Consider the following 130860-nt stretch of genomic DNA (forward strand, 5'->3'; position numbering starts at 1 on the left):
CAACAGTATATAGGTAAACAGTAAGAATAGCTTATGCATACCAGGTGGAATGTGAAGAAAATGCCACTTTTTGGGTTCTTTTTTTCATTTTCAAGGGGTGGGGGGTTATTTTCAAGATACAGAGTTACTTTTGGCGTCAAAGTTCTTGTATTGATAGTGTTAATCAAGTCCCAAATGGGTGTGTATTTCTTATCATTGGTAGCTTAAATGTTTTTATTTTAAGTTTTGCACCAACACTTACTTAGGCTTTGAGTAATGAACACTTTAATGAACACTAAATTTGAGAACACTTAAAAGAAAAATATCTATCATGTACAAATTTTAATTTTATTATGTTTTGTGTGATAATCGCAGATCTTGCATTTTACATCAGATGTTTGCGCATAGCAGCCAGTTTGAGAAAGGGGCGTTTTTATTTTGTAGGATGACGCAACTTCTGCGTTTCAACATCCTATTGGCTCAGAAGCTTCCGGCTTCTTCCTCGGGATGAGATTAACCAGACAGATAAAATCGATAGTACAGCAAGTAGATATTTGAATCAGACAGGGCCAAATTTTCACTCTGTAGACATTTTTTTTAATCGTTTACCTTAACGTTTTGTCTCTTGTTTGCTGCGCGGTGTTACCGAGGAACTGTCAGCTGTCAGCTGGAGTGGATTATTTTGCTCGGAGCGGATTGCAGCCATGATGGCGTCAAGCTACAACGCTAAGGAGGAAGACGGACACCACTCGGGCGCTTCGAGTCACGGCGGAGCAGGGGCCACGAAAAGTAAAAAGCCGGACAACACGGCGTTCAAGCAGCAGAGACTACCAGCCTGGCAGCCCATCCTGACGGCAGGCACCGTGCTGCCAGCCTTTTTCGTGATCGGTCTCATCTTCATTCCGATCGGCATCGGCCTGTATGTCACATCAAACAACATCAAAGAGTTCGAGGTACAGTAACAGTAACGTCCTGTCTTTTATCCGGCTCCCCTCTTTAACTCTCTCTTTAAACCCACCACCGGCCAGGGGTTTCCACATAGTCCACTTCAAGTTACCATTAGCTAACTGCGGAGGTGACAGCAGGGCTTGTGCCGTAAACCTGTTGAAATGAGTGCCTCTGTGTGGATTGTGCCGAACTGACGACAAACAACACAAATAACAGCTGACACCTTGGCAGCTCGGCATATTTCTGAATTCGCCATATTGAAAGTATCTGAAACACACAGCTGTCAGCTTATCAGCTTACTTTAGCAAGTAACTTGAGCTCAAACTAATGCAGCAGTTCAACAATACTGTAATGAATTAATAGATGTGGTGTTCAGTTTCTGTTTTGAAAAGGTGTTCACACATCTTTGTGTACACTTTGAAAGTCACGATTTCTGATGCTGTCAATTGTATTTTTTTTTTGTCCCCTCATTTACATATATATTTGTAGACATTAGGTGTTTGAAATGTTAGAAACCCTTTTTGGTGTAGTACCCAGTTTTTGTTTATGAGGATATACAAAAAGTTTAAACACCTTTCTAAGATAACGCTCTACTTGTTTAAAGAGGGTAGACAAAATATGATTAATTTATCAGTTTAACACACTACAATTCAGTAGCACCATAAACTACAGTCTGCAGTGTGAACCTACATTTGAAGCATTACCTCTCAAAATTCTGCATACAATGTAACCTTCATGAAAATAGGATGTGCTGCATGGAAGTTATATCACACAGAATCAGTTTTACAACTTGTACTGAATGAACCACAGCATGTGGCCATGGAGCAGTATGACACAATCTGCATTTATTTTAGCTAAATGTAACTAATATGTTCAATCATGTAACTAATCATCCGGCTCCTCATTTTCAGATTGATTACACTGGTGTGGACACAGACAGTCCATGCTACAGTTGTGCCAAGAACTTCAGCTGGAACAACACAACACCATGTCTCTGCTCTCTTAACTTCACACTGGAGCAGCCATTTGAGGTGAGCTGAGGACCTGCACCAGCTTACAGTGCCCTATGAATAATATATGCCTTCAGCCCTAATACTGATAGTCTTGCTTGTGCAATGAAAGTAAAAAAAAAATGCCCTTCTGACACTGAATGTCCATTAAGCTCTATTTTGAGTCCAAAGAAAGGCACACTCAAGGTTTGTTTGGAGCCTTCATTGTCATTGATTATTCTTGTCTTAAAATATGCAGTCCAGTAACTGTCAGAAGGCTCTTATTGATTGCTTATAAAAAGCTCACCGCCAGTTGCAACCAGTCAACAGATTTCGCATTAAACATACACACCAGCACTATTTGCTACAGTCCTAGATTTGGGTTATACATTTATTTCATCTAAAAATAGAGAGACCAATATTTGTTGCATATGCAGCCTGTAACACAATCTCTCTTCCCCTGCAGAGCAATGTCTTTATGTACTACGGCTTATCCAACTTCTATCAGAACCACAGACGCTATGTGAAGTCCAGGGATGACAGCCAGTTGAATGGTGACCGATCTGCGTTAACGGTACAATCTGGAAATGTTGTATTTTTTTGTCATCTAGATATTTCAGTAAAAGCCTCTTGCATTAGGGTAACTTTAACCGTTGTTTATAGAACCCCAGCAAGGAATGTGAGCCGTACCGTACGAGTGATGGACTGCCCATTGCTCCATGTGGCGCCATAGCTAACAGCCTTTTCAATGGTAAGTGAGCGAGACATTTTCTCCCTAGCAATGGAAGGATTATTCCTCCCCATGTCTTCAACTTCTCCTTCTAAAAGCTCTGTATGTAACAAAACTTTGTCGCACTTGCAATGCGCCAATATTGAATGTAATACTTCTTTGTTTCAGACACTCTGGAGCTGTATCATATTGATTCCAATGGCAGCCGAAATACAATTCCTCTGGTAAAGAAGGGCATTGCGTGGTGGACAGACAAGCATGTGAAATTCAGGAATCCTGGTCCAAACAGCAACCTTTCTGCAGCTTTTCAAGGTGATTTTAGCAAACTGTGCACACTTCAAAATGCTTCAAAACACCTAAACTGCAGTGACTAGCTAAGTTTTGTCTTATTCTTTCTCAGGCACAACTAAGCCAGTGAACTGGAGGAGGCCAGTGTATGAGCTGGACCCATCGGACCCTGACAATAACGGCTTTATCAATGAGGACTTCATTGTGTGGATGCGCACGGCTGCCTTGCCCACCTTTCGCAAGCTCTATCGCATCATCCAGAAGAAGTCCAGCACGACCCCCACTTTACCCAGTGGCAGATACGTCTTGAGCATTACTTACAGTATCCTTTGAATTATTGCCTGAAACTCTACTGCACAGCCAAACCCGAGGTGTAGTCTTAAGCTGTATGGTCAGCTAGCATGAATTTTATCTACTCATATGAAGCTTCACAGGGTACGATTTATTGTCTACTATCATTATAATCTCAGATCATACTAACTCACATAGATTTGCCATGAATTCACAAATTCTGTCTACAAAAGGTAACAAATCGATTCTTAGTGAGCAGTGAAACACTTCAACAACATCAGGTAAATATTTATTTAGCTTGTTGTCAGTTTGCCATCAAATATTGTGCTATGAGCGAACAGCACTACACTCACTGTGACTCCAGTTCTGTTTGTTTAGTGTTCACACCAGGGGCTTTTTCAAACATCTGGTTTACTGAGTTATCTTAAATAACTATGTTGAGTAAAACCAAGAATCATTTCATTTTCTATCAACACATGTTCCAGGGTAGAGAGGGTTCTGGATTTACTCTGCAAAGTTATCCAGGTGATCTCAGTAAACCAGCTGCTTTGATCAGACCCCAGATGAAGAAGCTTGTGATTCACAAAATGTGTAGGTACATACTGGCGCTCCTTAAAAACAACAAGTCAACACAAATATACCAAAACCAGTCTATGTCTGCAGAACTGAACTGAAAATGTGGGGCCCACAAAGTTAGTCAAGTTTATGCTTTGCACATATGAAGAGTTTGATCTCATGTAATGCCTTACAGAGGATCACAGCTTGTTGCTTTGAACATCAGTTCATTTCTGTGAATTTGTATACACTTCCTACATCGATGAATATATAGAAATATCCTTATTAATATTCTGATAATTATTTCAACCACATTGCCCAGTCCTTACCAATCATTTTGTCTTGCTGTGTGCAGTTTACTGACAGCACATGTGCAGTTTCTGGGTATTGAGGTTCTGTTCAATTGCTGAAAAAAGGCTAGTGCAACTGTAAGCACTAGTTTGTAATTTGTTAAGAGGAACCTTTAGATAAACTTCTCAGTTATGTTAATAATGTGTTCATGCGTTTTCAGTACATTAAGAGTGTATTAATAATTTATGTGTAGATTATTTATAACTTCTGTTGTAAAATATACTTTTGTCTCAGTCCAGATGCTCCAGTTGTTTTTCTTTAACCACTTGTAATCAGATTACCCCGTGCTCAGCTTTGATGGTCGCAAGCGAATGATCCTGAGCACCATTTCCTGGATGGGAGGAAAGAACCCCTTCCTGGGCATCGCCTACATCACTGTGGGTTCCATCTGCTTCTTCCTGGGTGTCGTTCTGCTCATCATCCACCATAAATATGACACCCGCAACAACAGTGCAGATATTCCAAACTAAACGGTTCTTGTATCATGTTTTCCTGTCTCTGCTTGCATGGTTGACCCTACAGGGTCCGTTCTGGACTGCTTGTTGACTTGAGTGTGAATGCACTGCTCTCTGTAAATGTCTGTCGTGTGTTTGCGGAAGGACAGCAGCGTCTTAAGCCTCTCATAAAAGGCTGTGTTTATGTGTAGGACATTTATTGTAAAAAGAAAGATGCTAGAGTCTGTGTCTCTGTGCATATAGCCTAAGTCAGCTGCTGAGATTGTCATTACCTGTCTTCAAATTTATTTTTTTCCGTCTTCTATTTATCAGTACATAATCAAAGTGTCTGTGTTTTATTTTAGCAGTGCTTTGCAAATGGCTTAATTATTGAAGGATGTATGTATTTTAAAAGTTTTTGTCTATACTATGTACTGTAATCTGTCCTGCTGATGAATGTACCATTATATTTCACTGACATACCTCTGTGGTTTTTGAGATGACCTTGAATATAGGCTGGGATAATCGTTGCTCGCGTTATTATGAAAAGCATTGATATTTAACAAGAAGTATTTTACCCTTGGAGAATTATGGAGCATTTAAGACAAATAGTACCAAACATTTGGTTATCTACCCTCCACTGTGATTGGTTGTATGAAGAGACTGAGGCAGTCATAAGGTATCTTTTTTAAATTATTGATAAGACTGTTACAATCCAATGCTTAATGCTTAATCATGGAAACATGCTCCTATACCACTATATCCAGTGTTCTTAATTCTGAGAGTTTGGGAAGTGTCTCTGGCAGAGAAGAGCACAAAAACTTCTTTACTTTTGCAGTTATTATCTTGTGTTCTTCATTGTTGACCAAATGATATGCACTTTAAAAGTGTCACATTTGTTAGGTTTTCCTGTAGTTTCATCTCGTCTTCGGTCATAATTTTACATTATTGATTGGTTAACAATTGGTAAATTGTTTAAATTTTAAATTTCTAGGTTTTTATAAGGTTTGTAGGGTCCAATTAAACTACTTGGTCAATGTATTAGTGTAATTTGTGATTTTTTTTATTTTATTGCACATCACTGTCACCACATCACCACTACTTAATCAGTTATCATTACTATAATTTTTTTCTACATTAAATAATAATAATCTCTCCCTGGATGTGACTTTAAAATCTTTTAATAGGCTGAGGTTTCTTATATATTTTTGGTGACACATGCATTCACATTTTTGTAAAATAAGCTTTACTGGACAAAAGGACAAAAACCTCTGACATGCATTTTATCATGTCATACAAATGCAATAGAGAGGATTGGCCAGCAGATGTCACCATTTTGACTGCGTCAAACAATTTTTGCACGCTTGCTTCAAAGTAGTTCATTGCTACAGAAATTGTAAGTTCCACCATCAGGAGTAAAAGTCAACTTGCTGAACTGTAACAGAAACTTTGCTAACTTTGTCTCACTTAATGACACATGGTGTATTTTGTGTTATTTCAGCTTCTCATATTGCTTCAAGTGTTCATCATCACCATTATTCACTGTTTGCCATGTGAAAATTACAACTGTTTAAACTATGAAATCCTTAGCTAAGTGTTTGTGCCACTAGGGTCTTTAGCAGCTTCTCAGACAGACCATCACCAGCACACAGGTCGATAACACTGAATGGAAAGCAAAAAACTGTTTCAAGTGGAGTCGATCCCCTTAAGCACAAGGCCAACATCTGTAATGTGTGAATAACTCCCATCAACATCAAGCAGCTAAGTGTGTACACATTTTTGTTTCACCTTTTTATGTGGATGTTTGACTTGAGATTTCAAAACTCAGGTTTAAACACTTCCAAATTTACAAGTGTTTAAAGTGAGACATAACATTATTTAACGCCACTAATGATAATGTTAAAGCTTCTACTTTATTCCCAGGATCTGAAGACACAATCTAATTTATGCTCTTTGTAGCCTGACAGATGTTTCAGTGACTCTCGCCTGTAGCTGAGTTATACTAATCATGCTTTCAAACTGTTAATTACAAATCCATTGCAAAATCCACGGTCCAGTGTGGTGGGCTTTGCTGATCCTTGCACAGAACTAGAAATTACTGTAACCATAGTTGAAAAATTGCCTTCCCTTGCTTCTAAATCACAGAGCAAGCACTGCTTCATTGCATAATGCATTGTATGCCTTCACTCAATTGCGATGGTTAACCAGAGATTAAGCTCTTTGCCAGCAAAGTGTAACTGACATGACTCTACAAAATAAGAATACTACAGAAGTGGAAACACACAAAGATAAAAGCCCTTCACACAACATGGAGGCGGTTAAAGGCTGCTCTGCTCTACAGAGCCACAATGACTCTCACTGTGTTTGGTATGTCAGCATTTTCCTGCCATTTGATGAGTCGTCTCACTTCAGATGTGTCAGTCTGGTTTTTTGGATAAAACACATTTCATACAAGTGATTTGCCCCCAGTGTTATGGGGTCATAACAGCGGGGGCACTGAAAATGGCTTTGAAAGTAAAATGACTGTAATTTGATGATGATGAATCATAAAGGGTTGTTTGAAGCCTGGCTAATTAGCCTGTGCTTATAGCTCGGTCACATCTGTAATGCCTGTGTGATGTCTTCACAGGGAGTGCATGCGTCGTGTCTACAAGATGTTTACTGCTGCAATGCCCAAGAAGGCTCAGTGAAGCAGGATCGTCCAATCTGACTTTACGGTCTGTTGAAACAGTCATACAGATGCCGTGTGTAGTTCACCAGCTCTTTGCTGTGCACGTTTGTAATCTGGGAAATGATTTGTCATATCAGTAATATCAGTTTTGTTTCAAGTTTGAAATAAATTGATGGACAAGTCATGATCTGCAAATAATACAGATATACATCTCAGGTTGTGTCACTTTTTAAAACCTGATTCCTGCTGTTGATGTTTGGTAAATTTCACTACAAGCTTCATATTGAGTTTATATGTTTTAGGAAACTTTACCCAGAATTTGAGTTTGGAAGGAGACAGAAGTGCGTCTTGTATCTGGTGTATTTTAATCAGGATGGACAGGGTTTCTCTCACCAGTCCTAACATGCAGTGTAGTACTTTATTCTGAGCACTAGAGGGAACCAAAACCCAACCAGCCAGAAGCTCAGACTGCGGCAGTGTGCAGCGGGACGGGCTGTTGCTGAAGTAGACTGGGAGATGTAGGAATGGAGACTTATATTAGCTATAAATACACTTGTGAAGTAGATGGGCTCATGTTTTTGTTTCTTCGGGTATCTTGAGCACATTAAGGGGGAAAAGCCAATGTTGTAATACCGAGAGATTTCAGTTTACGAGACGTAATAATCAACTTTTATTCCAGTTGAAATCTGAGATAAGGAATTGCTTAAAGCTGCCTGTTGCACAAAAGAAACACTTCCCCTCCACATGTCGTCTGGCCAACTGTGGCCCTGCTGTGAAGTCACACTGGCAGTGGAAACTCATTAAACCGACAGACCAAAGGAATGCAAGTGAAAAAAAAAAAAAAAAAAAAAAAAAAATGTAATTTCCAAACAGTGGATGGGTCCTAGCGGGGGACATACATCAACTGACAAGCAGGGGTTTCGTAAGAAGCCCGTATGCTGGTAAATTGAGAGTTGGGAACTGCCCCTCTATTAAGTAGCCGATGGTGGAAAGATTCTTCCCACTTGGAAAGAGGCTTTTCCTCCTTGGACATCTGCTGGCGCAGCTTCCAGTAGCCGGAGAGGAGAGAGGAGAGAGGAGAGAGGGCTCCACCGCAGCTCCCGACACTTCTCTCTTACCCTGCAGAGGAGGAGGCTTCGAGCAGGCTGCTCTCAACACTGCTCGCTTCGTTTTTCCAGGGCGTTGAATAGGTGAGTAGACTTGCTTTTATTTATTGCACATTTGTTATTTTAGCATTTTTAAGAATAGAAATAACATTTTTTTTTTTTTTTTGTAATTTTACAATAGAAGAAGAAGAGTAGAAGTTTTTTTTTGGCTTTTTTGCCGCAGCTTTTCTTTTTGCTGTATTGATCCGTGTGCCTGTTTTAAAATGACTAAATATTCACTTTAAATAAAAAAAATTTTGACAAACTTTTTGGATTCGAAGTGAAGTCACGTTACTGAACAAGCCATTGGTTTAAAATACTATCTGAAAATAAAGCAGAGTCATTGTGAGAAGTCACGTAGTGTTTCTGTAGTAGTTTATATGTAATTTCGTCTTTTTGATAAGACCAGGCTGAAGTGCCCGGGGCCAGGAGGGTCATCTCAGCCCCTGTGGCTGCAGTTTTCAGGCTTGTGCACCAGGAGGGGCGCACAGCCTGTGGTAGAGACTTACAGAGGCTGAGTTCAGACTATACTGTGTTTATGGGGTTTTACTGAAAAGGAGTGAAAGGAGTAACCCCCCCCCCCCCACCCCCCCACATGAAGTTATTCCATTTCTGGCCAAGTCACGAAGAGATATATCTGCTAAAGAGAAGGAAGGGAGTTAGGCAAGCCATTTTAAGAATTAAGAAAAGTTTTACAAGAGAGGCTGCAACAAGGATGCCTCAATATATTGTATACATTCAAATACATACAAAATTACCATTAAGCAACCTATGATATCATTGAGTTTTTGGTTACTGTATATGGTCCCCCAGACCCCATCCCTGTAGGGCTGAAGAGAGCAGGAGCTATACATAAGACTATCCTGTTATAGTGAGCTGCGAAGTGGGCCACCATAAAGATCAAGCCTGCTAGAAAAGCCAAACCAGATGAGCATGTGTTAAAATGTTTTTTCAGTCAGTCATTACTAAATACCTACAGCAGTTAGTCTATACCTCAGGGCGTGGGCTTCAGCTGGAGGCAGCAAGGTGTGGCACATGTTGTGTAAGGGAGTCTAGATGGAGCACGTCGCTTTTGTTTTCGTGATGGACAGCACTGATTGAATAATAAGAGCTATTAATCTTGATTCAATATTAAAAACAACATAATTCAGGGGAGCATTTGGGTCTGCTGTGCACATTGCATAAAAACACTACGTGCTTTTAATTAAAGGCAAACTGTGTCATTCAGCTCTAAATGTGACTATCAGGGTGCAGCAGTAAATCAGACTTAAAGCTGTCCCCTTGATGTGGCCTGGTAACACCATGCTGACAAAATGAACTGCAGATCTGTAGCTTGAACTCATTTGATCTCTTTGTCCTCAGACTGATTGATGTGCTGCTGACCCTTTAAGGCCAAACATGAAGATAGGGCTGTCACTGGCCACGGCTGCCTTCCTTGCAGCCTTGTTATCCTCCATAGATGCTCAAGGTAAATGAAACCACCTGGCCTCAGTCCACTTACATACACTACATCACTGTCTCCTTCTCTCCTCTTTCTCTTCTTTCACCTATTATCTCCATTGGTTGTTTATGTTACAATTAGTCTTTTACGTTAATGTCAGAGAGTCATCACATGGAAGCTCTGAACTATTTGTATTGATAAACTGAATAAAGTTATTCTCATTTCATGTGTATGCTATTTGACTATGTGAGTTTCAGACTTGTGACTGTTTCTTTTATTATTGTCATGCTTTCATCCCTCATTTGCTGCGCATATTGTCAGATTTATCTGTCAGGACTCATTACAGATCCACTTTACTTGTGTTTAGGCTGTAATTTAGATAGTTTAAACCACTACTTGAGAGGCAATTTTCTGATTCAAATTTGGCACAAATATGAAACCAAGCACCCCAAAGCCCCTGTAAAGGTTTCTTTCATGTCCAATTTCTAATTGAATGCATTAAACAGCAGGATACATGCTAAGAGTAGAACAAAACTAAATATTTCCCCTGAAGTGTTTCAGCAGGCCTGCTGCTGTTTCATAATTTGTTTTTCTGTGCACTTTCACCACAACAAAAATGGGAAGATTGAGAATCCTTAGTAATTAGACAGTGAAATGCTGCTAGATCAGATATGAGGTTGTAGCAGGATCTTGTAAACCTGTGTAAATCTCACTGTTGTGTTTTTATAGTGGCTGCAGCAGTAAGTAAATACAGTTTTTTTAAGTAATGAAAGTACAACAGTAACAGTGCAATAGTTGAAGTAGAGTACAGTGACTTAAAGCATGCATTCAACATTAAAATGTGTAAAATGTAGCATAATGATTTTTTTTACTGTTAGTATCAAAGGTTTTGCATTATGGATCCAGTATTGTAGTTTTGTTGGTCTAAGAAATCGAAACAAATGGGGAAAGTACAAGTGCTTAAAATGATATATAAGTTCCATATTTGATTAACATTGTTGCTTTCCAACTTTGAATTGAGCTTATATATGAGTGTTTTAGTAGTAATTAAATAATTCTTTGCTGTGCATGTCACAAGAGCCAACAACAGTCTGTTAACAATCTGTGGATAGTTTTGACAGAGTATGACTCAAAGTAATTTCATATGCAAACATTTCAGCCCAAATAATGGCAAATATGGAAATATGGTATGGAAACCTTCAGATTTTTTCCCTTTGAAAGTTCTCTGGCGTGGTGAGAGGAGTCGAACGTCTATTCTCACATATCTCCACTAACGGAATGGAAAGATGAAATATGAGAATAGCAAATTAATCCTCAGACAGCACAAAGACAAAGAGCCTTTCTCTGGCTCCTTTGCGGGCATTCACAAAAAACGCTGAGTTGCAATACATATGGAAAGTTAATATGCAGTAATGTTTAATGTCAGCACATGTTGTGGAATTACTTTGGCATCTGTCCTGCCTCTCTGGGAGAGTTGGTGTTCTTTCCTCCCCTTCTTGGTCTCTCCTCCTGGCAGCAGCTCAAGCCAGGATAGCTGGCTGGCTGGCTGAAGACAGAGGTTACTAACAGAACAGTAGCCAGACTCTGGCCCCTGGGAGCCAGGAGTGTCCTTTATTAGGAACTGATGGGACAGACGTCCATATAACAATAGCAACCACAAGGTCCAAATAACATGCCAGAGCTTGATATTTTGACAAAACCATCTTTGTTCCTTAAGTATATTTTAAAGCCAGGAGGACATATGGTCAAAGAAGTTGTAAGAAATTGAAATGACGAGCTCAGACCATCTTTCCATCAACAAAAGTAAGAGTGGCAGACGTGTGATGCAGGTGAAGACCGGCCTAAATCTTTTTTTCCAAATTTTGCAATCCACCATCCATCCATCGCTTTTCTGCTTACTACCCATCCCCCCACTCATACACACCCTACCCACACACACCCAAACACACACCCACACTTCCATACCCCTTACCATTCGGTGTTGGAGATGAGTACTCGTGGAGAAATCAGGGGGAACACGGTCCATCGGGGCTCCTTGAGTTGATATGCCAGGTTGGTGATCCTCCAATCCCAGTGTTTAAGCATTTAGTGGGTTCCTGTTTGTCATCTGCCTGTGCATTCAGTGTGTCCCAAGCTATGGCTTCCTCCTCCAAAGTGTATTTTACAATGATATTCTTGCCTCCAAGGGCACTCTTATTTGACTTTACAGCTGGCATGTTACTCACATGTTACTCACATTCTGCATGGACTGGTATTCCTGGTACCACTGTGATGGTCTAGCACTTTATGTCAGTGCAAATAATGTCATGCTAACCTCATTAATGTCTGTCACAAAATTGATTTTATTCATAGTTTCTTCTCCATTGTTTTTCTCTGCAGTTACCACAGTTTTTGAGCAGAGTTGCATGCAAACATCCGACAGTCAACAGTTTAGTTTAGTTACTAATAAAGAGTACTTATAAGATCAGAAAATTAAAACTGACTCTTTCATACTTTGAATGACACTGGGTAACTTAACAATTCAGCAACAGCATAGGGAATTTAGTACCGTAATATGCAACTCCTAAAATACATTAATGTGAATTTCATGCATGTAAATGACAAGTACTAAATGTTAACACACCTCTGCTACTTAACACGCGCTGTCAGCTGGTGGCCTCGAAGCTGTAAGAAAGAATATCATTTTAAAATATGTTTGTCGTCTCTGTCTGTGTGGTCCCCACTGTACATGGAAACTACCGTCCAGTCAATCAAAGTTGTTGAACCAAACAACTTTCTCATGTACATGATGCATGACGCTGTGATCAAGTCAGCTCGATGTAAAGGCGCGTGATCTTGTCACACTGTTTATGTTTTCCTGTATTTATTTTAACGTACACACTTCCTCTGTTATAGTACATCTGAACAGTCTTCTGAGTGTCTCCAGTAATCTTGATCTCTCATGCCTTCTCATGCATTATGCTGCCAATGAAAAAGTACACAAGAGTCTCTGGCGACGAATTGTGTATTCTTTTTAAAAGGTTTGCAATGGATGTGTGCCACTCACTTGTGTAAAGAGCCTTTAACCAAATAAACAACAAACCACTTTTTGTCTTTGAAATATGTTTATATACGATGTATATATAACATATGGTGTTCAATTTTGTCAAGAGTTACTTCAACAACTATATGGCAACCTTGATTCCATTGTATAATCAGTAACTTGAGAATGAAGTCACTGTTGTATTTTTGTAATGCTGAGATCAACTCCATCATAAAAGCAGTTTAGTATGTGGTTGGGGCATGCGATGTAATGACTGCACTCGGCATGTGTTGGATGGTTCACTCAGTGTTTGCACTTTGGTAGAGTTTGTGTGGAGTCGTGCACATGTTGGCATACACACACACATATGTGTATGCCAGTGCTTGAGTTGCTGGCCATCTTGGTTGGGCAACTCAAACAAATGCCATTTTCCTCCAAAATGGCTTCTCACACTTTTTCAATGTTGTCACGTGTTCTTTTACTCGTCACCCTCACGAATGGACGTCAGTGCTGTATGTGTTTGTCCCCAACAACGAACAAGTCCGCTTCAGTCATGAAGTGTTTGTCGTTGGGATCAGTGTGAATGCTTGATTAAAAATGTCTTAATTTGATTTGATCATGAATACAACCATCTTCATACATACCTTTGTGTTTGATTGATTGTGATTTAATACTGTTTCATCTCTTATTTGCAGTGGAACCTCCCTCAGACTTGAAATTTAAAATTCTAAATGAGAACACAGTGGAAATGTCATGGGCAAGGCCCTCAGCAAGAATAGATGGCTTCAGAATACAAGTTGTGTCAGATGCAGGTCAGTATGGAGTCAGCGCTTATGTCACTGATATGAACCTTCCAATATATATACACACACAGTAAATACACACACTGCACCCTAACAGCCGATTTACTGCTTGACTTCCTGTCCTAGATGAACCGGTAAGAGACTTTAACCTTGATGCCTACACCACTACGACCTCGATCACTAACCTGACCCCTGACTTGGACTATTCAGTGTCCATAAACACCTATTATGGGTCAGAGGAGAGCATTCCCATCTTTGGGCAACTGACCAGTAAGTACAGAATTCACATGGGATTGATATAGATTGTGTAAATGATGGCGCACAATCCCCCCCCTGTAGCTGCAGTTTGTGAACTTTTAAAATGTAGATAATTCTTTGTAATGATATAGTACTGCTAGCGTGTAAAGACATATAGTACTGTTGTATCCAGAAAATTCTCTTTGAATAAGGTCAGTAACCATTGTCTTCTCATTCATTATACACACTGATGTTCATTAGTGGTACAACACATTTGAATTTAGTTTAACATTTTCTTCTAGCCACATGAGATGTAGAAAAGCAGGCGGAGGGGGGCAATCACATCTGTTTACTGACTCTCGAATTGCTCACTGTTTATAGCTAACGCAGCATAGAAGATATGTGTTTGTGTGCATGTGGTTTTGATCCTGTCGACCAGCTTTTATGAAGTGTTAATTTGGCTTTTTCCGCTGTGAAAAAAACACACAGTGAGACAGTAATGTGCAGCCCTAACTCACCAAGTGCTTCCTGTGTTTCAGTCCAGTCCAGTAACACCAGCGGACGAGTCAGGAGGCCACAGTCAGATGCAATCAGTGAGTATGTTTACTGTAGTGTCAACCAAAATCTGAACAGGGCCGACTTTCCAATTTTTCTTTTATGAATTTTTTCCCCTCATGACTGTCATCATAGTTTTTTTCTCTCATGGAATAATTTGGTCAGGCGTACATTTCACCCTCTGTCAGGGTTGTCACAGGGTAAGCAGGAAGGGATCTGACAGTGACCGGGAAGGCACACATTGGCTCTTTTAATTGAAACCAGTCGGCATATCAAAAAAAAAAGGAGACAGGGCAGGAGTAGGTTGTCAAGCAATGACCTATTCATTGTGCAATTTAGACACAAGTGCTGTCCAGTAAACTGTAAAAAGATGTGGCACAGTTATTAATCAGATGTCTCCTTTTCAAATAGTTCTTTGTCTATGTCAGGAGACCTATCTGTGGTCACTAACAGGAGGAGATGCTGCACCCAGATTCTCCTAAACCCTTATTCATGGTTAGGAACTAAGAAAGCCCTTCACAGTCACACAAATTATTTGACTAAACCTCTACTTTGATGGCATTATTTTAAACATTAGGTCAGGGAATTTTGAGGAAGAATGGCCTTTTAAAAATTAGGCTTATAAGTTGTGAGGAACAGAATTTAGAGTCAATGAGACCTGGGGGAATGAGGATTAAAGTCCATCCACATAAGTCCTGCCAATTATTTCAATAGAGTCATCCTGAACTTTCCAGAGAATTTCATCTATGATTTAAAGCTCCGTAGGATTTGAAAGTATAAAAGTGAACACTGCTGGTGGAACCTCTACTGAATGTTTACTCTATAAAGCCACATTTTTGACTCCGTCTACTGGAATGGCTATACCAGCCCTCTGTTTGGCACTGGTTGATATTTCCTTTGATGTCAGAATGCATAGCCCAGAGTCATCCAACTAACTGTCAAGGGATTGATTTTATTTAGACGGACAGGAGAAGAAATGGGCCAGTTTTGAAAATATTTTTCCAAGACCGAGCTGTTGCCGCCATACCTTAATTGGCACATTTTTGGCTTGGAAGTCAGTTTTATTTCAGACATAAAGGATATGCTTTTAGTTTTTACACCCATCATTAACCACTAGTAAAACCCAAACTCTTCCTAATCTGGATCAGTCTAAATGTGTTACATAATTTCTGAATGCTTCTATTCCAGACTGACTGTCTTATTTCTCCAATATCAATATCTGTCTCCAGAGTGCTCGGTCAGTGCAATAGCAGATTTGGTTTTTCTGGTGGACGGCTCATGGAGTGTAGGCAGAGAAAACTTTAAGCACATCCGCAGTTTCATCGCCGCCCTGGCAGGGGCCTTCGACATTGGGGAGGACAAAACCCGGGTGGCCGTGGTTCAGTACAGCACAGATACCCGCACAGAGTTCCCTCTCACCCGTTTCACCAGAAGAGGAGACCTGCTCCAAGCCATTAACTCCCTGCCATACAAGGGAGGAAATACTATGACAGGTAAGGTGCTCATTAGAAGGAGGTATATGGACTGAAAGGTAGAAATTAGTAGATTTGTACTCTTATGCAAGTGAGCCAATATGGGCTTGTGTAGTTATTCTTTTTATGTGAAAACGTTAAACTCTGGAAAGCCCTGCAAATCTTAATATTACCTTAAAGTCATTTAATGTGGTCATATATGATTTAACCTTATGCATGCAAGAGAAATATTCAAAAATACACATGTACATACATTTCTGTCTCAAGGTGATGCCATAGATTACCTGCTGAGAAACATCTTCACGGAGGCCGCTGGATCCAGAAAAGCTTTTCCAAAGGTAGCCATGATCATCACTGATGGAAAATCCCAGGACCCAGTGGAGGAGCATGCTAAAAGACTTAGGAACATTGGAGTGGAAATATTTGTCCTAGGTATGGTTTGTTATTCAGTGTTTCATTGAATTGCGCTCTACCATGTGAAAGTCTGCCTGTCCTTGGAAGCCATTTGATTTTCCACTGATTGTTCTTTGTGAGATATTTGACTTGGTAAAAGTCAGGTACTGCTGTTTTTAATGACATACACAATACTCTAAAACCGTCAACAGTCTTCCACATCTGCAATGCAGACAGTGAGATAAAACACGAGTTAACATTGTTATACCTCACTTTTTCCCACTCAGGTATCAAAGGAGCAGATGACGATGAGTTAAAGGAAATTGCCTCCACACCTCATAACAAACATGTGTACAATGTTCCCAACTTTGACCTGATCCAAGAGGTACAGAAAAAGATCATTACAGAGGTGTGCTCTGGTGTTGATGACCAGCTCAGCTCTCTGGTCAGCGGAGAAGAAAGTGAGTCAAATGATCTTTATCAAATGTGATACAATACATGGACTTTTATAGATTTGATATGAATGCTCCTTAGCTTAGCATTTGATGCTACATCTTAAAAGCCCAGCTGCACATTTTCTAATTTCCTGTGAATTCTTTTCCTCAGTGGTGGAGCCACCCTTGAACCTGCAGGTTACTGAAATTGCATCTAAGTCAATGAGAGTGACATGGGATGCCTCCCAGGGTGATATCACAGGCTACAAGCTCACCCTCATTCCCATGTTAGCTGGAATGAAACGCCAAGAGCTATATATTGGACCCACTCAGACATCCATCAATGTCCGTGATCTTTCCCCTGAGACTGAGTATGAGATCAGCTTGTTTGCCCTCAAAGGTCTGACTCCCAGCGAACCCATCATAGCAATGGAGAAGACCCAGCCTGTCAAGGTGTCAACAGGTAAAATAAACTGGTTGTGCATGACACATCATCTGGACTATTCTTAGGTTAGAGTTACTTAAAGTCCCTCACTTATCACCTTGTTTCATTACGTAAACCATACAAAGCCATAAATTAACCCATGACTTCTTGTCTTTTTCAAGAGTGCTCTCTGGGAGTGGATGTGCAGGCTGATGTGGTCCTTCTTGTTGACGGCTCATACAGTATTGGATTACAAAACTTTGCCAAAGTCCGTGCCTTCTTGGAGGTTCTGGTCAATTCGTTTGACATCGGCCCCAACAAGGTTCAGATTAGCTTGGTCCAGTACAGTCGCGATCCACACACTGAGTTTGCCCTCAACACCCACCATGATATTAGTGCTGTTGTCAAAGCTGTGCGCACCTTCCCTTACCGTGGAGGCTCCACTAACACTGGCAAGGCCATGACCTATGTCAGGGAGAAGATCTTCATCAATTCCCGTGGAGCGAGACAAAATGTTCCCCGCGTCATGGTCCTGATCACAGATGGAAAGTCATCAGACTCTTTTAAGGATGCAGCCACCAACCTGAGGAATATTGATGTGGAGATCTTTGCTGTTGGTGTGAAGGATGCAGTGAGGTCTGAGTTGGAAGCCATTGCTAATCCCCCATCAGACACTCATGTTTATGAGGTGGAGGACTTTGATGCCTTTCAGAGGATTTCCAAGGAGCTGACTCAGTCCATCTGTCTGAGGATTGAACAGGAGCTACTCAACATCAAAAAGAGAAGTAAGTCGGAGGATAGAATATCATGCTAAGTGTTACTTCAAGTGTAGCCACATAATATGCCCATAACTTCTTGGCATTTGTTTTGGAAGACTGCCATTTGCTGAGTATGTTAGTATTTTCATGTTGGTCCATATTGTCCTTATTAGACACTGTAACAACTGACAAGGCAAGGAGCCAGTGAAAACAAGGAAAACCAAAGCACAGCATTATAGTACTGTCTAAACTGCTGTCAGGCAATGCACAAGCAAAATTTAATCAATTCACTCTACCATAGCCTGCCAATGAACATATGACAAAACCACACAACGTGCTTCTTGAATGAGCTTAATCACACCATTTGTTATCACTTACAGTTTGAAAACACCACAGTGACTAGAGCAACTGTAATTTTTTGACTTGGCCATAATTATGGCCACCCTAGCTCTGAGAGAGAATAGAGCTGTGGCTGTTCCACACAGTGTGGAAATGACATCACTCCACGCACTATGCTTTTTGATAGTGGAGCCTGTAGTCCCAAAACACACACCAATTAGTGAGTGTACCATTCCAAGCCTGTTTTTCTTTTTCTTTTTAACATGTTTTTAACCTTGTCAGCTGATCAAGGTTACAGTGATGCTTTGCTTTTCATTGCCGCTGGTAATTGAAGGTAATTTCCATGGCCAAGGCAATGGACAGAGAGGAGAAAGGAATAAAGCAGAGCTACAGTCGCACCATAACCTCACAGATTTATAGCAAAAATATTATCAATAACATGATCAGGGACCATACGTTGCCTTTCAATGACAGACACGTAATCTTTGATTTTCAGGTCTGCTTCCACCCAGAGACTTGCAGTTCTCTGAAATTACCTCCAGAAGCTTCCGTACCACGTGGACGGCCCCTGCTGCTGTTGTCATGTCTTACCTGGTGCGTTTCCGCAAGGCTGAAGATGTCACTGGAGACTACATTACCCTGGCAGTGCCTAGTGATACCACCACAGCCGTTCTGCCCCACCTTTATCCCCTCACTACCTACGAAGTCAACGTCTTTGCCCAGTACGAAAAAGGAGACAGTTTCCCACTGACCGGTGAAGAGACCACTCTTGAAGGTAAGGGAGATTTACTTGGATTTGACCCGATACAGCTAAAGTAATCAAAATGAGAATATGTAGCATCTGTAAATTATTTTCTTTTCAGAGCAAGGGAGTGTACGAAATTTACGAGTTACAGAGGAGACAACGAACAGTTTTAGGGTGTCATGGCAAGCTGCTCCAGGTGCGGTGATTAGGTATCGCCTATCTTACGTTCCACTAAGTGGTATTGGGGAGACACTGGAGGCACAGACCATTGGAACAGAGACTACCATCGTCCTCCAGGAACTTTTCCCCATCACCACCTACCGTGTGTCTGTGTCTGCTGAGTATGCTACTGGCATGGGGAATGAGATGCAGGTCGATGGTACCACTAAGGAAGGTGAGTCAGAAAAGCTACTGATCATTAGGAAGTAATTTGCTAACAGCAAGTTGCAGACACTGGGAATGAGCAGGGAATTAATAAGTGTCTGATCTCTTTTTCTTTCCTTTCAGCCCGTGGCTCTCCTCGTGACCTCAGAGTCTTTGACGAGACCATATCTACAATGAAACTGGCATGGCAGGCTGCTCCAGGAAATGTCCTTCAATACCGTATTGCTTTCAAACCTGCTGAGGGTGGTGAGAGGAAGGAGATATCTGTCAAAGGAGATAATACCCAGGCTATGCTGAAGAACCTTCGACCAGGCACTGAATATGAGCTGTTTGTCAGTGCTCGCTATTCCTCTGGTTTGGGTGATCCTCTTCTTGGCACAGGAACCACTTTAGAAGGTAAGGGAAAAAGTCAGATTACAATGTCTGATTTGAAACCTTTGAAGCATGGTAGGATTATTTCTGTAGCCAATGTGTGACAGAAATGTGAAGCATGCTTTGTGGCTGTGGGCTCAGCAAGTGGGTATTGCTGAATAGACAAATGTATTATTGTACCCAGCTTCTTTTCCAGAGGAAAGAAACCTCAGAGAATTGGGCCTGCACATTAAGGGGACATTTTGTTGTTTATTAGTATTTGTAGTTTTTCAAAGTCCGGCATGGTATAAAGCTGCAGAAATCAGGTAATTTGTCTCCCTCTGTGTCCCTCCAAGAATGTAGCATCTGGTATTTCTCTTAGGCGACTACATCAGATTTAAGGAAGTTGTGCTCTGACTTTGCAAGGTTGGTTGAGTATATGGGCTGTGGTTAGAGGGGAAAAGACAGGAATGTGGCTCTTGATGTAATTTTTTTGGCGCAGACTGTGGGTTCGGGTGGCTTTGCCGCCCATGAAGGCAGTGAGGTGGAAATGGGTGGGGGATGCTTGTAAACCTAGAAAACTAATGAAATGGGTTGGAACAGACGCTGACAGCCCTATTCATGCCCAGTAATACCTTTACATGTTGGCCTGTCAGGAATGTATGATTTATTGTTTTACAGCGGTTTATAAGACATATGGGGAATATTTTATAACAAAGATCAGATACTGTGATACTCCACCTGTACTCTACCTGTAAGTTTAGCTCATCTAACGTCACCATCATGTTTTTAGTAATTGCTAAGGTGGATGCAGTCTCTGGTTGAGCATTTTTGCTCTATATAGGCTAGACGACAGTTTATAGACAATGGAGGGGACACATGGTGGGTTTGGGGTGTGTGGGGTCGGGGGAGGGGGGTATTATTCATAAAATTAGTATCATTTTGCTTGGTTTAAAGGTTGATTGTTATCAGATACAGCACATTGTTGTTTTGGCTAAACACTCAATGGAAAGATAGAGAGGAGGCTTGGGGAGTATCAGTTACGAACCTATGTTTTTTATTTATTTTGGTGTCTAAAAAACAGTTGCAGCCTTTGATTGTGTCCATGCTTAGCGCAACCTGAACTGAACTCCTTTCTGAAAGCAATTTGAACCCACAAACACATTCAAGCTCATCTGTTCATCACAACAGGAAGAGCTGAGTCCTTGTTCTTTATTTTTGCTTCCCTACACTCCTGGAAGTAGTAAAGTCCTCAGTGCCAGGTGTGTTATTATTCAACAGGAATATTTAGTGCAGACCACATGGACCCTTGCACTAGGTTGCATAAGAACACTTTGGCTTATATTGTGTTCTTTAGAAAAACGAACAAATTTTCAATTTTGAAATCACAACCAGAATAGTGGATCTTTGTTTACATTTTGATGAGTGTAAGAATTTGAAAGAAATGGGGTTTCTTTTATGTTTTTTCATCCTTTTTTTCTCTGTTCCCACATTAACCAAAGGGCTTGGTTTTGATTATAGAGTTAGTTTCCACTGGTCAAATCTGTGCTGTCATCAGCCCCACACCCCCACAGGAAAAAGCCCATGACAAAGCACTTTGTTTAGCCGGATCTCTTAAGCTGTCATGACGTCAGCATACTTTAACACTGATCTCATTGTCACTCATTTTGAGTGACCCTCTCTGTGAAGTCCATGTAGGCGAGACTGGAAGAGAGTGGCTTGCACAAAGACATCCCTTGTGGCTAACAGTGGATGGTAGCCAATACAGGAGCCTTGAGTAGGACAGAATTATAACATCCTGAAATGACTCAGAAGGAGGACAGAGAAGGTGTCAAAGGGAATGCTTAGATGAATGTCCCAACTGTGGATATTATACACAAACATGTCAAAATTATTTACTTAAGAAGAGGGAGTTTCATTCAACATGTGGAAGATGTTACCAAAGAGGAGCTTGAAAGCTGTGTCAGTTGTATGTCTGGTCTGGAGAACTGTCTGTTCATCTTCCTCCAGGGTGGGGCGAAGGACAAGCAGAGGCAGAGAGAGGGCAAGGACAAGTAGAAAAAAGGGTTCTTCAAAATGTGAACCAGGATGCCCCAGGGTGGCCTGGTGCATAAAAAACTGAGAGGTCATATGTTCAACCCCCGAAGGAGCAATTGTACCCATCTCTGAAATAACCAATTACTAGTATTACACTGAAAATGTTTTCCCTTTGTGCCAAAGGGACCTAGATTCTTTTTACTATCTTTAACTTGCAAAGCAGCACAACACCAGGTGATACTGTGGCATCTTGGTTTGATTTCCTCTCGAATGAATGCCTTTGGGAACTTTTAGGCAGTGCCAGGCTCTTTCAGTGGTACTGCCGGACTGTTTTTCTCCACTGCTCCGAAGGTCCTTTGAGGTAAAAGACCAGAGACAGGCAACCCAATGAAAGCTTCATCTGTGTAGCTCAGACATACAGTATGTCTTACTGAACCAAGAGCAGTGAGGGAAGTTTGAAGTGCGGATGCCAGTGCTGAGAGGGCAGTTTGATTGAACGATGTATTTCCTGTGGTAATTTTGAAGAAGTTTCCAGAATAAGCGTAAGTAAGACCTGAGTAACACAGAGCTTAGTTGGGTCTTTTGGTTCAGTGTCTGTCAGTTTCTTTTTTTACTGAGATCCAAATAACCACTGTCCAATACCAAGGTTGTGTATTAAAAAAATGTGCTGATAGGCTGGTAGAGTTTTCTGTGCATTTTCCTTGCCTGCTGGCATTGATGCTTTTCATCTCATTTCAAGCATTAGACATCTTTGGCTGCAGATATGAAGGTTATGTCAGCACATGCCCTTGCAGCAAACTCTCTAGATGATTTTCAGTTGTGTCATTTGTGGTTTTCTAGAGACGTGGGAGAGGCTTTAATGTGAATTTGTGATCTGGTCTTGCCCAAGGTCTTAATTTTAGAGTAGCACTCTCCTTGAAGGGTGGGATGCAGTTTGGGGGGTTGAGAAACTAAGAAACTAAGATAAGGAGATCCAGAATTTTTTGTTATGATGAAGTTACATGTGTATGCTTATATACACATCTCCTATTATAAACATACAATAATGTAACCAAAATTAAAAAAAAACAAAACAAAACTGACAATTAATGTAAATGCACATATTACAAGCAAACCAAAACTTTTGCTAGTTCTTTGGACAATGTATTTCTTGTATGTGTGCTTTGCTTCTTGGAGCAGCCCCTTCTCTTTAGCTTGTCTGCAAGTATTGATGAAAAGTGAGCCACTGTCTGCAGAACTCATTTCCTTGTGATTCTTTTGCCCTTGGTTCACACACCGCTGTAAAAGTCAGTCAAGTTCTTCCTTTGCTGCTGGCATAGATTACCCTTTTGATGGAATGATCTGGGTATTTATTCGTGGTCCTCACTGTTTTCATGGTCCTCCAAAATCTGGAGCTCTCCATTAATTTGTGGTCGTGGCCATTACTCTTCATATCTTTGCTCTCAAGGAGCAGGACGCTCTGCTTGGCTGACATGGCTGCTGCTGTTGTTTCTGTTCAGATCAGCTTCCAATTCATCTGTAATGGATTGATGCTGAGCGGGCCTCATAGGGTGACAGCCTTTTGTACTCTATGTTCTCTTAAGATTTCCAAATTACTGTGCATTGGACTTGTGGTAGTTTTGTGATGAATCTCATTTTTTGCAATGGGCTTTTTTTTTGTTTTTTTTTTTTTTAAATTTAATAAAGCTGCTTTGCTGAGGTTTGATGAATAAGGTTTAAGAGAGACCACCCAGCGGCTCTCCTTTGCTCTGGTCTGCCTGCGATTATATTGTCATTAGGTGCTGGCATGTAGTGGGTTAGGGCTTGAGTTAGGATTATGATCCCAGAGGTTGTGTGGGAGGCTATGCATGGCAGCCTATACTCCTGTGGTGGATACATCTCTTCTACACGGCAGCCAGACTGGAGTGTTGAGAGTCCACCTCAACATAGGCATCCCTCTCAGCCAAGCGTGTGCTGGCTGCTCATCACGAAAACACCACCACAAAATTCCCTCCACTTTATTTCTAGGCCTGCCTCCTTTAATAATGGTCTCTCAGGAAAAGTGAGCGAAGGAGAGAGAGGGAGAGTGCAACATCTGCAATTGTAGCAAACACACTTTTGTGGATCTGGTTTCCTCTGTTTCGATGGAAAATTAAAGCGTTGCCGGGAGAGGCACTGAGGATATGTGATTTGTGATTAGTTTTGCAGAGATTTTTCCAGCCGGCTCTGATTAGGAAGGGAGAAAATCAGATTGTTCAAACAGATCCTGAGGGGTTAAAGCGGAGACATGTGAGTGATTGTTGGTGGTTTATCGCGGGGGTTGTTCGTTTTTGTTCATTGCATGTGTCGCTCACTTCCTCAAACCTCCATATATCTGCATTAAAAATCAACACCACCTGGACAAAGCCATCAGACTAAGCTGAAGCATTTTGTACTGTGGTACTAACACCACCATGTTAGTTCAGTTATTATTCATTGGAGCAAATCAAAACAAAGAAATCCTGAGAAATTTGTTTGGGTAAACAAAAGTAAACCTGTAGCACTACTTACTTTTCTATTTCGATCTCCATTATGCAACATCTGTCACTAATGCTTTTCCTTTCCGTCTATCCACAGAGCTTGGTTCACCCAGAGACTTGGTGACCAGTGATGTCACTGACACCAGTTTCGCTGTATCTTGGACCGCTGCCCCTGGTAATGTTCGTCAGTACCGGATCAGGTGGAAGTCTCTGTTCAGTGAAGAGGCTGGGGAAAAGACAATATCAGGAGACACCACTGCCACAGTTCTGGATGGTCTCACCCCGGAGACACGCTATCAGGTGTCTGTGTTTGCTGGCTATGGTCATGGAGAGGGGCAGCCACTGGTTGGAGAGGAAACCACAGATAGTAAGTTTCTTTAGCTGCTTTAACTCTACCATAAACTTAGTCCACCCACCCTCCACTTTCTTCTTCACATTCCTCATTTCTTTCTTTTATTTCTCTTTTGGAAGCTCCTCCTCTCTTGCTTCCCTCTTCTGCACTTTATTTTTATGAGTTTCTGGATATCTTGGTTTGAGGTTACTTAAAAAGTGTGTAGTTAGATACTCAGCGACCATAAAAGCCATGAAAGCTCTATGACCACAAAGGGACAGCTAAACAGTTTTTTCATGCGTAACTGTCAAGATGATTGTTTTAAAAGCCAAGAATGCAGGCCTAGACTTTCTTGTCATAAACACTTCTTATGCCTTAAAGTTTCATTTGCTTGTTAATTTACAGATAGACTTTAAACTACGATCATCACTGAGAAATCTGGGGCAGTGACGCAGGTTCAAAAATTATCCATGAAAATTATCCGCTGTAAGCGCCACTTCTGGGTTTTATGTAGAAATGTCAGTGACACTTCCTCTGTTCTGTTCAGTCCGTGGAGCCATGAGATAACGTCATTGCTGTTGGCGTTCGCCTGAGACATCGTGACTATTGAGACTTTGCGTGCACATCTTTAAGACTGTGCATGTGTGTTATATGGATGTACGGGGTGACGTAATGTCCAGCGCACCTGGACCCTGTTTTCATGGGAGATCCAGGACAGATATAATAATGGCCTCTCCCCTTGTTAGACTACACTCATGCTTGGATGAGAAAAGTACATTGAGCGGAAACTTGCACCATTTGGGAGGGAATTTGTCCACCATTTAGTGAAAGGGATTGTGGTCAAGGAAAAATATTTCCAACCATCATTAGTGTTTATTGATTCTGGCAAGCAAGAGAGGTGGCACACACACCAAACACAACCACGAGACGGCCTTGTAGACTTAAATGTTCACTCTGCTCATTCCTTCCTTCACGTTGCACCCGCTATCTGTTGCTCTCTTTTCTTGCAAATCACAGATCTCTTTGGGCTGAGCCACACACTGCAATCTTGGATGTGCTGCGTTTTTCCGTTAATAAAAGTGAGCGTTCTGAATATTTTCCTCAGCTCGTTTCGAGGCCTCTGACAATTCACACTTGCCATTCCTGTTAAAAAAAAATAAGAAACACTCTAAGGACACACAATGGAAAAACTATGGTTTTGCCCAAATTCTAAGCCTGGCTCCCATACCAACCAACTAAACACAATCAATCATGTAAATCTGGGCCTGTTCAATGTATACTTCTGAAAATCTGAAATATTTGGGTGGTTTTATATTCACATGCACGTGGAAACTGAGCAGATATCCAGATGAAAGACTGTGAGGTAGCCAAGCGTGTTACTGTTTGGTTTACTTACCAGCAGGAAAGCCGCGCTGCTTATATTTCCAAAGGTATATTGGAAACATAGGTGGTTAAGCACACATTTAGTACAGATTCCCATATGAACAAGGCCCAAAGTCTACATTTTCCCTCAGACCATCCATTCATCATTTCTCCTCCTTTTAACTCTGCTCCTTTTTTCCTTCCTCGCAGTCTCAGCTGCCGGCAGAGCAATCGTTGTCTCAGAGGAGACGGAGAAGAGCATGAAGGTGACATGGCAGGCGGCACCGGGGAATGTGGTGAACTACCGTGTTACCTACAAACCCCAGGCTGGAGGGCGCCAGCTAGCAGCCAAGGTGCCTGGTGGCACTACTACCACTGTGCTGAGACGCCTTACTCCCCTCACCACCTATGACATTACCGTTCTGCCTGTGTACCGATCTGGAGAAGGCAAAGCAAGGCAAGGAGAAGGAACAACATGTACGTTGGTCTATCATTCATCGCACCGCAAATGTTGCTCTGTCTGTCACCAAGTTTAGGAAAAGTTTGATTACCATTTACAAACTCAACCACATCCTCATCACAATCATAACCAACTCATACTAAATGACTATTTGTTCTTCATCTTCATATAAAATGTGTAAGGGATTTTTAGTTTTGAATTTTTAACCATGTAGGACTGTCTTGTTTACTCAGTCTACACTATGCTTGTCTCTTCTCTCTAGTGACGCCTTTTAAAGGTCCTAGAAACCTCCAAACTTCAGAACCTACCAAGACCAGCTTCCGTGTAACCTGGGACCATGCCCCTGGTGATGTTAAGGGCTACAAAGTCACTTTCCACCCTGTAGGAGATGGCATTGACCTAGGGGAACTTCAGGTTGGCCCCTATGACAATACTGTGGTGCTGGAGGAGCTCAGGTGTGTCTTCAGAGTGACTTCTCATTTTCATCCTCATTGTCATATAAGCTTTGAAGAATATTCGCTAGTATATCACGTTAAAAAAAAGTAATGAAAATCATTGTTTTTTTGGTGTACAGAGCTGGTACCAAATACAGTGTGAATGTGTATGGTATGTTTGATGGAGGAGAGAGTATGCCATTGGCTGGACAGGAGAAAACCACTCTCAGTGATGATCCTGAGCCTCCAACTGTTCCGCTATCAGGTAAAATGATATTTTATCTATATTCTATTATACTATTACCTATTACCTATTACCTAAATTTCTATGATGAAAATTCACTATATCATTGAAGGAATACCAGAGAAAACATGTCATATGCTAACCCTAACTAGAACACGAACAACTGAGATGGTTTTAGTCAGTCTATTGCTATGCCTGTCATCACCTTTAAGTCTCCAGTATGTTATGTCCCTGGGCAGCAACAGTCAAACACTGGAGTCTCTACAGTCAAACACTGGAGTCTCTATCACATTGTCATTTCTGCTTAGGAAAATACACTCTAAACCCATGCCCCATAAAAGCTGAAGAGTTTCTCTAAATGCCTTTCCTCTAAGCTAATTGTCTCACGAAATAACAGATGTAATGGCAATTCCATCTGTCTGCCCTTTTCTTTCTCTCTTCACTGTGTCACTTTGGGCTTCCGCTTTTTTATTTCCAGTCCAAGTATAGCCAGGCTAGACTCAAGCCATACGTGTTTAATCTGTTTGCAGTTATAAAATGTTTTACTACCTTTTGAGTCAGAGTGAGCGAGGCAGGCAGTAAGTGTGAGAAGAGGAAAATTGTTGTATTTGCTGGAAGGAATTGGAAAGGTCAGCTTGACCGCTCAGCTGCAGGCACGGTCTTAATAGGGAGGCAGACGCACATTCTGTGACAGATCCCAGCCTCAGCAACTCCCCTATGCTATCTACGGTTCTCAGCTAACCTCTGGAGCTCCAAGGACAAAATCTTAAGTAATTTCTCTTAATTTATTAATAACTATATCTGTAACATACCTACCTATGGGAGATATGTTAGCAGACATGTTTTACTACCTCTGCAGTTTCTCAGTCTCTCTCTGTAAGCTTGGCAGCTGGTTGTCTGTCAAAGGTGTTGGGTTTGGTGTCTTGTGTGTGATCAAACCAATCTGTAAATAAAATATATAACCTGTTTTCAGTTGCAGACAGTGGCAGTTAGTGCAACATCTGCCTATCCCCATTGCACATCTGCAGCCTTCTTTTAGGTGCCGAGGACTGGATGCTTTCCTTGTCATCACACAGCTGTGTGGAAAACTATTACCTTGCTGCTCAGTAATCTCTCCAGTGGAGGCCTTTGATATGCCAAGGGCCATTAAGGATGTATTCTCCTGATACGCCCTCTGGGACTGACTCATGGATCCAAAAAGACCAACTGAGAGAAATGCTGCCTCGACATGCCACCAGACATGAAGATTATAATTATAACACCTGGAAAATCAAAGTTCTCTGATAAAACTTCCCTAGAAAAGTAGACATAATGCATTCTGGAAATTGTTTTGATGTCCTTATCTAAAAATGAAACTTTAAGTCATGAACTTTCCTTTCCCTCTTTCCTTTTACTCTCACATTTCTTTGAACACCTTCCACATCATTGTAATGCAGAGCACACCATTTTGTGTACATGACAGTTGAACTACATCTCATTTGAAACAGTCCCCTTTGTTGAGTTATGACACATTAACTTCTGCCCTCTCAGATGTAACGTGTAAGACCACTGCACAGGCTGACATTGTGCTGCTGGTGGACGGCTCCTGGAGTATTGGACGTCTCAACTTCAAGACCATTCGCACCTTCATTAGGCGTATGGTGGGAGTCTTTGACATTGGCCCCGAAAGGGTCCAAATTGGTAGGTCTACTGTTCAATTAATTATTATTAATAATACAAATATGGAGTTTTTGAGTTGGTCTAACAGGTGTGGTCTACAGGTCTTGCTCAGTACAGCGGAGACCCCAAGACTGAATGGCACTTGGATGCTCATAGAACCCGGGACTCACTCCTGGAAGCTGTGGCTAACCTGCCCTACAAAGGCGGAAACACCTTGACTGGTACTTCAAACTATTTCTTTAATTTGTCCATTTGTGTTCTTCTCTTCAGCTGAGGTTGTAATCTGGATGATAAATGCACATTGCCTTTGTTTCAGGTCTGGCTTTGAACTACATCCTTCAGAACAATTTCAAAGAAAATGTCGGGATGCGACCCAACTCTCGAAAGATTGGCGTGTTGGTCACGGACGGCAAATCCCAGGATGATGTCATCGTCCACTCTCAGAACCTTCGAGATCAGGGCATTGAGCTGTATGCCATTGGTAAGGGAAATTCACTTCTATGGACTTGCACAGACTCTTGTGAAGTAAAACGCCCATATGTATCAAACTACCGATGACTACTGACTGAATCATTATTGTTTAGGTGTGAAGAACGCTGATGAGAATGAGTTGAGGTCCATTGCCAGTGATCCAGATGATATTCATATGTACAACGTGGCTGACTTCTCCTTCCTGTTGGACATTGTGGACAATCTTACTGACAACCTCTGTAACAGTGTCAAGGGACCAGGTATGTACGAGTTTACCTCAGAGTATAGATAGATTTGCAAGTTACCAAATCTTCTACTTTAGGAATACTAATGATAATTACATGCTGAGCCAACCGCTCTGTTCCCAGACGTTTAATGAGCAGTATAAACATAGTGAACCAGCCAAGTTCTTGAAAAATATTGCAGATATTATTTTCTTGCTTATCCAATATTTCTTCTGCCTCCATGGAATAGGAAACTGTCTGCTCTTTAATCAAATGAGGTATTGGGGAACTTTTTGGAGAGGATGTGGTTAGAGTCTTAAAAGTTCTGTGGTATGAACATGGCTTTATTAGGACTTGTTACCAAATAGACTACAGTAGAATGTTTTTATCTGTTGCCACATTTAGTGATAAGCTATAAAGCTAGTTTATGAGAAACTCAAAGGTCATGGGTTTTGTCATTTTGTGTAACTCTAAATTAGCTATCTTATGTATTAAAGGTAGACAGCAAACTGTCATAATCATAGTAATGTTCACTGTGATGCCAGAATTAACATTTGCTAATCTTACACCGAAATAGGAGGCGAACCAGATGCTCCCACTGATCTGGTGACATCCGAGGTGACTCACCAGTCCTTCAGAGCCACCTGGACTGCGCCTGAAGGCCCAGTGGAGCAGTACCGTGTGGAGTACATGACTTTGTCGGGACGCCCACAACAGGTATATCTGCAATAATAGTAGTGCTACAACACCGAAAAACAGTCTCGGCTTCCACTAATTCAATCACACACAAAAATTAGCAGTGAGTGTAGCGTTAATCCCTGTGTGGATATTGGGATGTTGGCTTAGGGGTGTCCTGGCCCACTGTTTTTGATACTAATGGGAAACTCCAACTCAAGCATATATTTCCAGCCTCCTGTTTGTATTGGCGTCTGGCTGTGAGGTTGTCTAATGACATTATGATCTGACACTGGGCAAAGAAACAAAAACACACAGCTCTTAGTTTTAGAAGATTAGAAAGCAAATAGTGACATCATGAGTGAGAGCGCTATTGGCCAGCAAGGGCTTGGCTCCACAATGTGTAGACTAGATGCATTTTTGGTGTCTGAATGTAATTGCATGTAGGAGATGTTTGTTTTTGTCCAGCAGCTTCCATGGTTTTGTTTAATAGTGAACATAGTGAAGGGAGGTTTTCTTATTGTTTATGGACCTGGAATTGAAGCACATGTTGAGTTTTAGGCCAGTAAAAATCTGTCAGAGGGTTTTCTGGTTTAAATTGGATTGCTTTACAAAATGCTCAAGTCTATCCAGTAAATAGATAGAGCTTCTGATTGTTTTGCTCTTTAATTGATTATGGTTCCCCAAACAAAAACACCATTGTTTATTCTGACAAAGTATGTGCAGACACTTAAACTTCATTAAGGGTTTTTGACTCATGAATGAAAGCTTTGTTCCAAAGACATTGCACAGGGAATCCCACTGATTACTACTTGAACTGCAGTCATCTAACTATTCTCTCTGTTATTAGGCGTTTGTGGATGGTACTGAGACCACGGTGGTTCTCCAGAAACTGAACCCCCTGACAGAGTACCTGGTCAATGTCTACTCCGTGGTTGGAGAGGAGAGCAGCAAGCCTCTGAAAGGAACTGAGACCACACGTATGTTTTCTCCTCCTGGGATTTTGGCTTACCTCTAGGCCCGTATCATTTGATTTAAAGAGATCCACTTGAGAGATGCATGTATGGTGGAAATTGCCATCGGGAATGTAAACTACCCAAACATAAACTGGCTGACTTGTCTTTGATCACTGGTCTTGGATGTGATACTTGCTTAAAGAGCCATACTCTCAATCAGAGACAGTCCCACTTCAGGAAAGCCAGATGAAGGGGGTTGTCTCAGAGCAACAGGTTCTGGAGCACTCCAACCAACTCCAGCCTTTACACAAACATAACACAAATTTAATGCACTGCAGTTCCTGTGTGGTCTCCATTAATCAAAGGTTCAAAGGTAATATATATATATCTTGGTCTTGTTTATAAAACCATATGTGGGTGCAAAAAGACAGCGATAGTAAATCTTAATTAGATGAAAATTTAGAGGCAATTTACATGATGAAACTGGGGAGTCTAAATTTGACTTCTTTATTTGTTTCTTTTAAGATGTTGTTAATTGCCATTTTATAGGTTCTCTCTAAAATAGCAGAGATTTATTGCGTTATTTAGTATCTATAAAACCACATATAAAACCGCACTGATTTTTGAGGTTGTGCAGTGCGAATGACATATAAAATAAGCCTGAGGAAGCTCCCTTAAAAAAAAAAAAAAAAAAAAACGGACAGAGAAATATGTGAATATCTATGTATTCCTGTGAGCATATATGTATGTTTGCTAGTGTTGCCTTTAACATCACTGCCTGGTTATCCAGTGCCCCTGAGTGCCGTGAGGAGGATGGATATTTATGATGTACAGACCACCACCATGCGGGTGAGGTGGGAGGAGGCGGATGGTGCTACAGGCTACATGCTGCTCTACAGCGCCATCAATGCATCCGAGCCGACCCTGGAGCAGGAGGTAAGAGCCATTCTGAGAGCAGTGAGAGCACATTGTGAGCGAGTGAATGGGCATTCAGCCAATCAGCTGTGAGCAGGACAGATTTGGACAATGTAAAAAATTAGCACATACTCGTGTGTCTGTGGGTGGATGAAAACACAGATGTTTGCATGCATTCATATTCACTGAACACACGTAAACACATATAACCTACTGTCAGCAGTTTTTTGACAAAATACAGATGTCACACACTGAAATACCATTTTACAAAGCCACCAGTGTTCGCCTCACCATTCAGCAGGCAAGGCAGAAGGGAAAAATACAGGGGAACATTGTTAGTCACAAAGGGGTGGGTGAACCATGAGCTCACGCTGCCAAGGGAACATCATCATTTGTTCACGAGGTGTCAAACCCAGTGGGTCAAAACCGGATTTAGCAGATGCGCTGCAAAAGAACATTTCTCTCAGTGTTCTTATCCAAATGTCTCTATCTATGTCACCAAGGAGTCCATGTCAACCACTCTGACCTTATGTTGTCTGTTTGGTCCGGTTGCCTTGCAGATCAGAGTGGGAGGAGATACAACTGATGTCCAGCTAGTGAGGTTACTCCCCAACACGGCCTACACGCTATCCCTGTTCGCCCTGCATGGAGAATCAGCAAGTGAACCACTGACCAAGCAGGGAGTCACCTGTATGTAGTCATGAGTGAATTTCATTAATGCAGCACATATTTAATGAAGCTGATATGATCTAATGTTTGTTGGTGATATCTCACATCATGGGGCCACTGTGAGCAAAGGTCTTCATTCATTCATTCAAATATATCCTGTCCTTAAACTAACACTGACCTTCTGTTCATCTTTCAGTGCCCCTACCACCTGCAGGCGAACTGAGGGTTCGTGATGTCACCCACAGCACCATGAGGCTTATCTGGGATGCTGCTCCTGGTGCAGTTCGCAAGTACCTCATCACCTACAAGCCTGAGGATGGAGAGGCTAAAGAGGTGAGTCCAGTTATAGTCCTGTTCAGCTTTTTGTATAGGCTTTATTTAAACAGGGTGTTGGCTGCCCATGTTTTCACCAGTTCTGTTCCTCAAGCTTTTTCCTACATAACCTACATGGTGATTGTTGTCTGTTTCAGGCATTAGGTTTGATGGTGATGAATTTATATAGAAATTTTCTGACTGATCCTCCAAAGTACTGGCTTAGACCACGTAATGGAGACTGCAGCTGGTTGGATGGATGTCAGGGAATGTTCTTGAGTCCAGTGAAAAGATTATGAAACTATCATAACATGGTTTTGTGGGGGTTAAAGGGCGGTTATGGTGGTAGGGATTGGACGAATACTTTACGCTTGCATATCCCCCTTTGGGAGTTCTTGGGCTTCAGCAGCGAACTCTGTGGTCTGCCATTTGCAGTTTCCTTAGCCATAAATCAGGTGGAGGTGATCCTCAAAGCTTCTTTGGTGGAAACACACATGTGAAAGTGACTCATGGGCTGAGGATGTGATTGTCAGAAGTGGGGAGGAAGGTCCTATTGCCCAGAAAGTAGCAGAATGTCATGTCTTACCTTATTATTGTGTGAGGGGGACCAATAAGTGACATTATCCCACTCAGAGCACAGACTACAGACATATCCCCTCCAGGTGAAGAGTTTCATGGTCCCGAGAGACAAATAAGGTGACTGTTTGTTTTTACTACTCAAATGAAAATGTGAATGATCAGACAAACTTTAAGCAGCTGTTAATAGGTATTGAGAATGAATCCCTTAAGTTTAATTTGTTGAGGTTCAGCTATTAAAACTTAATGGAAGCTAGAGCAGTAAAACCAGTGTGGTATTTCCTTTCGTATTCCAGGTGTTTTGTCAAATTTTGTAGCTTGTTGTTATTTGTTAAGTGCCTTATTTGTTTCCATTTTCCTCTGGAAACAAGCACGGTTTTATATCTTCTGGTCAAATTTCCAACCAGTCTTATTAGGTGCATATTACCGCTGTCGCCAATGTTCCTGGAAACACATGCTGAGAACGGAATTACAATTTCGCAAGACTTGGCAAAATTTGGCTGAAGAGGAAAACATCTGAAGTTCTTTTTACTTTGAAATAGCATTTGCAAAGCGCTATATATTTGCTTTATTAATTTCATATAATAATATTTAACAAGTGTGTTTGATTGCTCTACAGCTGGAAGTGGGAGGAAGTGTGACCACCAGACAACTGGACAACCTGATCTCACAGACGGAGTATGCTTTAGCTGTTACACCAATGTATGACGAGGGACCTGGACAGACAATGTTGGGAGGGGCAATCACTGGTAAGAATGAAAATTATTATTATGATGACAACATGGATGTGGATTCTTACTGATATAGAGATCACGACTAACTTCCTTCCCCCTACTTTGTAGATGTGGTTCCTGCCCCAAAGAACCTGCAATTCTCTGAAGTGACCCAGACCAGCTTCAGAGCCACCTGGGAACACGGAGCCCCTGATGTCGCTCTGTACCGCATTGGCTGGACTAAGAGGGGAGATTCCAACTTCCAATATGTAAGAGAAAACCAGCTGTCCAAGTTGTTTACATTTCTAATAAATCACACAGGTATCTCTTGATGAGTCCCACAGAAAGCTCTTTGGTGATGCTTTGGAGAAGACCTCCAGTGAAACATCTAAAAAACAAGTGGAACATCTAAAAAACAGACTACTGCACCAATCCAATTATATGCACAATAATAAAGAGCTTGCCTTCCTTGTCTTTAGTTTGTATTGAAAAATTTTAGTCAAGCACTTTTACCTCATGCTGTGTTTGTGTTTTCCTCATCAGGCCATTCTGAACAATGATGAGACAACCCATGTCCTGGAGAACTTGGAGCCGGACACGCCCTACGACGTTTCTGTCACCGCAATCTATCCAGATGAATCAGAGAGCGAGGATCTTCTGGGCACTGAGAGGACATGTAAGATACACATTCCAGCAGCTCTGTGATGACAGCTTAACAACCAATGCCATTTAACACTGTTTTGCTCAGTTGCGTGACAGAATATGTGTTGGATCTTGACCAAAGGCTAGACCAGTGATTAACCTTTTGATTTTATCTTCTGGTAATATGCTGAGTGAAATGTTCAGTGAAGGGTACGCCCATTATACCTCTCTATTTCTGCCTCTATAGTGTCCAAGAAAGGTGTTAAACCAAGTGAGTATATGTGTGGTAAAGCAAGAGGACGCTTTTTCTTTCAAGTGACAAAAGCATGTTTTATTATTTCAACCAGTCATCAGCGCTGTTGTTCATTGGACAACCATCATTTCATCATCAAGCAAGGCCCTTAACCCATCCACTGCTCCAATGGTGCTAGAGCTGACACGTGTGGTTTTATTATGTGTTTGTCCGTCCTTGTCTGTTTGTCCCATTGTCCATGCCATCCATCCCAAGGCTGTTCATGAGTATGTTCTTACTCAGTCAAATCAAATGGGTGAATTTCATCAATGCATGCCCTGCAAAACAGGGATTTGAATCCCTGTTTTTGAAGCCCATTCCATCATCCATCATCTGTTCATCCATCCATCTATTCATTGCATTCATCCATGCATTTATCAGTCCATCCATTGTCATCTTTCCATCAACCCATGGCTGTTCAAGAAAATCCATCCCTGCTTCAGAAAAGACACAATCCCAGAGGTGGATTGTCTTTTCTTCTTTAAAGCTACAGTCCTTGACACAAATAAGTGGTAGAACTGCTTTGTTTTACCAAAAAGTAAAGAAAGGGTCATTATCTAGATGTAAATTAACTTGATATACTTAACTTAATATTTTGATGACGAGTGAGTTGGACTAAGAATAGACATCTTAACGTACGCTGACCAAAATATCAAGGACTGTGTCTTTAAAAGATATTTTTCAGGAAATCCATGGGAAGAGTGACATAAACACGTTGACATGGTTGTAATTGTTATATGTGTGTCTACGTGCGTTTTCCAGCACCTAATGCACCTCCCACCAACTTGGTTGTGTTCAATGAAACCATCACAAGCCTGAACGCCAGGTGGAACCCACCTCCAGGTCGCGTCCAGAACTACAGGATCACTTATGTCCCCACATCTGGAGGCAGGAGCCAGACTGTAAGTCACACAACAGACCAACCACAAATGGCAGTATAAATTTACTTTTACTTTTCATGTAGCTGATATAATCTCATTAGTTTTGTAAAAGAGCTACTAGAGTGCATATTATTTAACTTGTGATCTTGTAACACAAGTTACAAGTTCAATTTTACTATCTATAAAAGGAGGTTAGGTTGGTAGGAAAGACAGTAGCTGCTGAAGGAGGAGGGTGATAAATGAAAAGGTAGTGTACCTAGTTTAATTTGGAAGGTCAACAAGGCTAATGTGGTAATGTCTGCACTTTGAGATTCCACTTGACAGTTATTAGCAGCAGCAACAGGGTTTAAATATTTGCATCATAATCCTCACTCTTACTCTTTGTATTTTTCACTTCGCAGACAAGCATTACTTGGCCAGACTGTGGTAACTCAATTAGTGGATTTGTTTCTTCCTCTAGAGCAGCTTTGCCTCCAAGCAATATAAGTGTATAGCTAAACATCTGTCACTAGTATTGCATTATTTTTAGTTTATTCTAAGTCAAATCTCTTAATCTGTTGTTTGGATATAGCAGCATTAATGTGGACAAACCCCTCCTATTTTTTTCTCTGAGTATTTCCTGACACTGCAGACTGTCACCTGCTGGTCATGCATTTTTGGCTGCCTTACTGAATATGAAAAAGTCTCTTTGGATTGCAGCTGAATGTTTGGTTTCAATTTGCTGTCAGACATTTCTCATTGCTTCCACAAGCAAGACTTGAAAGTGAGACAGAAGAGTGCTAAACGGTGCTTATGCACAAGATTACAGACTGATAACCACATTAATAAACTGTAAAACAACATCTTAAATCAATGTTACATCTTCCAACCAACTTCAGTGAAAATATTTCATCCCCACTGCGTGGCATTTATGGGATGTGAGGAGTTGCAGAGATAAAGGAGATAAAATTTTGTCGTAAAAAGTTCACCACAAATTTAGATGGCTGATAATTTAACAGCTCTATGGGGAGACAGTGAACAGATTCCTATGAAATTAAACATTCATCTGCACTATGTTGTGAGGGTTCACATGCAGTGTGTGCTATCTGATCAGCTGTGTGTGTGTGTGTGTACAAGGAAAATGGAATGTGCTTGCCCAGTCAGGTCAGTGCTTGTGTAGTGAGAAAGTACTGCGCCGCGGGTGTCATATATTATACGGCAGATTGTGTTTAAAGTGCTGCACAAAGCCGCTGTGCTCACAAACCTGGCTATTAGCCCGCTGTTTTTCAGCTATTTTAATAAAGCCCAGATAGCGTCCCATACTTGTCATACTAAAGAAGGCAGCTAAAGGTTTAAGCTTATTTTCTTTCCTTATAATTTACCTCGTCAGAAGTTTTGTACAAAACTCAGCTGCTGTTATGGAGGTCACTTGAAGAAAGTTTTCCACTTTAGTGCTTGATGAAATGTAGTTGCGCCGATTGCCTGGGTGATATCACACTGAAAGGCTGATGGAAAACTGGAAGCTAACAAGCTAATGCGAGCCAAGTCGTCCTGGTTCACTGTCAGGATTTCAACAGAGACGGCTAGCCCAGGGAATTTTGCATTATTTTGTCTGTTTTTGCACATGCCTGACACACATTTTGCACTTGTGTACAAGACAAAATCAGTCAGAGAAAGCTTGAGAGAGCTGTACAATGATACAATAAACCACAGAGCATCATGTATACGTACATTTTCATACACAAATCCACATGCAAGCACATTCTATTCTCTAAGCTTTATTAGAGTTTTATCATCCCAGTCCTTATAGCTTAAGCCAGAAACAACGTAGTAAATTCATCACCAAGCATGTCTGTTAAGACAAGACATCCGACTGTTTCAGCCATCAGCGTACAGATTTACGTTGGCCAGTGCACTGTGCACTAACCATGTCCAAAAACACTCAAAACACTTCTCCTCTGATATGTGGATGGTCTAGTAGTTCTCAGGTGGAATTCTTTCCGTCAGTTTATTGACATCAATTTAAGGAACCCATGGAGATTTGTTAAACTCTTTATCCCATCAAAAACAGATCAAATATCTTTTTCCAGTTGCAAATGGTTGTTTTGAAAGCTATTGCAAGAGAAATATCTTTTGTGCTTTTTTGATGAAGGAAATGCAAAAGCTTTCTCAGAGAATAAAAAGACAAGTTAACTTTTAAGCAAGTAAACTAGTAAATGTTTGAGTATCTAAATTCATTATGTCTAGATTCAGTATGATCACCAAGGGTTCACAGCTGATTAAGAGTCATAATAATATTAGTTTGTTTTAAAACAAGATAGAAGCCAAGGACGCTAACATTTATTCTTCATCATCTAGACCCAGGTTGGAGGGAAGAAGAATACTGTCCTGCTTCCCAAGCTGACCCCTGACACTGAATACTCCATCTCCGTGGTGGCTGTCTATGCCCAAGGAGTCAGCCGAGAACTTAATGGCCTTGGAAAGACCAGTGAGTTTCCACTTAGAGTGCTCCCCAAATGACAGTTCATTATATCAGTTTCTATAATAAATGTCTACTTTTTACAGTTTTAGTGTGGTACTGTATGTCTAAGTGCATTCATTTAGTATTAGCTTATAGACAAAACTGTAATAATGTTGCCATTATGGCATGTGGGCAGTATTAAGTGTATCATATCTTTATCTTACCCCAGGGCCTTTGGGTGGTGTTAGAAACCTGCGAGTTACTGACCCCACCACCAGCACCCTGAATGTCCAATGGGAGGCAGCTGAGGGTAACGTGCGTCAGTACAGGATCTTCTATGTTCCAGCAGCAGGAGGAGAAGAAGAGATGGTAAACTGGAAAATAGCTCTACACTATAGATAGATTTGATTTTGATTAACCACAGAATGAATGCTGGGTGAAATGTGGAACTATACCTCCACTGGCCAAAGCAACAACTGATGTATATGTCTTGTTGTTCTTCTACCTAGGTGCAGGTATCGGGCAGCACCTACAGCACTGTGTTGAGGAACCTGCAGTCTGATACTGTCTACACTGTAACTGTGGTTCCTGTCTACTCCGCTGGAGAGGGACAACGGATGTCTGAGAATGGCAAAACATGTAAGCTCTACATGCATATATTCACTGGTGTAGGTAACAAAGCTACGATGGTGATTCATCCAGGAGAGTTTAGACGCAGTGGTGGAAGGGTTTAGAATAGCTCATGCAGACTGGGAAGATGACCTCTGAGAATGACATACTGCATGACAGTGGTGGGATTTTTTTCCCCTAAGACAGGAATCCATTCATGTCTTTCCAGAATGAACTTACTGGCCTTATTTGCTGGCCTGCTGTAGCTGTATGTCAGAAACCTTCAATAAGGCAGCCAGTCGTATCTGATTTATTTCACAAAATCATCCAAGGCCTTTTAAACTCTGTAAGCCAAGTTAAGGTGATCAAATGTTGTTAATGCACACTCAATCCACACCTTACATGTAAAATGTAACATAGAACATGACATAAAATGACATTATTAAGCTCAGTCAGCTAAGTTTGAACTTTTTCAAAGAACAGCAGTTTTCCATTTTCTCTCATAGTTTCAAACCACCAACCTCTGCTGGGAATGAGTCAGCATTTTGCGGGGTGATTGCGTAGGAAGGAATTCCTCCGGGTTGGCAGCATTATAATGGTGTCTCCTCTCTCTTTACCGTAATATTGTCCATTTATAGGTTGGAATGGAGGGTAGTGGTCAGGATAATAGTGGGGCTGGGGACTGGGGGAGGGGATATATTGAGTAATTGGCTCTCCTTTGGGAAAAAGAAACGGAAGGGGGGTTGGAAATGAATGGAGAGCATTATATGTTTTATGGCTCTCAACTCACTTGGCTAAGGTCATGCTCCATGCCTGCTACTGTTACCCCCATTTTCCCTTGTGTAGCAATGGTCCATCATGTTTAGCGGCTTTTTCCTCGACATGTTAACCAAACTCTTATACAGTATGTACAGCATGTTAGATCATACGACTGCTAGAATACACTGCTTCAATTTATTCTCATCTTATTCACTTTAAGGAAGGATCTACTCTTGCTACTTGAGCTAGAATTGCTAGTCACTCACTAATTGTGCCATCAAATTCAAAGCAGCTTCCTGGGCCACAGGCTTTAGTCTGTGAGACTTTAAAAGTACGGAAGCTCGCTCACTGTGCTTTGCCCGCTATGTTTTTTTCCCCTGCATTTATGGGGTTATAATGGGGAGCGGCACAAAGCCTCCAAACATCTGCTTTGGTTCTTTAGAAGGCAAGCTTCACACAGGGCTGCTCATATGCCTTGTGTATCCTTTTCGTTAACCTTTAGGGCACTGACAGGAAGTGTCCTGTTGACAGCAGTATTGTTAATTAATGTCTTTAACTCGTCCCTTTTGGTTGCTGGGGCGTATTGTTCCCATTTTATTGAAACATTCTCATGTAGTCATTGGGCCATTCTGGCTGTCTGCAAAACTAGTCTAGACCATGTTTTGTTAACTGAGACAATGAATGGTAGGAGATTCACAAAGGTGACATGTAGACACTTGTAAATATCTGCTAAGAAGCACCATAAGGTAAGACTAGGGGGGAAAGTTCATTGTGTAGCGCTATTATGAGCTTTGTTCTTGTGTAATTGTTGGTTATACCCTCTTCATAAATTACCTCTGGCCATTCTCCACTTTTGAGAACCTGACCTTAACAATCTCTCTGTTTTTGTCTCCTCTGTCTTCTCTCATCCTTTCCCTCCATCTGTCAACCCACTCTGTACAAACCACTCACGTTGTGAACCTTTAACCCCACCCTGTCATCACTCTTTCCACTCTGTCCAACCTTCCTCTCATCAACCTCCTCTTACCACTTTGCACTCTCTTTCTGCTTTATCTCACCCTGACCCTCACCCTAACCTTTTACGTCCTTATCTTTGCCTCTACCTCTAACCAACCAACATGTCTGGCTCGGCAGTGGAGCGTAGCCCTGTTAGGAACATCAGGGTTTTCAACCCCTCTACCAACTCTCTGAGCGTTCAATGGGAGCCTGCCACAGGCCCAGTCCAGCAGTACCGAGTGGTTTATGCACCTCTTACTGGCGCCAGGCCCTCTGAGTCGGTGAGTATCCATCCACTGAAGAGAAAGAAAACACATGTGTGGGTAATCCATAACTAAAAAAACTTTTTATTTACTTTGTACAACACAAGGAAACATCTTATATATACACACACAAATACTGGAAACTTAAGAAAGAGGGGACAACATCCGGGTGGAGGTATTAGCATATGTTGCCCAAGCAGCAACCCATTTTGACCAGCATTTACAGCACACTATGTATCATTAAGCATGAAAGAGCTTCATCCTGAACTATTAAAAGCAAAACATTAGTCTGTTCACCAAATGGTGCACATGTGCAGCTACTGCCAGTTGAATTCTTTTCTTTAACAAACTGTTAAAGTTTTAAACCTAGACATGTTCATTAAAGCTGATGTTCTTTAATTGCAACTCTGGTATGTGCCATCTGGCACCAGTGTGCCCACATCTTCACGTGAGAAGGATTTCTGGGTTGAAGAATCCACAAACAACTTTTGAAGTGTTAACATCGCACCATTAGCTTTCCTCACCATCTGCCAGCAAGACTGCACCATTAAGAGCTGTTTCGACACTGGGAGCCTAAAAACATGGCCTTTGAAGAGTGAGGTATGCTCCAGTTTATTGATAGAGAGGTGCGCTCTGCCTTTATCCCTATTTGTTAGCACATTTGTGGCAGGCACAAGCCTTTTCCATGGCCGGAGCCAATGATATGTATCAGTGGCAACGTGGCCTTTCTCAGCCAGCACCATCAAATTTAAAACCAGCTGGAGATTTGTAGCATGAATTACCAGCTTTACCAGTGTCGCCTGCGATATTATTTTTATTCTGATACTCTCAGGCACTTCAGTAGGTTTTTGACCAGGAGGGATGGGAGCAGACGGCAAGTGTTGCAATTGAAAAAGAACTAAGGTAGACAGCAAGATGTGGTTGCATTTACATGAAAACATAGTAGGCAGATTCGACCACCCAACTGTTGGTGTAGCACTCACACACAACCCCCTTCAAGCCACAGGTTCTCCCTTTCTGTCATTCCAACATAAGTATTTGTCCCTCCCCCAGAGGTTATCAGCAGCCCTCTGACCTCACTCTGTCCAACTAAATAACCCACAGACACAGAGAGAGTGAGAAGGAGGTGGGAGTTATGTAATCAGCTGTCTTCACTGTCAAACAGCGGTGCCGACTGTCAAACACCCGACCCTCCAGTCTCCTTCTACCACCACCTCCAGCACCACCACACCTCCAAACATCAAAGGAATATTTGGCTGTACTTTTCACTCAGTGCTGACAGCAAGAGGTTGTTGAGCAAAAGGGAGGTGGTAGAGGGAGTGTACAACATGAGCAGCTGTCAGATGAGAGGGGAAAGGTCTAAGGGCAGTTTTAGACTTAAAGTCTGCACATGCTGCAGTGTTGATCCCTGACGTGTTTGGTTTCTCTGTGCAGGTTGTGGTACCAGGGACCACCACCACAGCCTTGCTGCAGCAGCTGCTCCCAGACACTCAATACAATGTTGGAGTGGTTGCCCTGTACAGCGATGGCGAAGGCCCCAGTATCAGTGATGCTGGAAAGACATGTAAGAACTTGAGCTAGTGTGTGTATAGATCCTTCTTGAGTGTGAAAAACAATCCAGGCCTTCATGCATCATGCTTGTAAGAATACAAATGCAGATCTAGTGTAGGCATTTCAATAATCAATTATTTGCCTTGTTTTTTGCATCATGCAAAAAGGCAACACCTTTGGGACATAAAGATGTTTGTAGCATATGGCACAAACTCTTTTTCTTAATGTTTCCACACTCAGTGCCCCGTAGTGGCCCAAGGAACATGCGTGTGTACGATCCCACCACCACAACTCTCTCTGTGAGCTGGGAACATGCTGAAGGTCCTGTCATGCAGTACCGCATTACCTATGCCCAGACCACTGGAGATCCCATTGAGGAATATGTAAGCATGTGTATAATCTACATATTACAATTTCATTTCCTTCACTCCTTTCAGTTTTTGACCAATGCCCTTAATCTAAAATACCCCTAATATGCTCATGATTTGTTTTGTTATGAATGTATTTCTTAATTTGGTATTTGGTCTTTTCTCTCGTAGACTACAGTACCAGGGAACAGAAACAATGTGATCCTGCAGAACCTGGATCCAGACACACCTTATAATATCAAAGTGACTGCAATCTATGCTGATGGACCAGGAGGAGAGCTGGAGGGAGATGGACGCACAGGTACAAAGTGTTCCACCCTCGCAACCGTGCAAGTGTACATTACTGTGCCACACCCTATGTGTTTTTCAACTGCAGCAGAGACTATTTAAAGACATAAAGTTAAGCATATGGACAGACATGGATATTATGCAGTAAAACTGAATAGACTGATCCATTGATTAGGATCCTGAATCACTGTAGCAAAAATGGAGTAAGTGAAATTCTTGACTTTTCATGAAAGCCAAAAGCACCAAGGGCCTTGCCAAAGAATTATGAACTGGCTGTACTCCAGTCAGGGAGAACTCGTACTTGCAGAGTTGGCCAGTGTCTTGCCCAATTGTGCCTTTCAAACAAAAGAAATCCTATTAAATATCGTCATACCACTCTGGTCCCTAAGGCAGCCTCTTTTTTTTTGTAATTGCGCTGATGCGGTTGAATTTATTATCCCCTTGATTGCACATTGAGATACTTTACTCATAATTCAAAAGGCATAATAAGCTATAATGTAGTAATTACCTTGCTGACAGCTCGCTAACGAGGAGTAGACTGAAAGTCAAAAGATCTGTATCCCATTGCAATGAAGTGAGGCCTTTGTTTACTGTGCTGTCTTGTTCCCGCAGTGGGTATGCTTGGCCCCAGGAACCTCCGTGTTTCTGATGAGTGGTACACCCGTTTCAGGGTGGCCTGGGACCCTGCCCCTTCTAGGGTTAATGGATACAAGCTTATCTACCAGCCTGAAGGTATGGACTATGTTTTTATGGGCATAAAGTACATACTTTTAGGAGAAAATAGTCTGCTGTTGTGACTACAAAGAACACTGCATTGCTTACAGGTAATTTTATAATATTTATGTCTCTTTTCAGGATCTGATGAGTCCTTGGAGGTGTTTGCTGGAGATGTGACCTCCTATCAATTGCATAACCTGAAACCTGGAACAACCTATGACCTGAAGGTACTGGCACAGTACAACACCGGCTTCAGCGAACCTTTGATTGGTCAAGGCACCACATGTAAGTTGATAAAGCTAGAATCTATTGACATCCATAAGGGCATCAAATTAAATACATGATTCCATTGTTGGGTGGTAGATGTTACAAACTGTAGGTGTTTAACAGGACATAGGAGAAATATGTAGTGATGGTACATGCCTGCTTCCCTTCAGTGTACCTGAATGTGACAGACCTGACCACCTACAATGTCGGCTATGATTCTTACTGTGTCCGATGGGCGCCTCACAGAGCAGCTACCTCCTACAGAGTCAAAGTCAATCCTTTTGACAGTAAGTGTTTTACGCCATAAAGAATTGTTGAGTTAGACTCTAAATTTACAAGATTCCTGCAAAATGAATCTGTCTAATCTGGATCTTCTGATCTTTCTCTCCTCTAGCCTCCAAGAGAGGAGCTCAGGAGATCACTGTCAGAGGCTCAGAGAGCAGTTACTGCTTTGACGGCTTGACCCCTGACACTCTGTACAATACCACCGTCTACACCCAAACCCCCAACCTGGAGGGACCTGGAGTGAGCGTTAAGGAGAGGACATGTAAGATAAAATTTTCTATGCAAGTGTAATACTAATGTATGAGACTCCTCAACAGCCACAGTATAGTATGTCACTTTCTATTTCATGCACTTGTCTCTGGTTTGTCTTGCAGTGGTCAAACCCACAGAGGTCCCAACCGAACCCCCCACCCCCCCTGCCCCAGCAACAGTCCCCCCTGCACTAGATGGTGAGCAGAACATTTGAATATGTGTACTAAAAAAATAATAATTGTTGTAGCTTATCTTAGATCATCCTTTACATACCGTGTAACATACCGTTGTACCTATGCCACAGTGTGCAAAGGTGCCAAGGCAGACCTGGTCTTCCTCATTGATGGTTCCTGGAGTATTGGAGATGAAAGCTTTAACAAGGTCATCCAGTTTGTCACAAGTATGACTGGAGCCTTTGATGTCATCAGCCCTGGCGGCATGCAGGTCAGCATAAATCTTGATGCTGTCTTTTCAGTATATGTGGTTGGAAAGAGCTGATTGTAGAGGTATTTTCCACTGTAGAGTTTGTGCAATGTTTTTTTGTCCTTTGTATTTGTGTTTTATTGTTACTGATACTGATACTGATACTTGTTACTCATATTCTTATCATTTCTTTAAACAGGTCTCATTTGTGCAATACAGTGATGATGCCAAGACTGAGTTCAAACTTAACACCTACCACGACAAGGGCATAGTGTTGTCAGCTTTGCAGACTGTCCGCTACAGAGGTGGAAACACCAAGACAGGTACACAAAAATGTTCAGACTCAACTTCAGGCTCAACAACATTTCCAACTTGATTGGTGTTAAACAAACCAGAGTCTGTCATAGCGTCAGTTGTTGGTAACTGTTCTCTGATCCCATTTATCCACCCTCATCCAGGCATTGCTCTGAAGCACGTCTATGAGAAAGTGTTCACCTCAGACAGTGGCATGAGGAGGAATGTCCCCAAGGTGCTGGTGGTGGTCACGGATGGACGCTCCCAGGATGATGTCAAGAAGAGTGCTGAAAAACTGCAGCATTCTGGTCCGTGTGGAATTTTTAAAAAATAATTATCATGTGGTCTTTGGTTTGAGCTGTATGTACAGTACATAAGTACACTATATTAGTGAAACTGTTTCCTTCATCAGAGTCAAAGTTTGTGGCTGATTTAATAAACTCTCGTAATAATCCCTGCAGTGATGAAACTGCCAGCGGTTACTGGAAGTTTAACAATGGTCTTTGTGTTTTGCCTCCCCAGGCTACAGTGTGTTTGTGGTTGGAGTGGCCGATGTGGACATGACAGAGTTGAGAATTATCGGCAGCAAGCCCAGTGAGAGACATGTGTTTGTGGTAGACGACTATGATGCCTTTGCCAAGATCCAGGACAACCTGATCACATTTATCTGTGAAACAGCCACTTCCAGTAAGACACAGATTAATATACCATAAAAACACTACTATTATAGTTTGTTATTTCTGCTTTCCAAGAAAAAAACATTACCGCTGATGTTGATTGTGTAAATTCTATAGAGTGCATCTGCAGCCAATGACGTACATTCAACTGGTATACTGCCAGAGGAAATGTACAGAGAGATGAATCAGATTCTTTAAGCCCTAATGTGTTTTTCCAACTCCTGATAACTGCTTGTCATGTTTTAGCTTGCCCTCTGATCTACATCAATGGATTCACCACACCTGGTAAGCATACACTAGCCCCAGAAAATGTACACATTAACTCCAGCACAGAGTTTTTTAGCAGTGCTAAATACAATTATACTATACTATACAGGGTTTCACTATTTCTTTTCCCATTTTCTCAACATGGCTCATGCTTTTGATCCCTTCCAGGCTTCAGGATGCTGGAGGCTTTCAACATCACAGACCGGACATTCGCTGGCATGAATGGCGTGTCTATGGAGCCGGGCTCCTTCAACAGCTACATCGCCTACAGGCTGCATAAGGATGCCTTCCTGAACCAGCCCACCAAGTAAGACCTTAGGCTAAATAGTATGTGAATCTGGCAAACAGAGGGAGAGTGAGTTTCACTCTGTGCATGTTCCCAGCCTATTGGCTTTATCTCCTGTGCACTATAATCCTCCCCAGCCCACAATCATTATTCATAATGATGTTCAATAGCCTCTGCAGTCAGAGGGGTTTCCCTAGTGCCCCTTGGCACTAAGCCCATGGCTATTTGTTGTTGCAGCTTGAGGAATATGAGGTGCTAGGAGCAAAAAAAAAGAATTGGACGTAGAATTAAAAAGGCCCTGGATCAGGCCCTCCTCCCACCTATGTCATGCTGGGAGCAGACAAATCACCTCTGGGTCAAGAGCTTTGTCTCTTTATTAGGCCCTGTGTAAGTAGTGTGAGGCAACAGGAGAACTGGTGGAGTATCCAAACCTCTTTGGAATACTTTGTTAATATGTTTATAATGATATATATTTTGTGTTAATGTGTGCACCTGTTGACTTAATGCACACAAATGGAAACACTTCCAAAGGAGAATGGACAGAAAATACTTTCAATATGTGAACAATTTCTTCAAGGCCATAGGGAAAACTGGCAATCATTTACAGGTTCAGCATCCTTTGTGACACACTGGATGCTGAATCAGTGTAGCAAGAATTAATAGTCTTGGTATTAATTTCTAACATGTGACTTTCTGACTGGCTAGCGTAATGAGGGCACAGCTCTGACTCATGACTCACCACACGTATGTTTTTAACACTACCAGGGAGATCCATCCGGAGGGTCTTCCCCCATCTTACACCATTATCCTGCTCTTCCGCCTCCTGCCCGACACAACCTCCGAGCCTTTCGATATCTGGCAGATTTCAGACAAAAACAACAACCCCGAAGTTGGAGTCACCGTCAACCGTAAGCCTCTCACCATGTTTTGGTGCTCAGCTGGAGGGGGAAGCTGCTGTAGCCGACCCAACATATACACAGCTGTACACTCTTTATATAACAGCTTAAGCCTCTGTTTTCCTCTCTCTAACTCTTATTTACAGAAAGTTAAAGTTAATTGATCTTTGTCAGATATGATAGGCAGCACAAAGAAGACATGGCATGGCTGACTTAAGTCTACTGCTCTGAATTTGATTCTGGCTTGACTTTTTTCATCCTATAATGAATAGCCTTCATTTTCGTCAGTATCTTTTACCAATGTGTGCTTACACACATGGTAAATACATGCAAATAATTATGGGCATGGACCTAATCCCTCTTAGCCTCCTCTCTCTGCAACCATGTGTTCTCTATAGTCCTGTCTGTGCTTTGCGTGCCACTGCATCGTAACACAGTGTCAGGGATTCATCAGAGACTCTTCTCTTTTCAGCTTCCAGCAAAACAATCACGTTCTACAACAAGGACACCCGAGGAGAGGTCCAGAGAGCCACGTTTAATGAGGAGCAAGTGAAGCGCATTTTCCATGGGAGCTTCCACAAGGTAAACACAACGCACAACTCTTAAAGACAGAAGTGCCACATGATATTATCGAAGCTTTGCTTGAATAGGACAGCGTGATCCTTTTCAGATCCTTTTACATATTGTTTTCATTCTTTTCACTTCATTTCACACATGTTGTTTTTAAGTCCTTTCATATTTCTCTGTGTGACTTTTACACCTCATTTGGTTTGGCTGAATTACTTTTTAATGTGAAGAACAGCCAATGCTGTGTAGCTGTATCATGTTACCTGTCAAAAGTTCCCTGCTATCCAGCTCAGAGTGTCGGTCCCGCTGTCAAAGTGGCCTTTTGGCTTTTTTTTATGATTTGACATTAAGCTCTGTATTTTATTTGACCATCAGCGGTCAATTTGATAAATGGGATGTGGAGGCTATAAATAAGTTTAAGTAGAAGTTGGAGGGAAATAGTGATACCTCAGTGATTCAGTGTAATGTGCAAACTGTTACTGTTAACCATGGAGGTCTGACCACATCAAGATGGGAGAATATCCTGGTAGTTGTTAAGTGAATTCCAAACCAGTCTGCTCTTAACTGGATTAATTTTTATTTTGGTTCAGCTTCACTTGGGTTCATGAATGGCATGACGCATTTCAAGACTAGATCCTAGAGTCTACATATTTTTCTGGGCTTAAAGGTATTTCTTAAAAGGGCTTTCCAGTGTATTTCACTTACAGAGAGATGAAAGACATTAAAATTTTTTCTGCTGCAGCTCACTTCAGTGGTTTAACCATGACATTAGGCCCACAAGCTCACAACTGTGATGAACAGAATTTGTGTAGTACGGACTCTCTTGAGGTAAAAAGAGACATCAAACAACTTAAAGTCCAACTCAAAGCTGCAGTGAATATGAAACATCCTCTGTTATGTTGCACCACAGCAGGGCATAGAGAGCAGAACAATGAGGGACAGTATATTTTCACACTGACCTGGATCAGCTTAAGATGCATGACTCCAAGTCACGTCCAACTGCATTTCAGTTTGTTCCCGAGGACAGTGTGTTCCTTATTTAGTACACAGGTTTCTTTTCCACGCTAATTCCAAAGGAATCAAAATGAATGAACCTTTTCAGTGTAGCCGGGTCTTATCCAACATCAAAGTTCGGCCACTTCCTGATTTTATAAACTACATTTTTTTGAGTTGAGGGACCGATGAGAGCGATATATTGGCTCCTGGATCAGAGAGTTCTGGCTTTTCCGTTTGACCATTTAGCGTCTACACAACTAATTGTAGGGTAACTTCATGAATGAATGAGACCCTGGAAAATGTTGGGTCAGGGCTGGATGTAAATGACATCACTGCTGGTCTAGTTGGACAGCAGCCTGATCTGTGTGTGTTTGTGTGTGTGTTCTCTCAGTCTGTGGCCCTGGTGGAGACTGTAGTCTGAATGTACACTGGGTGGCTAGTTTGTGGTGCAGCAGTTGGTGCTCCGTGAGCTGGCGAGTCTGCAGCGGTTTACCTAGCTGCTTATTTGCTGGTCTGCTGAGTAAGTGCCACTGATGACTGCTGTGGTGGTGTGTGTTTACATGTTGTCAGAGGTTTCCCAACATTACCTCAGTATGCGTGTGTGCGTGTCTGTGCTGAAACCAAAGTGACCAATGATGAGGCTTGTCACAAATGGCAGTTGGGCTTATTGTGTGAAGAAAAACAATGTAAAACACCATAAAACACATGCTGACCTTTAAGTTTCAGGTTAACCAAATGGAACTTCACCTAAGGATTATTTTCGTTTTTGAATAATCAACAGATTATTTTCTCCAATAAATGATTAATTACAGCCTATAAAATATCTTGCTTTGTCCGACCAACAGTCTAAAATTGAACTAAATTAAGTATATTATCACATAAAACAATTGAGAAGTGAAATTTAGCTGTTTTCCTAAAAAACAAAATCAGCTTTTTTACACAAACATCACCAGCATTTTTCTGATACTTGCTAGAAGTTTGTTTGTAATTTTAAGCTAAGGAGTCTCGTGAACATGATCTGAAGCAGCGTGTCAGCTTGCAGATTTGGCTTCTCTCCTCAGCCTAGTTAATAAACAGTAACTGAGGCTGGAGAGGTCGTGGTCTACCACTAGATGAACATGTGGGAAAGCTCTCAAAGATGACTCAAGCAGATGCTAGCCACTCACTATCCCACTGGGGAATTCCCTCCCACACTGCAAGGGTGGGAGTCCGTAGTGGGAACTGTCCTGTTAACTGGAGTGAGGAAGACATTTTCCATAAGTCATAGTGTATAGTCATGTGTTCAGAGTTACAGTGGTGGGATTTTGAGAGTGTAGGTTGTTGTAGTCACTGATCAGTGCACTGTAGTTAGCTTCCAACCTTACTGTTCCTTGAGAAGTCTTGAACTCAGTCCTCCAGCTGCGGAAGTGGTGCCAATATATGCATACACTAATTAAGATGGAGGGCGGAGGTGAATGGAGATTTCCACAAAGCCAAAGCACTCCTTGATGCTGGCTCTCAAGTCTTTGTTGGCCTACTGGATAGTTTTCCAAAATGTCCACTGACTGCACTCTTTGTGCTCTTCCTGTGCCACAACTTTCTTTTCGACAGGAAGCTGTCTACTTTCTGTGACCTGAACAAGTAGAATTACTAACCCTAAAAAAAGAAAACACTCTAGAAATAGGAAATTATAAATTAACTTCTCTACCCAAATGTACAGACAGTTGCCTTGTTTGTTTGCTTGTGCCAGATCTGACATGGGAGCTTCCCATTTAGAGTGATACAACAGAAGTGATCAGCCCAAATGGGAATTTCATGATCAGTCTTGGCACTGTTGCAATAAACACCAATGTAATGGAGATTCTATACTGAACATTTATTACTTTTTATTCCCAACAAAAGCTAACTGAATCTTAGCTGCATGTTTTTATAGTCAAAACTCACACCTGCTTAACAGTGCATGCATGAAATTAAGTAAGTGAGGCCTTCAAGGTTTAGGATAATGAAAATGGGAGAACAGTCATGACAGAGCCAAGAATAATAAAATCTAATCTAATAGAAATCACAGAAATATGTCAAGTGCATTAAAGCAGAGACGTGTCAGCCTGATCTCTTACCATATGTACTGTATGTAGAGCACAATGAAAACTTCCCACTTCACTGCAGAAAGACCAGATCACTTAGCACCATCATCTGAGGGAGCAGTGGTCACTCAAAAGCTAGTTTTTCTGAAGTCTTATTTTCCACTGACTGAAGGGTATTATTGTGTTTACTTATTGGTCAATGAGGTAATGTATACATGCCACCCATATCCATGCCAGGACCCTTGGATAAACGACACCCCTCTCTCTTTGCGGTCCACCAGAGAGTTTGTTCTGTTGCCAAGGAAGTCAACTGTAATTTTGTGATTGGTTGCTGAGCACTATAGCCTTGTCTGTGTTTGGTATGGCTTTGTAGAAAGAGATGGTATCTTAGCTTGCTTTTTTTGATATAAAGAAAGCTTGTCTGACTGAGCAGGGGGAAACTTGCAACTGAGAAGGGAAAGTATGGAAAGTGTAGGACTTTTGATGGCACACCGCAAATGATATTGTTTCAAGATGTGGAGCTGGGTTCTCTGGACAGGAAACTTCAAAATCTGGCACTTTGTCATTCAGTGTTGTTATACAATCACTGACTGCAGCTTTAATGTGACACTGAAACGCCAACTCTTGTATATTTCCTTTTTTTTAATGGTCCATTCATCTGTAGAGGGATCAAACAGCAGTTGTATGCCAAATCAGTAACCACTCTGGGTAATATCAGAATCTATAATTAACGTGGTTCTGTAAAGACTAAACAGTTCACTGGAATCTTGCAATTATGCGGAATACATTATCAGCATCTTTATAAGCTTCAGACAACTTGGTTTAAAAAGGTTCAGTGAGGTTGTTTCCAGCCTTATGGTTGCACTTTCTTAAAGAATTTCTCTGCTCTTATAAAGGGCAATCACGTCCCCTCCAAATAGAAAGGAAGGCCAAACCCAGCTTTTCAAAAGCTCCAGTGTTCTTAGTAGTCTTTGCCAACTAATTGTGTTGCATCAAAGTTGGCAATTTTGAAGAACTGAGAAAGACAAGAATGTTTTGTTAATAGTACCCTCTCTCCATCCTCTCTTGCTCCTGCAGCTCCACATCAGCATCTCTCCAGACAAAGTCAAGCTCAACTTGGACTGCCAAGAGGTGGCAGAGAAGCCCATCAAGGAGGCCAACAACATCACACTGGACGGCTATGAAGTGCTTGGCAAGTTGGTCAAGTCTGGAGGTGGAAGGAGGCAGTCTGCAACAGTAAGCAAAAAATTAAAAAAACTTATTAAAAACGCAAAGGTTTGGAAAAACTCATTTGGAATAGCATCTCGCAACTTTCCATAGAATGAATATCCAAAACCTCTTGTGCGTAGATGCACGATTAAGTTTTAACTGTTCCCAGTGACGGCTGGAAGGATGAAGACCTCCATCTTTCTGTTTCTCTGAGGGGCTCATTGTTGTCTGTTTTCAACAATGTGCATTTTCATTGTGAATGGGAGCCATTTGTAACACCCCTCAATGTTTTCCCCCCTTCTTCTGTTGTGTAGTTCCAGCTCCAGATGTTCGATATCATCTGCAGCTTGAGCTGGATCAGCCGAGACAGATGCTGCGACCTGCCGAGCACAGTAAGAACAAGTGCCATTGTAGAATCATTGAATATATAAGTCGAAAGTTCTTTTACAGGTGGATTATTGCCAGTGAAACAGGATGATTAGCTGTTCAGAATGAATAGTAAAAGGATCATTACCCTTGTATATACTGCATGTATGTATACCGTCTCAGGGTCTGACAGTCCAGGTTACCTCTAAACTGGTATGTGGTGATTAGGGTTGATGCATGGCTGATAAGTAGATTGCTGAAAAAAGAAAAGTGCCTCAGCTGAACTGAATAGATCCTTGTATCCTGTGTAATTGTGCTAATAGGACTGTTGCCAGCATAACCTCCTGGTTACATGAAAACAAGCGCTCCTTTAGATCACACAGCAGACACTAAATCATATTTATTTGGATACACTACGTTAAATACCGGATGCAGGAACATTTATCCAATTATAAGTAATTCCTGTGTAATTTGCATCAGATATTAATACATCACATCAATGATTGCAGTGTTATATAACTCATTATGTCAGAGACTCATTTCCAAAAATGTGGACAAGGTTTGCAGCTGTCTCTGAGTATTTGGTCTTAAAGCCCCCTCACTGACTCACTAACTTTCCTGATTCCCGTCACATGTCAGCGTGAGCCACTGTTCCATCATGACCTTTGTTGGGTTTCTAAACTGTCTCTTCTTCTTAAACTAAAAGCAAAGTCAAAGCTGGAGCCAGGATACTGCCACAAAATTACATCAGGAATTTTCAGTTTTACCCCTTGTGTTCTGCAGTTTGCCAAGACATGGTCCTAATTATTAATGGCTGTGAAAGGGACCGTTGCAATACTCCTCTCGAGTCCACATTTATTTTTCTTTTCTAATTTCTTCTGTCATCGCTTTCAGAGAGATGAAGCCAAGTGCCCATCCCTTCCTCACTCGTGCACATGCACCCAGGACAGTATCGGCCCTCAGGGGCCCCCCGGACCCCAGGTAAAGATGCTATCCACACACATTCCACTACTGTATCATACCTGCTTGTCTGTCCTCACCTCCTCTTCCCCTGTCTGTCTTCACTTGATCAATTTTTTTCTCAGAAGTCACACATGCTCGGATGACGATAAAGCCTCTTTCCTCTGCTGATGTACAGAGGAAGTCATGGTGTTGTAACCGTACAGCTATATAGACCCTCTTGTCATTTGCCTGCTATACTGTTGGCCTTCAGTAAACAGAGGATGTCCCCTGAATCAGGGGTGGTATTATTTTTTCCTCTGGTAGGACCAGTAGATGATGAGACGGGGACCATGCAGAGAAATATGGGCGTAGAGAGAAGTGTCAAAAGATAAATGCCTGTTGGAAAAACAACAGTAAAAACGTCTTGAGGAGAAGTCTGGAATATGTGTACTTGGTAACCTCACAAAGCCCCAGCGAGAGTTTCGTAGGGCTTGGGGTTTTAAGGCTTTTGGAATCTGCTCCTGTTGTTACACTCACCCAGCGTTTCTGGCTCTTTGCCTTTCCAGGGCAGCCCTGGTTCTAAGGGACCACGAGGAGACAGAGGAGAACACGGCATAGCTGTGAGTTAAACTTTCATCACTTAATTATAAATTCTGTGTTTTTGTTACAGGCTTTAAATTTTTTTTTTACTGTAAGTTAAGTGTTAAACAAATAATCTGACTCTGTTCAAAGCCAATGAAGCTTATCAGTAATGCTAAATTCACACATAATAAATGTCAACTTCTCGTGGCCATGGTATTTCAGAAGCTATTACTGCTCTGCAAGGAAATTGCACACATCTGATTCTAGTTATCGAACACTGCTGTATATTTTTCCTCAACTTGATTTAAAGGGAGCCTATGTCAAGTACCTTAAAGGCCCATTTCCCAATACTGTTCACATTCATTTTCTGTATTGGTGCAGTTAAAGACTGATTGGAGTTGTCTTGGGGGTTGTTTTCTATGAGAGAGGGCATGTAACAGCATTGTTTTATGTCTGGGTAATGCTGTAGGGTGCCATGGGTCCTCGCGGTGAGCCAGGACTCCCAGGCGCAATGGGACCACCTGGTCCACAAGGCCCTAACGGACTCTCTCTACCTGGAGAACCTGTAAGTTTATCTACGCTACAAAGCATTCATATGTGACATTAGGGAACACAAAACAAAGAGAAAGAAGAGAAGTGTTAGTGGTAGATAGATTTTAATGCGTGTGACAGACACTGTCACATATGATTAGTGGTGATATGAATGTGCAGTTTGTGTGAAAGTTGCAGAACAGCTGAAATATTCTCTGTCACAGATCCACCAGTGAGTGAGATTCACAGCTACAGTCAAAACACACCACATTCATCTTTGCTTCTCCCCAGGCACCTAGACCGCTTCTTTATTTTCTTACCTACAGATGTTCTTGTAAAAACATGGAATAAATCACAATCACAGGCTAAAAAAAAGGATAAAAAAGACTAAAGCATCTTGAAAACCTCTTTTTTTGTCCTCCTCCTCCACCTTCAGGGTCGCCAAGGACCAAAGGGAGATCCTGGAGACCCAGGCCTGGCTGGTCTGCAAGTAAGTACTCCCCTCTCATTTTGTGGTTTATGAACAGGAAACAGGAGACTATCCATAGAGAGCAGTGCTGCTACTGGAGCCTGGATTCAGGCCACATGGCGAGCCTGAAACCACACTCAGAGTGGGAGGTTTACCATGCCATCCTCAGGGAGACCCACACTTTCAAATCAGCCCATTGATTGACAAACGGTAGAAGGCCAGTGATGCAGTTAAATTATTATGAAGTGTAGACTCACGTTACCAAAGGGGAAGTAGGGAATGGAACATGTTCTTCTCCATAATTGAAGATGACTGTGACTTGGTGAGGGCTTCAAGTGTGTCTGAAGTTTGAGCATCTTTGACTCACAGCAGATGTCATCTGGGGGACGTCTTGGATTAAAGTTCAAAGTTAAGACTTTTTAACTTTTAGCTTCCTCACGTTATTGACATCACTGCTCTGTCAAGATGGAGACAGATTGAAATTCAAGCTCAATCCATTTTACATTACATGGGAACTTTTTGGTGGAAGTGCATTTAGGAGTGGGCTGGCAAGACATAGCGAGCCATTGAACAGCCATTCATTCATCCAGCTGAGGTCATTCAGCCAACTCCCACCATTCAACTGGAGGGAACATCAGCACTGGATATTCTGGCCTTTGAATAAGCAAATTCAGACTTGGTAAAAAAAAAAAAAAGTCCCATTCTATGATCTTGTGTTGGTTACTTCTCACAATAGAGCTTATTCTAACAGCACTGTCTGCACACAATTCAAGTAGACATGATGTGTCAACGGACAAGAGAGAGATTGTTCCACTTGTGAGTGTTGGGGTGACATATTATCTTTGGCTAAATAACTGGGAAACTGCTGGATTTTTGTCTTGTAAATTCTAGTTAAACAGAGGCAGTAAGGAGCTGTATAAATATGTTGTTCTTGATCGTTAGCATTTGATTAAGTGTGTCTGCTTTTTTCCCAGGGTCCTCCTGGGCCACGTGGTCCTCTGGGCCCCGTTGGACCAAGTGGAGCACGGGTAAGATCTCCTTCCAGGCCTGCTGAGTGTGCACAGTTGTGTTCAAAGCCTACAAATGGATCCAACACTTACTTAAGATCATGTTCTGCATACGATCACCCACTTAGCTTGGCATACACAGAATTACTGCTGTTACACTGCATGTTCTCACTTGCATCAGCCAAAATAATACTTATAAATGTAATTTGAAATGGCAGACTCGTGGCTGAAACCAATATAAAGTCATGACACTGATGCATTGCATGAACAGGGTCCCCAGTGTGTTGTAACCCATGAGTGATTGTATGTTGTTTCTACATAGGGGCCACCAGGAAAGGAGGGACCATCTGGACCAAGAGGTCCACCAGGGCCTATGGTGAGTACGTGTATGCATGTGTTTGTGTCTGTATGTTGTACAGAAAAGAGCCAAATAAATATTCCTCGGAGCGTGCTTTACTTCCTGATATATCTACAACAATTACTCCTCTGGCTCCACAGTTGCACTCTGCTGGAACAGCACATAAAAAAAAGCAGACAGTAGTCTCTAGGCCCCTTCACTGTTACGAGGATGGTGGATGCATGCATCTCATTTTCTTATTCTGTGGTTTGGTGGTGGTCTGACTCTACTTAATCCAGCCATCATGCCAACAGGCAACATGCCAGTATAGACTTCACATGCACTATACCATCCTGAGTGGTCTATGAGCCATTAGCAAGATGTGTGTGCTTCCAGCTCCTCTTTAGTGTTCTTGGCAGGTTGTGCCACACAGCCCTGCCCATAGCCCCACTGCAGATGTCAAAGCATAGGTCCCAACTTAAAGCTTGTTATGCAACCATTAATAGGGAGCAGGAGCTAAACGATGTAATTATGTCTACTGCGCTGTAATTTAAAATAAACAATACACTTTCTATGTTTTTTTTCCTTTTTTTCAGGGAAGCCCTGGAAATCCAGGTGTACCAGGAATTACTGGGAAACCAGGGAAACCAGGAGACACAGGAAATCCAGTATGTATTAAAAAATAAGGCACAAACTGATAACATGACAGAGTTTAGGGAAGGACTAAGAAGAAGGTTGAGGTAATTGTCATTGTTTGGTCTAACATTATTGTTTTTGTCATCAGGGACCTGTTGGCCTTAAAGGAGAGAAAGGAGACAAAGTATGTATCAGTTTTATTGAACGACTCATACACCTTTTATCATCCGTCATCAATCCGAACAGCAGTGCCATCTCCTCATGAAAATGTCTTTGTTTTCCAGGGAGACTTTGCATCCCAGAACATGATGCGCTCCATTGCCAGACAAGTTTGTGAACAGCTTGTGAACAGTGAGCAAAACTTTTCTTATTCCTAAGGGAATTTTGCAGTCATTAAAATACACACCTCATCCAAAAACTCAATTGATTTTAATTCTTTTTTTACAGGTCAAATGAGCAGAATTGACATGATGCTCAACCAGATTCCTTCGGGATATCGTAGCAACAGCCCAGGGCCACCCGGTCCTCCTGGCCCCCCTGGCAACCAAGGTTCCCGTGGAGAGCCTGGGCAGCCGGGTCGAACTGGTTTCCCTGGAAGCCCAGGTTTACCTGGAAATCAAGGAGAAAGAGGTACTTTATCTTTCTTTGTTTTCTGAAGGTTTGGTCCTGCTTCAAAGCAGCAGGCAGAGAAATAATAAGCAAATGTTGAGCAATGAAATAATCAAAGTCATGGTGACAGTGACTCTGTAGACTGTAGTGTCAGTCCAACATCAGTGGCATAACAACATAACTGCACTACCTTGTGTATTCTACACATGATTCAAGTTGCAAGATATTATTATATCACGAATTTCTTCCCTTGTGTTTCATACATGTCGTTTAGATTCATACTCATTTTAGGATATTAGTGATTTTTCCAAAAACTTGCTTTTTTTGGTGTGAAAGTTATTTTTCCTCTTTTTTTCTGGTTTATATAGGTTTGCCAGGAGAGAAGGGAGAGAGAGGATCTCCAGGAACTGGTATCAGAGGACAAAGAGGTGCAAATGGGCCACCAGGTAACACAGTTAGCCTTTTTTATCCTGTTTTTAGTTGAATCTGTGATCACAATGAGCCAGGAACACGAGTGACCACATTTAAACATTGTTCTCCAGTTTGCTGGTGTCCAACTGTTCTCTTGCAGCTTTATCTTTACACTTCTGTGGCCCATTCTAGGACACAGAGTACTCCCATCTCCCGTCCAACTAAAATTTACCTACAGTATATGTGACACCTTTGTTTAGGCAGCTGCACCACATAAGTCCTCTGGAGAAAAACATATTCCTAATTCTTTCCTTTCTTGAGGATTTTTGTGTGGAGCTTCTGCAAACACTGTGCACATTTGAAATATTACACGTTAAATGGAAGATATTTACATTCATCATTGAGGAGAGAATTTCTGTGTCTGGAGTGCAGTCTTTAGTGAAGGCCATGATGCAGCTATGGAAACAATTGTTAAAAATATTATTGGAGTGATTTGTCAGTTTGAAAAAGGTCATAGCCTTTCCTCAGTTGCAATTGATATCCAATATAAAACGCTCACCACTTCAGAAGATTTCCTTTCCCAAGGGAAGCTATTGCAAAACAACAGAAACCTTCTATTGATGTCTATCCCACAACACCAAACACTGACATGTCTGTTTCTGTGAATGAAGTGAGAAACAACTGACGACCAGAGGGAGGAAGTCCACACTGATGACTCACTTCTGTGTGTGTGTGTGTGTGTGGATGTGTGTGTGTGGAGAATTGGATTGTTGTACAATGAGCTTTCTTTGGTGGCTTCATTGACAACACATGGGCTCACTTAAGGGAGAGAAAAAGAGAGAGGGGGAAAATTCCATCCTGAGTTTTTACCGTCTAGACACACGGGGCCAGGGGGTAACTCCACACAGCTCCAGATTTCTTTTTTTTTTTTTTTTTTTTTTTTGGGGGGATCCAGCTTTTTAATTGAGCCATTGAAAAATTTAAATTACAGTGCTACAGCCCTGTGTTACTCCCCCCCACCATTTCCACTCAAGATTTACGGGTGATGTCAGACTGGCCTCACTTACCTTCTCTCTTCCCTTTGCAGGGCCACCAGGCGAGTCGAGAACGGGATCTCCGGGTCCTTCTGGCTCCGCTGGGCCTCGTGGCCCTCCAGGTCGTCAGGGTACTCCTGGGGTGAGGGGACCTCCAGGACCCCCTGGATACTGCGACTCCTCTCAGTGTGTTGGCATTCCTTACAATGGACAAGGATACACAGGTACACTCAGAACTGTCTAGGTCCTGCATGTACGACATTAGATAAAGATGTGTATGCAGTAGGTGTATGCAGACTAATGACATTTGCAACATGGTGCACTACCTCTTTCTTTGATAATGTATGGAGATATGAATGTAAGTGTTCCACAGAAAGCTTATTTCCATAAAAGTTTCGTTCGCTAAGCCCCCCCTCCTTAGTTACAGTTGCCATGCTCGTCAAGCTTTTCATTCTCACATGACACATAACGCAGATTAAAATTATAATGTGGCAGATTCTCTGTTATTTATTAAACGGTGAATCTTTGATTCAGACAGAGGTAGACAAAAGCAGGTTTCTCATTTGTAGCCAGTGATAAACTGTACCTGGCAGATTTTATGGGCTGCAGCTAGCTAGTGAATTGTGCTAACATTAGCTGCATGAGCTGTTTGAAAAGTGCTTGAACGATGGCCTTTAACTGTTTCTAGCTGACCTTGTTTTTCAAATTTCTATGGAAAACAAATGAAGGAAAAACATTAAACGTATATAGTCAAGTTCAACTTTAATTTAACATTTTAACAAAAACAAAGAAGTCATTTAGCCAAACAAACAATGGGGATCAGTGATTGGTCTTTTAGGCAAACTGGTGAACATGTTGCTGCCCTCCCCCACTCAATGATCAGTCTAGGGAGCCGCAGCCACATAACAGCACATTCACTGAGAAACATTGGCATCTCTTTCTGAGGGATAGGACTTTAAGTGTGTCCAAAAAGTCACTAGATTTGTCACTAGTTGTTTTTTGGAAAAATAAATGCAAGGTTTTAAAAGTCTTCAAATCTAGTGAGAAATGAGGAGGGGTTTAGCGAACAGTCACTTAGGAGCTATCATATTCTAATACCTCCATACATTGGATGTACAATTTAAAAACTGGCATGTGAAGCATTCTAGCTAGTGGTGTATGATTACTTACATTAAATCAAATAATATGCTAATAACTTTGTTCCACAGAGAAAACTCACACCCTCTTTGAACTATTTTCAGGTTTGGCATAGTAAACGTTAAGTCACCTGTGCCGCTTACACTTTGAAGCCCTGTTTCTGAGATGTTTGCCCATTGCTAGGGGGCATGTAAGGATAATCACCATGGACATAATTATTGAACATTAAAACAAACATTACAAAAGCCAAAAAACAAAAACAAAAAAGAAAGGAGCGGACTGGCACTAACATCATCTCACAGCTGCAAGCTACAGTGATGGCAACCTGCTGGCCTGTTTGCATCATGAACCACAAACCGTTGGGAAATAAAAAAAAACAGAGCCTGAGCATTTCTACGAAGGAAGGAGCATGTACAAATACCACCCAAAACAACTACTAACAAAGAGGATTTCATAACTGAAAGCAATGTTAATGTAGAGGTGATATGTGTAAATAAAACTAATTTTTTTTTGCCTTGTAAATGATTGTATGATCCAGGACATTTCACTAAAAAATCAAGTTAACATCTGTATTGAGCTTGTGCCTCATAACCCTCTGCTTACTTACCACCGGCATAACCTCTGTTTACAAAGCCTTAAGAAACTTCACCAGCTCTGGTCCAGACTGAAGCATGTTCCATTTGTATGTTTATTCATCATGTCCTTTGTGTACGTTGGCCAAATCAGTGCTAAATGTTGCTCCTCTGCCATTTCCATGTGTCTTTTGTAGTATGAGCTGGTTATTTTACTACATGTTATTATCCAATAGCTTGATGGATTTTTAATGTAAATGTCATCACAACAGTTTTTTTTTTATTTAGCTTTTTTGGTACTTTAGAAAGCAATAGTTATACACAGGGCATTTTCCGGAAGTCCATAGTGCAATATAATTTAAATTGTGCATGTGAAAAGATGTAGAAAAAAAACAAACTTTTTTTGATTGGCCGTCCCAAATACTTTTCTAGCCAACCGCTACCAGCCTGAACCTGAGGTAGTGTCTATACCTGTGGAACCAGCTGAAGAGTTTGAGACAATACAATCACCTGGTTACTCACGAAACCAACGTGGAAAGAGATCACTACCAAGAGGCAATACAGACACATCATAGCTATGATAAAGAGTTCTCAGAAAATGTAATATTGAAATGACTTCCATGATCACGTAATGTGAGGATGAAGTGTTATACAGAACAAAACTAGTACTTATATGGGTTTGATACCCCTGGTTATATTGAACATATATTTTTTGACATGAGAAAGTTTAGCAAGATGACTACAAACCTACATGTTCGCTCATTACAAACCTGTGTGCTTGCTTAGTGTTTCCCTTTAAATGTCTGCTTGTAAAATAACTGCAAGTGTTTATCGGACTCCAATGTGTAATGCACTAATCATGTGAAAACCAGCAGAAAGTATTTCGAAGGAAGTACAGTATCTATGTTTTTGAACACTTTCACACTACCCATGATGTTTTTGTCCAGTTTCAGTATGTAAAGCTGTTTCCGATACTCCATTGGTTAAAAGGACAATTAATTTGAACCCAAAAGATTTGTTCATTGTTATGTTTTGTACGGCCTGTAACAAAATGTTAATCTGACCAAACTTTTTTTTTTTTTTGTTCGTTTCTTGTTTTGGGTTTTTTTTTGTTAGCAAAGGTGGAATTGCATGTTTGTGTTGTATATTTACTGAGGATTTCTAAGTCAGAATATAGTTGTTGTTTTCTGTCAATGCAGTTTGGATTTGGTTGCAAGACTATGGACATAGAAATGCTTTTCTCATGTTTTAACTGCACATTTTGTGAATTCCACACAGCCTTATTTTCTTATTTATTTCTGAAACAGAAGAGGCATTTTTCAATAAAACTACTGAAAATGTAGCATTTGTTTTGTTCTTATTTTTGTCTTTGACTGATAACTTTAACTTACCGCAGTATCTGTACAGAACATTGTCTTTACAGCCAAAACCACTTTTCCACATCTATTACCTTGAAAAAAACCAAAGGTCAGATCTACAGTGGCTGTCTGATGCAGCTCTACGTCTTTCTACCAAATTCCTCTAGACAAAAGAGATCTCATTTTCTCTTGAGTGACAAAACCTGTTCTTCCCAACATTACGCCTTGAGGAGTACACTTTGAAGTTTGAGCCTTTATTTATTTTGACAGCTCAAGATATTTTGAGGCATCCAGAATGTCTGTTCGTGTCAGGGCAACAAGATGAGAAAAGAAAGGAGGGGGTGTGAAAACAAACAGTCCACAATACCTAACTTTTCCAACATGGGAACCACTTAACAGTCTTTTATATGCACCCACTTGGCTTTAATCCTATCAGGTTGTAATGATTATACTTGGAGTTCCGTGAGGAAACAATGCAAATGTGACTGGGCAGATAGCAGACCTGGAAAAGCTCAGAGATTTCCCCCCATTAAACACATCTAAAGATGAAATAACAGATGTATGAGGTAAGGAACAACTGACGCCATTTCTCTTTATCATGATGAAATGAAAGCATGTCTGAGAAGTTTTGTGCGAATGCCAGAGATCAACTTGAGGGGGTGGGGGGATTCCTTTCTTGTCCTTATTTACTGATGTGTGCAAGTGAATCATGAGGCACTTTTGGAATATCTTGGGACCTTTAATAGAGTTTATAGACGTTTATATTTCATGAGAGCTGGGAATTCTTGCAGGTGAAGTACAGTATGAGTGTCTGAACAGCTGGTACGTGTTAATCATAAAGGAAGCGGAGCCGAGTCTGTGAAAGCACTTCACATACAGAAAAGATCTTGCACGAGAACAAATGCTGCCATGTAAATCTCCCTTTATTAGTACATTGTGAAATGTGGTAGAACATTACTAAACCCACAGCTCAGTGCACACTTTATGGTGTGGCTTTTCTATGAAGCTCCTTTTCATTTACAATACTTACCTCAGAGCAGGACACTCGCTGAGACATACTGGCCTTGTTGAAATATGTTCACACCTGTTATAAGTGATATGCTGTTCATTCTATGTCTCAACATCAGGCTCTGATTTTTGTTTTGACGTCATCCTATGACATTATCCAAGACAACACTGATGCCTTTAAGTTTTTCCACCACAACCAATCACACTGTGTTTCCCTCACTCTTCAGTGATGCCTGATACCATGCTCAGTGTAACCCTGTCTGCGTTCTGTCTGCTGATTTCTTTGAGTTTGTTGACAATCCAGTGTGCATCTGTGTTCACTTTGTGGCAAGAGTTTCAAGTGGGCTTCTCCAGAGTCTGCGGTTGTTACAGATTTGAACTGACTCCTGTTTCATATCTCCAGTTGTCCCGTTGCAAACAGTGTCTCTTCCGCAGCAGTGGGTAGGACTATTGGTGGTCTTATCTCAAATTTAATTTCCAGATTGAGACTTATGGAAAAGTTGACTTTATTTGCGCTCTTGCTGAGAGATAGATTAGAAGCTAAGCCTAGCAGACATTTAGCTTATCTTAGCATAACAACTAAAAAAAGGGGAAACACACCTCAGCACCTCTAAAGGTCACTATCTACCATGATCTATCTCATTTGTTTAATCCATACAAAAAATAAGAAATATAAAAAATAAAAAGTTGCAATTTTATGGATGCTTATGTGTCCTTATTGGTAACAATTAGCATTTGATGTGGATTTCATCACCTTTGAAAAGAGCTAGGCTAGTTGTTTCCCTCTGTTTCTAGTCTTTATGCTAAGCTAAGATAACTGACTACTGACTGTAGCATTATGTTGAACAGACTGATATGAGAATGGTTTCAATTCATTTTGCAAATGGAGGATAAAGCTGGTCACTGGTCAAGAAGCCAGACATGAGGACAATGTAATACTCTTACCATATGGTCAATAAATGACATAAATGTGGAACATTAATATGACATCAGCTCGTGTTTTGCTTACTATTCTTTGATGTACTGTTAAAGAAGGTCAGAGATTCTCAGCCTCTCTAAACTTTTGAAAGACTTCTCACATTGTTGCAGCAGATTTATATCAGCTGTGTGACGTGATATCAACGTTGGCACGTCAAAATGCCGCCTGAGGTTCAAAGGGGGCAAAACTCGACTAGTTTTTGATTTACTGAAGGCATATGTAGATAAAAGTTTAAAGAACACTGGATGATGTTTTTCTTGTATCTGTGTTAAATAATCTACAATTCATGTCAATCAGGCAGGGGGATTTACAGTGAATTCTTGCACGGCACTTTATATGCATTTAATACCATATGAGAATAAAACCATGCATGGGCACTGGGCAGTACATGAGGTGCAACAGCCTGGTACTGAAAGGTATTCTTAAGTGGCTGAAAAGTAAAATTTTATTTGGACTTTTAGGAGCACTATGAAAGCACTAGCATGAGAAGTGATAGGATGACAGCTGAAATAATGGAGATCACATGCGGTGGAATGAAGAAACACGTGGAAAGTTTTCATGTTTTCGTGAAATCATGTTATAGCCCTGCTCATAATGTAGCCTGCTGTACAATGCATCAGTCATTACGATGCAAGCCTTACATGGAGAATACAGTCATGAAACCTCCTTCTGGCAAAGGAAGGCAATTATAAATATGTGTTGCTCTAACGTGTCAACGCCAAAACATTTATCATTTACAGTGTGCACAGTCAGGTTCAAGATGCCTCATTAAAGGAATAGTTCGACATTTCTTGGACTATTTCGCACACAGAAGACAGAGTGGTGTCAACCTTCTCATCTAACTCTTGGCAAGAAAGCACAGTGAATAAGGGCAATAAGTTTTACTCAAGGACACTTCAGCACATTGGAGAGTTGAGGTTTCAAGCCTACAATGGGATAACAAGAGGCTGATCAACGTACATTTTTGAAGACCAGCAATAATAATAAAGCTTTTTATTAGATGGCCTTTGTAACAAGCCAATCTTCTGTCCTGATTTTACGTTTTTCTATTCCAAAAATTTCCCCCTTGAATTTACTTTTGGCAGGGTGGACAGGACTCAGCATTTTGACTATGTGACACTCCAACTTTCCAGTAAAATGCAGTAGAATAATTTATTATTATGGATACTTTTGTGGAATCCCATCAAAAACATAATAAAATATGCAGTAAGTTACAACCCCTCTTGTAAATGGTACTATCATATTATACTGTACATAATCTCATCTTGGCTTTAACATGGTTTAGAAAGTGAATCACTGCACAGAGAGAACCAGACACAATGTATATGAATTGCTTTGCTTCAAGCAGCCACCCATTAGAAAGGAGTGGCTTTGATTCTTGGCTTGCCAACCAAAACCTGGGGAAGGAATGAAGTAGTCCTTTTGAACTTGAAGGGGGGTTGATTCCTCAAAGGGCAAATATTCAGTCAACATGCAGACAGTAGGTTTCCACTGACAGAGATGCCAAAAGCAACAGCAGAGCAGCACTCCCCTTTGGATATGGGAGGAGAAGAGCCGACAGTTCTCCAGCTGACCTTGTAAAAAAAGAAGCTTTGGTTGTGAATTATTCCTCTTGAAAAACCCATGTCCTTGGTTGCCCTGTTACCTGTCACCACGTCCCTCAAACAGGAAACAACAAGGACCTATCCAGAGTGTTTTATAGATAAAATCACTCTTGATCCTTTCCAGTGGACCTTATTACTATTGTCTATAGTATCATATAATTCAAGACACATGTAGTTCTGAAAAGGAAACTTCAAAATTAGAGGCCAAGAATTGATCAGTGTGGTTTTATTTCAGTCTCGGTTGATTTGGCAGCACTCATGGTTACTGGTGATAACAGCATGTGCGGTTTAATACTACGGCAAAAAACACACTGAGCAGCTACTTTGTCAGGAAAACAACAGATGTATGTGTTTACAGAGCTGCAAAACAAACTCACATTGTTTGAATGAAGAAGTAAGCCAAGAATAATTCTACCCATGATCTGACTTTATGCTGCACATGACGCAAGTAGTTTTTTACACAGCAGCAGGGCAAGGTAAGGAGCTGGTAACCTTGCTGAGAAGCCAACAACGCTTCCTTTGAAAAAATTAGAAATGATCCGCTGATGAAAAAAATGCTGTAAATGACTGTTGTCTTGCTTTGTAGACCAATTTTTATTGTGTCATGGTTAGCCCTAACTTCGGTGACTTCAGTTTCCTGCAGCTACCACCACCAGGTGTTTCTCCAGTTGCTTTGAATATGAAGCAGCAGCAGCAGGAAATCTTGTGTTTGCATTAGCAGTAAGTTAATACAGCTCGGATATGGCAGCAGGAAAGTGAACAGTAAAGGCTGATATCAATGAAATGAAGTTGAAAACCCTAATGCTTGACTGTTTCCTATGAATGCATCATGCGCAGGTAAGCAATCTGAATCAAGCATGGCACTGGCAGACTCATCACTGACAAAATGTAAATATATTGAATGTCTGTTGCTGAATGCAGACCATAAATAACATCAAAACGTGGTTTGCTTTAATAAAAATCTGAGGGATTATAACTTTAACCTCCCTTCTTTAAGTTGTCTGTTTCACGAGGCAGGAGTCTACACCCACCTCAGTGCTTTGCCCTCTGCTGCAGGAAGCAGTACATGGAGAGCACAGCTGTGGAGATCACTGATTTAAGGCCAAAAACTGTTTTGATTCCCTTGCCTGTCCCACAAAAGGTTGCACCGATGTTTACGAAACGTCTGACCTTTTTGCAAAGTGAGCTGTGATGGTGTATTTATTGAGGGACGAGGGTGGTCTCGGATGCTTTGTAGTTGTGACTAGAGGGCTGATGAGGTGAAACACATCCAGGGGATCTTTGTGAACACAAGATGTTTGGATGTTGCAGTCAGGCAGTGTTGTATGAAAATCAGCATCCTTTATATCCTGAATACATCCATGAGTGTAGGTGCAGATGAACCTGTCTATTTTTTTTTTTTTTAAATTAAATTCAACATTCTCCTACACCTTCCTCCTGCTTTTATTAATCAGTTTACATGTTTAGTCCACAGTCCCTCGATGCTGTTTAAATGCTCCCACACAGCTGTGAAATGTTTCACTGGAATAAGTCATCTCCACTTTTGACACGGCCCATCTGCTTCTATTAGAACTCACTTATTTCAGCCTTATTTTCCAGTGCTTTCAGCCCAGTGAGGTTTTATAGCATTAGAGGCCAAACGATGCAGAAATCATGGTTCTTGTGGCAGCACACAGTACCTCCAGTTAGTATTTCTCACTGAAGATGTGAGACATCCCGATGCAGCTGCTTGTCAGCAAGATCTAGCATGAGTCAAACATGAAGTGTGACAAACATGCTGGGAAAATGTCGTGTGTGTCATCTTGTGCTGATTAAGTCACAACCACTTGTAAATATATAAAGCCTGAATTCATGGGAGAAGTAAGCGCTCATTTTTCTAAAGTCTGTGCCACAGTAAATGTCTCCTCTGAAGTGGTCTGGAACAGAGCGCTTGTTTTCATGCAGTCATTTGTTGAATCTAAGATAAGATGAGATGCAGTTAACAGTACTTGGAGCATGGAGCATGCTCTGGGTACAGGGTATAGCCACATGACTTGCTACTATATGCTACCGAAACCAAGCACTTAATGATCACCAGATATCTCGGTAGGTGTTCCACAGAGATGGGCACACTGAAATGAAACATTAAGTCAGATCTATACTGTAACATGACACATGTGAGTATGATTTTGATAGGTCAAAGTCAAAATCCCTACTGGTGACAGTGTCATCTAAATCTGTATTTCTCAATCTCTTTGGCTTTAAAATGAAGCATTGTCTACTTGTGATCCCTCAACACAGGATATGGCCCGAGGTGAGGTTATGTGAGTTGTGAGCAGTGATTTTTTTCTTCTCAAATTTCTTTCATTTTAATGATCATTAAATATAATATAGTATCTAGGATTTCTTTTATTTTAAATGAATAGTTTGACATTTTTGGAAAAGTGCTTATTCACTTTCTTGCCCAGAGTTAGATCCATACTACTCTGCAAAGCTACAGCCAGCAGTTTACAAAATCTGCCTATCAACTTCTCTGGAGGTCACACCACACAGTGACATTCCCTTCTACACAGGAAATAGGTGATGACTTGCAGAGCCAGGTGGTGAACTGCTGTAGCTACCAGGCTAACCACCAGATAGTAAGTCACAGTGGCTCCTGGAGCCTTTCTCTTTTCTTTCTACTGTTTTGTTTATTTCCCTCTGGTATTTGGCACGACACCATTTAGTTCAATAAAAAGTTATAGAAAATTGGGAAAATAAAGCTCTCTGAGTTTAGCTCACATCCTAACTGGACAATTAGCGAACCTAGTTTATTCAAGATGGCTTTTTAATGGTTAACAACATAAATTTAAACAATTTTGAACTTGATGCTTGAGATTTACATTCATTTTGTCTCAAGCGCACAAGCCCACAAATTAACATATATCTCATTTGTTTAATATGTTCAAAAATTAGAGTGAAAAACTACAGGTTATGGCTTTGCAAAGGATTAGGTACCAGACCATTTCTTGGCCTGAAGTGATGAGTTCCTGAAGTCTTGTTCTCACTGTGGATTGCCTGTGAGCAATGTAGAGTGGGCTTAGAGGTGTTGGTATGCTTTTTTAACCCTCAAAGTCTTTCGGTCACTTTTATTTTAAGGACTTTTAGGGTTTAAAGCATCTACTATTTCAGAAAAACATTTTCTGTAGCTGATATTTTTTTTAACCTTTATTCCTTTAATAACCCTTAGATTTGTCTTGGGGTAGCTTGGAAGATCCCACCCTGCGGTTGGAAACTGATTAAAATTAATCATATAATTAAATGATATAATTCCACTAGGTCACCTATCAATAAATGATGGATGACCTAGTGGAAACTCTAAATACTAGGTGCTAGCTCAGTTAAATTTCGGAAAAGCTGGAATAAAGTTGGACATCTGAGTTCATTCAGACATTTGTGTGGGTGATAGTGCGGAGGCCTGTCTGTGTGGGCTTGGACGGTCAGTGCCTGGTTCCCCAGAGGGCTGTTCGGAAAAGACTGAGGGTCAGCGTACTGCTGTGTCACTCTTTCCTTATGGAGAAACTTTGAGAAAATCCTCTCCAGTTTCCCCCGCAGGCTACAGCAGCTGGCAGAGCAGTCGTCATGGTGACCTGTGAACCCCCCCGACAGAGAAAGAGTCTCCGTGACTCAGCTCCCAGAGGTGTCTGTGAATGTCAGTGAGAGGAGGAAAAGCGCCTGCTGTTCTGGGAAAGACTGAAGGAAAAGAGAGAAAATACGTGCAAGTATTTGTTGTGTTTTCATTCATTCCTTTTATGGGCTTCGAGGAAATTAGCATCAAGGATACATTAGTATTTGGAGTTTGAGATACTGGTCAAAAGCTGTTTGAAATAGAAGAGAGCCAAGCTGTTATTTCAGCACACATTTTTGTGACATAACTGTTTATGATTTTGGGCCAGCTGTTGATATTTCGGTACAGGTTACATTACTTTGGTCAACCTTTTTCATCATGGGCCTAAAAAGGAAAAAGAAAAAAATGTTTGCCAGAAGAAAGTCGTAGAGTCATCAAACCCTCAATCTTCCGATGTGAATGACTGACAAAATCACAGCGTATTGAGAGAGATACTAGAGGAAAGTCAGGGGCTCATCAGAAACATTAAAATTCATTCTCTAGGGATCTCAAACACCCACAGAAAATATAATGGAAATCCAATACTGTCTTGGAACCAAACCCGACACTTCAAGGAGTATCCAAAATGGAAAGGGTTCACCGTCTGAGAACCATAAATTTGCTCACTAAATTTTATGGCAATCCATCCCCATAGCCTGATAGTGGTTCCCTAAGTATAGTATTACAAATAATATAGCTTCGGATGTTGCTCACAAGTGATGGAAGACAAGTTCAACAGAGATATCGTCTTGACTTTTTGGATAATAACAAAGAGCTGGAGGACATAGATAGACATAGAGAGGGATGGACAGGCTACCCGTGCTTAGCCTGCAGTCATAAAATCTATGGATGGATAGTTTATACTAGGGGGAAAGGTCATGTGGTCATCAAAACAAGGATCTCTCCTTTGGGGAACACAAAACCTACAGCAAATTTCAGGCCATTCATTTTGTCATGAGCTGGTCAGGTCAAGGGAAACTGAAACTGGACTGTGGTGGTATTAAAAACAGAAAAAAACTTTGACAGAGGTTCTCTAAATCATTACAATTAACTTCTGTTATCCTTAGGCTCAACCACTAATCCAGTTGGGTGAAAGAGTTTTTTTGGTTTCAGATATACTGGACAGGTTTTCCTACTTGTTTGTATCAGCAATTTGATCTTACTTTAACTGTTAAGTGTACAGATTTACACCAGAACATTTAAACTAAGGCCTCGTACTTTTTTTCTATAAGACTGAAAACACAGGCCTAATTCCATCCATACTGCTACAGTTAACAAGCAGAGAACGGCCAACAGAACAAAACAGCAGTCGTTCCTTGTGTCCCTTGCTGGTCATTTCGAGGCATTTTACAGCTTCACACTGAAGTCACTGTTGAACGTCTCAGTGGAACATGTTAGTTTAAGGTTACAGTACATGCAGTTTACAGAACTGTTAGTTTAAGCTTACAGAACAACATCATGACTCAGTGCCATGACTTGGTGTTTCCATTCTTTAAAGCTGTCACCAGGATGAAATGTGGCCACAAGAGCTTTTATGTCTTTGAAAAAGGTTTATCTGTGTCTCATTATCATAGATAAAACACCTAGAATTAATATAGTATTCATTCTGTTTTTTACCGTGTTCTCTTTTTTGAACTCTCCCCAGAGGATAACATGAGTAATTTCTTTCTCAGACTTTAAGTGATGAGGGGGAAGGGTGACATGATGGAGATGCTATGAGGCCTGATGGTCTTCATCCGTGTGGGAGGGACATTCCAAGCGGATGATAGTGGACGTTTTATAATCCTGTTCCTATCAGTGATGGATTTCACAGGCGATCACTGTCTGCTGTTCACTGCTGTGCTGTTACAGACGAACCGGATGACAACTGGAGGAGTTGTGGTCTTCCCACTTCCAACCCCCCTCTTTTCCCCCAAGAAGCATATCCCCTCACCACATAATGTGTGAGGCACCATTAGGTCCTGTTTTGAATTTAAAAGATTGTTTCAGCACATCAGTTTTAATGTAAACCCCACATGCTATGTATATTTTGCAGTGGTAAGACCCAACCAATATATCCACACTGTACGACAACATATAAACCTCTAATTCTTTTCTAAATCATTGTTTTTAATTTGATTGCATTAACAAACAAAGTTGTGAAAAGCCTGCTCATATAATATGTAGTAGTAGTATGTAATTGACTGTTTTCTATTCCTTGCCTCCCTTAGTTACTGTTGCTATACCTGTCAAACCAAATTTGCTCTCAAATGACACATAATGCACTTTACAATGATAATTATAAGATTTCACACAGAGGAAGACAAAAGCAGGCTTCTAAAGCTGACGATGTATGATTTTGCTGGCTGACAACTGATACTAGCTGTGGCTAACTAAGTCATTAAACTAACGTTAGCGCCATCAGTTGACTGAAAATGTTGGCATTTTAAAGTTTCCAGCTCACATCAAAGGGTTGTACATTACAACTATACCTACTACCCTACAAACATAATACTAAAAAATAAAAAGTGTGAGGCTAAAGCTGTCACAGCCTGAGCCGGTTCAGCCCCGTCTACACTGGACAAAAAAGCAACTGGCATCTGCGAACATTTGGCTTTTGTTGTTACTGTGAAATGGTAGCCCCCTTTTCCAGGCTGTGACATCTGTCAGAGCACACACTGTAAACAGACCTGTCACCTGCCCCGCACGGTACTGTTAAACCAGAAATACTGCAGCTACACCTCCTGCTGAAAGTGTGTGCAGCTTTGAAGTAAGTTCTAAAAACACACCGTGACCATCCAAACCAGCTAACATGGAGGCCCTGACACTTGGGAACATCTGGGGATGAGATACGACAGATCTATTCTACCAGTCTGGATAGCAGCTAACAGTTCACCTCTGACAGCTGTGGAGACACACTATGCAGAGTGTAGTGTACATGCATGGACACTACTGTTTTTGGCTCTATTGTGGAATTTTTGAGGACACGAGTGGATAAATTTACACGCTCCGAATTTAGATACTTTGGATACTGTTTACAGCCTTAGAGCAGTGAAACTAGTGTTCAATCCATTCCTTTTGCTTTTTTACTCTTGTATTTTTGGTTTTGGACAGGCTTGGAAAAAACAACACTTTTCAAACTCTTTATTTGCCAAGTATCATTCTTATTACAGCATGTGGAGAAATCCACATTTAGCCAATGGTCAGTTTGAAAATCTGTATTCATTGTCATCCAATCATGTTGTGTTTGACCCCAGTCAAAACAAGTCTGATTCATGATGGTCTTTGCTTGTCTTGTTTCACTGTGAGGTGAACAGTAATGCCAAAACACAGCATAATATCCCTGTAATTTAGTCTAACTACTGCAATTAGGACCAGGGCTTTCTGAAACAGAAGATTAATCATTATTCTTTAAAAGTCTAATAAATCTTCAACTGGTCAACAAGGGTCTTTTCTTCTCATGGTTTCAGAGTGTGGAAAGACAATCCAGTTCTGGAGAAGCTCACACCAGATGCAGAACTGCAAATCTATTAAAATTACCTTCAGTTCTGGAAATAACAAACTAAAGATTAATCAGAACCAGTCTGATAAATACGATCCTGTTGTAGTTCATTTTAAAACTAACATTGTGTCTTTTTTATGATTTATTAGAACAAAGCCAGTTATTTGAAGTGTAGCTTTATGTTTCTCTATACTTTGTCTCACAATATGCGCGGTGCTTAATCTTTTTAGTAAATCACATGCTGACATTTTTGCATGATTCTGGGAAAAATGCTGTCTTGTAATCTAATGGAAACTCAGTCGCTGGTTTAAACTGATTAAGGCTGAGAGCCTCGTGTCATTTTTACTGGCAGTTTGACCATTTGTGCCAGGGTTAATCAAATTTTCTGCTAAACTTTTTTGCACTGCTGCTAAATAAAATAGTCAAATCATTGTGTGATCTCATGATGCTTTTAGAATGAATCATGAATGGAAGTTTTGATGTCTGATGAAGTTTGTAATTTGGGACTAATCCTCAGACCCAGATGTCAGCTGACTGGTGATTAAGAGGCTATTTCAGTGGTTTGGTGGCTTCGGTTTTGCCCTCAAATGTATTGAAATGGCACCACTCAAGAAAATATTATACTGTACAACTAATGATTTGGACTCATCTCGTTGAGATTTGAAAATCTGTATAGAGAATGGATCCACGTGACCATTAGCACTGATGTGCTTATATGTTTACTCTGCGTTAACATAGGAAAATGTGGTATTTACTTATAGGATGAGCCTGACATTATTCTACTTTTTTCATACCGTCAAAAATCCCACGACAAGCCCAAAACCAAAACTCGCAGTGAAAAATTGAATTAAACTATTGCCTGTGTAGCCAAAGCCTGATATGGAGTATTCCTCTACATCATAGAGCTTCATTGTTGTACAAAAACTGCTGAGACCACATAAATGAGCCACTTTTCTACTGAGTGGCATTTTCCTTCACTACCATAAACATGGGAATTGTAGTCTATGTTAACTGAGTTGCACATACGTTCCCTAGTTGCGGTAAACACTCAAATATGTATTAACCCACAGCTGAAAATAGCCCCCATCAAATGCAATATTTACTTCTGTAACCAATGTTAGTGAACAACTATAGTACCTTACTGATTTAATAGATTACTGAGCTTTTATTAAAACATTTAACTATATTTGTCAACCTTTTTTAAAGATGTTTTTGGAATAAACAAAAGGAGGAGCTGACAGCAACAGAAAGAGTAGGTAAGTCAGAAAGTGTTAAATTAGTTAGTTAAATTAGTTCAGTTCCAGTGTGTAGGCAGCTATGATGTGGCATATGGACATTTACAGACAATGTAATTCATGTAATTATCACTTGAGGCACAATCTTAGTATAAATTTAAAAAATATTTTTCCCCAGTCTCTCCAGCAGATCTTCACTCGTTGGTGCCAAATGACAGGTAAGATCATAACGTGATGGTCTTCCATCTGTAAACCCCTCAGGTTCTCCAATTGATCTGTCAAGATGAATCTATTTTCACTTTGTATAGCTTTGTGTAGCTTACTTTGGAACAAACTGTACTGTAGTTTGGGGTTTGTTTGGGTTCATGGAGCTTATTCACTGCCTTCTGTAGATTCTGTAGATGTATTCATACTTTTGGAGCTTAAAGGGCCAAACTTTCCTCTGCTCAGGCTGAATTTAGTTACAGACAGGAGACATCAGAGACTCCCAACAGTGGAGGTGATTTTCTTGTCTGCAAGCCCTCTATTTTCTTTTTGTTTAGCTTATGGGTTTAACGCTTCCTTCTGGGCTCTGTTTATTGCGATTCCATCTCAGAGGCTTGTTACACAACTTGCCCACTGAAACTGATCCTCACTCATTTACCTTCTCCCAGTGACTTTGTGGTTTAAAGTGTGCACCATGTAAAAAAAAAATGGCTCTGAGCCAGTGTATCATATATCCTTCTAAACTTTCTTGTTTCTCTCCAGTTTGACTTGTTCAACATTCAGAAAACTGTGGAAAAAAAAATTAGCCCCTGATTATTTTTGTAGCAATGTCTTCATGTTTCTTGAAATAACAAGAGGCTCCGTGGGTAGGTAACTTGGACTGAGCACTTTCATGGATCTGACCTTCTTCCTCCACAGAGATTATTTTGTGGTTTTCTAGGTCTGTTTAGCTGCTACTAGTAGGCAGCCTGATATAATCTGCAGCTACCACCTTCTGCTGTATTGTTCTCATGAGCCTATGAGCAGCCAAAGACATGAAAAAGTAATCAGGAAACTTGAAGCTGTAATACTTTCAGTTCTATCAGATACATTTTTTTTCTACTACAATGTTACTGAGAGTTAGATGAGAAGATTGATACAACTCTAATGTCTGAACACTAACCCTGCATTCATGTGGTGTCAGGATGATCTGAAAAAAATGTTTCTGACTGGGAATATTCAACCACAATAACAACTTCAAAAGTTGGCAAAAAATTTTGTACACAACTCAACAAGTTGTTGATGTCATACACACAGAAACATGGCGGACAAAGTAAATGTTTGGTTGATTGATTTGGTTGAAAAACTTTTGATTAATGGTGCAGACTAATTCATTTTTTGATAATATTTAAGTTTCAATGTTGTATTAGGTTGTAACCATTAGTTTCTGTCCACATTGAGTGACCGTGATTAGCTATAAAAGTTATTTAGTAGCAGTGACCCTCCTAATAAGTAACACGAATAGCTACCAATGTGTTGTTTGATCGCTCTGAGCAATAAAATACAGCACATCTTCTTTGTAACATCCATGTTGTTTCCACATTCTGAATTAAAAGCACATAAACACACCCAAGTCAGAAGAATGACTTCTCAGCTTGGGAAATTGGACAATCTGAGGAGCATGTGAATGCAGCAAAAACATGACGTTACAGGAAGGAGACCATGAGCTTACGTAGCATATGTAAGGGAAAGAGATACCAGTACCTTTAAATCATAGTATCAACTTTCTCAGCTAACTCAGGAAGACAGCGAAAAAGATACAGTACAAAAGTAGCCAATATCCAGTCTGTTCACTGCAGATTTTTTTATTTACAGGCTTGGTAATTTGGTTTAAGGAGCTGCCAGTGTGAAAATAACAGCAATTACATTAAACATGGGTGTGTGTTGGAATATTTCTGCCTTGGCGAACATGACTCAGATTTGGGCTTTGGTTTTTTAGGTGACAGCCAGAACATTACAGATTGAGCCTTCAGTTGGAGCTCTGGTCCTGGTCACATCACAGACAAGCTGCACAGCGCTAAATACATGGCTGTCCCTCCCATTCATCATTCATGTACTGGATCCACTGTCATATTTACTTCACCTATCTATGAAAACACACCCCTCCCCATGTGTTCTCCATTAGCCAGTGCTAGTTGTAGTATTTCATTGACGTGACTGAAGGTCCAGCCAGGTTTCTGCAGATGTCTTTGGTTTTGTTTCTTAGTTCTCCCCTCTTCACAAGGGTTTACTGTGCACAACAGCTTGGATTAGATTAGAAAAAGTGCTGTTGAAGTGTACAGCATTTCCTTCTCCCCTCTGGCTTCATTCACTGAGGTCTCTGTGCAGTCAGATAATAATCACTTTCCCCCAGACTGATGAGGGATGTCGGCAATAACTCTTGCGTGATTTGAAGGTAGTTCCAGGCTTATCTTGGGGATTCCTCTAAGGTAACCAGCCCCTCATACAGTATTATTTTCCGAGAACACCTGCACACATGCTCTGCTTCAGGACAAGCTAATTTAATTTTCCTGTCAACAGATTAAAACGTTATCATGATAAAAATGTTCCTACTTTCCCACAGCACTTTCTCTATCATCATAGAGAGACATCATACCCCCATAAAGTCTGAGAGAGAGATTGTCTTCCTTTGAAACTGTCATGTCGTCAGCTTTTCTCTGCTTGACAGATGATCCTGTACCTCTTGTCTGAATAACGGCAGTCTTACTTTGGCAGACCATCACCAGCGTCTGTCCAATGTCCATTTTAAACAATGATATGATGCAGTGTGATGTGATATACTGTGCTCAAAGACATTTCATAACTGTAGTAATTTGTCGTCTTCCTCCAATTTGAAACAGATGCCCTCTGTGTCTCAGTGGAACTCTCAACTTCTCTAGATGCATATAAACACAACATAGACATGTAGTTGTGAAGTTCATTAAACATCTCTCACAGTATTCGTAATATACCATAATAACAATGAGGCTACTATTAATCTTTGATGGATAGGAAATTGATAGCAAATGTTAGATTTTTTCTGTATTGCCAAGATTTATAGCAGTTATATGGCAGTAATTTGACAGCATGTTACAGTTAAATCCCCCTAAAATTATTTTAGTGGCACATATTGATGTTAAACAGCAAAACCAACAACAGCAAAAAAAGTCAATTGACTATGACTCACACTGATCTCTAAGGATTATGAGTATTTACTCAGTGGAAGTTGGACATGACCAAAAGTCAGGTCCTTGGGTGCACTCCACCATCCAGACAACCTTAACCTCTGTGAGGAGTAGTTTATTATTAATTTGTGCAGCTGCTTTCTTTGGATGCTAACATGGATGTAGTTAGACCCCTTGGTTAGTTTGTCTCAGAGTCAAGGGAGTGAAAGTTTGCAACAGTGTCCTTCTGCAGTGAGTCAGCAGGCCGACTTCCACCAGAGTGTGAGATCCTCTGGCTGCAAGCCACACAGTTTAGGCCACTAAGGCCAAGTTTATGATGACGGCCACTGAGGCGATGCTTGTTAGAGGAACAGTGCTGCCTCCAAGCGACTCAGAAAGTCCAGTCAGCCAGAGTTTGGTATGTATGTGTGTGTATGTGTGTGTGTGTAGAGAGAGAGAGAGAGACAGAGAGAGAGAGATTAGTTACACATAAGGTCTTGTCTCTCATCCAGACTGTCAGGTCTCTTGACCATGACTGTCCTAAGACCTCACAGTCTCAGGCCCTGTGACATGTATGAAAGTCTATACAAAACACTGAAATTACAAAAAGAAAAACTTGCGAACTTGCAATATTAGTGAGTAGTCAAGTGGTTACTTGTGTGATGTATTTCTGGTATTTGTCACGGTACATGCAGAGGTCTATAAGAGCTCACTGGGACAGACTTGTTTAATGAGGAGAACATGGGTTTACCATTAGGGGCTTCACGAGACATGGGTTAAAAAAAAATTCTTTATCTCAAGAGGCCCCTGGTTGGTTTGTCCGACTGCAACAGGCTCGTCATCATACAAAATGCAAAACCAAATTCATAACTGATAAAATCAGCCCCATGCTGCTCAGAGGAGTCAGTGGTTCTCCTGGCAGCAGCGTCTCCGCCTCTCCTCTCAGGCAGGTGTGTTACTATGGTTACAGGGGACGCTCTGAAACTTTCTCATGATTCCTAATAACAGGTTTTTAGGTTAGTACGCCTTTACAAAATCATGAATGTAATTGTACCTCAACACTGAAATCTAGTAATATAACATAATTTTACAATTTTTGGTTAATATTATGCAGGGCTGCCAACACACTGATATCTCTCAAGAGAAACCTCTAAAACAACCACAATTATAATTATATATGTTAAATTGACTTTCTGTGCAAGCAGAACAAAGTCTTAACATTAGGCTTTTTTCCAGAGTCCAAAGCATCCAGTTTATGTGGCTCATTGAGGGAGGAGAGTTTTGTCTCATTTTGGGCCTTTTGTGCCATTTCATTCATCCAAATTCTTCGTACTTTTTTTTCCGTAGTTAGATTTTGAATATGGCCTTGTGAGTATTGAGAATAGCAACCCTCGGTTTTAACATTGTGTAGCCAGGTTTAATCATCCAAATCATATTGTGATGTATTGTAAGACTATTTCACTTACATGATTATTTGTCCTTCTATGACCTTAAAGATGACCTAGTAGTCTGCAACCGACTACCATTTTAGGCTACATAATATTTTTACAAATATAATTTCAAATATGAAATAGCCATTTTGATCCAGTTACATACTGTTCTTGTCGCACCCTGAATCTAACTACTCTAGACTGGGGCAGATGGCTGTTTGTTGACTTTCCTGACTGGTGTAAAAATGTAGGAAATTTGTTATAAATTAAGTTTTTTTTCCAGGGTGGAACCTAACAAAAAATAACTAGCAGATTAATCCATCATGAAAGGTATCATTAGTTGCAGTTGGATAAAAAATAGTTCAAAAGTAAAGTAAATTTTTTGATATTACTTATATTACTTACTTAGCATTTTCAGTGTATGACTTCTACTAACAGAGTACTTTTACAGTGTTGCATCAGTACTTTTGCTCAAGTAAAGGATGTAAATACTTCCTCTACAGAAAAGCCGGGATACTGTGAAACCATGATGTTTTCTCAGACGGTTATGATACCAACCTTCCTCTCTTCACAGAAGACCTTTAAACACAGCACAGGAGGGACAACACATTTAATTCCATTGAACATTGGGATGCTTGAATAGAAGAGAACCATTGTTAATCTGTGCTTTTCCTACTCTGTAAAATCAAACTATTTACTGTGAAAAAGCCTGTTGTTAAAAATGTCTTTTAAGTGTTTCAGACTCTCCTAAAGCAGCTTTAGCTTTAGCCGCTGCCCGTCTATAAGGTTGTATCGGTCTAACGTGTTACTAATCTTTCAGAGAAAAAAAAAAAAATGAATGTGTGAAACATACAAGTGTTAGGTGGCTTTGTTGATCAGTAGTTTTTGTTGGAAAAGTAAGTGTTTTTGGAAAGTGTTAAGCAAGACCGAAACCTCTCAGGTAACTTTAGTGCATCAATAATTAAATCAGGGAGTTCTCAACCGCTGTCACCTCAATCAGATCACAGGATTTCCACTGCCAGATTGAAAAGGCTGAATCTGAGTATTTCTTCATAGCTTCTTAGTGTTAATCCAATTGATTTTTATTATGATTTATAGCCAAATATAGTCCTTAAATTAATGTGGAACACTTTTGAGAAGACTGTACAAGGTTCACACTCAGTTGTGAATAATGGAAAGACTTATGATGATACAAAAATAGTTTACCAGAGAGTAAGGAAAGCCCAAGCTAGGAAAAACAAGCCCGGCTAATAGGCAGGCTGGTGAAGGGAAGACTTGTGAAGAGACACAACAAGAGTCATCTTTTGGTGTACTCTGCTACCCACAATCCATTTTGTCTGTCAGATTGCCAGATAATGACCCATCAGGCCACAGGAATAACAGAGGTGTTCTAACAGGGCCCTTCTTTTAGGACTTTATTTCATAGGAGGTCTTTGTCACATATAATGTCTGCTTTCTGTTAAACAAGGTGGCTGTGAAAAGTGAGCCCTGGCACTCTGCAACGGTTTTACACCTTTAAGATGTTATTGATTTATTTATTCATGGCCTGAGAGACTGCCATGCCTGCTGTGAAGTATGTACAGAAAATGGGATCCTTGTCTGTGCAGTCAGGCAGTGTCTGCTTCAATTAGAAATGTTCAAACCATAGCCGGAACTTTTTCCACTGTTTGCTCTTCATCCACTCACATTTTCCATCTGCTATGAAAGTTTAAGCTCCAGAGCTTGAGAGCAGGGAGTTCTTTCTTTTTGCTCTTTATTTAGGTAGAGGGGAAAAAATGGCCAGACAATCTTTCAGTTGATATAATGATGCTGTATTCACTTTTGCATCTCATATATCAACTTGAATGTAATATCGAAATAATATCAAAATGCTGAGATGGCCAAGTGCTTGATTAGCATTTGAAAATAGCCTTGATTGTGGGACGTTAGGGACTGGCAATGTATTCCTGTTACTTAAACAAAACTGTAATTTTCTTGGCCCACATGTGCATGTATCCCTACAAGGCACATATTTATAACATTTGTCCCCTCTTTCCACCCTCAGCATCTCCTAACCAGCCACTTAAAGATACTTTGTAATTAACATCTATCACATTATGCATCAGAAAAAAATTATGAATCACTGGAAACCCTTAAAGACATTCTCTTACGTAATTTTCCACAATCATTCCAGTAAAAGCTCCTTTTTGGGAAACCAGAAATAGCAAAAGAGTGAATGTTTCTTTGGCATTAATCTTACATCATGATGTCAAACCGGGCTGGGGTTCTTGTATCATTTTGGGTTTAGTTTCGGTAAAGTATGGAACCAAATGAACTGTGAGGAGAATGGTCTTCATTCATTGTTCTCCCTTTGGTGTCTTTAACTCTCACTCGTGTATGGAAATTACATACATACGTAGCAAAGAACTTCTGGCTTTGTTTAGGTGTGTTTTAGCCAAATATGAGTTTGGTTTATGATTTCTGACACAGACAGTTATTGTCAAAGGTGCTGGGCTTTTTGATGCATAAATGGCTATATACACTTTTATTTGGCAGACGTTTGACAAAAAAGTGCAGTTTTGTCTAGCTTTCATACTGTCATAAATTGTATTTGTAAATGCTTCCATGTACTGTTTGACCTATACAGTAGATGATTAATGCTGGACTCAAATGTCTGAGAAAATGGAAGCGATACAAAAGAAGACAGACTGTTAAATTTCCTGTGGGTAATTACATACAAACCAATTCCTGTTTCGTGCAATGGCCCTGGACATTTGGGGTTTCTCTTTGATGGAAAATGAAAAGGCTCACCCCAGCATTACACCATAAACTATGGGGGTACAATACCCACATTCCCAGAATCATTGCCAGGAATCAGGATTATGTTTTTTTTTGTTTTAAACCATAATGTTCTTGCTATTCTCCTTCCTAAATTAGCTGTAGCAACATTGAGCAGAGGGTGAAAGATCACCGTCTTCAGAGCCAATACCATTCAGTGGCTGCACACAGAAGCAAGAGACGACCAGAATATTTTCCTAATTACTTTAAACCTCTTTTGAAGAATGACGCAGGCGGGGGATTGAGGTTTCCCTCCAAGAAGATCTGGCACTCCTAAATGCTTTTAGGGAAGAACAAGGAAGGAAGGACCTCCTTCAGACAAGATAGTAATTTTTCTTAGATCCAAGGTTCAACTAAGTGCTTGTATGCTTTGGTTCCCTCAATAAAACAGACAACACCTGTAGAAAAGATCCTACTATATAATTAGAGTCTTGTTAAACTGTTACTCTCTCAGCATGACGACTGAGGTTATCTGAGTTAGTGACAAACATAGTTCATGGGAGCAGATTAAACTGTCTTCCTGTGTATTTTGAATATAATATGGATATTTGCCATACAGCTCAATTATTAAAAAACTGTAAATGTCTCTACAGCATATTTTCTATATCAACAATGGATCAAATGACGTGAAATGTGAAATGTGAACGCGAGTTGCTCATGGTGATGAAAGCTTAGCGTCTTAGTGTCTTTCTGCTTTTTTAGTTTTACAGCCTGCACTTTTACTGTTTTGGTGTCACTGCTATTTCTGGTGAAAACGCTTTATAAACCCACTGAACACCATCTATCCAGCACACTATGTTATCGTGTCATGTCGTCTGAAGACAAGTCAGCAGTGTCATACAACATGGTAATACTGAACACCATCTGAATTGCACCATCACCAGTTCTTGTCTCCTGTATCATGTCCAGGATTGAACGCATCATTTTCAATGAACTGGATGTGAGTTATGAAATCTAATTACATGGGAAAGGCAAACTCTGCCAATACAAATAGCTACAATGAATGGGTGTTGCTAAATAAATGCCAGCCATAAATAGTATCAGAGATAGTGTATGACTAATATAACCTTAAAGAAGTATCACTTTAATCATGCGATCTGGACAAATAACACTGTATATAAAAGAGCCCAACTAGAAATTAATGCCCATCAACTGTGAATCTTTTCAGTTCATCCAGCTTGAGAGTGAACACAGAATTAGATTGCTCCTCAGTCCTCAACTCATCATAAATGATACATCCTTAACATAATTATATCACTACTGGAACTATCATTTTTTTCCAACAACATTGGGAAAATCATGAGTAACATGATTTGCAGCTTGAAAGGAGTCAAGAGAATGGAACTAAGTAGTTTTAGTCACAATGTAAATAGAGATGCATGTTTGACTGTCTGATAGTTTTTTGAAGAATTAGCACATTTTTGCCCGGGGTTAAAGGCATTATTTTGTGCTGAGTCTTTCCAGACAGTCATTCCGTCAGCTTGAACATTTTAACAATGGGAAAATCTGTCACGAATGTAATTATGGGCCATTACAGCCGTGGTTAACAATGAGAGTCACTGCACCTTGGATGGAGGAATCTCTGGTGTTTTGGCTCCGACACAGAATGAGAAGCATGACCAATCCTCTTTTTTTCTTGGAGCACTGTCTGCCCATTAACCACAACCACAAAAATGCCACTCAGCAACATGTGAGCCTCAGGGCAGTTGTAGCTCATATTCAGGGTTTAATGGTTATGGTGGCCACAGAGGTTACTCAACTGAACAAAGAACACCACTGCTGTGTTGTTGGTCTCAAGCTAATTCTTCTTTGACCGTTTGACTCTCTCATCTTGTTACATACTAGATTGGGGTCATCATCCTACGTTACTACAATGACCATGCCTCCTTTCTGAAAAGCCTGAGAAAACCTGAGTTACAGTACTGTAATAACAGGAAACTTGGATGAAGCGCAACAGACTAACTGGATCAACTTACATGTGATCTTTCTGTTAAAGTGACCAGCATGACAACCATGCAATTATAGGTTTTGCAAAAATGTCAGCACCTCATCGGCTTGAATTCTGTCACAAAGATAAGGAGTTTGCAGTCTACGCCATGAGCTCTGGCGTCTGAGAGATGTCTCGCCGCACTGTACATGGTCTGAATGTCACAGACAGTAAAATCTAATACCTTCTCCTGTTATCGCTATTATGCAGGATTCATGTGTATTATAATTGTGGTTTACATGCTTGAATGACTTAAATGGCCAAATGTTTCATCTGCTCAGCAGCTACGCTACAGCAGCAGTGTTTGAACATGAGTGGCTGATTATTGTATTTGTCCATATATGACATCATGTGTAGATTCAAAATGCGGTTAGCAGTCTGCTGGCTTTCAGTCAGCTACAGTGTCAGGGAATGCTTCTCATTACCCCGTGTAAATAGCACATCCTGACTCACTCTTTAATTTAACGTTAGGAAGGAGCTTGTAATGCTGAAAATAGCACAAATTGCCCTAATGTCTGCTTAAGTCAAGGGCAAACACAGCCAGTTTGTGGCATGAGAAATGTCTTGGCTTGATTCCTTTATTGAGTCTTTGAAGGTTATCCTCATCATCAGTTGTGCTGAAGCCAGTACTAAATGTTTAATTATGCACTAAGTAGGAAATAGATGTCAAAGAAAAAATACACTGTCAGCTTCCTCGATCTGATCTCTCTGGAGTGTTCAGTTTTGATTTTTTGTTTTGTTTGTGTAACCACAAAACAGCAAGCCAAAAGTGGTTGTTCTCATTCATCTGGAGATATGATCGCAGCCCTGCCCCTTACTTAGATAACAATGAATATGTGAGTTTGGGATTTAAAAACCCAAGGGATAATATGCAAAAAAGGTCCTCAGCTGGTTACAAACTGCCAGGCCACTGGGATGCCTGCTCTAGAATTATATTCTTGATTTGTCAGTCTGATTCTGAAACACTGACAGAAAAAGCTGATGTTACTGCTGATGCTTTAAAGTGAGCCTACAGTATATAACTTTTGCTTAACACCACTGGCAATTATGTGACAATGTTAAATGCACAGGTGTAATGTTACAGTAGAAGAACAGTTAGAGTTGTAAGCAGTCTGTTTTATTTACGCTGACGTTAGCAACTGGTCAAACCAGACCAAGTCAGACTGTAGCAGCAAAACCACTGAGCATAATGAAATGAGCAATGGTCCATTTTATTGTTTGTGAATTCAAATTTTCATTTGTAAGAAGAATGTATTGCTTCTTCTTTAAAACATTATGTAGTCTGGCAGGAGCAGTTTGTAAGCTATTGCAAAGCCAGTGTTAGCACTGACAGCTGTTTACTCTAGACGTTTAGTTTAGTCTAGAAGACGTGTTTTGAGTTCAGCACCAAACTTCATTCCTTTACTCACCAAGAGCTTTCTCCAGCACTGGAAAGCAACGGCAACGTTACCTTTTGTCCATCACTTCTACACCTGTCTTTTCTTCTACTGAAGTTAGCATGCTAACTTGTTACTGTTGCTAACCTGCTACCATGTTACTTTTGGATAGCGATTAACTGTAGCCTCCAGTCTGCCATGAAGACGTAGTGCTGCTCAGAGGACATATTATAACCTCTTGTCTTGTAAATGCAACAGTGGCTGAAGCTCAAGTGACAGTCACATAGAACAAGGTTTCTTGCTTCCACCAAGAAACCTTGTTTGATGGCAGAGAAATGTTGCAAATAGCTCCTTGCGTTATGAAACCTGATGTCATGTGCATTGGAAATTATTAATTCTAATGTAAAGAAAAATGCACACATACATGCATTGTTTCATCTGTGATATCATATGTCCTTTTTACTGTAGATGTTGTTATTTAGTGCAGGCCACAAAGACACAGTTGTGGGCACACACTACAGATGCTTCAGTTTGCAATATAGCACAGTGTCCGGTGATTGTGTTAAGTGATTATTAGTAGTAGTTTGTGTTTAATGGGGTGCAAACACTAATAATGAGCAAATTATTACTTGATGTGCAATAAAATAGCAGCAACAGTCTGACTACCCTGTGGAAATACAGACTAGGTCCTTAGAGCTCTGGGGAAAAATGAACAGGATACGGCTTCTAAACTTGATCGTTAAAATGAAGACAAAATAAATACAGTAGTTACATGAAGTGGATGATTAATGAGAGCTGCCATAGCTGGTCTTACTGCTAAAGGATGATTTCAGTTAGTATAGACGACAGCTGTCTCTAATGACTTAATATCAGGACTCATGGGAATATAAGGTTTCATTACATACAGTAATGTCTTTTATGAGAAAGAAAACAAATGCAGCTTGCACTGGGATTTACTGTGATTAATATGAACTGTTACAGTACTTCTCATCGCAACTGATTTTCATAGAAATTCCTTAGTAAATCTCCCTGTAATGTATTGTATAACATGTAAATACTTTAACACATGAATGTTAAAAGGAATGTTTTTCATTGGTCATCATTGTGCATTTAACTCCACTTTGGTTTGCTTTCCATGAGAGGATGCATAGCCTTGTATAGTCTCATATTCCACTGATTCATTGACTCCAAACAATGCTTTTGTTTCCTGGAACTTGATTTTATGGATGGAAATTGTTACATAAAAAAAGGAAGAAAAAGAAATTAGACCTGGTGCGCAATGGCTCATTTCTTGTCTGGTGCTAACTTTATGATGGCAACCATGACCGCTTTCACCTCTTCATCCAGAGAGCGAATAAGAAAAAATTTTTCCTTGATGTAGGCTATTCAATGAAAACACCAGAGCTTTAGACTGCAACGTCATTTAAAGTGCAGGAATTATATAAAATGTGTTGTTCTATAAACACAGTTTGGCACAACTTGGCACAAAATTAAGAGTCGATTATTGACTTGGATTATAGATGATATTATACAATTGATTTTGATTCTTTACTATGCAATTAATGTGTTGGTTGATAGATTTTACACAAAATAACGATCAATAATGATATGCCATGAATCAAGAACTGTGGTTAAACTTTAACCAACAGTTGAACAGTTACAAAGAAACTCCATATGTCCAAAGGGTTTCGAGGATAAAGATGCTCAGACTTCTTCTAAGTGTTCTGTAACCAAAGCTGCAGTAAAACTAAAGGTGCCTTTGTTGGCCTTGCCCTGTTGTCGTTTCAAATGAACCACAAACCCACATTTTCCATGGTGTCGATCTCCCAGACAGCCAGTTCTGCAACTGCTGGGTCCCAGTACCTGTAGAGGAAGGATCTGAGGGCCGTCTGGGCTCTGTGACTCATAATATCCACAGCTGAGATGCCTTCCACACACGTTCATAGCTGGAGCAGTAAATCATTATGCACGTGTTTTACAGTACCTACAGTGGCTTTAAGGATTTTGTTTATATATTCACACAGCTTGTACATGCAGTTTGTGCAGTATATGAAGACATAAACACGTATGGCAACATCAGTATACAGCATCTACTAAGAGCTCAACAAGCTTGCTCCGAACTTAACTTAACTGTGATAAAACTGGACATCACTGGATTTTTGTCCAGTCATTAGATGGTATTTGATGACTCATCACTTCCACCTGGAAAAAAAACAGCACTAGAGCATTAACTTAGAATTGACCAGAACAGTTTGGTCAATTCTTTGGTCTTCTCTGTGGCTGGAAGGGGAAAAGGTGGAGATAACGTATTTTGTTTGTTTGTTTCATGTCTTACTGGTAAGTTCAGCTTGTTAATTTTCATTTTCAATTATACCATCGCAATGCAAAATATCCCTATCTGATTGGTTGGCAGGTGTCTGTTCAAATCTATATATTAGAACAAACTTTTTCAAATGAAATAATCTGAGATGAGAAAAACCATCTTTTAAACCTGAACTGGTCACAACTCAGTGACAATCTGTGATGAGATGTCACATGTAAACACTTTATATTAAGGGAGTTTAACTTCAGATAACCGGAGCAACAATGCAGCATCTTTTATACTGAAGAGGTATAAATGAAGGTATTGATAAGTTAGATAATATCTTTACCCATAAGACTAAAACTGTAGAGACCTCGTTGTGACACAACAGCCTGCTTGACATCAAAGTCATCCTGCAACGGCAGCATCTTTGTAAACAACTCCTTTTCAAGATACACAGGTTTACATTTCAATAATATTTGGTAAACCCAAGGGCCTTGAACTCCATGAAGTGGAAAGAAAAAAATGCACGACAGATTCTCGCATCAGTGGAAAAAGATCTTTAAGTGTTGCCACATGTCCATGTAGACATCAAGCAACCGTCATGTAACAGGAGAAATGTAGGCAAGCGCAGATAGTTTCTGCTTTGTGGTTTGCCATAAGATTCAGAAATGAAATTACCATACTGCTCCCAGCGATTGCCAGCATGGATAGTTTGTGTTATGGCCATCGAGGGGAGCAGTGAAGGAGACGTCTGGGATGGTCACAAAGTTAACATTCTTACACGATTGTGTTCACTGTGTAATGGACCTTCTGCAGTCTGGACATCTGACCTGTTTGAGGTGTATTATCATTTAATGTTGGTTCCCCCTTAAAACTTAGACAATGTAACTGCAGCGGTAAAGCAAGAAATGCATGTAGGATGCATATTCATTTAACCTGTATTCATTTAGAGTAGTTCCACTCACAGATTTACTGTAAACATGTCCATGCTGTAAAACTACATGACCTGACCTGTGGGCCTTGCTCAGGGGCAAGCTGCTGGGTACCAACCAAAAAGGTAATTTTCTTAATTATGTACTAAATATTTATAAATGTTGTTGATTCAGGTTGAAATTCATCCTTGATGTGAGACGTCACATATCTTCATTCAAGAAGGACAAAATGAAGTAAAAGACTGGACCACGGAGGGTTTGTACATTTACAAATACACTGATATACAGTTGAATTAAATTCACTCACAGATTCAATGCAAAATGTAAAATATTTACACATTAATGTAAATATCTTACTCAGTTGGCTGGGTATAGTCACCATCTATTTTAAGGTGTGTAAATTAGATGGATTCTAGCAAGCAGCAGTTTAAAATAGCTGAATCAGCAACAGCAGGTGTCAGGATAACCTCCTTAAAGCTGCAAAGAGCATCTGGAACAAGCCTGAGAACATAAGTCATTACTCTGACAGTCACTCACCTACTCATTTGCGCATCTCACAACTTGGTCATAAAGCTGTCACTGAATTTTCAAAGACACCCCATCACGCACCTCGGTGGCTTGTAGATTATTGGAATAATTGGAAACACATGCTACAAGGAGCTCCTATTAATGAAGAGTTTGGACATGAAGAGCAGGAAAAAGTTGTGATAGCTAACAAGTAAATAGTGTAAGCCATTAACAGGTTAGCTGAAAGGGGATCAGAAGTAAAATCAAAAACAAATAAAAACTCTCTTCTCTCCAGACACTAATGTAAAGTGCAGTAGTGGTGTCCTGATGTCACAGTGGTATCATTGCTAATGACCTGTTCCTCTCTCTGATCACCTCTGGTCAGGTTTGGACTTTTGAGTGTTTTTACAGCATAACTGGACACAGACTTTCCACTAAGATCTGTCAACGGGGGATGAGTAAAAGTCTGCCTGGGCCGCGTCCATTGGAGGAAGACTCCAGATTACGTCTGTTGCCAGCAGGCTAATTCACAACACATGTGCCTGAGAGCTGAGAGGAAGAAGCCTGCAAGCAGAAGAGACAGAGACTAATGCAGCTACTGCGTTTAATCCTGCTTTATTAAGTCAAGATTAAATGTTTTTCAAAATGTTACCACAATGAGGCATCCTGGTGGAATGGCACGTGTGACACTGCGGCTCCAAATGAAGCTGCACGTCCCCACATTTTCATCATCCCTTCTGTCTTCATCACTTGTCATTTTTCTTTCCTGTACATTTTAAATAAAGCAGCAAGTTTACTCCATGTAAGGCTTCTCATACCCACTTTATCCCCTCTTGAAACCGTTTTAAAACCATAACTCCTCTGTGGCAGGTCTATGCAGTTAGCTTCATTTCAACAGTGACATCCTGCAGACACCATGTTAACAACAGCCGTATCTATTAGCAATATCATCAACAATTACAGGCAATTGTAATTTCTTTTTTCCTCTATTTGTCCAGAAGTCACTGATAATCCTCCACTATTAGCAAAGAGATGTGGCCTGGCCACAGTCTGACAGTCTCAATTACAGCCTGGCTGCTCCTGACTATGAGCATGCTAATGTGTCCGACAGGGTGGTCGCCGGACGCCACCGGGCTGCAAGCAGCTTGTCCGCCACGGATTAACTGAAGCCTTACAGCTAACCTAGAGTGGAGAGAATGCTATTTTCCAGTAGAGTCAATGGATCTATTGTTCTTGCTGCTTGATGCACACATAGACAGAAAAAAAGAAATCCCTCAGAGATTGTCAGAGGTGTTCACTCAACCTCTGTTACACCTCATTATTGCAATTTTCTTGTTTGGCAGTGTTGAAGTATGAAGTATGAAGGCATCATAAGTCAACGAAGCAGTAAAAAGAGGTCAGATATTTGCTGCCTGAATTGATGTGACACAAACACTGCAAACAAGAGAAAGTCTCATGAGAACATACGCCAGACACATGATAACTAGTCAAGTAGATGTTCACGAGCAATGACATTGAACAGAATATCTGCTTATCAACACTGCACAAATTACAGCCTCAAAAACTATAAATCACCAGCTTTGCTGAGTTGGCATTTACTGCATACCTATTGTAAGCAGTTAATGGACAATTTCCGTTTTTTGTATTTTTTAAGATGTAGAGTGAAAGTTTCTCTTCAAATATACTGAAAAGAAACAGGATGAAGTTGCAGCTGCAGCATATTATTATTGTTATTATGAAAATTCTTTCCATCTGTCACCAACATATAGTTTAGATGTATTCATATGTTCTTAGATTAATAGTTAATGCAGTGCGGTCATTCTCACATTTCCTGAACAGACAGGATATGGAGCAAAACTAATTAAAGCCACAGTGAAATGAATTTTTCATGAACAACAATTTCTGTTGGAAGCTTTTGTTTGTTGAAACCTTGGGAAAATCTGTTCAGCCTCTGTTTTGCTTTCTGTCAGTTCATCCTCAGTGTCCGTGGGGGGACGTGGACTTGCTGCCAAAGTTGGAAATTTCAAAGGGTATACATACAGCAGTGGCTTTAAGTGGATGAGTCAGTGTCTTAAATTCGATGTCAGTGATCATGAATATCCACAGAAAAGGCAAAAACAGGAGGAGGGTGCAAAGGCTGAATTTGTTGACAATGCAGTAACAGATTTCCAGTGTTACAATTCACTGTAGTTAAAATATAACAGTGACTGCATTCAGTATATACTGAAAGTCAAACAACTAGAGAATCTGATGTAAACATCTCAGATGAAACAATGTAGGGGTAAATTGGTTTTAGCAAAACAAAACAGCTGCACTTATCTTTTACCAGTAGTGCTATTTGGCACTGTAATGCTGTGAACTGTGCTGCAGGACTAACATCCCTACAAACAATGCACAACTCCAAGAGATTTTTCATTTTCTTTTTTTCCATTGACGTGTCTCTCTTGTCCAGATTGACTTTAATTTAGCAATATTTGGGCTTTTTATATTTTCCTGCACCACAGATGACTGTGGGACAAAAATATAAAGTCTACCTCAGTGTGGTAGATTTAATAATATTGTGTCCTTCCTGTACTGAAGTCTTTGGTTTCCTTGTCTCACTTTCCCTGGCCCATTGTAGACACAAACAAATCTGTGATGTTTGGCCCGAGCTGTACACTGACAGTGAAATTTGGAGATAAACTGAGCTAACCACTAAACCTCTATGGACAAGCTTTTTTCTTTACCTTTAAACATCTTTGGGAAAAATGAATATGGGACACAGGATATTTATACCATTCCGAAGTTATGGGTGTTAAGGGTGTTGGTTCATGGAGCATATGCTAAAATCAAACTTTATAAGCAGCTTGTCTCTGGTTATCTTGTGCCAGTTATGAGATCATGTACAATGAATAATACAGATGATAAACAGACTGGAAACAAAATACACATAAGGAATAAATCAGCACAGCAACCACATTAGCTGCAAATGAGCTGCAGATTTTTGGAGAGAGCTTATGTAGGTATTTGATAAGATTGATCTGCACTTTGACTACAAAGATGTTTAATGTGTGGGAATGGAAACTGCATGACTGTTCTTGTAAAAGGGGTGGAAGAATAGTGGAGGTGGGGTGGAGGGGTGCCATAATGAGCAATTAAGTTATTACACCACCTAGACTGGTGTTGAGGTTAATTTGCAATAGATGCACTTTGCTCATTTAAATTATATTCAGAGTCTAACTGCATTAATCATTTTGCTTGGGCTGCCAACTAGTGTTGGCTACATGCTCGTTCCACGCAACATGCAATACAGCTGCGACTACATTGCAATGCTACATCACAGCTAGGTGTGATCACAAGCAAAACAAACACCTATCTACCCCCAGCCTTGGATTATGAGTGTGGTGAGATGCTCGACAGATTTGCGGCACTTTCACAACAGTGAAATACATTGGCACCTTTTCAATATTAGTCCTCTACAGGCGAGGTGATGTAGGAGCTACCTACAGGGCCGGTTGGTACATCTGTATTCAGGAAGCTAACTACTCTCACAAGCAGCCAGGAACATTTTAGCACTATTAATAGCGTTTACTACTCCCCCCCATTATGCATCATTTCATTCAATAAAAAGTTACTGATGAAGACAAAATGCTCTTTGGCCTAACATGTTTGCTAACGGGCAGTTCACAAGCGTGTTAGCTTGGTCACTAACAGGATAATAAACTCCTGCTTCATTGACTCATATCTGATAACAGTCTGCAAATGATTTCTTTTTAGTGGAGCAATTCATTCCCCAACACAGGATGATAAAATAAATTTTCATATTAAAGTTCACCAAAGTTTCATTTGGCTTTACTTTGACTCTGCATGACTAATGTGCATGGTATATTGCATGTAGTATTTTGAAGAAAAATCATTTTACATGCTGGCCTGAGGCCTTCATTCGTTTCAACCCATGGGATAGACTTTTACTTTTAAAGTAATTTTCATTAAAAAAAAAAATGTTTTTCCTCATTTGGTGGTTCCATTGTTGAAGTAATTGCTTTTGTGTCACACAGCTAATGGTGTGTCTAGACTAACATTCAATCTTGTAACTTTTTTGGTAACCTTTGTAATATAATTACTATCCCCTGAGCAGTTATTTGTTCTTTGTTTTTTTCTTTTTTTTCTGTTCTTGTTTTTTGTTGATAAAGTTTGCTTTGCTGCAGTTTGTGGTGGCTATTAGCTGTTAATTCAGCTATTAGTTCAGTTCAAGGGTTTCAAGTGTTCAAGTGTTAATTCGGAACTGCACAGTTCACTGCCAGAGGGTTTTTTCCTAGGAGAGTTTTATCCAACAATTGATGTTTGGAACAACAGTAAAGGTTTTGAAAAACTGGATAAAAGTGCTATTTTTACAGATTGGCAATAGAGCGAAACAGACTTGGTTGATACCGCAAAGGATTTTATGGCCTCATCAGCTCATGTCTATAGTTCATGTGTTTCATATCAGATACCTGTCTATTTGACTTTCTATTACACACACACACACACACACACACATATATATATATATATATATATGTGTGTGTGTGTGTGTGTGTGTGTGTGTGTGTGTGTGTACATATATACATATATATGTAGCATCATGGATGCTACATTGTGCTCATCACCTAACCACCACTGTGACCACAGCTGTTCATCACAAACTGATGTCTGTTCTAGAAAAGGAGTCTGCGGTTTGGATGTGATTACATGTGTGACACCATCTGAGTGGAGACCAAGGTGTGAGAAACACAAACACACACAAACACACTGAATGTGGCCAGACCTTGTGATTTCTTTGAACAGGGAGTGGACACTGGACCAGAATCCCTGCTCACTTACTCCCACTCAGTCGTGCATCTGGCCACATCCCACTCTCCAAATGGATTTTAATGATGATAATAGGGGCAAACAGAATTACCTTATTTCACTGGTGTGTTTTTTACCATGAAGATTACACACTCAATTTAAATTTAAGAGACTGAATCGAATGGACAATGTTTTTGTTCGTCATGGTCCAACAACGATCTATCCCAATGCCCTAGCATTACATCTGCACATTTTATTAGCTGTTGTTAGCAGATGTCTGTTTATTTATTTGCAAGTCTGCTGCACCCTGTTACCAAATATCTTCATTATCTGATACCAGTGGTGTGCCGTCAGGGCAGCAGTGCTTGCCCAGTTAAAGCTAAAAATAGACCTCAATTAGAACAATACTAAAGAAATGATATCTCCCTTTCCATTGGATCTCAGAGCAGCATTCTGTACCATAAATCTGATATTGCTTGTTTGCATTCATCATGTAAGTCACCGCCCTCCTATGGAGGTAGCAGGCTGTTGTCTCTGGAAGCTAGCTTGACTATCAGCCGTTGAATCTGTAGTTTCTGTCATTTTGGGGGGCATGACTGTGTCAGAGGCTGGAGCTTGTCAAGCAAAGGGGGGAGCAGGATTTTTGGGATGTCTGTGCATGCATATTGAGGATAATACTGGGAGTTTCGATGGGTGACTAGCTACAGCCCAAGTGGGCTTGTCAAGCTGTCCTTGACTCAGCCTCAACCATTCTGAGATCAGTTATGATACAGCACACATTATACACATGCACAGACGTGTGTGGAGGTAAACTTGTACATTAGAAAGGTGCTTCCTCCAACCATCTTCCTCAGCTTTAATAGGCAGCAGCGGCAAGTGAACAAACAAATTACACTGTGATCTTTCATCTCTGTGTAAGACCTGCAGTAGATATGAGAATTCTGAGACAGCATATTGTGACACAAGTAGTGCAGGTCCTCTCAAGAGTAGCTCAGTATGTATGTTGGATGCATAGCAGGTGAGAGAGGGGGAGTGAGAGGGAGAGAGAGGTGAGGCTGGTGACTGGAGCAATTAGCAGTATAGCTGTGAAGGCAGCAGTACAATGTATATACGATTTAGGCTATTTGTCAGTCAATAAATTCTACAACTCCTCAAGACCTAAGCTAAGTTCCCACATCTAAAAGAGGCATGAATGTTTAACAACACTGAAGCTGGGAAATTCATGACTCTACATTGTCACTGGAGTGTGTCATTGTCAGTTAATGGTAAATATTTTGAAGAATACTATAGAAGTAATTTATAGATTAGACTATACTGCACATTTGATATGTTTACCATCAGTTCAGAGGAATAATCATATTTCTTCAGCCAGGAGGCAGTGCAGAAAGCTGAAGATGGCCGGGCAGAGAGCAACAAGATTGAGGTGAGAGACTTTCAGCAGAGGAAAGACACCCAGCACAAATGAGACAGGAAAGGCCCTGAATTTCAGACAGATTTGCAGCTGAAGTTATGAAAAGGTATGTTATAGTCTGATTTGTTTTTCTCTCTGCTTGCCTAATTGTAAAGGTCACTGCACAGCACTGCCTCATACTGATGTCAGACAAAAATCAGTTCTGTTAAATTTAAAAGGTATAAATGTGTTAAATTACAACCATGGTTTCTCTTCTGTACTGCTATTTACAAATAACAAGCCGTGGCTATTAGCTGGTAAACTGATGTAATCCTAAATTCATAAGTATACCAAAAATGAGAATCATTCCCGTTACAAACAGTCAATTATTATAGTTTTTATGTGTTGTTCCATAACTTGTATTGTCTTTAGCTTCAGTCACATGTTAACTGATGGAGTCGTTTTACTGTTAAATCACAAACAGACTCATTACATGAGGAGGGGTGGGGAGGTGGCGTATCAAGATGTGTACAAGCATAGCCGCTCAGCAGCCTTTTACATAATATACATTTTTGTTGCTTAGTGGTCTCTGGCAGAGTCACCCAGAGTATATATTACTGTCTGAGCCTCTCCCTATGTCAAGCAGCCGTGTGTTGAAACATTTTCCTCCGTTTTCTGTCCTGAGGTTTATGGGAAAGCTTGTATTTCCAGGAGATTTGTTTGAGGCTTCAAACAAACACTGGAAACACCTCAACTGGATTTGAAATTAAGCTGGAGCCTAATCAGAGACCGGTGGGCGAATGCACACAATCAGCAGAAAGTTCCATCAACCAGAGGCAAAAATGGTTCGGGAGGAGGGAGATGATGTTTAGGCGCCACAAAGAATACCAGATACTATCACAGCTTTATAGACTGATCCATTAACATTTTTGGTTTGCGAATTTTATCCACACTAATAATAGCAAAAGATCACAAATTCTTGGCCTTTTGAAACTGTTTTGTTCTTAAACCATCACACAAAACCAGTAAACACTGAAACGTTAACTGTGAATTTAATTTTGTCAGAGTTGTTGTCAGAGTTCAGACCCTCTGCCACCAAACCTAAAGTCACTCTGATAATACCAACAGAATGTTTCCTGTGCTATTACAGCCGCTGGCACTTTTTGTTGTTTATATTCCTCCAAAATTTATTGACCATCTCTTAATTTCAACTAAGATGTCACGGTAAACAAACTGGATGAAGAATGATAATATTATTTAAAGGATTTGCTGCTATGGCAGTCCCTGTTTATGTCTCCTGCCAGAGTGGTAGGAAAGAGTTCCTCTGAGTCGTCCAAGGTAAACAAGACAATTTAATGATCTTCCCAGGTAAGTTTTTTGAGTGTATTGTGAAAGCAGCCCAACTTTGAAAAGCAAAGAAATGGCAAGGCTCAGCTGGCTTGAAGCCTCCTCTTTTGAATGGTTTGTTCTTACCTGGGGGCTGGAGTTAAAGTCAAGCTCTTTTACATGTACCTACTTGTGTATTATACAGATTTAAGCTCATTATAAATTTTAGAAAAGCTGAACAGCCTGTGCTTGTCATTTATTCACAGCAAAAGTAGAAAAAGAAGAATAGCAAGAATAGAAGAACATAATTCATTTCACTTCACCTTTACAGATTATATGTAACTGGTTGATTTAGGAGAATAAAAAATTGAGAATACAAAAATAAATAAAGCTGGACTTTTTTGTTTTGGACCATGTTAAAACTGAAGTGGGAGCTTTGTAATGAAGATCAGACTAATGTTCTCCCTGTAAGTGTAAGGAATATGAATAAAACAGATAAAAACAATGTTTAAAGCAACATCACTGGCCGTCACATCATGGATATACATCAGACTGCTATCAAAAAATCAGCACATTTTCAGCCTGTTGGGCTCATCTCATGTCTGCACTTTTTATTTTATTTCCTGCTTGTGGTGCCTGTTTTCGGTTTGGCATTCTCCCTTCTTTCCAGTTATTTTCTCCAGCGCAGGAACATTGACTTAATACTAACGGCGGCATCTTCCTTTTTGACAGGGTGTTGAGGAAAATTTTCTGTGATTTGAAGCTCAGACTTTTAAGTCTCAGACTTTTAATAAAAGCAGCACCTGTGGTCTGGTAACTTGTTTTAATCTCATGATCTAGACAGATTGGAATTTAACAAGCTTGCTTTGAATTTTCATATCATAGTTTTATCCTCATCAGTGGCACTGCTCAAAAACATGCTGCAGTGATCATATTGGACATTACAGTACCATTCAGTTAGGGGAGTACAACACAACTAGTTGGCTTAGTTTGGCCTCAGTGCTCAGTGGGGACTTTCGGGATTTCCAAAATGCTTGGTGCGTGAGTCTCTTTAAGAGTTTCTACAGATGTGTGAGATATATGATCCACTGTTGTCTTTGGGCATCATGTCACTTACCTCCTATCAAAACACCCCATGCACCTCAACACCATTCAGCCAGCATCCAACCCTGATCCTGACCAGAACACAGTGCACCAAACTCCCTTGACCGTTTTCACACATTTTCATCCGGGCTGAGATCACTCAGTCTACAGATGTTGAAAAAGCCGTGAGCAAAAAGACTCCCTGTTGATTTGTCTTCACTGTTGCCAGGCTATTGAAGAATGGTGGATGAAGGCGGCCTTCTTCAGTATTCTGTGAAACTACTACTCCTTCTGTACTGTGCAAAAGACTAATAAATTGCACACAATGTCACTTAGTATAAAGTAGTAGTAAATAGTAGTATACAAACTTCGTCAGAAACACAACTCTGTCAATAATTTTCCATGTTTCAGAGAAATGAAGAGTCATGGAACAAATAAAAGGGAAGAATAATGCTTTCAACAGATTTTCATGTGGACAGTTAAGAGTTGCAGATGTTCCTAGTTCCTCTCCTTCTCTCTCTTTTTCCATTGTGTGGCTGACTGTCACTATTTCTTTTGTGTCTCTGAAACATGTGTATGTGTGTGTGTCTGTGTTGCGGCCTGTGAACAGTGAGCAGATGGAGCATGATGGGAAATGAAGCAGCGATTTGTCAGCTTTCCTGTTCAACCTTATTCACGGTTCTAACAGACAACACTTGACAGAACTTTCTCCATTCGTGGAACATAACTGCTGGTGATTCACATGATGAGGGGCTACGCTGCTCAGCTCGTACCTTCAGGCACAAATACAACAGCCAGAGATGAGCAGAGAGTTTGACAGCTGTTGCTCATTAGCACTGAGGCCTCTGGAGCCCCTGGTATCTGCTGTACAGTGGATCTGTATTTTGTAAGTCGACATACTGCAGAGATGGAAGACATATCTATTTAATACAGAAGACAGACTGAAGCATTTTCAGAATTCATAAAATCCAGACTCACTTTTTATTTGAAATAAATCATTGCCAAACACAACTGCTTTTCTTTTGGAATTTGAAAAAATGAAACACACAGTTGATCTGAGGATTGTATTAAGGGTGAATTGCTCCATACAATTTAACAATCAGTCTTTATGAAATTTTCCTGGAACATTATGGGGACACCTCCTAACTCCAGGGCCAGATAATTTACTAAAAGCTTCAACCGATCCCCCACAGAAAAGTTCCCCTGACCCATTTTGACCAGAGTCCCAGAAAAAAAACAATATTTCTACACTGGAATACAAGCCTGCTCCAGGTAATTTATTCTGTGATAATATGGTGAGACACAAGTTTGTTCATTAACAAATGTATGATTAACTGATATACGACCTTCGGCCTTCAGGGGCCCTCAGAGTCTGAGGTAGTTGCCTGCTTTTGTCTAGATGCTAAACCAGCCTTGACTATGTCAACATTAGTGCTTCTAATCTTCAGTGATTTTAAACCAAAACTGGATGATCACATGGGATTTTACAGCGCACAAGGATCTAAAAAGTTTATTTAAGCTTTTCTCAGTTCCTGAGAAGTCATCAAAATTACATTAAAACAGTTTTCTTTTGCAGCAACAGCTTGTCCTAACAAACTGTAACAGCTACCACAGAGAGAATCTATAATTAAAACCATGGAGGTATTTTAGGCGCTGACACGCAAAACTTGTAAATATACCTGTAATAACACAGTAAAAAAAAAAAAAAAAGAGGAAGACTGGGGTCGTTTTCGTGTCTTCTCTCCACAGATGTACAAAAACCATCTACTTATTTTCTTTCAAGTTGAAACATGCTCTGTAAAAAAAAAGCTGCGTTCGTCTACAGCCTCTGGAGGAAGTAAAATGCAGTGCAGATGAGACAGAAATGGATAGAGAAGTGCAGAAAAGGTGTTTCCAGAGAAGGGATTCCCTCCATCATAACGCTGACATGTGTTATTGTTTCACAACCTCTGGGAGTCCTGGCAGAGATGCCATGCAGGGGTCAGAGACGGTCAAAACCAAGATGGAGGAATGTGACGGCAGCCAGTTTTATTGCTCAGTTGTGGACGCCAATGCAATGCATGATGGGGATTTTATTGTTTCTTCTAAAAGGAATAAAGTTTGAAAAAAAAAAAGTCTGCTGGCAAGGTGTAAGAGTCGACATTTTGCTGTGTGGAAGCAGTTCATTGGTGGAAGGTGCAGATCAGGACGCGTGCAGTGATGTCATGTTTGAAGTGGAGTGCGGCGGTGTAAGATGTCAGCTCCCTGGCAGGTGCACTCAGTGGATGCCCATGAAACTAAACAGAACTTCAAATTAAAGCCTAAATGTAATTATTGGGTTCTTTGCTTTTAATTTTCAGATTCTTATCGTGTGGTGCAAAACTTTCCGTTTGTTTTTCCTTCAGCTGCGTTGACGCATTTATTTTTGGCATCAGTTACAGAACAGGGCCCCCCCGGCTTTCTCTGATTGCTGGCTGTCAGTCATCTTGTGAGTTTAGCGGCTTGTGCGCATGGGCATGTGGAGTCACCACAATAAAGGCTGCTCCGCCCCTGCAGCTGACATGCATGAGTAAACAAGCTGGGAGTCAACCTGAGAAATGATTACTGTGATGTTTGCTGATTACAGTATGCAGCGCTCTCAACATGGCCCACACATTTGTACATGTTTGATTGCGCTTCCTCTTCTTTATGTTTTCCCTTTTTAAACTTTGAATTTCACTTTCAATGGCGAGTGTAAAATTTGAAAACATGATGCTAGTGCATTTTAGGACACAAATATTTCTACAAGCTGAGGACAACATTCAGATTAAGATATAACATTTCCATTAACCCATTGGACAAAAAAAAAATTAATTTCCAACTTTGTCATCAAAGGAATAGTTCAACATTTTGGGGAATACATGTATTTACTTTCATGCTGAGTTAGATAAGAAGATTACCCATGTCTGTTGGACATGGGTATGGTACAATATAAAAGGAGGAAAGGGTTGCTCCCCTACCATCCGAGCTTGGTAATTAACATGTGCCTGTTTTTTTAATACATACAAAAGTGGAAGTGTAAAAACTACTAGCTGGCTGCCCACTGACTTTATAATAAGCTAAACTATGAGCACATTTCCCAAAATGTCAAACTACTCCCCTAAGAAAAGCGCTAGCCTCTTCTAAGATTCAAACACCACTTCTCTATTAACAACATTTTAGACATATTGTTACTAATAACCTACTTCCAGACCACTCATATAATAATAGATGACTCCTTTAGAAAAAAGTCTTTGCATCCTAGTCGTCACAGGTTTTGGCCGCTACAGCAGAATTATCCTGTCTGGCATTAGAGCATTACTCTTTTCTGCTGCCAGTGGAGCAAAAGCATGAAAGAAATGGACATGAACCAAAACGGAAAATATAAAAATGTATTAATTCATCCCACATACCATACAGTGCTTTCACTTCACGCTTACTACAACCATTGGATAATATATGAGCAGTACTAGTGTGATCCTAAATAGAACTTTGGTTAAATAAATTAGTGTTGTGTCAGTTCTGTTTTATGGTAGATTAAGCAGAGAATTTATTACAAATTAAGCAGTTGTGCATACTTACTTGGAGTTTCTGGCATTTGGTTTATGAAACCGTGCTTCAGTTCATTTTATCTTTTGTAAGATCTGGATATGAACCAAGTTCAAATAGAAATTAGAAGGGATGTAGACTTACCACTGAGTTTTTAGATTTGCAGACTTCACATCATTGTCTAACTCCATTTAAACCATTCCATAACTGCAGACACTGCTGGATGACAGTAATATTTTTTCAACAAGGCCATCTATCTATTTCTGCACTGAAGAAGTCAACTCCAATGTATTGTTCCAAAGAGGATCCTGGTAACAGCATAACAGGAACAGACAGAAACAGACAGATCATAGTTTGGTCCCTTTACTAGGTTTTGCGTAAGCTGTCGAGTGGAAAATTCTTCCGAGATGTGTTGAGACACTCAGACAGACAAAGTATAATAGCAGCTGTTAATGAGGTTAACTGTCGCTTCATCTACGAAATGCCGGTAACTACGTTAGTCTTGATTTGGCCACTTCTCATGATCTATCCCCCAGACTGGTCTGAGGTGAGAAGTCTTATTTTAAATAGCCACGAGGGACCACATTCTTTCTATGAAATGAAAATTATTTCTCCCTTCTCTGACAGGGTCATTACTATCCAAACGAGTCTCGCATAATATTTGTCCAACACAAATCTTCATAAATAACTTTAAATGGCAGTTATGTCATCAAAAAACTCCCTTATCCTCAGTCTGGTCTGGAATAACACAACTTGTTATGCAATGGCATCAAGAGAAAGGATCCAAATTTCTGGCTTTATAAAGCTTCAGCAACACACTTGGTTCTCTCTCTTCTCTCCACACCTATCTCTGTTATGTATGTATATATGTTCTTCTTTAGAGCTGAGTAATTGCTGATTTGAGGAAAAGACTTCCTTTGTACTGATATGTTTTCCTAGCTGCCATGGCGACAGAGAGCTTTAAAAACAGTCCATAAATGTATAGTTTTCATTTTTACAACAGAAATTATTAGCAAAAAATTACCTAAAACACATTTGCACCATAACAGGATTAAATATTTGTTTGGGACTACTTTCAGTTGTGGATTAATACACATTTGGTGTGAATATTTGCAGCAGCTTGAGTGGGCATGATTTATACAAAATAAACTATGTTATGTGTACAATGAAAAATGTGCAGTATTGTAACTGTGACTGTCAATAGTTTTTGCACAGCAACGGAGGTATAACAGAGAAGTAAAATATATCAGACTTTGGCTACACAAACAATATTTTGTTTTGGTCTTTGGCTCACAATAAGAAAAATCTAGAATATCACCAGCCTTTTCCTTTAAAAGACACCAACTACTGTGGATAATGATTATAAGAAAATATACCTCTGTGCAAGAGCACAGCAGTACACTTTGTGCATTTCCATTTGCAGAAATTCTCCTGGCATTAATTGCTCCATAAATCTACGTTCTGCAGTAAGTGTGGCTGCTCTGCCATGGAGATTCATGGCTGGACTTAGAGTTTGTTTTTCTTTGGCATAGTTATGGATTGATTAATGACTGACCCACAGGGTTATAAATGAAATATTGCTGAATCTCAACATAAAATTGTAACAGGAAGAAGTGAGACAGGAGATTTTTCACCTTCGTGATTATCACACAACCACACTGCTGTATAAATACAGTATCAGAATAATTAAATACTCAGACAGTGGTTGTGTTTGTTTAGGTTGTAATTGCCGATTTAAATTTTTGGTTTGGGACTAATAGGGAACTTTTGTCAGACTGAAATAGCTTGTAGTCACAGTAATGCTTCTTATTATTCTATTCTATTATCTCCTTCTATGACTTTTATATCTCTTTTGTTTTTACAACTGTAAGTCTATAAAAATTACATCAACCCCCACAGAAGTGTACAGAATAGATATGACAGTAGGTATTACTTGATGCTTATGCTCTTTTATTGTGCCATTCTCTTTCTCCTCTCCATGTGTTAAAAACATGTCAGTAACGCTTCACTAACCTCTGTGGTTTCACAGCTTTGTTGTTTGATTCCAAGGATCTTAAACTTGATAAAAAGGACGAAAACTACAGAGTGCAAGGATCAATTATATCTGGATCAATGTGGGAGTAATAAAAATTGATTAATGCATTTGAGGAGGGTGGAGAGGCCGAAGTTTATAGCCAGTCATAGTTTATTTTACAATTTTGCCATAAAAGTGTTAAATGAACTCAGGATGTTTGCATGCTTCTGATGAATATTCTCTGAAGTAATGCAATAAATCTAATACACAGTAATGCCTGTTTCAGTGCACATAGTGTGTTTCTGCTACAGTTTAGTGATCTTGTCCTCTCTGCAACCAGCAACAGATTGTCACAGCTGAGTACTGTACCGTTCCTGTGTCGGACAAATCAGAGCACATGCAGTGCAGGTCATGGAGCCAACAGTCCAAATATCGAATTTGCTAAATGTCCCTGTGCTTTGGTTAAGTTAACCAGCAAACCTCATATTTCAAAAGCCTAACAATTCAATAAAATGCTTCATGCTGTGTTGTGTTAAATGGATTCTTCTGCATCTGTTCCCTTGTTCCACAGACCTCCATGGGTATAATTTTAGCATGACGATGGACAGAATAACACGAAAGGCTGTATACCTGCACTTCCTGAATGGACAAGCTGGTATGGACTTCAGCCCAGATGTTTTCTAAATAGTCACATCTGGATGGTTAAAAATACCCCATACACTTCATCCTTACAGCTGTAGCAAATGGAAGAAGGGAGACATGCAACATCAATTATTGTAGCATTTGTACAATGGATAGATGTAATTAATAACACACAGTACATGTATAGTTTGTCAGTCATTAAATTAGAGGCCAGTAGTGTTGTGAAAAGCATGTAATAATGAACAAATTTGTCATACTCATCCAAACAAGACATATTCTAAACTATTCACTGATGATCAGCTCCAACAAATGGAAAAAGATGAGTTGTTGCTAAATCTGTTCTCCATTTTCTCCATTAAGCAGTTTTAAGTTTTTGAAAAATAAACACCTCTCTCTTTAGTGTGATGAAACTGTCCATGCTTCAGCTTTTGTTGAATCAAGGGATTTTCAATCTTTGCATAATGACAACTGACAGCCATAATCCCATCTAGCTGAAGCGAAACACTTTTTTCCTCCTCCTCGATTTACAACAACCTGCCTGAGGACAGGCTCACAGGCTGAGGTCAGGCACAGGGGTAGAGGTGTAATGTGGAAAAGTTGAATCCACTACAGCAATTTCAAATTTTGCCTTTTTACGCTGTGAAACCTACAAGTAGTTGATTTATTAAAAACATGCAAACAGCCATGGATCACGTCAAAGAGCAACTAAACAGCAAGCACGTGACACCGTAACAGCTGAAACAACAAGATTCAGGTATTTATAACTGAAAGTCATTTCACACTGTTGACATCTCTTCCGTCTGGTCCCTGTAGATCAGAAGAGAGTGATCCAAACAGATTGAAGGATGAAGGATTCGGAGGCCCACCTACAAGGATAAAGTGGAACCATGTTTTCCTTATTACATTCTCACATTATCCCGACCAGTGTCTGCTGACAGTGGTTATATGCCAGCATACAATTATGGAAGCAGTGATAGAAATCACACGACAGGGTAGAGGTCTGCATGTTTGTGGAGAAGGTGCTCACAGTGGCAGTGACATTTTCCTTCCTGAGAAATGGCAACCATTCACTGTGTAAATTATTCCTGTGGGAAAGTGGAAGAAGGAACACATGTGAGGCTAGCTTTAGCTTCCATTGCCATCTATCTTAGCCATATACCATACTTATTCCAGTTCAAACGTAACACAGGCTGGCATATATGTTACCGTGGCTGCTTTCACCAGCTTTTTGTGACATTTTTACTAAGTAGAGATTTACACATCACTAAATAAAAAAGGTTATGAAGAGTATTATACTGGGTTTAACTGCCCTGTAGCTAACTCAGCAATGCTAACATTAGCTTACTAATGTGACCTTTGTCCTATTAGACTGAAGAGAAAAGATGCTGAATATGGTCGACATATCTGACTTGATACTTGAATGGTGTTTAATAATGATGTAGTTGAACAGGTCAGATTTTAAAATTCCATTTCACAAAAGTAACACAACGCACTACAAATTACAAAATGTTATTCTAATAATATTTTGCTACATGACCAACCAACATTAGCTAGGTTAGCGTAGTCAGATATTTATGTTTTTCTTGATAATGATCGATTGACATATTAGCTAAGATATTTCATAAGTTTTTATGTAACAACCTAATTAAGTAAATATTACTTTAACACTGGCTACTAAGAGGTTAAGTGCCAACTCATTCAATATATTTTTCTGCATTGGCTTTGAATATTTAGAAAATGTATTTAATGAATTAAAAAGAACATGCTACTCTTACACAAACAGGAGTAATGAGTCATGTTGCTCTACCTGTCAAATAGAGGAAGAAGTGATGTTTGGCAAAGCAGTTAGGGTATAAGTGTAGCAGGCTAACTGGCAAACCAGGCTACAGGGAGGATTTAAGTGTCTTGACACGCTAGATTAAATGCGTGTTAAACCACAATGCTGGATTTAAAAAAAAAAAGTTACATATGTCTTTGAAAACTCTCTAATCCTATCTTTTATGCAAACAACCGTTTCCCTTAGGTTATGAGTTTTTAAAAGAGAGCTTGTTCTTTAGAACTAGACTTCACTCTCTGCTCTGCTGTCAACAGCTGAAGGTAAGTTGTGGTGAAATAGCAGCAAAGGTATTTGATCTGACAATTGCTGTATTGTCCTCCCATAAAGACTCTCCTCAAGTGACTCTTTTTCAGTGCAATCCAAATGGCCGAGTCACACAATAAAAACTCCGCTTCACATCTGGGCTGCAAAATGTCCCCATACCACTGGGAGTTCTGCAGAGTGACTACAAAGTATGAAGAGGAATTTCATTTATGGTCTTCTGACTATCACTTAAAATAAAAATAATACTGAAATACAAATGAATTAATTAATTAATACTAAAAATAAATGTAATTCATTGTTTGTTTGTTTGGGGTATAAGGTTGTATTCAAAATAAATTTCAACACCTAGAGCTTTTAAGGACCTGATAGCACATGTTCAAGTGCTCATTAAAATGATTTATTTAGTCTGCTGTCAAAACCTCTGGTCTGTTTACATGTTGCCGTCTCAATGTATGAAAAATATAAAGCTACTTTATACTCTGTGATACACTGTGATCAAACACTTTGGCTTTGACTGGCAGGTTTACAATACCCGCTCCAAACATTTGGTGCATTTCAGATCCAGAGATTAGAAATCAAACTCATCAATTATCTCAGATTACGACATGTCAGTTGTATCATCTGTTGAGTGATTGCACATAATCCTCTCCTTTTCCTTTTATACTCACAGCAGACTTTTATCCGACCGTGTGCCCATATGTGACCAATTACAATAAATACTGTTTATTGTTCTTAAGGGTGAGCACTCAAATTTGTTTGTCCCTATAGCAAACCAGCTTTCATTAGGCCTATGTTTTATTTGCAATAAAACATGTCACTGTCCTCAGCTGCTGACGAAAGCTTCCATGCATTCAGTGTGTGATAATGATCATTAAAACCACAACAATATGAATAATAACAATGTACGTTATTTATATAGCTGTAGAGACAGCTATATATCTCAGCATTGTGAGATAGTAATTGATTGTAACTGAAGAGCACAGGACCTTGGAAGCACATGTCCCTATTATTTACACTAAGAACCACGACCACATCATAGCTTATTTTCTATAGCAATGTATAAATCATCTCATTGTCGTGTAAAAATACTTCTGGAAACCTTGGGAAACACCAATAACAATCCCCATAGCAATTACTGTAATGTCTGTGGGTATCCACCCGTGCATATACTACATTAGCTGCACTGTTTGAGTATATACAGTCACAAAATGTCTCATCATTTAAGGATCCTGGAAAGCTGCAAGTCAGCAAATCATAAATCTTAAATATTTACATCCAGTCCCCTAAATGGTTAAGTGAATATGGGGAGCACTTTGGATGATTGTTGCTAAATTAACCCCACTCAAAGAGCTAATGGTGTTCTTTGATTGTGTATAAAAGGGATCATTAGCAGAATAAAGCTTCCTGACATCAAAGGACATATGTCGATACAAAGCAGAGCATCTAATCCATGTTCTCATGCACTCTGCAGCACGAACTTCCAGGGAACTGCGACCATGAATATATTCATTTTGAAATTGTGCATTTTACTATTTTTCAAATTGAATTTTTGGTCAATACATGTGAGAAAAAACAAACTGTGTCATTTTATCACCTACTAAGGTTGATTTGGCTAACAACTGCTACACATCCAGCGGACACAGAGCAACAGTAGCATTCATTTTAGGTGTTTCTGGTTACCTAATCAAGGTAATTTCAATATGAACGCGTCCACTAGCTGGTCGCTAACTTTGTCTGAGCTGCTGCTTGGTGCTGGGCAGGTAGAGTGAGTTTATCAGAGCTTTTTCACTAAAAACAGACTGTTGCAGCCAAAAATAACAGTAAGTGAGCAGTTAGAGGCACTTAAATGCTCCATAAAGCGTAGAGTTTGTATAGTCATGAAATACATTGCCGATACAAAAATATTGATTATAGCAGCTTTAAATATAAGTGTTGATCTGAGCGATTAAAATAGATTCTGAATTTGGAGCTTGAATGTTTTTGGTAGTAATTATGTGAAAATTATCACTAACTCCCTATACTTCAGATACACCCAACATCTATTGTTCTATTAAACAACCTAATTATCTTTAAATAGAGCTTATAGCTAAATTTAGACCTTGAGGTTGTCTTGGCATTATAAAATGACCCCAAATAAAACATTTGATCGTGACTGTTAAACTCTAGGGGTTGCATGATTCTGTGAAAATGAGCTTGGCTTTTATGTGGGTAGGTGCTGCCTATACAAAGCAGGAAAAGGAACAGCTGGACTTGTTGTGTCCAAAGGCACGAAAAATCTCTCTCGACAAGCCAAACCTCATGTATGGCCCGAATCCCCTGACTCCAGTGTCAAGCTGTCTTTCTTAGATATCAAGGATCAACTTACAAGCCCCTCAATCCAAACCACAATCCTGATGAATGAATGTGCAAAAACTGATCCAAGAGCAGGCCAAAGGAACAAGTTCAATAAATTAACAGAACATAAAAATTCTATTTTGCATCTGAGTGACTGTGGGCCACATGGGATCTGGTCTGCTGGCCTCCGAGCATCTGCAACAGTCAACAAAATTGCTGGGCAGACAGAAAGAGAGAGGCATATATGGTGAAAATTTCAGGGTTTGTCTTCACTCTGTGGATAAGAGATCCACTAAAACCCCTTCTACTGCCACAACTGAGAGCAGGAGGGCCACAGATCCCTTTTGGTTTGGTTACTTGTATGGATTGATGTCCCCCATATAGAAGCCAGTAAAGAAGGAATACAGAGGGTAAGGGTTTCCTTTTGGCCATTATTATAGAGTTTGGTAAATAGAGGGTGTTTAAGAGAATGCTGTAGAAACTGGTGTTTGGTTACTGGTATCATAACTCAGCACTGAGTGGGTATTGTGGCATCAAAATCGTTCCTCATGACTCAACAGTGACACGCTGCCGTGGAAAATGGCATACAGATGCTCAGTGGAATTATGCTATATATTCCTTCTTATCTGAATTTTTGCTCATATTTTGAGAGAAATCTTCACAAAACATTACCTTTCTTTTACTATCTGTGGAAAAAAGTGAAAGGCAAAAAAATATAACTTCCTCTCTGAGTAGAGCTCTGGAAAATGTTACAGCATCAAACATGTGATTGTTTAATTGCATTCTAACAGCCTTGTTCCCCCTTTTTCTTAGCCTCGTGATTTTCTTGCCAGGGATTAATTGGACTGTTTTACCACCCTAGAGCACACACATACTATAATGGCAGTATTATAACTCAGCCCAATGAAATGACCATTGTTGCTGTGTTAAATCATTAACAAACCCACCAGTTTCCATTCATGTCAAGGCATGCTATCTTGTAACTTGATGACATACTGGTCAGCCCTCCGGCATACCCCCTACTCAAAGAGCTGGCCAATTAAGTGCCATTAGAGGTCTTTAAAGTTATCACAGGAATATTTTGGAGGTTTTATCCAAGCTTTAGTCACAATAAGCCCCGAGGTATGTTGAGAATCTAGGGTCAAAGATGTTACTCCCTTCAGGCAAATTTAAATTGCATCCCTGTTTTGAGTTTGACGAGTATATAAATAAGAAATAAGAGTCATCTAAGGAAAGACCTTAGATTTCCTTTTGAGGACAGAAAGATCTGGGTGGGGGCATTTTACTGGAATGTCCTCAGAAATACGTTAATAGGAACAGTACATATTTATGCAAGTACACATTCAGAAAATAAGGGAATGCACACATGTGGTTGTGTGTGGTCATGTACATGTGTTTTTGTGTACAGTCATCTGTATGTGTGGGTAGGAAGCAATGTTTGTGCATCTATGTGTGTTTGTGTGAGTATATCCTGCAGCGTCCAGATGTCCCAGATGTTTCTCAGGGGCACAGTGCTTCATGTGGCCTGTTGTTTGGGGCCTGTATGGATAAAGATGAGAGAGACACTCATATGTCCACCCATCTTTAGACATCACAGAGAGCAGTGCCACATGGCTTTGCAGACTGAAACCCCCAAAGACTGGAGGATTAGGACAAGGCTTTATAAAAGGCTTGAATCTCAGAGAACAAATGATAAAAGGCTAATTATCTCAGCAGAGATTTAAGATGTACCGATGGAGAACAATGAATAACTGTGCGGCAGCAAAGTGTGATCAAAGGACTGTGTGTGACTGGAACTTTCTGCATATGAATGTAGTCCGAAATGCTCCCTGCCGGGGGTCCAAGTGATGGTGAAAATGATTCATCCAAATGCCAGGTGATCACATCTGGAAGCAAGTCTGATCCAGAACAACACTCTTTCCAAATTAACCAGCAATCATCATTTAGGATCATTTAATGGTTTCACAATGCATAAAAAAATCCATGGGTGTTTGCGTGAACTTTGTGTCAGCAGTTAGCTATTAAAGAGGCGCCCCCGGTGTTTCAGAGATCTGCCTTTTTGATAACCATCCTAACCCAGATAGCAGACAGGGTCAAAGCACAGTGGAAGAGAGTTTAATGAATAACATAAGTTTCATAAGCAAAAAAAGAAGAAAAAGAAATTTTATTCTCTGTCATAACCCTCTTTGAAGGAGCTACTACTATACGTCTACTGTAGTGAAGTTAACACTTAAGATTGTCCATTGTTATCTCAAATGTAGCAGTCATATGTGTCAACTGGCAAGAATTTAGTTGCATTTCATTGTAATTTTTATGAGGGAGATTTAAGGTGGTGGTACAACACAGCAGTTGGTAGAAAAGGCCTAAATGCACTTAATTTTATTATGTGTAATAAAATGCAGTCAAGTTACATTCAAATGAAATCCAAATGACATAACAACCTCAGAAATGTTGGGAAGACTGAATCAGTTACAGCAGAAGTGTTTACAACTCAATATTTCCAGTAATACTCTGGTATTAACAGGAATAAATGTGTAATTTAAAATAGCTGCTCTCACTGGTCTCCATCTGTTTGCATCCTTTAGATTTTCTAGTAAGTCATAACTTGTGTCAGTAACACAACTATACTTGCTCTTGTGTGATAGAAAAAAAATGTTCTCCACCCTGTGATTAGGGGGGGGGGGGGCAAGACCAAAATGACTCTGCTGAAAGGGTTCACTTACATCTCCAAAGACATGGTTAGTGAAATTTACTGGATGTCCATCTGCTTTTGAGCAGAGGTCTCAAAGTCTCTGTAACCATGCCTTTGTGTCATTTTACTCATGCCATCAAATTTTAAATAATTTAGGATTCTACCAAAAATAATGATTTCTATTTAACTATCCCCCTTGAAGGGGCACTCCAGTAATTTAGTACACTATAAATCATTTTAAGTTCAACTTAAGTTGAACTAAAGTTCTCCTGTTGCCTTGTAATGTGAGTTAACTGAACTTGGGTTTAAAACATTGTTTGGAAACTTGAGAACTTGAGAAATCAAGTTCAATAAAGTGAAGATATTAAGTTGAATCGACTGTTGAAGTCACACAGATAGTCATTACCGACAGATTTGCTTTTCTCTTACAGAATAGGGAAAGATTGTCTGCAGTGTGTGATTCCACAGATGGATGCAGATTATTGACTAAAATTATTAAGATAATTAGTTAATTTGTCCATTCGTCCATATTTCACATTATCATTTAGTCTGAGTCTCTAATGAACATGCATACAATGATCTTAAGGTTATAGCTAAGTAACCTTCCATAAACAAGCCCTCAGGAGGTAATTTATGTGTTATCAAAATGTGCTGAGAAACCACAACAGTCAAAGAGAAGGCACCTTCTGTGGACAGACCACAGAAGGTGCCTTCACCAGCTTTGTTTCACTTTGTAAGAAGTTACAGTTACATTATCCCATAAAGCACAAATCAGAACGCCAACTTCTGTCCCACATGTTCTCATCACTGGTTCAAATAGACTGCATGTGTGGAGCCATAGTTCCTGCAGAGATCAGAAGACAGTAAGATACCTGCAGTGTGTGGGTTTGAGGGACAGAGTATTTCACAGACTAGCCAGATTTTCAGACGGTGATTTCAGAGATTTGATGTTATCAGGAGCGTTGATTCTATCAGCTGTCAGCCCCCAGCATCTTTGTTTTTTTGTTGTTTTTTTTGTGTCTCAGTCTGGGAGGAGGTGCTGCAGATGAACAGTGACACCTGCTGGATAAAGCCTCACCCCAACCCCCCTCTGTGCCACCTTGACGAAAGGCCCACCATGTGTGCTCTTCAGATTCAAATTTCGCACTCCTGCTGACATGATAACAGATAGCTACACTGATCATGAGCTTATTGAAAACAGCAGACCTAAACTGTGGTGAGACTGTGCAGAAAGTATGTAATGTAACAGGCTTTGGGGGGTGGGGTATGGGAGAGAAGTTTACAAACACAAAAATGCAAAACATAATCTCAGTAATTATGACACAGGAAGTGCTTTTTTTCTTTGCAAATCAGACCACAGAATTAAAACTGAGCGTTTTTAAAAAGTACATCAATCACTATGATATCTGGCAGCACACCTCCTCCTGTATGCTTTTGAATAATAATAAATTGAATTCACGGATAAATGAAATTAACCAGACAGATAGAAATTCAGTTGAACATAATCAAATGCTTTCCAGAGTTGGTGCTACATCTGGGCTCTGTCTGCAGTTTTGTCGCTCCATATATCCATCCACACAGCAACTGGCCTGGCTGCCCGCCTGTCTTTCCTCATGACATCATCCCTCACCACTCTGGATCCTATTACCAGATCCCGATCCTCTCCTCCTCCCCTGAGGAGTCTGCGATGTCTCTCCGTGTCTCCGCGCTCAGCTGATACTGCTGCAATGTTGTTTACTTAATCAAATGGCTACATCTCTCCCCAGGCAGTCACTTTGACCCATGACCCCTTTAAAGGTTTAAGAAGCAAAGAATAACAAATAAAAGGCCTGTTAAGTAGTGCATTACTCACTGCTTCTTGGTATTAGTGTAACCTTATATATGGGATGCAGTCAGACGGAGTCTCTGCTCCTTTGGCTGGGTCCACTGTATACATAGTGGCCCCTTTGGCCATATAAACTTCTAAAGAGAGACTGAATGTGAATTTCTTAAAATATTATATGTCCAACATGAGGTTTTAGGCACAGGTAGCATATTGAGAAACAGGCCTTGCTGCACTGACCCCAATACTTTTGCAGATTCCATCTTCAGCTCCTGCTCTCCCTCCACCCTCAGAATACACCCAACATCTGTGTGTTGAACTTACGAGATCCTCCATAAAATGCCTCAGAGCAGTTCCTCTGTCTGGCTTGACCAAAAGCTTCAGTGAGTTTATTGACATCCTGCCTAAAGAGAGAAGAAAGAGCCTAGCAGCTACAGTCTCTGCATGGAGGCAGGCAAGCTGCAGACAGACTCTGGTCACAGTTTACAGGTAATCCTCCGCAGCTGAAATTATGGAGAACACACACTCTGACTCAGCAATGCTGATTGCTTTTCTGTGTGCAAAATTACAACAAACTGCTATGACCTTCAGATGATGTTTTTGAAGACTTGGTAATATGACAAAGCCCAACTTGTACCACAGCAATCCAGTGTTCCAGGTCCTGAGAGTCTTATCAGTTGCGCAGATATTAATAACATGAAATGTATATATGCCAGATAAAGACAGACAAGAAATAACACACATAAAAAACAGCAACCAAGCAGTTACACACATTAACACTCTGTTTTTATCTTATAGGAACCCTCAAATCCAAATGTGGAACTTCATGGTCCATTCAAAGATTACATGTTGTACTCAGACAAGTAACATTAAATTACATGGATGAAAACAGAATACAATATAATATCATTCAATAACCCTAGAAGCTGCAGGAAAAGGCAGTCTCATTCTTGAAATGAGACTGCCTTTGTTGACTGCCTGCATTGTCATGTCTCCTTCTGTTTCAACATCTCTGGCGTACTGGTTCCTGCACTTTGTGCAAAGGTTGTTGAATCATAAACAGATGTCAGAGAACAACAAGCTCTTCAGTTTTTGGCCACATTAATCATGAAACCCACAAAACCAATAACTGAGTTCCAAAATGAAGACCTGATCACAGTTCTGTATTTGCCTGAATCACTGTTGGTGAAATGTTCAACCAGTACCACCTCTGCAGAGAGCTTGATAAGACTGATTCCACTTTGGTGTCTGTACATTAATATAAAGCTACAGACAGCAGCCGATTATCTTAGTGTAGTATAGAGATTGGAAACAGTGAGTCTGGCTTTATCCAAAAGTAACAAAATCTACCTATGAGCACCTCTAAAGGCAATTAATAAACATACAAATATTTGATTTTCTTTGTTTAATCCATACAAAAACATGTAAAAACAACAGGGGATTATGTATCTTAGAGTATTGTCATCAACATGAGGTTGAGCGGTGGCGGGCAGCCAGTCGGGAGAACATGGTGGCTTGAGGGTCGTTTTGGCCTGCAACGTGAACAGTCAAATTAATCAGCGATAACATAACAAGCAGGAAATGAGTTAACAGGACTCTTGCATCACCTCACCTGTGTAGGACGCTACCTCTCTGAACAGCTGTGGCCGCAGTGTGTGTCCACATGGTTACTGCTGCAGCGCTGTCAGGGTGGCTTGCACCACTGCCGCACACTGCTACTATCGTTCTACATTGAGTTTGACTTTGATGATGTGTTTTGTTGCTCTGTGAAATTATTGATTTATTATAAATTTGTATAAATATGAATAAATATTTCTGCTATGACTATATAGTACACACATAGTCACTACTGTCTCCTATTATAACATGCAATTGCAAAAATGGTAAAAATAACAATAATAATAATAATAACTAGAATTACTGCCTCTGCCACTCACACTAGTTTCAGATTTCTTCCCTGTTTATCCAGGGTCATATACAGCATTAATCATTTGTGTGAAATTTTGTCATAATTGCTGTGTGAAGTCTTAAGTAATGGTTAAAAAGTGTTATGTGAGGTCACACTGACCTTGACCTTTGACCTTTGACCACCAAAATCTAATCAGTTCATCCTTGTGTCCAAGTGAATGTTTGTGCCAAATTTGAAGAAGTCAAGGCGTTACTAAGATATCGTAACCACGAGAATGGGACGGATGGACAGATGGACAACCCTGAAATGAATATGCTACCAGGTGTGGCAGTAACCAGCACAGTGGCATAACAATAATTAAACTTTTTTTTCATATTTATTGTTCAGTCATATTTTTTGTATTTTGTTCTGGATAACTTTCTTCCCAGATGAACAATAGTGGCCAAATTTATAACTAGTCTGGTACCCATTACATCAACAAATAGGGTTAGCCTCCAGAATTAGCAGTCTGATGGTTTGTGAGGGTGGCTTTGGATGATGTCACATTCCTGATCCAAATTATTGTTTCAGTCAGCCCCTGAGGTTGAGACTTCAGGAGGTCACTGCACCTGGCCAAGAAATAGTCTGGTTTAACCATGAAAAACCACAACTTGCCATTGTTACACATGTGAACAGATCAAACAAAGTTGAACTCTAGCTGTTTCTCCATTTCAAGTCTTATGCTAAACTAAGCTGACTATATTAGTCACTATTAGTCACTATATTTAGTGTCAGTTCAGTCAGGAGACTCCTGTCAAGGTTTTAACCATATCTTTCAACAATATGCATTTCAGCTTGGCAATGTGGCTGTGTTCATGTGATGCTCTGGAACAGTTTTTTTCAGATCAACTTCCAGACCAGACTATCCCTGAGCTCACAAATTCCCCTGGCAGAGCCTGAGATTTGAGGAGGTGGAGGAAGTTAAACTTTGATATTCTTATCTAACCAAAAAAGCAAGTTTCCCAGAATGTCAGTCTATCCCTTCAACATTGATCCTGGACCCGATGGAAAACAGTGTTGATACTATGTTCATAATCCTGGTGGAATAGAATAAAGTGGATGAAGCTCCCCACTGATGTCCAGGATTTACTGAATGACCTGAGCATCCTCATGGTGTTACTGTAAAGATAAAATTGATGACATAATACAAATAAAATAGTTGACCTGTGAGAAGTGGGGCAGTGGGTGAAATGTCTATGGGGCAAATTTCTTGGGGAATTTTTTTTAACAGTCCTCATTTGTGACCTAGGCTTCAAAATAACGTACAGAAGCCATTTATGAGCTCATAATGATGGCCTCAGCTTTATTCCAGTGAGGCAGCTCATACATAGCTGGCCAGAGCCAAATGATGTCATGCTTTAAAGTAATGATCAGACCCATTTCAGACGACACCATTTCCTGCTAGATTGTGATTATTTCGACACATGCAATCACTGCGGTCCCACACAAAAACATTAGTCTCACACCACCATTACGTTCACAGTGTCCTGCAGCAAGGTTTCGTTTGTAGTTGTCACCACTACAAAGATGAGAAATAAAGCTAATAAAAGGGAAATCTTGATGAGAGCAACACCAGGTAACTCACTGCATCACCAGTCAAGAGCAAACTACAATGATGTAAAGTATATTTTAGCTTTGTATGTGTGTGTGTGTGTGTGTGTGTGTGTGTGTGTGTGTGTGTGTGTGTGTATGTGTATGTGTGTGTTTGAGTGTGAATCACCACCTGCAGCACGCACACCTCTGAACCTTCTCTCCAACAGTCAATAAAACAGGCCAGCCTGAGAACCAGGCGTACTCCCAAAACAAATGTGGGAAGCAGAGGAAGTGCTGAGTCGACACACTGTTGTATTGTTTGAGTGGAGAAATGTGATGACCGGAGAGATTTGTCGTGCTGAACCGGAGTTTGAGGGCCTGTTTTTAACGAGCGGAAAATGAAGCCTGGGAGCTGAATTTGCATGACAGGCTTGGAAACTAATCACAAAGCCCAGTGGGCGCTGGAAAAGACAAAATCCCTGTGCTGTCCATAGTCGGCAGAGGCTCAAATTCCCAAGATTAGCTACTTACAACACAAGATTTTACACATGTATAAAGAAAGAAATGGTGACATGACTTCATTAGGTGGAGTTAATTCATCACTTTATTTTGGAAAACATGCTTTAGGTAATTTTATCATCCATGCTATTGCTATCAGCACCTTCCATTTAGGTTTGTTCACCATGTGTTAAATTAAGCATGAGATCACTCTTTAGCCAGATGGATTGTGTTACACTGTGTCGGGTTGAACCAATGTCATGACTTCACTTTTTTTTTCCTTACACTTTTTGCAAGAAAAGAAAATGACAGGCTGTTAATCTCATTATCATATTAGGGTCATTAGACCACATTTGGAGATAAGCAGTAGCTATTATTCACAGCAAATTAAGCCCAGGAGAAATCTGACCAAGATATCAGCTAAATGATTTGGCACAACTTGAAGTGTATGAAGCTCCAAAATGTTTGGTATTAAATTATATAAATAATCTTGATATGAACAGTCAAATGAATAAACTGTGAAAAATATATAAATGCAAAAAAATAATTTTTAAAATATACATATTAAAACTCATCTTATTATTAGAAATTTTTATTTCATCCTTCTTATTTTCATAATAACAGAAATATAGGACAATTTAATTTCATAGTAGACAGTGTTGTTTTAAAATGCTATTTTCAAAAAAGTCTGTTATTATTTCATGCTGGCATTTCCCCAATAACACTTGTGTTTCACGCTACTTTTTTTTGCTACTTTTCATGACAGCAGTGTTGTCACTGCCAGGGCCATAGAGAGAGAGAGTCACATCAGCAGAGGTTCAAAATCCTACTCATGGTGTGATTCATGGACTTCACAAAGTTAGCAATTTGAAAACAAAGAGACAGACACTGCAATTTTTGGTAATTAATAGTCAACTGATTTACAAGATTTATATAGCACACTGTCATGTGTATGTACTTACATCACTATGTTTTTTTTTTTTTTTTACTATTCAAGGACATAGAGTCTACGTTTGATGATAACTGCTAGGGTTGTTGACATATTTTAGGCCAACCTTACGTTGGTTAAAGAAGGTGTTGCTGTTGGGAAAGAGAAGAAATGTTTTAAAATTGAGATTAGACGCTTCTTATGTCTCTTTAATTCATGTTGGTTTCAGTAATCCCTTGGTTACTGAGGGTTAACTATTTTAAGAAAATGGTTACTGCTCCCTCTTAGTTCTTTTAGATTTAAGTGCAGCATTTGACACAATCAATCATAGTTTCCTCTTACATTGTCTGGAACTAAGGGCTCAGACCTTAGCTTATTATGGTCTTACCTCTCAAACAGAACTTTTTCTGTCGCCCTAGATAACTCAGTTTCTTCAATGGCTGTATTAAGATGGGGTGTTCCTCAAGGTTCTGTTCTTGGCCCCCTCCTCTTCTCAATTTACATGCTACCACTATGCCAGATTATTCAGAATGATAGTGTGTTTTACCATTTTTATGCCAATGACATCCAGTCATATATGACATCCTGGATGTCCAAAAATCACTGAAGTAATTCTGTTTGCCGCTCAAAATTCTACGAGCTCTTTTGGTGTCAAACATGTGGTTCAGTCTTGTTTATATCAGCTGAGGAAGATTACTAAAATTAGTTCATTTCTATCAATCACTGATCTACAAAGAGTTACACATGCATTTATCTATTCTTGGCTTGATTGCTGTAATGCACTTTATTCAGGTAAATCATCTTATTACTGGGATAGACAGGTACAATCCCATTACTCCAGTGCCTTACTACATTGGCTCACTTTTAGATTTTGGATTGACTTTAAAATATAATTGTTGACCTGTAAAGGAACCTGGAGCCTGAATCTTCAGGACCCATTGATTCCTCCTAAGGTTCTTGTACTGACAGAGAGAGACTGAGAGGAGAAAAAGCCAGAGGAGAAAGATCTGTACACACCTATACATCTGTGAAAATTCTCAGCCATCCAGGTCATGGTTATTCAAGAAAAGTTGAACTGAGGGCAACTGGGCTTGGTTTTTAATACCTGAAGATGTTTCACTGCTCATCCAAAAGTAGAAGGAAAGACGTGATAAAAATAAGAGTTAACATTGCTGTTACTTTCCAGCATTGGCAACAGCTCCTGGTGAGTTAAAGGAATTAAGTTTGATGCTGAACATGCAATGTTTCTTCCAACAGCTGTTAATGCTAAAACGATATTAATGGCAAAACTTACTAATAGCTCCTTTAAGGTCTGAAATTATTCATAATGTAATGATAAGAATGTAATCTTTATGAATACATTCTTTACTACAATCTTTATAATCTGTCAGATAGGACAGAAGGAGACCAACAGATGATTTTCATGAATTCATTTAATAAATCTCGAATAAACTCATGAACAATATATTAAGTAGTTTGTGCCCTTTCCTCTGTGTTGTCCCTACAAAGTCTACAACATTGTTTACTGTGCTGCAGGGGGATGCTCAATCAGAAAAAGGTGTATAAATGTATGGTTTCCTGGCTGACATGGAGAGGAGGCTAAATGGTTAGCTCAGGTCAGCAGGAGCAACCTTACCAACACTAAAGATGCTAACAACAAAAGCTGGAGCCTGAATCTTCAGGAGCCATTGAATCCCACTAATGTTCTTGTACTGAGAGAGAGAGAAAGAGAGTGAGGGGAGAAAAAGCCAGAGGAGAAAGATCTGGACACACCTATACATCTGTAAAAATTCTCTGTCATCCACATCATGGTTATCCAAGAAAAGTTGAATTGGACTTGGTTTCTGACACTTGAAGATGTTTCATCCAAAAGGCTTCTTTAGTTCTGAATTGTGTTCAAGTATCTATGACCAAGTGCAGTTGCCCTCAATTCAACTTTTCTTGGACACACCTATATAGGCTTGGATGGGAAATTGCCTTGGGAGATTCCCCACTTCTAAGTTATGGAACTTCATTAGTTGTGATCAAGAACAGCTTGATTTTTTTTATTTGTCCAAATATTTTTTTATACGCATGAAACTTGATGATGTGAATTTGTATAAAATAATAATGTAATTAGTGTAAACATCTGCCACCAGTATGGGATATGTATGTGGGCAGACAAAACTGAGTTGTGGGGTGGGAAGAAAAGAGAGCAGATGCTATCCCCACCACCTGTGTGTATTATTTCTCATTTTGAAGAGATATAATGTCATTTTGAATATTTAAAAAATAACAGTGCCATGTCTTCTACTTCCATCAGTTTCAAAGACTGAGGAAAGAAGGGATGTGGAGACTGAGAGAAGGGAGAGTCAGAGTGATGAAAGAGAGGACATGGCTAGTGAGGGGAGACAGGGAGAGCTGACACCACCCAGTGAGCCAGCAGCCAGTCAATCTGATCTATTGAAAAAACATAAAGAGACAAGAAAAAAAATCCCCCAAAAAACAAAGGCAGCACATGGAAAAATAAGGAAGATAAATGCAGCTCTCAAGACGAAAATGTAAGTTAGGAACAAAAAATTAAAGAAAACTTTTTTTGAAAGACCAAATTAAGACATTAGGTAGATTAAAAATTGCACACCTTGTTAATGTATTTTGCCTCACATGTGATGCATATGTTTTTGTTTCTTTATACGACAGAGATAATAATACGAATATCTGGTGGTAGCATGAGAGCCTTGTTGAGCTAAGTCACTGTGTCTGTATTATGTGTTTATTTACAACAGCAGCTTCAAGCTGGATCATTCCATTCAATAAGAACATGTGACTGAATAATAATATTCATAAATATTTGCATTGTTGCTGTTCTAACTAACAAAAGCTAACTGGCTAAATTTGGTAGCAGTGGTTGAAGTTGCTTGGTAAAGAGGCAGGGGCCATATGATTGGCTGAAAGATGAGAAAGCTGTCACTTTACCACTTTCATAAAAAGTTACACTATGAAATAAAACTTGACATGATGTGTTATTGGGAAAATGCCACAGAGAAATAAAAACATACTTTTAGAGCATGGAAGCAGTGATGCGTCCTGTGATTGGCCAAAATTATGCAACCCCACAAAGACACACTTATACGTTATTTTTGATGTATTTCATTGATAATGCATTCTCGTTCTGTGATTCTTGGCAGATGGTAAACACTAAATTCCTTAACTGGTCTGGAAACTGACATGTGGAAAACAAATGGATCAGTTCCAGATCTTGAGGTTTGGAAATTGCACAAGAAGTCTGGAGAGTCTATTGAAAATACTGTTACCCTTTGTTGACATGCAGCACTGCAACATTTGATGTTGTTTTATACCTGCTGTCATTTAATGTAATTTGATCTTTCCTGTTTTACAGAAGAATCTGTTTGGTTGAGGGTAATACAGTCCCATGAGTCAATATCAATATGCCATACCCTGGGTTGATATCCGATCAAAAATCGAAGTCAAGAAATTTTGGTCTGGAGCAAGTGTGGAATTTAAAAAATGATAATACATATGGTGGGAATAATAAACCATCATAATACCAACATAGGTGAGAGTTGTCTATAGTGGCAAAGCTACATTTTCATCATAACTTGGCAAACTCCATTTGCTGATGAAGCAAATGTGATATGATCAAAAGCTCCAGAACATTTCCTCAATGCATCTTGTGGTGAAGTGTCCCAACTGTTGATTCCAAGATCAAGGGTGAACTTTGAACCTCTACAGTTTGCATATAATATTCAAATGCACTCCTTACTAATTATCAAAAAGGTTCTCTTTTAAAACCCCCTGCAACTTCATACACCACTGACCAAATCAACTGAGTCGGACAGGTTTAAAAGTTGACATTTTATCCATAGTTTCTACACCAGTATTTTGCATTTCAGAATGAAGGAAAATGTTAAAATGATTAGTTCTGCTCTTCAATGGACAGTTATTTCAGATATGTCATATATTTACAGATATGTATTTGTTTTATTTGTTAATTTTACTCTCATCATGTTCTCCTATTATCATTATGTTGGGTACTTTCACCTTTATTTTTCTGCCAAATGAAATGATCGTGTGTAAAATTTCATAATGAAAAATGAAAGTGAAACTATTTGGCAGTATTTATCAGTCCAGGAACTGAGATAGTGATTTCGTGAGCACATTTGAGTTGTTTGTAGCAGACACACACACAAATACACACATAACATGGTACAAGCATCCTGTTTGTCTCTGAGGTTGCTGAGCTGTTACTGTTTAGTCTGGCCTCCATTGGATTAAACACAGGAAGAGAAGCTCTGTTTTGAATTTATCTCACTTTATCCTTTTATTAAAACTGGAATCACTGTTTCTTCAAGCTTTTTATTTTGCTGATGATTTCATGTGGTGATTTAATTCCACAGCCTTGGTCGATGCTGATAGGTTTGCCACCCTGCTTCCCAGAAGAGATGTCTGCAGTGAAAATTACCACATCATTTTACTCTGGAAATATTGGTAATGCTTTGTGACACTTATATACCAAAATTAATGTTGTCTTGGTTTTATTAGGGATAAAAGTCAGTTTTCTAGATTTTATAGTTTTACAGTCTGCACCCTGATGATATTAAATGAATCATTACATATTTGAAATTCAAATTCTTCTTATCACCACTGACCTGTTGAGTAGCTTTGAGAATTATTGTGATTTTATGGTTAGAGTTAATATCTCAGATCATTGAGGTTCATCCAGCAGTTACACAGCACTGTGCTTTAAATGAAAAGGTTCAGTTAATGTAATTTTCCAGGGCATGTGGTGAAACATGTTGAACACATACAAATCTGAACAAAAATATTGAGGTAAGATTCCAGCGGCATCGAGACCACAGTGAAGCAGAATCAAAATATTTTTCTATGAAATTGAGTCATACGTGCTTAGGAATGTCTGCACTCTGTCTGCAGCAGGTATTTCAATTTCTTGTTAAAATCTTTACACAATAATGACATCAGCAGCAACGCATGTCATAACTCTGCTGCATACTGACAGGGAGGAAATCCTTTGACCTGGTTTGCATCCGCTCAAGACCTCAGACCCCAAGCTAAATTGATGAATGAGTGTGTTGCTGGGTTATCGGGCAGCCAGGGACTGCCAACAAGTCTCATGGGACCAACTGACTTCAGTCATAACGGTCACAACAGTCTGACTATCATCTATATGAAGAACTGTGAACTATATCAGGAGGTAAAACTGTTCTTATGTCTGCACTGAACCACCTTCTGTTTAATGAAATCCATTTTCCTCTAGACATTAAGACATACAGAAAACTGATCTCAAAACCATTCCTCTTGGCAAGTCTTTTTCCTTGAGAAAAAGTCATCTTATAGCATGTGAGCTCCTAGGACAATAAACTTGAGTATTTCCCCATTCTGTTCTGCTTCTTTATTGTTCTGTATCAGGGTGGGCCTCGCTTTGGCCCTCTGGGGCCGCAGGGTCTACTGACTTTCATAGCGCTTCAGTGCTCAAGTGGCAGAACAGCTTGGCCAAGAATGACCCTCACCTGGGTGTTCCACCCAAGAAAAGCAAGCGTTGATGTTAAAATTACTGTAAAGGCGGGAAAAGTGTGGCCCCCGAGAGCTGTGAATAACCCATGTTCTGTAGTGCAAAGTATATAGTGGGCTCATTCTGGGCCAAGCGTATCTCTGTGGGTTGTAAAAGCTAATGCGTGATGTTTAAATGTAACATGGCCCACTTTTAATACCATTCTGGCCCATATTTTTATAAATTACATCAAACAATAATGAAGAATGATAATTTGACTGGTTTACAACACAATATATAAACTTATTGCTCCTGACACTGATAAAAGTCACAGCTAGTGAGAGCTAATTGAGATGAAACTGTTCTGACCAGTTTCTCTGCTCTTTGTTCATTAGAACTCATGTTTCACTTTTAAGGCTTGTCAATGGGTGGAGCAGCTGACAGCCTTGACTCACCAGAGACAAGACACAAATCACATCCCCAGCACACAAACACACACACATCCACCCCCTCCCAGCTGTATCCTCCATGACCAGTACACCGGCATGTGAGCCCTGTGGTTTAATGTGGAAAAAATGGCTCTAAATCAGAGAACCACAAATCACAGACAGGCGATAGGTCAGCTCCAAAAATCATTACTAGTATTCACATGCAGGCACACGTACACATACACACCTCTCAGACAGAACTTTCTGGTTTATGTTCTCATCAGTGCATACATAGGAAAATAAAGACTAGAGAAATAGTTGAGGGAGTGAGGCTATCCAATTAAGCAATTACAAGCTTTGGGGCCCAGATTTTCCATGACTTAATCTCAGCAGCTTCTGGTGTTCACCATGGAGGCTCCGCAGCGTCTCCTGGAAAGAGGCCTGAGACAGGGAGATGGTGGTTTCTGATACAGATGGATGTCCGCCCTCCCACTCCCCCAGGGTTCAGTGGTCCGGACTTCCATCATACATCAGAGGAAGTCTCGACAACTGAAAGGCTCCTTCTACGCTGAGGATAAATGGAGGCCTCTTGATGCCTGATGCTCAGTCAATCTTTACTATCTTATATCCTCTCTAGCCTCACATTTTTCTCCCATACATCCTCAGGTGTACCTGCTCCTTCCTTCAAGCTTTCTGTTACTGCAGCTGTAATTCACTGTCTCTCTGACTCTCTAAGAAACATCTGCAGAGGTTACCTGGATAATAAAGGGCTGGGCTTTAGGTTTTGGCAAGCTGGAATACAGCCTGTCTAGGCAGCATTATGTAAGACTTGGCATGACTGTCTCTCACAACTCCTATCCGTTCTCCACAGGCTGTGGCCTGCATGGCATTGAGTTTAATCCAACTATATTTCATGCCAGACTCTGCAAAAAGGAAGATAATGTCTGCTGCTACTCACCTCTGCTTGATGTTTTCTGCATATGTTGGCTCCCCCAGTGAGGAAGGAGCGGCTGTAAAATCTATTTAGGTCAGAGCGATTACGTTTCAACCCTTGTTCCCTGTCTCAGCAGTTAGGGGGTTCAGAGTGCCTTGATTCCATTTGTCTCCATCCAGTAGATGTTTCTGCCTTATGTATGGTACATAGTTTACAGGAAACAAGGAGGACAGTCCTTACAATGATACAACACAGAAAAGAAAATGGAAACCATTTTTTCTAAGGTTGAACTATCCAAGGAGGTTTGCTCTGCATGCGTGTTCTTTTTCAGTCACACTTTCCTGACATTCATCTTGCTACACACATTCACACTGTCTGCTCTCACCACTGAGCAGCTTGACTTGAGAAATCTGGGGTGAAGCTCCTTTTATAGGTGAACCTTTAACCTGGATTGACAAGTTGGGAAGATTTAGGCGGTTAGCTTAGCATAACATAAATGCTGAAAATAGGAGGGAACAACTAGCCTGGCTCTGTCCTAAGAGAAAAAAAAATCTGATTACCACCACCTCTAAAGCTCGCTCATTACCATTTTATATCTTGTTTGTTTAATCTTTATGAAACCGAAGCAAAAAAGACAACTTGTGTTTTTACGAGGGAGCAAAGTCCCCATAACTGACTATGGCATCTAAATAGAATCCAATATGACTACTTATAGATTGTAATAGAGTTGAACTAGCCAAAGCTGTTTCAAATATGTAACACAACAAATTTCAATAATTTTAAATGATATGAGTACAAACCATCTTGGAAAAATGTATGAACCCAGGTCAGAATAACCAGAGGTTTTCAGTTGTTATTCTTACTCTACAGTTATTGTACAAAAGTGATGTTTACTAGTGAGTTTTAGGGGTCTTTATGTCTTCAGTCTTTATGCTAAGCTACACTAACCAGCTGCAAACAACAGCCTCATAAAGCGTTTTCCCAAAAATGTTACACTATTCCTTTAAATGTATGTAAATCTTTTAGTCATCTCAGTATTTTTTCAATTTGATACTAACTACTAAGAATGAAATTACATCAGAAACATAACACAGCATACCTCTACTTTTTCTCTGACAAATTACTTATATTTACAGCCAGGTTTATAATACGTCACATAACAAATCATCACTTACCGTAATTTGCCACAATACTAGAATACCGTCATGGATATCTGGTGCCTAAGCACTGGACTGTAATGATTTCCATCTCACTTATTCCAAGTGAAATATCCTTTCAAGGTGTTCTTGTGTGTGTGTGTTTATATACAGTGTGCAGTGAATCAGTTATGTGTGTATGGGTGTGCTGGACTCAACGTGTCTCCAGGTACATGGGCAACTACACAAAACTGGTGCTGGAGAAGATCCATGGCAGCAGATGACCGAGCTGCCTCATGTGGACCTCATATGTTTGAAGCGAGCTGTTAGAAAAGGAAAATTCCACAGAGTACACACAATAATTCAACAGCAGTTTGACAGTGGATGGTATGGTATGAGCAGATCAGAAGGAGACGACAGGGAACAAGAACAACATGGCTGGTAGTTGTGTAAGTAAAGACTTCAGCAGACAGGTCACTTCATATGTGGAAGACGAGGGCAAAGAGAGGTTACAGTCCTATTGTAAACTTGGGACCATCCATCCTGGGAACAGTGAGATGAATGGTCTTAATTTAAGAGCAGGGTCTCCCTGTCAATGCCACAGGGCTTTAGACTGAGAGTCTGAGGCACATGACTAACACTGCATGTAGTCAAGATGACACTGAGATGACATCTAAATCTATGGTAAGCACTCACAGTTATCCCTTTATGTTGCTTTTATGCTCTGGAGGTGGAGACATAAGACAAAGCTCCTTAAAAGATTTACAGTCAGGACAAAAAAGATGCAAATGTGCACTTCCAGCAGCTCAGTTAAATTCCCCTGCAGCTTCACAGAAGAAGCTACGTTCAAAGAACATATCAATATGCATCAAAGTCTGAGAGGAGATACCAAACTTTTCTAGCTTTGTTGGCTAGAAGTTGGCTAAGTTAGATTCGAAGCTGTATATCACTTTTATATCTGTTAAATTTGAAGGAGACAGTTAGCTTAGCTTTCTCCCCCGTTTCCAGTCTAAGTTAAGCTAAGCATCTCATGGCTGTAGCTTCATATTTAGCTGTCACACATGAGAATGGTATCAATCTTCTCATCTAATGCTTGGCAAGAAAGTGAATATAGGCATTGATCAGACTATTGCTCTAAGTCTGTAAATCACCAGAATGATATTTGTGTTTGTTTTAGGATTTGTTAACAATCCTGTGTAATTAATGTCACAACTAACAATTTTGTAGACAATGCTGCTGTGCTTTAGAAATGTTCTTGTATTTTATGTGTATGCCAACATTTTGAGGTGGTCAAGTCAAGTCAGTTTTATTTCTAGAGCACATTTAACACAGCTTGAGCTGACTAAAGTGCTGTACTAAGGACAAATAAAATACATGAGATTAAGTCAAACAAGTGTGTAAAGTACAAAACCACAAGGAAAGCAGGTGGATATACTGTATAAGGGTCATATCAACATACTAGCAAAAACAAGAAAACAGCAAGGAACAAATACACAATATGAAAATGACAATGGACTAGGAGGTTAGTGAGCTAGAGAGGCCAGTGAATAAAAATGTGACTGCTTTTCCACTAGCTTCCATATGAGAACAGTTTGCCTGTTATGAGGTAATGCAGATCAGTCCACTCTCAAACTTCCCCACACAAAGATCAATAAACACTGACAAAAAATAATGCATCATATTCAGTGCTCTAGATTACTCAAGTAAGTCAGTTTCAAGAGTTGGTTAACTGATTTTCACATTGCACAGAAATGAATGGAAACCAGTGGCTGCCTAGAACGGTAGGAAAAATACATCAAAACTGCATGGCGTGTTTTCAAAAATGTTTTGCATAAATGTAAAAGTGTAAAGAATATTTTGTATTTAAGGAGCCAAAATCGCATGCAAACAGGTTAGTTTGCATGTCTCCTCCGTGTGTAACAGAACAGAGATCCAGAGCTTCTTGTTTTGGTTCTGCAGCTTACAGCCAATGGGCCCTGATTGATTTCCTTCCAGTCAGTCACATATGTCGTCCTGACAGACATTCCTGTTCTGTCTATCTGCCACAGCAAGAGCCCAGCTTGTCTCCAAACACCACATGATTGACAGGGGGGATTTGCAGTTAAGTGTTAAAATCAGGAGCAGATTGGGTGTGTTTGCATGAGGTGTTTGATGTGTCAGCAGTCTCCACATGGGTGGAGTGCTTCTTCACTCATTCATACAGTACATGTACATACAGATGCTGTCTGCGGCTAAAGGAAAGAAATACAGTAAATGTTACGAAGCAGCAGCACACCTCTAAAGAGCAAAATAATGACTGATTCAGATTTGGGCATTTCTTTATGACTGTATGTCTGTTCGACTATTGTGCATCCGGGGCTAGATACCACATGCAGCTGTTGCCAAAAAAGATAAATAATGGAAAAATCCCAAAGTCTTACAATGGGGAAAATGCACTGCTACTTTTCACCTAATGTCAGTTAAAATCTCCAAGAGATCAAGTGTTTATGCTGCTAAACAATAACTTTCAATGGGACAGAGAAGAATAATTGCATAATAAAGATTATGAGAAACTTTATGGAGAAAGCTCCATTAAGGTTGTAAAGAGAGAACTGGATGCACACTTTAGTCCATAATGCCAAAGGTTGTCATAGAAATGTCCTCTTTTCATGGTATCCCCGGGCCAAAAGGAGCAGTGTGGCCTTACTGACAGGGTCTCAGGCCAAGGTCCAGTCTGTAAAGTTTAAGAGCTCTTGACTGTGAATGTGAACAACTTGACTTCCAGCTTGGAGATAAGGTAAATTCATTTTATTGGATTATAGAAATGTTACATATGAGCTTGTTCAAATATATCTGTAAAGGAGATGTTTCAAGGCTGCATGCCTTTTATGATCTGGATTTACGGCCTGCAGACAAAATATCACATGACTGATACCACTCCAGAGTGTACGCCTTATAATATGTTCACAAATATACATCCTCTCTCATTAATGGTAATGGAGTGTCAAAGTTTCTAGCCTGGAAGCTTTGGTTATCTAGCCTGTGTCCACCCAGGGTGCCTGCCTATAACTCACTCACCACATTGTTGTGGGCCTAAAGTGGCTTTGCAGCCCAGTAGCAAAATGGAAATATTGTGCTTCTGAGTTTTATACCATCTGCCCTCCTGCAAAACTCCTTAAACTGTGACAGGAAATATTTAGACAACAAGATCAGCTCTGTTGAAATCACAGGACAGATGGGACTAGACAGAGCTGAGAGACAGAGAAAGAGAAAGTGACTATTGCACAGTAGTATGTGAAGTGTCCTACTTTGAACTGTGAATGTTTTTCTGTGAACTGGTCAACTTAAAAATATGGATTACTTGTTTAGACGTTACCAGAATTTCTTTGAACTCCTTTAAATCATTTTATTCTCTCATGTTTTGGTTACCTTTTCCTGTCACAAAGCATATGCTGGCAAGGAACTATTTGTAAGCTTTGTTATTGCTACGTAGCCAGTGTTTGCATTAACAGTGTTTACTTACCAGTCTAGAGGAAACATTGTGAGTTCACCATCAAACTTAATTCCTTTACTCACTGAGAGCTGTCTCCAGTGGTGGAAATCAGCCCTCTTGTTTTGCTTGTATTTCTATCACCTCTTGTGCTGAAGTTAGCATGCTAACCAGCTAGCACTGGCCCAGTCAGACTGTCTGTGCCCTGAAGAAGTAGCTCATCTCTTATAAACACAACAATGGCAGAAGCTCTTTCCAAGACTGATAAGTAGAAAGCTGTTAATGCTAACACCGGCTATGCAGCAATAGCAAAACATACAAAGAGCTCCTTAAGCACTAATGCAGAGGTTTGAGATCATAAAGACTACTCCAGTGATTGGATTTGTAACTTTCTAAAGTTACTTTATTAAATCTATGATTTGATTTACTCAACTAAAGGTAACAAGATTAAAGTGTAAAAATACTGTTACATGGAAAAATCCTGTATTCAAAAGTACATGAGAAGTACTCTTAATGCAGAGTGGACCCTGTCAGTGTTATATTTACAATATCAATGATTTGTTAGTACAGATACATTAAAATACAAGCAGCATTGTAATGTTGTAGCTGGTCTAGGTAGGTAGTTGTTTTACTATTTCATAGAGTGATCATATACTGTACATGCAAAATCTTGTACCTGCACACCCGTAGTCCATCCACACAGCTGTTTTCACTTCCTGTGCTTAATTATCCCTTTTCTCTGGTCATCACGGGCACGGACAAACTCTGCTTGAGTGATGTCTGGTGCAGTCACACCAAAAATTGGCTTCCCATTCATGTCTATGTGGAACATTGTGAGACACATTCACCTCTGAGTGTTCAATCTGACTGCACATAATGTTTGTCTTCTGACTTCAAATCAGTGATTTATAATACATTATAAGTGCATCGCTGCATTGTTTGATAATGAACATCTGGCACAGAGGTTCATATCTGATGCAATGCACTCCATCTCAGCTGTGGCTCAAGTATTTCCAGCAGCAATCACGTCCACCGTTTAAGTCGTCATTACCATCGAGCCATACGTCAGTGGAATAACAGAGCGAGAGCGTTTATTTGCTCAGCTCCCTCCATTCATCAATCCCGTGATCCCTGCTACTGCATGAACCCTCACGTCACACGTGTTTAGTTCGGCGTTTACCTTTCCTGTGTGAAGTAATCAAAGCAGTTGATCACACAAATCCAGGCGACACAGACAGTGTTTGGGGCCTAATCACACTGCAGGAACTCTGGCTCTCTCTGTGGTCTAGACACGTAATAATCCCATGTCAGTCAGATATGACTGTACAAACACACATGTGCTGCTTTCATAAGGCTGACCCTGGCTTTCTCACACATAAACAATCTTGCTTTCATTTCCTCTCTTCTTTTTTGTCTTATGTCGGCGTACATTACAAACACACTTGTGCATTCACATACAGGAGCAGCGGTCTAAACCTATTTCCACCTGTTTCTGATTACTCTAATTGGCCAGTGAGGTTGAGGAAATGTGGGACAGCTGAATCTGGGGCAGCAAAACTGACCCCAGTGAAAAATGAGTGGAAAACTAGGGGAGCACCTTGGTGAGAGAAGTCATACTGACAGTTAGAGTCAGGGTTCACTCTCTGCTGTGCGTGTGCGTGCAAGACTGATTACGTTTAGTCTGTCTTCTACATTGAATCATTCATTTTCT

At 40.2% G+C, this 130860-nt stretch overlaps 2 protein-coding genes across 6 annotated transcripts; both read left to right on the plus strand.

Annotated features, from left to right (window-relative positions):
* Positions 1–450: 450 nt before the first annotated feature.
* On the plus strand, positions 451–5604 carry LOC139632848 (cell cycle control protein 50A-like). 2 transcript variants are annotated; one of them, XR_011693636.1, is made up of 7 exons: positions 451–932; positions 1839–1958; positions 2383–2490; positions 2580–2667; positions 2815–2958; positions 3047–3750; positions 4055–5604. XR_011693636.1 is itself a non-coding variant. In XM_071498087.1 (7 exons), the coding sequence occupies exons 1-7, from the start codon at positions 684–686 to the stop codon at positions 4599–4601; spliced, it is 1113 nt and encodes a 370-aa protein (XP_071354188.1). In that variant the 5' UTR covers positions 451–683; the 3' UTR covers positions 4602–5604. The 2 variants fall into 2 exon arrangements, 1 of the variants encoding a protein (XP_071354188.1); XM_071498087.1 differs by having other exon boundaries at positions 3047–3256; positions 4408–5604.
* Positions 5605–7839: 2235 nt separating this feature from the next.
* On the plus strand, positions 7840–62538 carry col12a1a (collagen, type XII, alpha 1a). Of its 4 annotated transcripts, none has more exons than XM_071497897.1 (66): positions 7840–8426; positions 9744–9849; positions 13540–13656; positions 13774–13917; positions 14424–14477; positions 15669–15932; positions 16179–16343; positions 16592–16765; positions 16911–17201; positions 17345–17947; positions 18756–19034; positions 19123–19398; positions 19512–19784; positions 24372–24641; positions 26178–26444; positions 26690–26882; positions 27002–27126; positions 28636–28785; positions 28866–28985; positions 29081–29245; positions 29349–29495; positions 30037–30176; positions 30985–31114; positions 31881–32026; positions 32566–32695; positions 32871–33007; positions 34182–34311; positions 34405–34544; positions 34819–34951; positions 35165–35188; positions 35972–36111; positions 38428–38557; positions 38760–38899; positions 39040–39169; positions 41033–41175; positions 42592–42721; positions 42949–43091; positions 43248–43377; positions 43977–44096; positions 44220–44366; positions 44519–44635; positions 44743–44895; positions 45008–45082; positions 45190–45329; positions 45508–45631; positions 45767–45910; positions 46125–46289; positions 46526–46564; positions 46715–46853; positions 47598–47740; positions 48201–48310; positions 52432–52590; positions 52878–52955; positions 53824–53910; positions 54438–54491; positions 54923–55018; positions 55421–55474; positions 56428–56481; positions 56783–56836; positions 57394–57465; positions 57582–57617; positions 57718–57784; positions 57881–58063; positions 58411–58488; positions 59541–59711; positions 60729–62538. In XM_071497897.1, the coding sequence occupies exons 2-66, from the start codon at positions 9780–9782 to the stop codon at positions 60737–60739; spliced, it is 9213 nt and encodes a 3070-aa protein (XP_071353998.1). In that variant the 5' UTR covers positions 7840–8426; positions 9744–9779; the 3' UTR covers positions 60740–62538. The 4 variants fall into 4 exon arrangements, with proteins under 4 accessions (XP_071353998.1, XP_071353996.1, XP_071353997.1 ...); XM_071497895.1 differs by having other exon boundaries at positions 7846–8426; positions 61629–62538; XM_071497896.1 differs by lacking the exon at positions 35165–35188 and having other exon boundaries at positions 7846–8426; positions 61629–62538.
* The last annotated feature ends 68322 nt before the right edge of the window (positions 62539–130860 follow it).

This window comes from Trachinotus anak, unplaced genomic scaffold (assembly GCF_046630095.1).
Source record: "Trachinotus anak isolate AG129_WGS33_773 ecotype Australia unplaced genomic scaffold, CSIRO_AGI_Tana_v1 ptg000015l, whole genome shotgun sequence".
Classification (NCBI taxonomy): Eukaryota; Metazoa; Chordata; class Actinopteri; order Carangiformes; family Carangidae; genus Trachinotus; species Trachinotus anak.

What these genes read in the sequence shown, in the direction of transcription:
- LOC139632848 (XM_071498087.1), top strand. Translation starts at nt 684, where the DNA reads ATGATGGCGTCAAGCTACAACGCTAAGGAGGAAGACGGACACCACTCG. An exon ending in ACAACATCAAAGAGTTCGAG is followed by an intron (nt 933 to 1,838) that starts GTACAGTAACAG and finishes CCTCATTTTCAG; the next exon opens with ATTGATTACACTGGTGTGGA. An exon ending in AGCTAACAGCCTTTTCAATG is followed by an intron (nt 2,668 to 2,814) that starts GTAAGTGAGCGA and finishes TCTTTGTTTCAG; the next exon opens with ACACTCTGGAGCTGTATCAT.
- col12a1a (XM_071497895.1), top strand. Translation starts at nt 9,780, where the DNA reads ATGAAGATAGGGCTGTCACTGGCCACGGCTGCCTTCCTTGCAGCCTTG. An exon ending in GACCAAGCAGGGAGTCACCT is followed by an intron (nt 32,696 to 32,870) that starts GTATGTAGTCAT and finishes TTCATCTTTCAG; the next exon opens with TGCCCCTACCACCTGCAGGC. An exon ending in TTGTGAACAGCTTGTGAACA is followed by an intron (nt 57,785 to 57,880) that starts GTGAGCAAAACT and finishes CTTTTTTTACAG; the next exon opens with GTCAAATGAGCAGAATTGAC.